Here is a 126,521-nt window from a genome sequence, read left to right as displayed (position 1 = left end):
AATGAAAAACAACCTACAAACTGAGAGGAAATATTTGCAAATGATGCCATGGACAAGGGCTTAATTTCCAAAATATACAAACAACTCACACAGCTTAATTTTAAAAAAATCAGAAAATGGGCAAAGGACCTAAACAGACATTTCTCTAAAATAGAGTTGCCTATGATCCAGCAGTCCCACTCCACATATATCTGTAAAAGACAAAAACTAATTCAGAAAGATACATGCACCCCAGCGTTCATAACAGCACTATTTACAATAGTCAAAACATGGAAGCAACCTAAGTGTCCATCAACAGACGAATGAATGAAGATGTGGCATGTATATATATTTTTTTATATATACATAAAATTTTATATATGTATATATATATATTTTTTAATGATACAAATGAACTTACAAAACAGACTCGACAGAAAACAAATTTAGCATTACCAAAGAGGAAAGTGGGGGGAAGGATAAACTAGGAGTTTGGGATTAACATATATTATCTTGTAACAACCTGTAATGAGAAAGAATCTGAAAAAGAAATACAACTGAATCATTTTGCTGTACATCCAAAGCTAACAAAACATTGTAAGTCAAGTATACTGCAATAAAAATAGGGGATAGGAGATAGGGTAGCAAAGTAGGACTTCAGCTCACCTCACAAAAACACAAAAATCACAACCTATAGCTAAACAACCATCAACAAAAAAGCCTGGAAGCTACAAAAAAAAAAAAATTCTACCTCCAAAGACAAAAAGCCACAATGAGATGGGGGGTGGGGGGCACACTCACAATATCATCAATTCCCAAATTGGATTTGGTGGACAACACACAAACTAGGAAATAGATCATAGAGCTTCTCCCATAGGAGTAAGGGTTCTGACCCCACGTCAGGCTTCCATGATTTGGCCTCAGGAAGAAGAGCCCCCAGAGCATTTGGCTTTGAAGGCCAACAGGGTTTGAGTGCAGGAGCTCTACAGGACTAGGGGAAAGAGAGGCTCTGTTCTTAGTACACACAAAATCTCATGTGCATTGGGAACTAGGGCAAAGCAGTGGCTCCACGGGAGTCTGGGACAGACCTACCTTGGGTCTTGGAGGGTCTCTTGGGGAGGCAAGGGTTGGCTGGGGCTCACAATGGGTACAGTGATACTAGTGACAGGCCCCAGGAAATAGTCATTGATGTGACTCTCCCAGCGGTTGCCATTTTAACATTGAAACTAGGCCTCACTCAACAGCATGCAGCTGCAGTGCTGGGATGCCTCAGGCCAAACAACCAACAGTCCCACCCATCAGCAGACAGGCTGCTTAAAGTCACCCTGAGCTCACAGCCCCCTTTAATTGCAATTTTACACAGCCCTGCCCACTAGTGGGCAGGCACCAGTCCCTCCAACCAGGAAGCCTGCACAAGCCTGTGGACCAACCTCACCATCAGGGAGCAGACACCAGAAGCAAGAGGAATTACAGTCCTGCAGCCTATGGAACAAGACCACAAACACAGAAAGTTAAAAAAAAAAAATGAGATGTTCCAAATGAAGAAACAAGATAAAACCCCAGAAGAAAAACTAAGTGAAGTAGAGATAGGTATACCTGGAAAATTCAGAATAATGATAATAAAGATGATCCAAGGTCTCAGGAAAAGAATGGAGGCACAGCCAGAGAAGATAAAGAGCTAAAAGATTTGAGGAATAACCAGAGATGTACAGTACACAACTGAAATGAAAAATATGCAAGAAGCAGTCAATAGCAGAAAAAATGAGGCAGAAGAATGAATAGTTTATCTAGAAGACAGATTTAGTGGAAATCATTGCTGCAGAACAGAATAAAGAAAAAAGAATGAAAAGAAATGAGCATAGTTTAAGAGTACAACATTAAACACAACAACATTTGCATTATAGGGGTCCTAGAAAGAGAAGAGAGAAAAGGTCTGAGAAAAATTTTTCAAGAGATAATAACTGAAAACTTCCCTAACATGGGAGAAGAAACAGTCACCCAAGTCCAGGAAGTGCAGAGTCCCAGGCAGGATTAACCCAAGGAGGAAAACGAAGAGACACATAGTAATCGAACTGACAAAAATTAAAGACAGAGAAAATATTAAAAGCAACAAATAACATACAATGGAATAAGGTTATCAGCTGATTTTTCAGCAGAAACTCTGTAGGCCAGAAGGGAGTGGCATGATAAATTTAAAGTGATGAAAGGGGAAAAGCTACAATAAAGAATACATCTGGAGTTCCTGTCATGGCTCAATGGTAAGGAACCCAACTAATATCCATGAGGATGCAGGTTCGATCCCAGGCCTCGCTCAGTGGGTTAAGGATCTGGCATTGCCATGAGCTGTGGTGTAGGTTGGAGACACAGTTTGGATCTGGTGTTACTGTGGCCATGGCATAGGTCAGCAGCTGCAGTGCCAATACAACCCCTAGCCTGGGAACTTCCATATGCTGTGGGTGTGGCCATAAAAAGAAAAAAAAAAATCAAGGCTCTTGTTCAGATTTTTCTTTTTTCTTTTTTTTTTTGTCTTTTTGCCATTTCTTGGGCCGCTCCCACGGCATATGGAGGTTCCCAGGCTAGGGGTCTAATCAGAGCTTCAGCCACCGGCCCACGCCAGAGCCACAGCAATGCAGGATCCGAGCCGCGTCTGCAGCCTACACCACAGCTCATGGCAACGCCAGATCATCAACCCACTGAGCAAGGGCAGGGACCGAACATGCAATCTCATGGTTCCTAGTTGGATTCGTTAACCACTGCACCTCGATGGGAACTCCTTTTCTTCTTTTTTAATGCTTGCACTCACAGCATATGGAAGATCCTGGGCCAGGGATTGAATCAGAGCTGCAGCTGCAGCTGCAGCAATGCCAGACCCTTTAACCCACTGTGCAAAGCCAGGGATGAAACCCATGCCCCCACAGCAACCTGAGCTGCTGCAGTCAAATTCTTAAACCACTGCACCAGTGAGAACTCCTCCCAGTCAGATTTGATGGCTATATCAGAAGTTTTACATACAAGCAAAAGCTAAGAGAACTCAGTACCACCACACCAGCTTTACAACTAATACTGAAGGAACTTCTCCAGGCAAAAAAGAAAAGGTCACAAATAGAAAATCACAAATGGGAAAGCTCACCAGTAAAGGCAAACATACAGTAAATATAGGAAATTATCCACACACAAATATATCAAGACCAGCAATCTTAAGGAGAGTACAAACACAGGACATTGGAAATGTATTTGAAATTAAGAGGCCAGAAGACAATCTTGTATATCTATAGATTGCTATATCAAAACCTCATGGGAGGAGTTCCTGTCGTGGTGCAGTAGAAACGAAACCGACTAGGAACCATGAGGTTGCGGGTTCGATCCCTGGCCTTGCTTAGTGGGTTAAGGATCCAGCATTGCCATGAGCTGTGGTGTGGGTCACAGACGCAGCTTGGATCTGTTGTTGCTGTGGCTGTGGCATGGGGCGGCAGCAACAGCTGTGATTAGACCCCCTAGCCTGGGAACCTCCATGTTAGGTGCGGCCCTAAAAAAAAAAAAGACAAAAGACCAAAACAACAACAACAACAACCAAAAAAACCCCGAAAAACCTCATGGGAACCACAAACCAAAAGGCTACAGTAGATACACACACAAAAGGAAAAGCAATCCAAATACTAGGAAGTTGCCATTTGGCACAGTAGGTTAAGGATCTGGTTTTGCTACAGTTGTGATGCAGGTCATAGCTGTGGCACGGGTTTAATCTTGGCCCAGAAACTTCCACATGCTGTGGGTACAGCCAACATATATATATATATATATGTTTTTACATACGTATATGTATATACATACACAGACACACACAAACACAACACTAAAGATAGTCATCAAATCACAGGAGAACAAAAGAGGAAGGGAAGAAAAACGACCTACAAAACCAAATCCAAAACAATTAACAAAATGGCAGTAAGAATATATATATGGATTGTTAATTACTTTAAATATAAATGGATTAAATGCTCCAAGCAAAAAACATAGACTGGATGAATGAATGCAAAAACAAGACCCATATATATGCTGTCCACAAGAGACCCACTTTAGAAAGTTTATACAGAACCATAAAAGACTCAGAATTGCCACAAAAATCCTAAGGAAAAATAATAAAGCAGGAGGCATAATCCTCTCAGACTTCAGTAAACACTACAAGAGCTACAGTAATCAAAACAAGATGTTATTGGCACAGAACAGACATACAGATCATTGGAACAGTATAGAGAGCCCAGAAATAAACCCACACACTTATGTTAATCTTTGACAAAGGAGGCAAGAATATACAATGGGGGAAAAAAAAAACTCTCAGCAAGTGGTGCTGGGAAAGTTGGACAGCTGCATGTAAATTAATGAAGTTAGAACACACCCTCACGGCATACACAAAAATAAACACAATATGCTTAAAGACTTAAATATAAGACATGACACCATAAAACTCCTAATAGAGAACTTAGGCAAAACATTCTGATATAACTCATATCAATGTTTTCTTAGGTCAGTTTCTCAAGGCAATAGAAACAAAAGCAAAACTAAACAAATGGGACTTAATCAAACATACAAGCTTTTGCACAGCAAAGGAAACCATAAACAAAATGAAAAGACAACCTATGGAATGGGAAAAATATTTGCAAGTGATGTAACTGACAGGGGTTAATTTTCCAAATATACAAACAGCTCATACAACTAAACAACAACAACAAAACCAAATAACTCAATTGAAAAAAAATGGGCAAAAGACCTAAGTAGACACTTTTCCAAAGACACACTGGTGGCCAACACACATATGAAAAGATGCTCAATGTTGCTAATCATTAGAGAAATACAAATCAAGACTACAATGAAGTACTACCACACATCAGTCAGAATGGCCATCATTAGTAAGTCTACAAATAACAAATGCTTGAGAGGGTGTGGAGAAAAGGGAATTCTACACTGTTGGTGGGAATGTATATTGGTACAACCACTAGCGAGAACTGTATGGCATTTCCTCAAAAAATGTGGAATCTAAAATATGACACAAAAGAACTTATCTACAAAACAAACAGATTCACAGACATCGAGAACAGATGTGTGGTTGCCAAGGGGGAGGGAGACTGGGGAGGGATGGAGGGGGAGTTTGGGATTAGCAGATGCAAACTAGTATGTATAAAATGGATAATAACAATATCCTACTGTATAGCACAGGGAAATGTATTCAATATCCTGTGATAGACCATAATGGAAAATGTAAAAAAGAATGTGTGTGTGTGTAACATCACTTTGATGTTCAGCAGAAATAAACAACGAACACAATATTTTATCTACTACAAAAAAAAAAAAAAAAAAGACAACGTCCGGCATAGGATATATAACTTGCCCAAGGTCACTCAGCTAGTAAGGTCCAGAGAGACAGGGCTGCCACTGGCTCTGTTTGACACAAAACCTTGTCTTAACCTGTGCCCTGTGGCCTTTTTCACCAAAGAGAAGAACCTAACTTCTTCTGTGTTCAAATAAAGGTGTTGTGTGGGTGAGTTGAGGGAGGTGGTTTTGTAGGTGGTGGAGACACGGATGCCCAGGAATCTTAACCTTAGTTTGGAAGATGATATACTGACTTTATTTTTTGAGAACTGTGTTACAAATAATGCCTTAAGATTTCTGGTGATTTATTGTATAATTATCATGGATTCAGCTTGAATAACTGAATGGTTTCTTGAGCTGGCAAGAAAACCTGCAGGAATGAGTCTCCTGTGAACTGCGTCATGTGTGATGTAGCAAAAAGGAACAGAGATGCTTCCCCAAGAATGGAAGGATAGCAGTAATGAAATCTTACGGGTTCTCTCATTTCCTCCCAAATTAGCATAAAGTATTGGCAATTTTCCTACTTCTTCTGGGGCTCTGATTTCCAAACTGTACAAGTAACATACCAACCAAACACATATAGGTTTTTCTGAGAGTAACTACTGCCCCAATGGAGCTGGCTTCATGTTTAATGGGGAATCTCAGGAACTCTCTTGCCCCCTTATAACCACAGGCCCCCTTCTAACTCCTTTGGGTGATTACATTGGTAACTGGATTGAGGAACTAAAGACAGGGCAACTGTCTTAACTACCAGGAGGAGGAGGAAGTTACCAGTTATAGGGGAAATTGACGTCAGGTTTGCTCATTAGTTACCAGGGAAACCTGCAGAGGGGGCACATCCCTAGCCCCTCAGGTTAAGACTGTCTCAGGCAGGTGTTTCAGTTTAATAAATTAGCAGGGTCAGAGTTCCCGTCGTGGCGCAGTGGTTAACGAATCCAACTAGGTGTAGGTTGCAGACGCGGCTCGGATCTAGTGTTGCTGTGGCTCTGGCGTAGGCTGGCAGCTACAACTCCGATTAGACCCCTAGCCTGGGAACCTCCATATGCCACGGGAGCAGTCCAAGAAATGGCAAAAAGACAAATAAGACAAAAATAATAAATAAATAAATAAATAAATAAACAAACAAACAAATAAATAAATAAGCAAGCAAGCAAGCAAGCAGGGTAGAGCAGTTCTGGCCCAAGAATTGGAATAAGAAATAGCCGGGGGGAGGGTTGGGGAAAAGCATGTGGGCAGTTACTGTTTAGGATCTATGATTGAGAGGGAATCAGGTGAGTAGGGTTAGGTGCGACTGGGTAGGGTGTAGGTGAGACAGGGACTGGTTGAACAGGGGTTGTACAGACAGCAAGAGAGAAGCTGTTTTGTAGTTCCCATTGTGGCGCAGTGGTTAATGAATCCAACTAGGAACCATGAGGTTGCAGGTTCGATCCCAGGCCTTGCTAAGTGGGTTAAGGATCCGCCGTTGCTGTGAGCTGTGGTGTAGGTCGCAGACGTGGCTCAGATCTGGCATTGCTGTGGCTCTGGCATAAACCAGTGACTACAGCTCTGATTAGACGCCTAGCCTGGGAACCTCCATATGCCACGGGAGCGGTCCAAGAAATGGCAAAAAAAAAAAAAAAAAAGAGAGAGAGAGAGAGAAGCTGTTTTTAGTGACTGATCATACACTCTATCCCTACATACCCTGTTCAACCCTCACAAACTTGGTCCACACCTCTTTGGCAATATCCCTGGGGTTACATATATGGAGGTGCACTGCAACTAGATACCACAAATACAGCAGATAAAGCAGATTAAGAGTAAGATATCCAGTATGCTGAAGATAGTAGCTCTCCAGGATGTAGATAGAGTTGGGAGCCAAGTGCTTATCTACTCAACAGAGAGGAAGTCAAGGGCAGCAGTGTCATATCCGGTCATAAGAGAAGGCCATCTCAAGATTCCACAAACTCAGAGTCACCCCCATGGGGAGGTAAAGACCCCAGCTTTAAAGGGAACATTCTGATTGCCTGGCCAGGTGTCAGGAATCACAGTACAGGTTTGCCACCCCTTTTATATTGGGTGTCATTAGGGGTGGACCCATTAGGTCTTTACGGTAATGTTTACTGATGAGAGTCCTTCTGATGTATTGGCATGTGGGACAGGAAGATGGTGAGAATCTGTCCCCACATTGCCAATTGTTCCCACACAGCTGAATAAGCCAGGTCAGTTTTCCACGGACGTTCAGAGAAGCACAAGAGCATCTCTCTGTAGACCTAGCAATTAGAATCACTTCACAGTGAGGCCATTTTTGCTGCTCAGTCCTTGAGTAGAGTCCCTCAACTTATGCTAGGGATTAATTGTAAGTCATCTTAAAGGTACAAGACAGGGAAGATCAGGACCATTAAGCAAAATACATGTAGTAACTGCATTTTGAAATAATACCACAACAGCCTGTGGTTATTGCCCTGGTATGTAATACATTTCAGATAATCCAAATTTTCAGTAATAAAAGAATGTATCTGAAATCACATCCATCTGGCCATCCTGCCTATTTTGGATGCCTAAACCATAGTTACTCTAGTTTTTATTTATTTATTTATTTTTTCTTCTTATAGCCACACCTGAGCATACGGAAGTTCCTAGGCTAGGGGTCTAATTGGAGCTGCAGCAGCAGGCATATGCCATAGCCATGACATCACTGGATCCTGGCTACATCTGCAACCTCTGCTGAGGCTTGTGACAACACCAAATTCTTAACTCACTGAGCGAGGTCAGAGGTGGAACCTGCATCCTCATGGACACCGTGTTTGGTTCTTAACCTGCTAAGACACAGGAGGAACTCCCTATTTTTGATTTTTTTCTTTGCAATGGCTTTGAGATATACTTATGAAAAAAGAAGAAAAAAAAAGGCAGGGAGGGAGGAAAAGTCAGAAACTTAAATACAACTGTATTTTAAAAATATAATTTGGGGGAAAGGGATCAAGATGGCAAAGGAGTAAGATGTGGTGATCACCTTCTCCCACAAACACATTAAAAATACCCATCTACATGTAGAACAATTTGCTACTGAACCCTAGCAGAAGACCTTAAACCTCCAAAAAGGGTAAGAAACCCCCCCCCACACACATAACTGGGTAGAACAAAAGGGAAAAAAAAAGAGAGAAAATGAGAAAGGAATCAGGATGGGACTAGTACCCTGAGAAGGAGCTGTGAAAGAGAAAAGGAACCCACACCCTGGGAAGCCACCTAACTGATGGGGAGATCAGCAAGAAGGAGGGACCTCAAAGTCTCAGAGAAAAGCACAGCAGCTGGACTGAGGAGGGCAAAGCAGAGAGAGGGGGGCATAGATCATCAGTACAATATCCCAGGACAACACAGCCTGAGATGTGTGAAAAGGGGCTGGGCACTGAAACTCAGGCTCCAGAGGTCAGTTCCAGGAATAGGACTAGGGTTGACTGTGTGGAGACAGCCTAAGGGGCTAGAGAGCAGTGCACCAAGGGCTGGGGAGCAGAGCACCACATCCAAGGGAAACTGGAAGGAGGTCTGGGCCCACAGGAGAAGCAAGGTGCCATTGTTGGGAAGGGCAAGAAGAGGGGGGAGCACAATAGGGATATCTCTGCACATGCAGACTCTTTGAGGGTGGGGCTATGGGCAGCAAGGAGCCTCTTGTGTGGGGTGTGGGAGATGGGCCCCTTTTGCATGCGCTACATGTGGCAGGACCTTCTGCGTGTGCTAAGCATGATGGGGCACCTCTTGTGGGGTCTATAGGCAGCAGGGGCAAACAGTCATCTCAGACTCCAGAGCTGGGCATGGTCCACCACCACTAGGGGTCCATGAACAGGCCCCAGTCACCTCAGAGTTTGGCACAGAGGAGTGCACTGCAACCAAGCACTACCCATTGTTGCTCTCAATCCCCTGGGAATGCACATGCCCTACCACTGCCTCTGTAAATGCTCTGAGTGCTGCCTACACCTGCCTGAGGGTCACTGCCACTTCCCATGACCCTGAAACTAGGAGCAGCCTGTGCCACCTTCCCATAGGTCCTTACCACTGTCAAGGGACCAGCAACCAGGCACTGGCTACTAGCCCTGTGCATTGCTTCCATCTCCCTGGAAGCACATGCGCCACCCTATCAAGAGAATAACAGCCTGCACACACTGAGGAAAGAGACAGCAAGCTTCCAAAAAAGCATCCCTCATGCCAAAAATAAATAGTAAGCCTTCACAAAATACCCAGGGGCCTTCTCACATATAAATAGCCCTCTAAGATTAAAGTAGTTGTTTTTCCTAAACTCACAGAATAAGTAAAATATAAACCAAAAAAAAAAAAAAGAAGTTCAGGAACCATTCCCAGTTAAAAGAACAGGAGAATTCACCTGAAGGAGCAAATAATGAAACAGACCTCTGAAGTCTAACATACACCAAGTTCAAAAAGGATACAGTGAAAATACTGAAGGAGTTAAGAGAGAATATGAAGGAATTAAGAGGGGATATAAACAGTAATTCAGATTACATTAGAAAATATAAGGAGGGGCCAAGAAAAATTAGAAAATTCCTTTGTAGAGATGCAAGCTGAGTTAAGGGCACTGAAGAGCAGAATGAATAATGCAGAGGAACGAATTAGTGACTTGGAAGATAGAATAATGGAAATCACCCAATCAGGACAGCAGACAGAGAACTAAGTGAAAACACAGGAAAGCAATATAAGAGACTTATGGGATAATATAAAGTGGACCAATCTACGCATAATAGGGATTTCAGAAGGAGTAGAAAAAGAAAAAGGGTTTGAGGAGTTCCCATTGTGGTGCAGCGGAAATGAATCCAACTAGGAACCATGAGGTTGCAGGTTTGATCCTTGGCCTCGCTCAGTGGGTTAAGGATCCAGTGTTGCTGAGAGCTGTGGTGTAGGCCACAGACATGACTCGGATCTGGAGTTACTGTGGCTGTGCTGTAGGCCAGCAGCTGTAGCTCTGATTTGACCCCTAGCCTGGGAACCTCCATACGCCACAGGTGTAGACCTAAAAAGACAAAAGACAAAAAAATGGGGGGGGGGATTGAAAACATATTTGAAGAAAATATGCCTGAAATTTTTCCAAATCGAAAGGAAGGAGATATCAAGATACAGGAAGCACAGAAGGCTCCAAACAAACTGAACCCAAACAAGCTCATGCCAAGACGTATTATAATTAGAATGGCAAAGTTAAAGAGAGGATTCTAAAGACAGCAAGAAAGGAGTTCCCATCGTGGCTCAGTGGAAATAAATCTGACTAATATTTATAAGGATGCAAGTTCTATCACTGTCCTTGCTCAGTGGTTTAAGGATCTGGCATTGCCATGAGCTGTGGTGTAGGTCACAGATACAGCTTGGACCTGCCATTGCTGTGGCTGTGGTGTAGGCCAGCAGCTGTAGCTCCAATTCAACCCCTAGCCTGGGAACCTCCAGGTGTGGCCCTGAAATAAAATAAAATAAAAATAAATAAAGGCAGAAAGAGAAAAACAAAAAGTTAATCATAAGGGAACCCCCATAAAGCTATCAGCTGATTTCTCTACAGAAACACTACAGATCAGGAGAGAATGGCAAGATATATTCAAAGTTCAAAAAGGGAAAAAAATTGCAGCCTAGAATACTCTACCCAGTAAGAATATCATTTACAATAGAAGGAGAAATAAATAATTTCTCCAACAAACAAAAACTGAAAGAGTACAGCAATACTAATCCCATTCTAAAAGAAATAGTGAAAGAGCTCCTCTAAATAGGAATGAAGTAAGAAGAAAATAGGATGGAGGAAATCACAATTGGAAAGTGATCACTTAAGCAAGTATACAGGTCTAAAAATAAAAAAAAAAAAACCCACCTATTTAAAAGCAATGATAGGAAGTTCTCTTTGTGGCTCAGTGGCTAGCATCCATAAGGATGTGGGTTTGATCACTGGCCTTGCTCAGTGGGTTAAGGATCTAGCATTACCACAAGCCATGGTGTAGGTTGCAGACACAGCTTGGATCCAATGTTGCTTTGGCTGTGGTATACAAAAAAAAAAGTGACAAACCCAGGGAACAGCTAGAGGTTGAATACGAAGATGTTAAAAAAGGATATCTAAAAAGGACATCAAGGAGTTCCCGTTGTGGCACAGTGGAAATGAATCTGACTAGGAACCATAAGGTTTCGGGTTTGATCCCTGGCCTTGCTCAGTGGGTTAAGGATCTGGCATTACTGTGAACTGTGACGTAGGTTGCAAATGCAGCTCAGATCTGGTGTTGCTGTGGCTGTAGTGTAGGCTGGCAGCTATAGCTCTGATTAGACCCCTAGCCTGGGAACCTCCATATGCCATGAGTGCGGCCCTGAAAAAAAAAAAAAAAGAATGTGTTTGAGCCTATGTGACTATCAGGCTAAAACAAGTAGATATAGGAAGGGGTTAACATAGCTTAAAAACAGGGCAACCGCAAATCAAAACCAAACAGTACATAAAGAAGAGGACACAAGCATAAAATAAAAGATCATCCAACCAGAAATAAGGAACAAAGGAGAAACAGAATCAACTGGAAAACAAGGTTTAAAATGGCAATAAATACATATTTATCAGTAATTATGTTAAATGTCAATGGGCTGAATTCTCCAATCAAAAGACATAGAGTGGCAGACTGAATTTAAAAAACAAGCACCTACAATATGCTGCCTACAGGAGACTCACCTTAGGGTAAAGGACACATATGATAAAAGGATCCATTCAGAAGAGGATATTACACTCTTCAATATATATGCCCCTAATAAATGAGCAACCAGATAAATAAAACAAATACTAACAGACATAAAAGAAGAAATTGATAGGAGTACAATGATAGTAGGAGACTTCAACACCCCACTCACATCAATGGATTGATCCTCTAGACAAAAATTCAGTAAGGCTGAAGTTCCCATGGTGGCTCAGTGGTAAAGAACACAACTAGTATCCAGGAGAATGCAGATTCAATCCTGGGCCTTGCTCAGTGGATTAAGGATCCAGTTCCATGAGCTGTGGTGTAGGTCAAGGACATGGCTTGGATCCCACATTGCTGTGGCTGTGGTGGTGACTGGCAGCCACAGCTCCTGTTCAACCCCTAGGCTGGGAACTTCCATATGCCACAGGTGTGGCCCTAAACAAAAGACAGAAGAAAAAGAAAAAAAATAAAAAAGGCAACAGAGATCCCAAATGACACAATAGGAGAGTTACACTTAATTGAAAATCAGAATGTACATTCTTTTCAAGTGCATGTGGAACATTCTCAAGGATTAACCACATACTGGGGCACAAAAATAACCTCAACAAATTTAAGAGTATAGAAATTATTTCAAGTGTCTTCTCTGACCACAATGGCATGAAACTAGAAATCAACCTCAGGAAAAGAAATGAGAAAAAACTGACTACATGGATACTAAACAACATGCCACTAAAAAACCAATGTGTCAACAAGGAAATCAAAAGGGAAATTAAAAAATACCTTGAGACAAATGATAATGAAAACACAGCCATTCAGAATCTATAGAATGCCACAAAAGCAGTTCTTAGAAGAAGGCTCATAGTGATACAGCTCTTCCTCAAAACAGAATAAAAATCTCAAATCAACAACTTAACCTACTACCTAAAATAATTAGAAAAAAAAGAACAAACAAAACTTTAAAGTCAGTAGAAGCAAAGAAATCATAAAGATCAAAGAGCAAATCAAGAAAATAGAGATTCAAAAAACTATAGATAAAAAAAATTAATAAAACCGAGAGAGTAAACAAAATTGACAATCCTCTGTCCAGACTCACCAAGAAGAGAAGAGAAAGAACTCAAACAAAATAAGAAATGAAAAAGAAGAAATCTCAACAGATACTGCAAAAATACAAAAAACTGTAAGAGAATACTATGAACAACTACACACCAACAAATTTGACAACTTAGAAGAAATGGACAACTTTCTAGAGACATATAGTCTGCCAAAACTGAATCAAGAAGAAATAGTTCAATTGAACAGACCAATCACTAGAAATGAAATTGAATATGTAATAAAAACACTCCCTACAACAGAAGTCCCAGAACAGATGGCTTCACAGGTGAATTCTACCAAACATACGAAAAAGAACTTATGCCCATTCTTAAACTTTTCCAAAAGGTTGAAGGATAATCCCAAAGACATTCTATGAGGCCACCACCACCCTACTATGAAAACCAGACAAAGATACTACCATAAAAGAAAACTATAAAAATATCTTTGATGAATATAGATGCAAAAATTCTCAACAAAATTTTAGCCAAGCGAATCCAACAGCATATAAAAAAATCATACACTACGACCAAGTGAGATTCATCCCAAGGTCACAAGGATGGTTCAACATATGCAAATCAATCAATGTCATACACCATATTAACAAAAGAAAATTCATCCCAATAGATGCAGAAAAGGCAGCTGACAAATCCAACATCCATTCATGATAAAAATTCTTGGGTATAGAGGGAACATACATTAATACAATAAAAGCCATTTATGACAAACCCAAAGTCAAAATAATACTCAACAGAGAAAAGTTGAAAGCCTTTCTGCTAAAATCTGGAAAAGGACAAGGATCCCCCCTCTCCCTACTTTTTATTCAACACAATATTGGAAGTCTTAGCCACAGTAATCAGAAAAACAAAAGAAGATAAATGGATTAAGATGTGGTACATATACACAATGGAATACTACTTAGCCATAAAAAGAACAAAATAATGCCATTTGCAGCAACATGGATGGAACTAGACACTCTCATACTAAGTGAAGTAAGTCAGAGAAAGATAAATACCATATGATGTCACTTATATCTGGAAACTAATATAGGGCACAAATGAACCTGTCTATAGAAAAGAAACAAACTCATGGACACTAGACTTGTGGTTGCCAAGTGGGAGGGAGAGGGAGTGGGATGGACTGGGAGTTCAGGGTTAGTAGATGCAGACTATTGCATTTGGAGTGGATAAGCAAGGAGATCCTGCAGCTTAGCCCAGGGAACTATATCTCATTACTTGTGATGGAACATGATGGAGGATAATGTGAGAAAAAGAATGCATATATATGTATAACTTGGTCAGTTTTCTCCACAGCAGAAATTGACAGAACATTGTAAGTCAAGTATAATAAAAATAAAATATACATAAAATTTTGGCTTTAGTTTGTGAAAGTCATTTTGGGGACTAAATGGTACTGGCTACACAAGACACACAATCACCTTCAGAATGCTCCACAATGGCTGTATCAGAAGGAAACAGATGTTTGCCCTTCATAAGTATAGTATGACACAATGGATACGTCCCTTTCCAAATAATTATGTATAGCTTAAGGATATTTAAATCACAATTTTAAAAAATATTTCTCTTCAGGGGAGTTCCTGTCATCATATAAGTGAAACAAATCTGACTGGGAACCATGAGGTTGTGGGTTTGATCCCTGGCCTCTCTCAGTGTGTTAAGGATCCAGCATTGCCATGAACTGTGGTGTAGGTCACAGATGCGGCTCAGATCTGACATTGCTGAGGCTGTGGCATAGGCTGGCAGCTACAGCTCTGATTCAATCCCTAACCTGGGAACCTCCATATGCCATGTGTATGGCCTTAAAAAGACAAAAAATTTTTTTCTCTTCAATTATTTATTTATTTTGTCTTTTTGCCTTTTCTAGGGCCACTCTCATGGCATATGGAGATTCCCAGGCTAGGGGTCTAATTGGAGCTGTAGCCACTGGCCTATGCCAGAGCCACAGCAACAAGGGATCCGAGCCACATCTGTGACCCACACCACAGCTCACAGCAATGTTGGATCCTTAACCCGCTGTGTAAGGCCAGGGATCGAACCCGCAACCTCATGGTTCCTAGTCGGATTCATTAACCACTGCGCCATGACAGGAACTCCTCTCTTCAATTATTAAAGCAGATGTAAAATGCATGTTTAATAGGCCACAAACAGGTTTTTTTGGGTTAGCCTAAAGTTCAAATTAAATTATGTATAGATCAGAATTACTTCTTGTGAACACTCATATCATTTCCCCCTTTGGATTGCGAATCTTTCAATAGAAAGCTCTGATGATCAAAATATGTGTCCCTTGATGCCAGGGTGGTTGCTGCCTACCCTTGGCCCATCATGTCCCTCTGTGCTAGGTCTACTTAATTTGTGTGTGTGTACACACATACATTAGTTTGGGAAAACTAATCAAGCTTAGAGGCATATTAGCGGAATAACATTTTAGAGGCTATACATTTTATCAGTTATAATAAACTGTTACACACCGTATATGTGCTTTTAGCAATAGATTTAAAGCAAGCAGTGTTACACAGTAGTTGTTCTCCAACAACTTCACTAGAGATTTCTCTATCCTGAACACTGGGGGCAACAGTGCAGTTAGAAGTAAAACACTAACTTTCAGTGTTGACAGGGAGATAAAAATTTTTTTAAAGTTAAATTAAATTAGTAGAATAGGTCTTACAGGCCTGGTCCAGATTTGGGGGTCAGCTGCCTACCACTGTTTTCATCTTTTTCTCATCCCATTTTGGATGTCAGTCTTTTCTATAGACCAGTCCAATGTAGAGGCCCTTCTTAAGTGTAAGATATGAATTCAAGCATTCATTTCCTTCAGTTCTTCTGTGTTCTTAAGACTATCTGGGAGTTGCCTGGTGCCTTAGCACTTAAGGATCCAAGCATTGCCACTGTTGTGGCATGGGTTTGATTCTGGCCCAGTAACTTCTGCATGCTGCAGGTGCAGCCAAAAACCTAACAAAATAAAACAAAAAAAGAATATCTGATAGGTGTCCTTTTTTTTTATTTTTTATTTTTTTGGACTTTTCAGGGCCACACCCTTGGCATATGTTGGTTCCCAGGCTAGGGGTCCAATCAGACCTGTTGCTGCCGGCCTATGTCACAGCCACAGGGATGCGGGATCCGAGCCGTGTCTGCAACCTACACCATAGCTCACAGCAATGCCGGATCCTTAACTCACTGAGCGAGGCCAGGGATCAAACTCACCACCTCATGGTCCCTAGTCGGATTTGTTTCCACTGCACCATGACAGGAACTCCTGATAGGTGTCCTTTTGACAAAACTTCTATTAATCTGTTTCATCATTTGCACTTGGTGAAATTCCCCACTGTAGTTTGTAAGGTAAGACCTGCTATCACATCCATCCAAAGTATATATTTTGGGATTGGGGCAATGAATACTTCAATTCTGTGGGCGTGGGGGGTAACTGCTTGATTTGTAACATCAAAGATATTCTTTTTTGAAGTTCCCGTAGTGGCTAAGTGGTTAATGAACCCAACTGGTAAGCATGAGGTTTCGGATTCAATCCCTGGCCTCACTCAGTGAGTTAAGGACCCAGAGTTGCTGTGAGCTGTGGTGTAGGTTGCAGATGTGGCTCAGATCCAGCGTTGCTATGGCAGTGACACAGGCTGTCAGCTACAGCTCTGATTTGACTCCTAGCCTGGGAACCTCCATATGCCGCAGGTGTGTCACTAAAAAGACAAAAAAAAAAAAAAAAAAGAAAGAAAGAAAGAAAAGATATCCTTTTTGCTTTTCTTTGGCCATGACTATGCATGTGGAAGTTCCTGAGCCAGGGACTGAACTAACCCCACAGCAGTTGACCTGAGCCATTGCAGTGACAATGCCAGATTCTTAACCTCCTGTGCCACAAAAGAACTCCTATCCTTTTTTCCCTTACCATTCCATCCCCGTACCTGTCAATGACCGAGAGTGAGCCACAGAGCCAGTTGACATTTCTCTCCCTGGTGTCCACCAGAGCTAAAACAAGTTTTCTAATTTTTAGGAACCAATAAATAGTTAATTCTATGTAAGGCCTCCAATTCCCTGAAACCCGCACTACTGTGGCCCATGACTTTCCCCTGAAACCTGCATTTCTGTGGCCTGGGACCTTCTGGGACATTGGCCATACCCCTAATGTAGGGGCCCTGGGGGCTGACACATTCCTTCCACCTCCAACGGTAGGGCCTCTTCCTATGGAGCATTGGAAGGAGTGTCTTGAGTCTCTTATTTTGGTTAACTATTGTTCAGGCTTTAGCTTCTGCCATAGCCCCGGTGATGCGGCATTGGGCTGCTTATATATCTTGGTTATAGGGGTCTCCATTACTACTAGGTTCTGCCATATCTGCTTTCTAGTTACTCAGGTGAGTCTCCAGAAGGAACAAGGAGGAACCTTATTTCCTTCTCCTGCGTCTTGTGGATGGATGGCTCCGAATCCCCAGCACTGTCTTTTCCATTTCTCCCAACTTTGCAGTGGCTTGCATCACCTGAGCAACTGCATGCCTGACTAAGGGACTCAGGATGGAAACTAGAGTCCCATATCATTGCCCAGGAGCAGACTAGAGGATTATGTTCTCCATGCCTATTGTAAATAATTCATTGCCTGAGCCCTGATAGTGCTGAGTTTATACAGCGTGTTCCATGCCTAGTTCTCTTACATCCCGTAGTTTTCTACAGTTTGCCAACAGAGAGGAGGAGTACGTACTTCATTGGGTCAGGTGATGTGGCAGATGGCCATTACCCCAGAGAGCAGGGGAATCCCTTTCGTTTATACTCTGCCCGAGGGCCGTCTTTGACATCTCCTGACCAGTTATGATAATGCCTTCCCCACTGACATCTCAGATACAGAGCAACCGAGCCACAACTGCTTCCCTCCCCTTTTGTCCAAATTTGTCACCAAGTTCAACTAGTCAGCCCAGTGTAGTATCTCTGTGGCCAGAGTACCCTACTCTGGAGGAGGGGCAGATTGTCATCTACACCCTGTGGTCTAGGCTAACCTGATTTGTATTTGGTGGTCACCACAGGGCCAGCCACTGGCCTCACTGAGACAGGCACTTCTGTGACTTCATCCCAACCGTCTTCAGTAGGGTCCTATACTTTGGGGTCCCAGTCTGTATGGGCCACGACCATCTGGACTCTTATTCGGGGAAGCAGCCTCCCTTTTATCTGTGCCACTCAGTGGGCTGATATCTCTAACTTCCCATCTTCTTCCCTCAATCTGGCCACTAATGTGTCTGTAGTTTTGATTTGGGCCAGCCTACCATTTCTCGCCCTCCTCTAGATGCATGATAGCAGCCTTGGCTGCTAGTTCAGCAGCGGAGGCCTTTCGTAACACAGCAAACGATGGCAGCTAGAGCCACTGCCTTACTGCCTGCTTTTCTCCACCATAATGGAGGCCAATAGCTCCAATAGGGGTGTTGTGAGTTCTCAGTACTCCCTTGGTGGCCCCTATTCATCAAGGACAGCCAGCATAGGGTCCCACATGCTAGCGACAGCCACTCTGGGATTTCCCCTGCAACTTTTCCTTCCCTGTCTTTATTTCCTAACATCTCAGAGCTCACAAGTATCCTGGGTCTCCTGGCTGGTTCAACAATTGTTGGGCTGCACCCTGCAGGCCTGCAAGTTTTGCAGTGGCCAAAGCTTGTGATGGAAGAAAGAGCCTGGAGGCACAGACAGAGACAACAATGGTTTATGAGAGGGGAGCTTACATGTCTCCGAAGCAAGGCCCTGGAGCAACATCCCAACGTGGATTGTGGGCAGTGGGTGGTGGATGGTGGGCAGCAGTCCTTATTTCCAGGGGAGAGGGATGTTACGGTTATAGGGGGAATTGACTTCAGGTTGGCTCACTGATTACCAGGGAAACGAGGGGAGGAGCCAGTCCTTCATAGCCCCCTAGTTTATCCCTTAGACAAACTAGCTGGGTGGAGCCAGGCAGCAGGATCCTTACAATTCTAGTTGGGGCGGAGGAAGGGGGAAGGGAGCAGGTGGGCAGTTACTGATTAGGCTCTACAAGTCAGTCAGTTGAGTAGGGTGTGAGGCAGAGACTGGGAGCAGGGGATGTGCTGAGAGCAAGAGAGCAGCTGTCTTGAGTGGCCTCATCATACAGCAGATTCCCCCTGACACACATTTTGCCTGGGCATTCAAAATTTTTATTATGAAGAATTCCACACATGCAGAAAAGAAGAAAGAATAGTAAAATCAATCTCCACGTCCCCATCCTGAATAATCACTTCATCCATCCCTTTTTTTCATTTCCCTCTATTCTGAATTATTTGAAAACAAATCTCCAAATCATATCAGTTCACCCCAGTTTTTTGGCGTGCATCTTTTTAAAATGTTGATGTTTTCTTACATAACTATAATATCATATTCAATGGAAACATTTTAAAAAGCCACATTTAAACAAACAGTTCCCTGATTTCATCTAATACCCCATTCATACTCAAATTTCCTTTTTCCAAATGGTTTCTTCCAATCAGGTTACAAACACGGTTCCAGTAAAGACACCTTGCCTATTGCCTATTTTAAAAACAAAAATGGGGCCATGGAACTCTGCAGTTTGCTTTCTCCCCTTGGCATCGTATCAGAGAAGCTTCTCTGTGAGTGCGGAAAGAACTGGGTCATTATTACTAACACCTGCAGGGCCTTCTCGCCTAGATATGTAAGCAGATAGGGTAGGGGGTCCCCAGAGAAAAAGAACAGGCATGGTTTTCTGGACATAAGAGAAGCCATTTTGGCTGAAGCCATTGTGTGATCTAAGCCTGGCTGCAATGTCTTCCCTTGAACAGGTTTCAGTAATTAATGATCTTAAGAGGACACAGGAATGAAGAAGCAGAGAAAACGGAGTCAAACAATAGTCCAGTGATAAAGCAAAGTCCCAATTCTTCCACAAGGGATATACATAATAATTTATCTTTGAGCTCTGCAGGAACAAAAGCTGCCATCCAGGTGGATTAGAGAATGATGCTGCTGACCCTCCTGACTTCAGTCAACTAAAGCTTGTACTTGGTCAACCTTTGCTCCAATTCTATCCTGAATTCTCTGCTCAAGCCCTTTCATGAAAATGCATGTACCCCTAGCTTAAAAACTTTCCCAGTTTTGCTGTTTGGAGAGACACTATTTTGGGAAAGATCCTCAGTGCCTTGACTTTCTGCAAGTAATAATAAATCCTTCCTTCTCCTGATCTTTGGCTTGGTTGTGTCTAGTGGCTCAATACCCGCCAACAAGTGAACACAGTTTTGGAGTAACAGACGGGACATACAGTTATAAATTGTTTCTGGAGATTTGTTTACAGCTGTCTTGTTTTTTCTTTTTATTTCTTTTGTTTTGTTGTTGTTGTTGTTGGGGTTTTCTTTGTCTTTTTAGGGCTGCACCCATGGCATATGAAAATCCCCAGGCTAGGTGGGGGTCAAATCGGAGCTTCAGCTGCCAGCCACAGCCATGGCAACATGGGATCAAAGCCGCATCTACGACCTATGCCACAGCCACAGCAACAGCAGATCCGAGCCACGGTCTTCAACTTACGCCACAGCTCAGGGCAATGCCAGATCCTGAACCCACTGAGCGAGGCCAGGGATCGAACCCACATTCTCGTGGATACTAGTCGGGTTCATTACTGCTGAGCCAAGATGGGAACTCCCCAGTTGTCTTCTTTTTTTCCTGTCACAAGTGGTACTTGTCCTTTGTCCATATGAACTATTAAAGGGGGGAAAAAGCCAAATGCAAATCACTCACAGCCATGGAAAAGCAGCTCAGAATGAGAGACAAGTCCTCCCGGACTTTGGCAATGGGACCTAAGTCGAGGCTGATGAGGGCGGAGATCAAGCTCCCCTCCCCTCCTCCCCAACAGCTGGCAGAAGCTGCTCTCACGTGGACTGAGTCAGAAAGGAAACAATTGGGGGGAAGGCAGGAGGGAGGGAACTCTAGACCCTCCAGGAGACCTGGCTGTGTTTACAAGGAGGAAGCACAAATCTTTCAAGCACGGAGAGTCCCAGGGGAACTGTTGCTTCCAGCGTCCATTTCCTCCTGCAAACAGGATGTTAAACTATTGTCCCTTCTTGGCTCAGGGTTTGGATTTGATTGTCTGTCCATTCCTTCACAGTGGACTTTGTGGATCCGACTTTTCTTGTTCCAGGATATAAGGAAGGTCTGGGATTTTTTTTTAAATCTCCCAACACCTGGGAAAAGGAAGTCTGACATATTTAATATTCTCACATTTGCTTTCGAGTCCCGCCTTCCAGCATTTTGTGGCTAGCACGTTTGTGGTTACTTTGCCCTTTGGGGCATTAGGTAATTTCAGGCATGTGGACCTGAACCCCTGCTCTGCTGTGGCCGCAGGGGACAGAGCAAAGCTCAAGCTGGCTTTCTTAAGGCTTGAGGTTTCCTTTCCCCTGACAAGGACTCTGCAGAGACTGGGTTCTGAATCTAGATTCATTCTTGGTTCTTTCTCTGGCTTTGAATAGTTTTTGGAGTGGGGGGGTGCTGCTGATTGATTGATTGTCTTTTTAGGGCCTCAGGTGGGGCATATGGAAGTTTCCAGGCTAAGGGTTGAATTGGAGATGCAGCTGCCAACCTACACCACAGCCACAGCCACAGCCACAAGGGATCTGGGCTGCATCTGTGACCTACACCACAGCTCGAGGCAAAGCTGGATCATTAACCCACTGAGAGAGGCCAGGGATTCGATCCTTATAGATACTAATTGGGTTAAGAACCAATAGTGGCCAGCTGAGCCACAGTGGGAAATCCCTGTTTGTTTTAAAGTACAGTTTCTTTCAACTAGATAACAGAAACATAAAATCTATACTTATTTTGTAAAGAACATCTTAAAATGTACAATAGACTCAGAGCACTATGGATCATTTTGCAAAACCCTATCCTTGCTCTTGCTGGCCCAGCAGAACCCCAGCTTTGTTTATAACATGTCTGGATGCTCTTAGTTGAGTAAAAGCCCTGTGTTTTCTTGCTGTTATTTTGTTTTTTTTAACATGAAAGCCGTTCCTAAAGAAAGTGGGTCTGGCAGAGGGGAAATGGCTCTGAAAAGCTTGTTCAAAGATCTTGGTTCCAAAGAATGTGAAACATCTGTGGAGCACAGGGGTACTGGCAGCCAGCAAATGCCACCCTGCTCTGTGTCCTTTAGCTGAGGCAGCTAAACCAAGCTCAAGGTTAAAGGATGTGAACCAGCACTGCATCATCGGGGAGCAGCACACACTGCCGAGGGTGTAGCATGAATCCGCTGACACAGGACAACTCAGGACACGCTGGGCTCTCAGACAGGAGGCTGAGCTCATGATTTAATGTGGGCTAATAGAGGTTGAGCAAGAGAGAACAAAGCCCAAGGGAGAAAAGTGAGGTAAACTTAGGAAGAGAGCTAGCACTTGGCTGGAAATAACTCCTTCCACGTCCTCTTCAAAAATACCATAAGAGTGGGAGTTCCCACTGTGGTGCAGTGGTAACCAACACGACTAGTATCCGTGAGGATGTGGGTTCCATCCCTGGTCTCAAAGGATCCACGCCTGCCATGAGCTGTGGTGTAGGTCACAGACACAGCTTGAATCTGGTGCAGCTGTGGTTGTGGCACAGGTCAGCTGCTGCAGTTCCGATTTGACCCCTAGGCTGGGAACTTCCATATGCCACAGATATGGCCATTGAAAAAAAAAGTATATAAAAACACCGTAAGAGAAAGTAAAAGATCTGGGTTCACTGTAAATTTTCTGTCTTATTCAATTAATTTCAAGCTTTTAGATTATGACTCTTCCAGGTTCACCCTTCAGGGCTCCTCCTCCCTGTCAGGCAGCAGGCATTAAAGTCATTGCAAGATGCAATCTGCTCCTGTGGAGGCAAAGGCCCAGTCAAGCAACCTAGCCACTGCGTGACTGGAGAATTAGACTATCATCTCATCTGTTAATAAGCACTAGTTTGGTATCCTGGTATCACATTCATTGGAAAAACACATAATATGTAATGCATAAGAGGTTTAGCCTAACCGGCCTGATACATTTTCTCCTATGTATTAATAATCCCCCTCTGAACCAAGCTGGTATTATTCTCTGCCATAGAAATGTTCCAGCTCAACCTTCAGTGGTTCTGTTTTGGCATGTTAAGGTCAATGTTCTTATTACACTGTTCTCTATCATAGCTGCTGGCCACATGTGACCATTAATTTAATTGCAATAAAATTTAAAATTCAGGAGTTCCTGTTGGTTGTGGCTCAGCAGGTTATGAACCTGACTAGTATCTATGAGGATGCAAGTTCGATTCCGGCCTCACTCGGTGGGCTAAGGATTCCACGTTGCCGTGAGCTGTGGTGGAGGTTGCAGATGTGGCTCAGGTCCAGCATTGCTGTGGCTGTGGTGTAGGCCAGCAGCCGCAGTTCTGATTTGACCCCTAGCCTGGGAACTTCTATATGCCACAGGTGTGGCCCTAATAAGCAAATAAACAAACAAACAATAAATAAATAAATTCAAATCTTCAGTAGCACTAACCACATTTCAAGCACTCGGTAGCAACAAGTGGCATTGGGCATTCAAAGACAGACTATTTCCTTTATCACAGAAAATTCTACTGGACAGCAATCGTGTAGACCATAATGGAGTTGTCAAAATTTTGGATAGTTGTGCTGTGTTACACACACACATGCTCACACAGTTTCCCCACAACCCTTTTTTCTCTTGCTATGGATGTGTGTGTGTGTGTGTGTCGGGGAGACACACCTCACAGTGGTGGTCCCAGTGGCTGCCACTCTGGTGGACAGGTGGTCCCTCTGACACTGTCTCAGTCAACATTTATTGCCTACTGTGTCCCCCATACTGAGGACACGTAGGCTACAACTGTGAACTAGACAGAGCAAACTGATGGCTTTCTAATACTTGACCCTATGCCAAGTGTAGCCCCAAGGGATACAAAGACAAAGGAGATGGAATCCCTGCTGTTGACGAACCCAGAGAGGAGACAGCCCCACACAACAGCTCCTGGTAGTCCTGTGAGAGCTGCTCTAAGGAGGAAAGAAAGTGGCTGGGGAATAACAAGGATGGACTGATGAACCCAACTCAGGGGCAGAGGCATTGGGAAGCAAGATGGGAGAAACCTGAAAGACTTTGTAGAGCCCATTCCAGTTGGAGGGACTGCCTCAAAGTTTCAGAATGGGTGTGAGTGAGGCCCATACGATTGCAGCATTGGATTTGGTGGAGGGCCAGACCTTGAACGCCTTTCATTCCAGGGGAAGAAATCCGGATGCTTCCAGAAGGCAAAGAGGATTTTAAGTGGAGGCGTAACAAATGCCGGCTTGTTTTTAAAAAGCAAGCTTAACCTGCCCGTTGGTGAAGGATGGAAACCTGAAATTGAGAGGCCAGTGAATTATGTGGCTATTGCAGAGCTCACTCAGAGATGTCAGAACTGGATTTTCAACAGTGGTGGGAACAGAGACGAGGAGGGAGAATCTGAGAAGTATCAGGAAGAAAGTTAAAGGGCGCTGGAAAAATATGACTGGCTGGGGAATTAAAGAGAGAAGAATCATGATGACCAATGACTGGTACCATCAATAGAGAGGGCAAACTTGGCCATGAGTAGGTGATTCTGGGTGGAGGTGGGGTCAGGGAGGGAATGGAAAGTGAATATAATAGTCCTTCAGCAAGTAATGAGAACCATGCAAATGCTTGAAAGTTCTCGGTCCTTAGTTTATTGGGCCTTTCTCTAGGTATCTGTTCCTTTTGAACATCCTCCTTAAAAATCCAACATCGAATTTCAATATCTACCTCCTTTGATATCTTTCAAGTCAGAGCTCTTCTATCTCCACTACCCCTTCTTTATTGCACAACATCCATTCCAAGCTTGCAAGAGCAACCATCTCCCAGCCTTCATATTGGCCATATTTGCTTCATATTCGCTTCTAATCCATTCTCCACAAAGAGAGTGGTCTTTCTAAAACGGAAATGTGGTCCCATGCACTTCCACAGTAAAGCCATTCAGTGACTCCTCTACTGCTGGCAGGATATGGCATTAACTCCTATACTGCCTGGCCCACGTGACCTTTAGTGATCGGATCCTACCGGTCTCCTGTGTCATCACTCACACGCCTCCCCTCACTCAGTAGAGCTCTGTCCAGACAAAGTGGAAGCACCAGGCTCTCCACGGCCTCCAAACTTCTCCAGCACTGAATACCAGGTCCCCACATGGAAAGTCTTCACCTGGCTACATCCTATTTCCTCTTCCAGGAAACTTTCTAGAATCTTCTAAAGCCATGTTAGGGTGCATGCCTCTACATTTGCTCTCTGGCAAACCCTGTGCAGGGTCCTTCATAGCTCTGCATTTTAATTGCCTGTTTGTTCCCTCAGCAGAATTCTGAGTGCTCTACCTTAATTATCTCACACCAACTTTATAAGGAGAATACTATCATCACCCCCACCTTATGAACAAGGGAACTGAGACACAAAAAGTTTCAATAACTTGCCTGGGGACACAAAGCTAGCTTCTGTATGGAGAACCAATTCAGTGAGGCCCCAGGTCCACGTCTGTGTAAAGGAAGAACAGTGCTGCCTGCCATTCCAGTTCTACAAGGATCAAGCCATTAGCCACTGTAGTTGCCTGAGGGGAATTAAGGTTGCAGGAAAACAGGAAGCATTCTGTGCTTTGGATACTGGCCCCTACATAGTTAAGAAACATCTATGGAAAAATGTCAAAGACCCCAGATTCTTGCATCTTCCCATAAGAAGAAAAGCACTAACATCATTAATTTGAGATGTCTGTTCTTTGAGATTAGCAAGAACAGACTATGTGAGGGTCTTTTTGTTTTTTGTTTTTTTCCCAAGCAAAAAAAAGGATCATATACATCCTGGCTCCTCCCTTACCTCTTTGGACAGATTCTCAGAGCTATCTGAGAGGTTGTTTCCTATGATATAGTCCTCAGTAAGACACCAAAGAAACTCAATGCACAGCTCTTAGGTTGTGCATGTTTTGGATGATTGGGTTTTTTAAATTGATATCTGTAATCACTAGATCACTAGGCAGACCATTTCTTATTGTAACTCTAGTGCAGAACCTGGCTAGTACAGTTGATGATAAGTAATTTTTGTTGATCTCCATGAGGGCCCATATAATTTACTCATTCAACAAATATTAGTCTCCCGCTTCTGAGAGTGCCTGTAAGAATTAACTTGAGATGATCAAATGAAAACGTGCTTTAATTCATCAATCTGCACTTCTTGAGTACTTACTATATGTCCAGGCATTGTGTGTAGAGCTGGGGAGAAGGAATGAAGACAGAACCTCTGCTCCCTAGAAGTTCATAGATTAAAAAAAAAAGAAAGAAAGAAGAAAAGGGGGGGATGAGAGAGAATCATCACTTCTCCATTACTCTCTTTTCCTGAAAGTTTGTGAATTATCTACCTTCTCCTAAAAAAAAAATTCTAGCCCAAATCTACTTTCTCAAGTGACGTTCCTGAGAACCTTTTGCTGGAAGCTTCCTGGAGGTAATGTGGGGAGCTACCATGGAAGCTGACAGGGTTCTAAGTGTTCAGTGCTTAGGCTGTGAATCTGAAGACAAAAGCTTGGAGCTTGACCAGAAACTGCTCTTTGGGCCACAGCCATAGCAAAGAGCCAGTGCTGCCATCTGCTGGCTACAGTGAAGATGGACACCCACCTAGCCCACTGGTAGGCGGTGGTAATGCCAGCCGGATAGGGAGGGATGGGAGCCTGTCACAACCTGTTCGGAAGTGAGAAACCTGATGAAAAGGTCACATAACTGCTAGGTGGCGTAGTCACAGCCAGAAACCAAGTTGAGGATTCCTGTAAAGCCTGCTGCCCGCTCCCCTGGATTCAGACACGTGGAATGTTAAATCTCTAAATTGCAGTTTGGTCTTTTCCTACTTCTTCCTCTGTGCTCAGTTTCTCTGATCAGTCTTTGGGAAATCACCTCACTGCACTTTCAGGAACAGCCTGACTTCCCGTCTACCTCCTCCAGTCTTTGCTTTGGCTTGGTCAGAAGTCAATAAAATAATGTGAACATTTTGAAGTTTTGGAGGATGAAGGATTGTGGGCACACCCCAGCCCCCAGCTTCTCACTGGAGGACTTCATCTGGAGGGGGCTGGTGACGTAAATGGAAGATTCTGCCCAGGAGGGAGTGTGAGCTGGGGGTTGAGAGGACAGCACTTCGCTTCCTGAACAGCACAGCCTCTGTTGCGAGGATGCGTGACCTCCATCTTCTATAAGCTCCATGTCAAACACCTCTCTGCTAGAGGCCAAGTGTTGCTCACACTCGTCTAAGTCTTCAGAGATGTCTGGGTTTGTGTCTGCTACTCTCTCCAAGGGGCTGTTTGCTGTGTATACGCCTCTCTTATACTTGCAGTGAAATATGGCCTAAATGAGGTTTACTTGTGTGTCTATCTTCTCTACTGGACCTATGAACTTACCAAGATTGTCTGTGTTTCTGAATCTCTGGTACTTAATCAATGCCTGATACATAGGGATTAGTCCAAAAAAATATTAGTTGGATGAGTAAATAAGTGAATGAATAAGATGAATGATACACAAAATAATAAAGGCAATTAGAAAGCAAGGAATTTTTATGCAGCACATGGGACAAGCATGCAACTTGCAGAATACCAGCTTTCCTTTTGGGGGGGGGGGCTGTACCCATGGAGGTTCCCGGGTTAGGAGTCGAATTGGAGTTACAGCTGCCAGCCTATGCCACAACCAGAGCAACACAGGATTGAACCCACAACCTCATGGTTACTAGTGGGATTCATTTCAGTTGCGCCACAACAGGCTTGGGATGCAAGATTTGAAGGGGACAATATTTATGTAAAGTTTAATACTGATGTGTTTGTTTAAAATCAGTCATTTGTCTTAATGCCTTTTTTTTTTTTTAACGTGTATGGCACGTTATGATTTTCAACATCTTTCACCTTTACTATCTTACGTGATACTCATACCCACATAGGGAGGTCAGGTGATGAGCCCCGGGAATATGCTTGTGGCAGAGCTCGTGTTAGAACCTACTGCTCTGCTCTCCTAGCCTGCTGTTCTTCCCACCATGCCAGGGCCCAGGCATCTGTGGCTACATTGAGATTATTCACCATGCCTGGTGGAACTCAGTTATATTACCAGGAAGAAAAACACAGCTTTGCCTTTTGCAGAAGGACAATGGAATTCTGGCCTGTGAAAGGAATGCCCACGTGGGGCACTGCCTATGGAAATCACAACGAGAATTTGGGGGAGGTTCCCAGGCTAGGGGTTAAATCTGAGCTGTAGCTGCCAGCCTAAGCCACAGCCACAGCAACATGGGATCCAAGCCTCGTCTGCAACCCACACCACAGCTCACAACAATGCCGGATCCTTTTCTTTTTTTGGTCTTCAAGGCTGTAACCGGGGCACATGGAGGTTCCCAGGCTAGGGGTCTAATCGGAGCTATAGCTGCTGGCCTATGCCACAGCCAGGCAATGCAGGATCCAAGCTGCATCTTCAACCTATACAGCTCACAGTAATGCCGGATCCTTAACCCACTGAGCGAGGCCAGGGATCGAACCTTCATCCTCATGGATACTAGTTGGGTTCATTAACCAGTGAGCCACGATGGGAACTCCTGAGGTGTGCTTTAAAGTGGACATCAGAAGAATGTCCATCAGAAGAACCTCCTTCCAGAAATGAAAGGTGACAAGAGTCAGCAGGTGGAAATCCTGGAGCACCTGCTTGAGGAGGCCACCTGGGTCCATGAAGTGAGCGAATGTGAGGGAGCTGCAGAGATGCAAGGATGGGCTGAATCTGCACGTGGTCCTTGTGTGCCCTCAGAGGCACAAACTGCTATCAGATCTGTTCTGTCTGCTAAGAAAGAGAAGTGACCACAGGTGGCTGTGGGGCAGCTTTTCCAACATCTGGGAAATGAAGTTGAATGCTATTACTTTGCTAAATATAGACATATATAAACTCTAACCATGTCAAAGGTACCCACATAAATGCTAGTATTTCCATTTCAAATAATTTATTTGCACAGTATTTGATACATGTGGTTAGCAGGGACTGGGAGGCTGCCCTTAGGCATGACAAAGAGGAGCCTTTTCAAATCTTGCCCTTTACAAACCTTGATGAGAATTTACTATTTGTAATCCTGGGCTACATATAAAAGATGGAATGACTAGACATTTAAAAATCACCATTTTCAATTTAATAGATTAAGTAGAAGTGTATCTGTCACAACATGTATCACTTTGATTTAAAAAATTTTCCATCTGATATAATTTTGCTGGGGCTAAAAATAGACAGGCTAAGCTAAAACAACTTGAGAAGCCAAGGGAATCCTTGAAAAGCTGGGAGAAAGGAAAGCATGACACTGCCAACCTTTTCTGACCCCCGCAAACAGAGGAGAAACCAGCAGGTCTTATTCCATGTCTGCAACAGAAGGGAGTGTGTAGGAAGCTGGAGGGTGATGGCAGAAGAGAAAGGCTAATAACGGATAATCACAAAAGAGTGAGCATTACTAAAATATTCGTTGTCTTTCAGGAAATGTTAGAAAGGATTGTCCAGGATATTAACTCTCATCAGGAATTTGTTTCTTTGAACATCCTGCATGTTTACCTTGCCTGATACAACCTTTTCCCATGATGGGAGATTCAGGATTGTTTGAAGCCATTGGTCTTCTGTAAACTCAGAGCTTGAGTACCACCATTCCTATGAGGCGACAAAGAGGACAAAGATTCATCAGTGCTTCTCAGCTTGTGTGGTCCAGTGTCATCCAATACCAGAAAGGTCAAATATCCTTGAGCTTTTAGAATGAGGCCAACCCACAAACAATGAGTTTTGCTGTCCCAACTAGGACACTGGCACATAACTCTTTTTTTTTTTTTGCCTTTTAGGGCCACACTGGTGGTGTATGGAGGTTCCCAGGCCATGGGTCCAATCAGAGCTACAGTTGCCAGCCTATACCATAGCCGAACCAATGCCAGATCCAAACTGAGCCTGTGACCTATAGCACAGCTCACTGCAACACTGGATCCTTAACCCACTGAGCAAAGCCAGGGATTGAACCTACATCCTCATGGATCCTAGTTGGGTTCGTTAACTGTTGAGCCATGACGGGAACTCCTGGCACATAATTATTAATAATCATGTAGATGTGTACATTCATTCACTTATTCAACAAATACTGAGAAAAAGGTACTATGCTAGGGGCTAAGTAGTTTTTGCTTCCTGAGAGGTCACGTTCTTGGGGGAGGCAGGACATGCATATGAATGTAACACAAAGTGCAAAGTGGTGAGGGTCACAAGAATGCAGAGATCTTGCCAAAGGAGTTTTGGAGGAGGGGGAGATCCCATGAGAACCCAAAGGGGAAGAGGAAGTGCAAATACCTAAGCTATGGACATGTCACCCCTTTCAGTAAGAGTCCAGAACTGCCTCTGATGGCAGTGGGCTTCTGGGGCTCCTTTGCATCCCCTGAGAGCACCCGCTTCCCCAGCTTGCTAGCAGACAGTACATACTTTGCTCATATTCAGCCAGCATTTCTCCAGCACATTTCCTTGTGTCTCACAGAGCTGTAAGGCTGTGTTCAGGAAGAGGTCGCAGTTCTGCCCATCTCCCATTAGTATACAGACATAGGCCATCAGGTGGTAGAGCCTTGGGTAGAAGACAGGCCCAGTGGTATTTTGAGCGATCAAACTCTCCAGGTTCTAAGAAAAGGAAATATATCAGAATCAGAAAGGGGTCCTTGACTGCCATGATTTTTCCTTCTCAGATAATTTGGTATCATTTCAAGGATAGAAGCAATCAAGTGAAAAAGCATATGTAAATTGGTACAACCACCATGGAAAACAGTATGGACATTCCTCAGAAAGCTAAATGTAGAACTACCATATGATCCAGCAATCTCACTCCTGGGCATATATCTGAAGAAAGTTTTTGTTCAAAAACATACATAAAGGGAGTTCCCGTTTTGACTCAGTGGTAACAACTAGTATCCATGAGGACACAGGTTCAATCTCTGGCCTTGCTCAGTGGGTTAAGGATCTGGTGTTGTGAGCTGTTGTGTAGGTTGCAGATATGGCTCAGATCTCACATTGCTGTTGGCAGAGGCCGGCAGCTGCAGCTCTAATTCAACCTCTAGCCTGAGGTCTTCCATATGCCATGGATGTGGCCCTAAAAAGACAAAAAAAAAAAAAAAGAAAGAAAAAAAGATACATGCACCCCCCTATGTTCACTGCAGCACTATTCACAAAAGCCAAGACATGGAAACAACTTAAATGTCCATCAACAGATGAATGGATTAAGAAAATGTGGTACATATACACAATGGAATATTAGCCATAAAAAAGAACAAAATAATGCCATTTGCAGCAACATAGATGCAACTAGAAATTCCCATACCAAGTGAAGTAGTCAGAAAGAGAAAGACAAAAACCAGAGTTCCCATTGTGGTTCAGCAGTAACAAACCAGACTAGTATCAATGAGGAAAGTGGGTTTGATCCCTGGCCTTGCTAAGTGGGTTAAGGATCCATGTTGCTGTGAGCTGTGGTGTAGGTCGTAGACATGGCTCGGATCCCACATTGCTGTGGCTGTGGTGTAGGCTAGCAGCTGCAGTTCTAATTCAACCCCTAGCTTAGGAATGTCCATATGCTGTGGGTAGGGCCCCTAAAAAGACAAAAAAAAAAAAAAAAGAAAGAAAGAAAGGAAAGAAAGAAAAGAAAAACAAACCACGTGCCATCACTTATATGTGGAATCTAAAATATGGCACAAATGAACCTATTTGCAGAACTGAAACAGACCCACGGACATGGAGAGCAGACTTGCAGTTGCCAAGAGGGAAGTGGGTGGGAGTGGGATGGGCAGAGAGTTTGGGGTTAGTAGATGCAAACTATTATATTTAAAACGGATAAGCAATGGGGTCCTGCTGTATAGCTCAGGGAACTATATCCAATCACTAGTGATAGGACACAATAGAAGATAATATGAGAAAAAGAGTGGATACAGATATATGTATAACACTTTGCTGTACAGCAGATACTGACAGAACATTGTAAATCAACTATAATTTTAAAAATTTAAAAGAAGAAAAAGCATATTACAGAGACATGCTGGTAAGTAGTGGAGATTAGATGATAAATGTCAGATAGAGCAGCCCCAGTGGCCTACCCAGACCAAGAATGTGATATGGATGGGCTCACTAACCTTTCTTGGCAACCACTTTAAAAATGAAATGAAGTCCCTATGAAACTAAGTTCTCCTGCCATGTTTATGATTAACCTATTGAAAACTTCATTCTCTTGCTTGTCCTGCCCCCAGTTCCTCTCAGGACTGAAGAGTATCAAAGGGCGGGGGGGACTGAAACCAAGCAGGAATGTGCAGACCCCTCCCATGTACAAAAGTCCTTCTGTATCCCCCATTTCTTTTTTTGTCTTTTTAGGGCCACATCTGTAGCATATGGAGGTTCCCAGGCTAGGGGTCGAATCAGAGATACAGCTGCCAGCCTACAACACAGACACAGCAATGCAGGATCTGAGCTGCATCTGCGACCAACACCACAGCTCACCACCACAGCTCACGGCAATGCCAGATCCCTAACCCATCTCATGGTTCCGCGTCGGTTTCATTTCCGCTGCGGCAGAACGGAAACTCCTCCCCCACTTCTTGTTTGCAGAAAAAGGCTTTGGTCTCCAAGGCCTTCCCTCAGTTCCAAAGAGCAGACTCGGTTACTAATTAGGGAAGTGAGAGAATGAAGAATAACAGTCAAGAAAAAATAGTTCAGCGATAAAACAGTCCTACTTCCTCCTCAAGGGATATACATAATCTGATACATACTTTGAGTGGTTCTGCAGGAATTAAGACCCCACCCCCACCTAGGTGGAGGATGGTGACTACATGCTGACCACAAGATGTAGACCCTAGAAGGTTGATGATTAGGATTTCTGAAACATCACCCTGTTACCTCACCACCAATCAATCAGAAGAAAGTCAAACTCCCTGCCACCCTCACCCCAAATGTTGCTTTAAAAAACCCTTCCCTGAAAGCCATGGGGGAGTTTGGATCTTTTGAACATAAGCTGCCTATTCTCCTTCCTGGGCCCTACAATAAATGCTGTACTTTTCTTCACCACTACCCAGTGTCAGTAAACTGGCTTTGCTGTGTAAGCTGACCCAAGTTCGGTTCAGAAACCAAAAAACCCAAGCATTTTCTTCTTTTTTTTTTTTAAAAAAAAATTAGTATAGTTGATTTACAATGTTCTGCCAATTTCTGCTGTACAGTAAAGTGAACCAGTTATACATATATATACATTCCTTTTCTCACATTATTCTCCATCCTGACCCATCACAAGTGATTGGATATAGTTCCCTGGTCTATACAGCAGGATCCCATTGCCCATCCACTCCAAATGCAACATTTTGCATCTACTAATCCCTGACTCACAATCCATCCCACTCCCTCCCCCTCCTTCCAGCACACACAAGTGTGTCCTCCATGTCTGTGATCTGTTTCTGTTTTGTAGATAGATCATTTGTGCCATATTTTAGATTCCATGTATAAGTGATATCATATGGTGTCTGTCTTTGTCTTTCTGACTTACTTCACTCATATGACAGTCTCTAGTTCCATCCATGTTGCTGAAAATGTCATTATTTTGTTCTTTTCTAAGGCTGAGTACTATTTCATTGTATATATGTACCACATCTTCTTAATCCATTCATCTGTTGACAGGCGTTTAGGTTCTTTCCATGTCTTGGCTATTGTGAATAGTGCTGTGATGAACATACAGGATGCACGTTATCTTTTTCAATGAAAGTTTTGTCTGGATATATGCCCAGGAGTAGGACTGCTGGTCATATAGTTCTATATTTAGTTTTCTGAGGTATTTCCATACTGTTTTCCATAGTGATTGTACCAATTATATTCCCACCAGCAGTGAAGGAGGGTTCCCTTTTTTCCACATCCTCTCCAGCATTTGTTGTTTGTTGACTTGTTAATGATGGCCATTCTAACTGGTATGAGGCAGTACCTCATAGTAGTTTTGGTTTGCATTTCTCTAATAATTAATGATGTTGAGCATTTTTTCATGTGCCTGCTGCCCGTCTTTACGTCTTCTTTAGAGAAATGTCTATTTCAGTCTTCTGTCCATTTTTCCATTGGGTTTTTTGTGGGGTTTTTTTTGTTGTTGTTGAGTTGTATAAGTTGTTTGCCTACTTTGGAGATTAAACATTTGTCAGTTGAGTCATTTGCAAAAACTTTCTCCCATTCTGTGGGTTGTCCTTTTGTTTTTTTGATGTTTCCTTTGCTGTGCAGAAGCTTTTGAGTTTAATTAGGTCCCATTGGTTTATTTGTGTCCTTATCATCTTTACTCTAGGAGGTGAGTCAAACAAGGTGTTCCTGTGATTTATGTCAAAGGGTGTTCTGCCTGTTTTCCTCTAGGAGTTTTATAGTATCTGGCCTTACATTTAGGTCTTTAATTCATTTTGAGTTGATTTTTGCTAATGGTGTTAGAAAATGTTCTAATTTCTTTCTCTTACATGCAGTTGTTCAGTCCCCCCCCACACACCATTTATTTAGTTATTTAATTTTCTTTTTAGGGTTGCACCTGCAGCATATGGAGGTTCCCAGGCTTGGGGGTCAAATCAGAGCTATAGCTGCTGGCCTATAACATAGCCACAGCAATGTGGGATCTGAGCTGTGCCTGTGACCTACACCACACAATTCATGACAGCACTGGATCCTTAATCCACTGAGCAAGGTCAGGGATTGAACCCACATCTTCGTGGATCCTAGTCAGGTTTGTTACCACTGAGCCACAAAGGGAACTCCCTCCCCTCACCATTTATTGAAGAGACTATCTTTCCTCCACTGTATGTTCTTGCCTCCTTTGTTACAGATTAGTTGACCATAGGTGCTTGGGTTTATTTCTAGGCTTTCCACCCTGTTCCATTGCTCTATATTTCTATTTTTGTGCCAGTACTGTACTGTTCTGATGCCTGCAGCTTTGAAGTAGAATCTGAAGTCAGGGAGCCTGATTCCTCCAGATCTGTTTTTTCTTTCCGATATTGCTTTGGCTTTTGTGTTTCCATACAATTTTAAAAATATTTTGTTCTAGTTCTGTAAAGAATGCTATCGGTAATTTGATAGGGATTGCATTGAATCTGTAGATTGCCTTAGATAGTATTGTTATTTTGACTATATTGATTCTTCCAATCTAAGAGCATGGTATATCTTTCCATCTGTTTATGTCATCTTTGATTTCTTTCATCAGCATCCTATATTTTTCATAGTACAGGTCTTTTGTCTCTTAGGTAGGTTTATTCCTAAGTATTTTATTCTTTTTGATGTGACAATAAATGGGATTGTTTCCCTAATTTCTCTCTGAACTTTTGTTGTTAGTATATAGAAATGCAGTCAATTTCTGTGTATTAATTTTGTATCCTGACATTTTACCAAATTCATTGATGAGCTCTAATAGTTTTCTGATAGTGTCTTTAGGATTTTCTAGGTATAGTATCATGTCATTTGAAAACAGTGATAGTTTTACTTCTTCTTTTCCTTTTGGAATCTATTTATTTATTTAGTTTGCTTTTTTAGGGCCTCACCCATGGCATACCAGGCTAGGGGTGAAATCAGAGCTACAGCTGCCAGCCTACACCACAGCCACAGCAACATCGGATCCTTAACGCACTAAGAGAGGCTAGGGTTTGAACCTGCAACCTCATGGTTCCTAGTCAGATTCATTTCTGCTCACCACAATGGGAATTCCTGGAATCCTATTATTTCTTTTTCTTCTCTGACTGCCATGGCTAGGACTTCCAAAACTATGTTGAATAACACTGGTGAAGGAGGACATCCTTGTCTTGTTCCTGATCTTAGTGGAAATGCTTTCAGTTTTTCACTAAGAATGATGTTAGCTGTGGGTTTGTCATAAATGGCTTTTCTTATATTGAGGTAGGTCTTCTCTGTGCCCACTCTCTGGAGAGTTTTTATCAGGAATGGGTGTTGAGTTTTGTCAAAAGCTTTTTCTATATCAATTGAGATGATAATGTGGGTTTTATTTTTTTATTTTTTTTTAATAATTTTTTTTTGCCTTTGTTTGTTTGTTTTTTTCCCTAGGGCCGCTCCTGCAGCATATGGAGTTCTCAGGCTAGGGGTCTAATCGGAGCCATAGCCACCAGCCTACGCCAGAGCCACAGCAACGCGGGATCCGAGCCGTGTCTGCAACCTACACCACAGCTCACAGCAATGCCGGATCGTTAACCCACTGAGCAAGGCCAGGGATCGAACCTGCAACCTCATGGTTCCTAGTCAGATGCGTTAACCACTGTGCCACGACGGGAACTCCTGGTTTTTATTTTTTAGTTTGTTGATGTGGTGTATCACATTAATAGATTTGTGGATACTGAAGAATCCTTGTAAACTGGGATAAATCATAGTGTATGATATTTTTAATATGTATTTGTATGTGACGTTAATATTTTGTTGAGGATTTTTGCATCTATGTCTATCAATTGCATTGGTCTGTAATTTTCTTTTTTTGTGGGATCTTTGACTGGTTTTGGTATCAGGGTAATTGTGGCTTCATAGAATGAGCTTGAGAGTGTTCCTTCCTCTGCAATTTTCTGGAAAAGTTTCAGAAGAAGGGATGTTAACTCTTCTCTGAATGTTTGGTAGAACTCAGCTGAGAAGCCATCAGGTCCTGGACTTTTGTTTTTTGGAAGTTTTTTAATCACATTTTCAATTTCAGCACTTGTGATTGGTCTATTCATATTTTTTATTTCTTCCTGGTTCAGTGTTGGTAGCTTGTATCTTTGTACAAGAATCTATTTCTTCTAGGTTGTCCATTTTATTGGCCTACAGTTGCTCATAGTAGCCTCTTATGATCTTTAATATTTCTGCAGCATCAGAATTGTAATTTCTTTTTCCTTTCTTATTTTATTTTATATATTTATTTATTTTTAGGGCCATACCCACAACATATGGAGATTCCCAGGCTAGGGGTCAAATTGAAGCTGCAGCCACCAGCTTACACCACAGCCACAGCAACACCAGATCCGAGCCGCATCTGCGACCTACACCACAGCTCATGGCAATGACAGATCCTTAACCCACTGAGCAAGGCCAGGGATCCAGACTTCATCATCATGGATACTAGTCAGATTTGTTTCCACTGGGCCATGATGGGAACTCCTCATTTCTTATTTTATTGATGTGAACTGTCTCCTTTTTTTTCTTGATGAGTCTGGCTAAAGGTCTATCACTTTTGTTGATCTTTTCAAAGAACGAACTTTTGGAAGTTCCCGTTGTGGCGCAGTGGTTAACGAATCCGACTAGGAACCATGAGGTGCGGGTTCGGTCCCTGCCCTTGCTCAGTGGGTTAATGATCCGGCGTTGCCATGAGCTGTGGTGTAGGTTGCAGACGCGGCTCGGATCCCGCGTTGCTGTGGCTCTGGCGTGGGCCGGTGGCTACGGCTCCGATTCGACCCCTAGCCTGGGAACCTCCACATGCCGCATGGGCGGCCCAAGAAATAGCAAAAAGACCAAAAAAAAAAAAAAAAAAGAACCAACTTTTGGTTTCATTGATCTTCTCAATTGTTTTCTTTGTCCCTATGTTATTAATTTCTGCTCTAATCTTTTTTTTCTTTTTCTTTTTTTAGGGCCACACTCATGGCATATGGAGGTTCCCAGGCTAGGGGTTGAATTGGAGCTGAGGCTGCTGGCCTACACCACAGCCACAGCAACACGGGATCCGAGCCACGTCTGCAACCTACACCACAGCTCATGGCAACGCCAGATACTTAACCCCCTGAATTAGGCCAGGGATCAAACCCGCAACCTCATGGTTCCTAGTCAGATTCATTTCCACTGCACCACAATGGGAACTCCCTGCATTCAGTTTTTAAGAGAACAAGGTGAACAGGTGTTAAGATGACCCCAGAGGTTCAGCCCTTCATTCTCTTAGGGGCTTGTCCCATGCTGGGCTGTAAACTCTGGGAGGCAGGTACCAGGTTTAATTTGCTCACTCTTGTACCCCAGCACCTAGTACCAGGTGCCTACTATATATCAGATGAATATTGAAAATTTCTACACACAACGGTTTATCTACCAAGATGTTTACCACAGCAAGAGCAGTAAAGTACTACAGAGAAGTCCTATCTCAGAATAATTTGGTAACATCATCTAATAGCAAATCTATAAGATAAAACACTAGGATTCCTTTTAGTGGTGTAGAAAACAATTTAATGACAGGGAGATACTCATAAATATATCTCATTTAGCAGCAAGTTTTTAAAATGGAAATGCATGCACACACATGGAAGAAAACTTGAAAAGTAAGGTCTCAGTATGTATAAAGTGGTTATCTCTGAGTAGTAAGGTTATGGGCAATTTACACTCTAACTTTGCGGAGGGAGTTGCCTTCAAAAACTTATGCTATAAACACCTCATTTCTGTGATCAGAGAAAATATTTATCACAGGAGGTAGAGAAAGCCTATAAAATGGATTTTTTATATTTCCTGGAAATGAGAGAATAGGCCTTACCTTGAGGAGCTCGACTCCACTGTCCTGAGCCGTCTCTGATTGTTCTTCAATTTGCTTTTGAAGGTAGAGAACCTGCCCTTCCATGTACCTACTCATGCCTATGTAGTAAAGAGCTGTCGGGGTTCTTCTTGACATCAGGTTTTTGGCTTTATTGCAAAATATGTGAAAGGTGTCCCACTCCTGAAGTCTGGCATACCTGCACCACCAAAGGAGAAAAACAGAGGTCAGTATCCCCCTTGGAAGGGGCCGCTTTCCTGAAATGGGTCTCTCTGAGAGGAGTCACTCCCAGTGCCCCGGGGCCTTGGGAAGCCTGCTACGTTCAGGGAAAATTATGTGATCCATTCCGGGACAGAATAGATTTCCTTGATGATTTGAAATGAATAGAATTGAGGGGAACACTTGGGCAGTATTAGTCTCCACTTAACAATGTGGACTCTAAGAAATGAAGCAGGATCAGGCCCTTGGAGCTATAAACTGGGGGGCTTAAAGAAACTGCTCAATTTTGTCAGTATGACCCCAGTGCTCCTTAGAACTGCAAGCTCTCTGGTCCCACCCAGATCTACTACATCAGACAGACTCCAGGGATGGGGCCAGGAATCTTACTTAGTTAACAAACTCTCCAGGTGACTCCTATGCCCACAGAGTGTGAGCAGTATTGGCCTAGGCTACAGCTGTTGGAAGTTCAACTTTTCAGGTGAGATAAAGAATAAGAAATTAGGGTGATTTTTGCACTTTGGATTCCTTGAACTCTAACTCGCATGGGCAGGGCAAGTTCATTTGACTTAGAAATTTAATTTCTTTAGACTTTAACTGGCAAGGGTAAATGATTTTTGGATTTTAACTTCTCCCAACGAATTTTATAATAAGAGGAGATTCCTATTCAAGTTTGCTCTAGTTTGTGACACTTTATACAGGAAGGTCTTCATATTGTCATTTAATCTTAGCACAAAATCTCTCAATATTGGACAACATGGCTGCATATATAATTTAAGAAGGGAAGTAGAATAGGGAATGATTTTCAGTCAACATGGCTGCATATATAATTTAAGATGGGAAGTAGAATAGGGAATGAATGTGGAAGTAATTTAGTTGATGTTCTGCAGCCTTACTGTTTGATCGACTTCCTTGGAGCTAAGGCCACAGCTGTGGGCTTACTGAGTTAAAAATGATACGGGTTAAAGAGATTAAGCCTCAGGCTTAATGGGGAACACAAAGACTGCTTCTTCCATCCTCCAGCAGTTTTCTTCCATGTAAGGTAGAACCACTGGAGCAGAGCTCCTTTCTTTCCTGGCCTCAGTCACTCCTCCAATGGACTTGGTTGGTGGTGACTTTGGGAGAGGACTTAGGCAGGTGTAGCTCTCTGTCAACTTGAGAGCCAGTGAGACCCACAGGGAGCATGGTGCTGTCTCCCTCAGTGGTGTGGGGAGTGGCGTGGAGTTTTCTAGAACTGTCTGCTGCTGGGGGGTAAGTCTTAGTCCTGAAGTTCAACATTAGGAAGCTCTCTTGCCACCTGCAGATATAAGTCATATACTCCGACATCGGCTCTATCCTAATAGCAATGATTATGATTAGATCTTGGGGGTGGGGAGGGGGCAGGCAGTGCTATTTATTAGTCTCCTTCAAACCCCAACACTTCACAGAAACAAGTACTCTTGTCTTATTCATATCTGTATCACCACAACATGCTAAGTATGCAGTAAATGCTTATTGCATCGAACACAACTGAGGTGGCATTACTTTCTGTTGAGGGGGATGAACCCGAAGTGTGTCTTTCAGCACAAATTTTCTCTGTCACCTTCAGTCTGTCTCAGGTATAAACTTTTTGTGCTTTTTTTTTTTTTAGGGCAGTACCTGAGGCATACAGAAGTTCCCAGCCTAGGGGTCGAATCAGAGCTGCAGCTGCCCCCCTACGCCACAGCCACAGCAATGCCAGATCTGAGCCGTGTCTGTGACCTACACCAGAGCTCACAACACCACCAGATCCATAACCCACTGAGTGAAGTTCCCATTGTGGCACAGCGGAAATGAATCTGACTAGGAACCATGAGGTTGTGGGTTTGATCCCTGGCCTCTCTCAGTGGGCTAAGGATCTGGTGTTGCCATGAGCTGTCGTGTAGGTCACAGACTCAGTCCAGATCCCACATTGCTGCAGCTGTGGTGTAGGCCAGTGGCCTCAGCTCCGATTGGACCCCTAGCCTGGGAATGACCATATGACACAGGTGTGGCCCTACAAAGCAAAACAAAACAAAACAAAACAAAAAAACTGAACTATAACCCACTAAGTGAGGCCAGTGATCGAACCTGCATCCTCATGGTTACTAGTCGGGTTCATTACCTCTATGCCACAACAGGAACTCCCTCAGGTATAAACTTAAAGTACTTTTCTTTTTTGTAAATCTCATAGAACTCTTTCAGGATTCAACATTTTCAAATTTGGGAATTCAGTGATGTGCAGTATATTGTTACCAGATGGCTGTACACGAGTAAAGTCCCAGGAGCATTCCACTTTGGAACTTGAGGATTTTGTTGTCTTCATTTTGGTATATGAAATCCAAACATTCATCAAATGACCTATAAACAAAGCCTAAAACAGAGAGAAAGAGTATGGAGTTCTCATGTGGTGCAGTGGGTTAAGGATCCCTCATTGTCATGGAAGCAGCTTGGGTGGCTGCTGTGGAGTGGGTTTGATCCCTGGCCCAGGAACTTCCACATGCCCCAGGCACAGCCAAACAAACAAATACCAGAGAGAAAGAGGAGAGGCTAGTGGATAGGGGGCTGGGGGTGGAGTGGGTGGTGGTTGTCATCTTTTGGCCTACTAGCCCCCAGAAGTATTTCCCACTGAGTACTTTATGAATCCAAGGGTCTCACAGATCACAACAACCAGGTGACTGCACTGCCCTGTGTTTTCTGAGTCCCTGCTTTTGTGGAAGGTTATGCATATATGATACAAGTTCATAGTCTCAACTAGGCAGGAGTGGGCTCAACCCTTCCTGCTTGAGCCCAGGGAACCAGCCTCAGTGCAGCCTGGGAATTAACCTACCCACTCAGACTTCCCTTGTTGGCAGCAATATCTGCATCCCCTTTAAAAATATGAGTGGGAAATAAAACAAACAAAGGTAAATGGTTGGAGGAAAAATAAAATACAATAAAATAAAAATATGCATGGGAAAAAGAATGCCCAGGTTGGCCTCTCTGATTTAATATGTACGCTGAGGCCTGAATACCTGGTGTAACCTGAGGTTAAGGAAAGAGCTTGTTTTCCAAATCACCAATAGCTACCAGTGCCCAGAACCCTCACTTGTAGCAGCAATATCCTTCATTTTATTTTATTTAATCATTTATTTATTTTATGGCCACATCTGCAGCATATGGAAGTTCCTGGGCCAGGAACTGAATCCAAGCCACAGCTGCAACCCACGCCGCAGCTACAGCCAGATCCGTTAACCCACTGTGCTGGGTCTGGGACAGAACCCACACCTCTGCAGCAACTCAAGCTGGTGCAGTCAGATTCTTAACCCAAAGCACCAAGGCAGGAACTCCCCAGTACTTCACTTTAAAGCATGAAGTCTCTAAGTCTATCCTGCTAGAAATGAAATACTCTAGTAAAAGGCACATAGTAAAACACTGTCAGCACTATCACTTGTGTGTAAAATGATCTGACATTTTAACTGGCAGCTTAAATTCTAAATTCTCTCCTTCTGGTCCCTTAAAATCCGTATACCTTCTAGATGGCTCTTCATCTCCTAACTCTAGGCTCTCCCCTTCCCTGACCTGTCTGACTTTCTAGCCAGAAACCCAATGGCCTCAAAATCTTAGCACTAACAGCTGCCAAACCCTACCAACGCAATTTCATACCCCTAGCTTCTTTTTCTTTTTTTGGGGGGCCACACTCATGGCATGTGGAAGTTCCCAGGCCGGGGATCAAACCCACACCACAGCAGCGTCCCAAGCCACAGCAGTGAAAATGCTAGATCCTTAATCCACTGAGCCACTAGGGAACTCCTATCCCCAGTTTCTTATATATTCCAAGGCCATGCTCACCAGAATAAAGCATGATGTCCAGGCAGATAAAATAGAAAAATGCCTTGCTGAAGATGTGCTCTTCTGCTATGGAGAGATCCCACAGCCACCCCAGCACCTGGATCAATTGCTTGTGTCTATGGCAAAGAGAAGGTGGTAGGATTTAAAAGTGGTGGAGAGGAGAAAAGCCATTTATGATAAACCCACAGCAAATATAATACTCAATGGGGAAAAAATGAAAGCCTTCTCACTCAAATCTGGAACAAGACAGGGATGCCCACTCTCACCACTGCTCTTCAACATAGTTTTGGAAGTCCTAGCCACAGCAATTAGACAAACAAAAGAAATAAAAGGCATCCATATAGGAAGGGAAGAGATCAAACTGTCACTGTATGCAGATGACATGATACTATACATAGAAAACCCTAAGGACTCAACCCCAAAACTACTTGAACTGATTCATAAATTCAGCAAAGTAGCAGGATATAAGATTAACATTCAGAAGTCAGTGGCATTTCTGTATACCAGCAATGAAATATTAGAAAAGGAATACAAAAATATAATACCTTTTAAAATTGCACCTCACAAAATCAAATACCTCGGAATACACCTGACCAAGGAGGTAAAGGACCTATATGCCGAGAACTATAAAAATTTAATCAAAGAAATCAAAGAAGATGTAAAGAAATGGAAAGATAGTCCATGTTCCTGGATTGGAAAAATCAATATTGTAAAAATGGCCATACTACCCAAAGCAATCTACAGATTCAATGCAATCCCTATCAAATTACCCAGGACATTTTTCACAGAACTAGAACAAACAATCCAAACATTTATATGGAACCACAAAAGGCCCAGAATCGCCAAAGCAATCCTGAGAAACAAAAACCAAGCAGGAGGCATAACTCTCCCAGACTTCAAGAAATACTACAAAGCCACAGTCATCAAAACAGTGTGGTCCTGGTATCAAAACAGACAGACAGACCAAAGGAACAGAATAGAGAACCCGGAAATAAACCCTGACACCTATGGTCAATTAATCTTTGACAAGGGAGGCAAGAACATCAAATGGGAAAAAGAAAGTCTATTCAGCAAGCATTGCTGGGAAACCTGGACAGCTGCATGCAAAGCAATGACACTAGAACACACCCTCACACCATGCACAAAAATAAACTCAAAATGGCTGAAAGACTTAAATATACGACAGGACACCATCAAACTCCTGGAAGAAAACATAGGCAAAACACTCTCTGACATCAACATCATGAATATTTTCTCAGGTCAGTCTCCCAGAGCAATAGAAATTAGAGCAAAAATAAACCCATGGGACCTCATCAAACTGAAAAGCTTTTGCACAGCAAAGGAAACCAAAAAGAAAACAAAAAGACAACTTACAGAATGGGAGAAAATAGTTTCAAATGATGCAACCGACAAGGGCTTAATCTCTAGAATATATAAACAACTTATACAACCCAGCAGCAAAAAAGCCAATCAATCAATGGAAAAATGGGCAAAAGACCTGAATAAACATTTCTCCAAAGAAGATATACAGATGGCCAGCAAACACATGAAAAAATGCTCAACATCGCTGGTTATAAGAGAAATGCAAATCAAAACTACCATGAGATATCACCTCACACCAGTCAGAATGGCCATCATTAATAAATCCACAAATAACAACTGCTGGAGGGGCTGTGGAGAAAAGGGAACCGTCCTACACTGTTGGTGGGAATGTAAACTGGTACAGCCACTATGGAGAACAGTTTGGAGATACCTTAGAAATCTATACATAGAACTTCCATATGACCCCGCAATCCCACTCTTGGGCATCTATCCGGACAAAACTCTACTTAAAAGAGACACATGCACCCGCATGTTCATTGCAGCACTATTCACAATAGCCAGGACATGGAAACAACCCAAATGTCCATCGACAGATGATTGGATTCGGAAGAGGTGGTATATATACACAATGGAATACTACTCAGCCATAAAAAAGAATGACATAATGCCATTTGCAGCAACATGGATGGAGCTAGAGAACCTCATACTGAGTGAAATGAGCCAGAAAGACAAAGACAAATACCATATGATCTCACTTATAACTGGAATCTAATATCCAGTACAAATGAACATCTCCTTAGAAAAGAAAATCATGGACTTGGAGAAGGGACTTGTGGCTGCCTGATGGGAGGGGGAGGGAGTGGGAGGGATCGGGAGCTTGGGTTTATCAGACACAACTTAGAATAGATTTACAAGGAGATCCTGCTGAATAGCATTGAGAACTTTGTCTAGATACTCATGTTGCAACAGAAGAAAGGCTGGGGGAAAAATGTAATTGTAATGTATACATGTAAGGATAACCTGACCCCCTTGCTGTACAGTGGGAAAAAAATAATAATAAATAATTTTAAAAAAATAAAATAAAAGTGGTGGAGAGGAGAGATGGAAGTTCAGTCCTGGACTCAGTCTGCCCAGTAATTCAGGACCAGATACAATCCTGCTTTTTTTTTTTTTTCTTTTTTTCTTTTTATGACTACACCTGTGGCATATGGAAGTTCCTGGGCTAGGGGTCAAATTGGAGCTACAGCTGCTGGCCTGAGCCACAGCCACAGTGATGCCGAATCCTTAGTCCTCTGAGCAAGGCCAGAGATTGAACCTGCATCCTCATGGACACCCACAATAGGAATTCCCATATACAATCCTTAAACAGACTTCAAACCCATTCTGAAATCTCAAGTCAGCTCTTTGTTCAAACTGTTCTTTCATGGACCTATCAGGGTGGCTGGAATGAGGTCAAGTTGGCTGGGACCTCTGGTCCTGGTTGCCAGAATCTAAGCATTTGCTTCCCTTATGCGACTATTCCCTTTCTGCCACCTGGCAGTGATGGAAGCCTGATTCCCACAGTGGGGGTGGGGGGTGATGGTCTGATGCTCCTTCAGTCACTGGCCAGAGCAACCAGGTTAGGGAAGATGCCAGTGAAGGAATCCTATGAAAGAGCAGTGGTATCCAAAGGATGATGATTGTGAGTTACATCTGCTCCCAGTAAACCCTCCTCTCTTCCCTATCCTATGGCCAAGGTAAAGGAAACCTGGATGTTCCATTAATATGGCTTTCTTTCCCTAATTTTGGAAAATGTCTTGAGATAAATACCTGCTTTTCAAGAAGAGGGATTTACAGAGCCAGCAGAGGACCAGACAGTGTTTGTTGGGATTCCGAAGCAATGACCACATCTTGTGGGCTCGCGAGCCTGGGAAGAAAATAATTCCAGAATATTCCCAGGCATTACTTGTATCTGCATGTCCTTTCTTGACCAGCCAGCCCTTACCTAAGTCAATGGCCAAGTCCAAGTGACCCATTAGCAGCTTGATATAGCCAAGCTTATCTGCCACGTAGGTCGTGATCTCAATACTCTCGAGTTTCAGGGGGAGGTTGAAAATCTTCTCCATGGCCATGACCTCGTATTTGAACCACGCGCCCTGGTAGCCGGCCAGATGGTGGTACAGTGAATAGTCCAGGTAGGCCTTAACGATCTGAAATGGCAGCAGTGGAGGGGAGAAGGAGAGGCAGGGCAAGACTGGGATGGAACCCAAAGCAGAAAGCCCAGTGTATCACATAATGCCTGCCAGTAAACATGGATTTATTAAGCTTGGGAGTGGAGCTGGACATTTGGCTACATGATGGGATAGACACAGAAACTAAGTTTCTATGATCTCTTTTTTTTTGGCTGCACCCACAGCATGCAGAGGTTCCTGGGTTAGGGACCGAACCTACATCGCAGCAGCAACCAGAGCCACTGCAGTGACCATGCAGATCCTTAACCTGCTGAGTCACAAGAGAGCTCCCCTCTGCCACCTATTTAATGCATGATCCAAGACAAGGTCAAGGGCTTGCTTGTCCACACAAAGTCCTTAAACAAAATATAAGAATTTTAATTTTTGTGAAAAATAAAAGTAATAACTCATATATGTGGATATATGACTGTTTATCAAAAAGCCTAGAAGGATTCACTCCAAACTTTAAAAAGCAGTTACCTATTTGTTGGGGTTGGAGGAGAGATTTGAGGGAGAAGAGGGAGTTTTTATTTAATGCATTTCTGTGATGTTTAATTTGTTATAACAAGCATCTTAACTTTTGTTATTTAACAATAAAGGAAGTTTGGTTTAATTTGCTTTGAAAAAAATGTAAGGACTATCCTGCTGTATAGCACAGGAAACTATATCTAGTCACTTGTGATGGAACTTGATGGAGGATAATGTGAGAAGAAGAATGTGTGTGTGTGTGTGTGTGTGTGTGTGTGTGTGTGTGTGTGTATGACTGGGTCACTTTGCTGTAGAGCAGAAATTGACAGAACATTGTAAATCAACTATAATAGAAAAAATAAAAAATCTTCAAAAAATTAAAAAAATGTAAGGACTAGTTCTAAACTTAATTGGAAGATTTAAGAGAAGTTGACTAATCTTCAAACAACCCTTTAGAATGATAAAGGTGCTTCAAGATATACATACTTGGAGAAGGGTGAAGAGAAAATATTTACTACTAGAGACAGAGTTTATTATCAAAAAGAAAAAAACAAAAAATACCACCGCCACCCACACTGAAAACCTGCCCTCCACTGCAAACCCAGAATACATAAAACTGCTTTGAAAAGTACAAATAGAAGAAATAGAGAATCCCTAATGGTAGAATGATGGGGGAGGCATTTTGGAGAAGGGGACTTTTTTTCTTGAAATTCCTCAAATCACACAAAATAACCAGTCCAAAAATTCTGTGTCATAGGCAGTTTTGTGGGTGCTTGTTAAACCACAAAATCATTCTTAGGGAATTCCTTCATTCTTTGTTTAGAACGTTTTTCAAATAGTCTCCAGAAGGGGAGAAATAGTGGTGGAAGAGGGGATTGTCAGGCAAATGAAAAAGCAAAGCTGTATAAAGCCTAGTTCTTCCTAGATTTGGGCCAAGAGAACTGAGTCCATCTGCTTCCCTTTACAGAGAAAATATAAAGCTCGGAGGTTATGTGATTTGCTCGTGGTCACACCACAGATAGATGGAGTCCTGGAAATTCCTCTCTTGGCAATCATTCTGGTTCTTTCTCTTATCCTACATGGAGCACCTCATCTGCTTTTGAACACCCCTTCTTCTGCCTTCTGTCACAGCCATTGTGTTAACAAGCATCTTTTGATTCACTTTCCAATACTGTTTTTCCAATTCTGTTTTTCCAATTCTATTTTAGCCTTCCCTGCCCTTGACTCCACCAGCTTTTTAGGAGATAGCCCCAAGAGTGAAGAAGTAAAGCATTTCATTCAATAAATATTCGTTGAGAACCTACTACGTGCCAAACACCATCCTAGGAACTCAGGGTGTGACAAGATCAAAGCTAGTTTCATAACGTCAAGGGATTATATGTGTCAGGAAAAATAGTGAAACACCTTGAAATGAGCCCAAACCAAAAAACTCAGTGGGTGTCCATCTAGCTCACTCATCAGGGTTATCTCTGCCTTTCACTATTTTTGGGCTACTTTACAATTCTGTAGGCAATAAAAAGTTGATAATAATGTAAATGATTCTTTTTCATAGAAATGTAAATGTTTGGTGGGATACAAGTAATTCAATGATTCTTGCCCTTGTGACTAGAGTACTTTTGCATGCATTAATAATTTTTTTTGTCTTTTTAGGGCCACACCCAAGGCTTATGGATGATCCCAGGCTAGGGGTTGAATCAAAGCTGTAGCTACCACAGCCACAGCCACAGCAATGCCAGATCCAAGCCATGTCTGTGACCCACACCACAGCTCACAGCAATGCCAGATCCTTAACCCACTGAGCGAGGCCAGGGATTGAACCAGCATCCTCAGGGATACTAGTCAGGTTCCTTAACCACTGAGCCACAACGGGAACTCCCATTCATAAATTATTACTATTATTATTATTATTTGTCTTTTCTAGGGCTGTACGCACTGCACATGGAGGTTCCCAGGCTAGGAGCCCAATCAGAGCTATAGCCACTGGCCTATGCCAGAGCCATAGCAACGCCAGATCCGAGCCATGTCTGCGACCTACACCACAGCTCACAGCAATGCTGACTCCTTAACCCAATGAGTGAGGCCAGGGATAGAACTCGCAACCTCATGGTTCCTAGTCGGGTTTGTTAACCACTGAGCCATGATGGGAACTCCCATTCATAAATTAAACTCTCCTGAGAAACAGCTGTTAACTCCTTATTGGTTCTCTCACTATTATAATGAGCTCAATAAAATCTTTGATACATGTTCTTTTTGTATGTGTATGACTCATGTTTTTATGTTTTTAAAAAGAATTATCCTTTTACATTTTCCTTTTTCACTCTCTTCCTCTCACAAGTAAAATGTGGAGTTTTCCAGGGAAAAATTACATGATACTACAAGGGATGAAGATGGAAGCAGTTTGAGAATCCAGCTCACTTCTGTGAAGTCAGACATGAAGATATCTGCAAAAATGTAGAGTTCTCTGGTGGCTCAGTGGGCTAGGGATCTGGTGCTGTCACTGCTGTGGCTCAGGTGGCTGCTGTGGTTAGGGTTTGATCCCTGGCCCAGGAACTTCTGCATGCCAGATCCTTAACCCGCTGAGTGAGGCCAAGGATCCAACTCACATCCTCATGGAGACTATGTCGGGTTCTTAACCCACAGAGCCACAAGGGGAACTCCAAGGTCTTTAATTATTAATAATATGAAGGGATCCTGGAAACAAAATGTTTGAGGACTACTAGCCTCAGCAGAATAATTCAGCCTGGAGGGCTTTCATTATATCTTCATGATTTTGAATTTTGGTTGGCCTTCCCTAGGCTTTTCTCTCCAAATGAGATTCAGAAATGTAAAAAGAAGCCACAAAATACTCTACCTGGAAATCATCCTGAGTTTCCATTGCAGTATTTACTTGCATCATAGCTGCCAGGTGGCTATAATACTTGTAGTGAAAAAAATAATTTAAGCTACAGATCTGCCACAGCAAGGAGAAGCAGGTAGTTTGCTGGTAAAGTTGTGCTAGCCTCTTCTTCCTATTAGATAAAGTACATACACGGGACATAAGACGGTTTCATCACCAGCATGACTTAGGGAAGCGCAGGTGCAGCGTCCTCATAAGGGGGGGTCAAAACGGACTTCAGTTCGAGGCTTGTTTCCTTTACATGGAAATTAACATGCACATTAATTTTTACGAAGAACATTTTTCTTCACTGTACAATGGGGACCATAATACCTACTTTGTGATGATTAAGAATATTTATGTTAATCACCCGCCCCCTCTCAGGTCACTGCCATTTAAATGAAATTATTTAAAAAGCACATTTATAGGATTTACCACATTTGAGTCTGATGACAACCCTGTAAGAAAAGAAGGAATAATCAGTTCCATTTTCCATAAGCTAAAGGTAAGACTCAGACAGGTTATGGAGTTCCCGTCGTGGCTCAGCGGTTAACGAATCCGACTAGGAACCATGAGGTTGAGGGTTCGGTCCCTGCCCTTGCTCAGTGGGTTAACGATCCGGCGTTGCCATGAGCTGTGGTGTAGGTTGTAGACGCGGCTCGGATCCCGCGTTGCTGTGGCTCTGGCATAGGCCAGTGTCTACAGCTCCGATTCGACCCCTAGCCTGGGAACCTCTATATGCTGCGGGAGCGGCCCAAAGAAATAGCAGAAAGACAAAAAAAAAAAAAAAAAAGACTCAGGTTAAATAATTAAGTCAAAGTCACACAGCTAGAATGTGATGGGGCCAGAATTTCAGCCCTGTCCACCTCCAGCCTGACCAGTCCAATGTATTTGTTGTCAGGCACTAGATCTCAGCGCAACCAAAGAAATTAGCTTTTTTTTCTTTTCTTTTTTTTTTTTTTTTTCTGCTTTCTAGGGCCACACCCGCGGCATATAGAAGTTCCCAGGCTAGGGATCAAATCAGTTGCTAGCCCACACCACAGCTACAGCAGCATGGGATCCACCGCATCTTTGACCTACACCACAGCTCACAGCATTGCTGGATCTCTGACCCACTGAGTAAGGCCAGGATTGAACCCACGTCCTCATGGGTACTAGTTGAATTCGTTTCCTCTGGGCCACAAGGGGAACTCTTGAAAAGAACATTTTAAACAATTTCATACTGCTGTGGTCTGAATGCATCCTCCCAAAATTCACAGGTTGAATTCTACCTCCTCAAAGTGATGGTCAAAGTAGATGGGGCTCCTGGGCTGTGAACTGAAGTCTGGCTCTTAACACCAGCCTCTACGTGGATTAAATCATGACCCACTGCAGCTACGGATCCACAGCATCCAGAGTGGAGCTCAGGATGAAAATCAGGAGTGAGGCCCTCTGTGCTCCGGGAAAACTGGAAGAACAGGTCTTCAGATAATTAGATATTTTTAGGAGAAGATTTTATGTGCCCAATTCTTGCATCTCCTCATATCTAGAAAAATACTAAAATCCTTCATGGTGATGTCTGCTCCTTGTGACTAGAAGTAATTCTGAGGATATCAGCAGGAGCAGGAAACTTTTGTAAAATGTGTGTACAGCTGCATGTACCTGCCCCCTCACCTTTATCATATCCTGATATTCCCCCTTTTCCTCTTTGGGTGGTACTTCAGATAGCTCTGAAATAGCCCCCCGGTCTATAGCTGAGGATAAAACAAAGAATGTCACGGTCATCTGTGAATGCAGTCACCTCCAAATGGTGAGAACTGGTGAGTCCTGCAAGCTGTGAAAACTCAGGATACTGGCCCTGATAGCAGAGGTGCATATCAAAGGAATGATTTCAGTGAGCCCAGGCCTCTTTTGTTCCTGCTACCTGACCTTTGTTGCAAAAACTCCTATACCACCTAGCTCCCACCTCACCTCCTCAGAGTGGTTTCTCAGAGCTATGAGATGCTGTCTCCTGGGCTTAAGTCCTAATATTGCCCCAGATAAAACTTAACTCTCAGCTTTCAGGTTGTGCTTTTTTTTTTAAGTTGACAAGGCCATGATTAGGTTATGAGGGTGGAAGCTTCATTAATGGGATTAGTGCTCTTATAGAAGAGATTCCACAGAGCTCCCCGGCACCCTTTCACCAGGAGGAGAGGTCTGTGACACTGAAGAGGGCCCTGGCCTAGCCACACTGGCACTTGGACCTGACTTCCAGCGTCCAGAAGTGTGAGCAATAAACTTCTGCTGTTTATAAGCCTCCCAGTCAGTGGTATTTTGTTATAGCACCCCAAACAGACTAAAACACATTCTGATAATGGAATGGAATGTGGCAGAAGATGGTGAATTTCCTGCGCTGGAAGTATTCAAGGGGGATGGCTGGCCACCTACCAGGAATAACTGGGGTCTTAGTCTCAGCCTCCACAATGTAACCCCTGGTCCTCACTGTTTGTGATTTAAAAAAATGGGATCCTAAACTAGCTACAGTATTACTAATTTAACAACACCAAGAAAACAAAATATAATTAGAAATATCTATCAAAAAAACAGATTTTAGGAGTTCCCGTCGTGGCGCAGTGGTTAACGAATCCGACTAGGAACCATGAGGTTGCAGGTTCGGTCCCTGCCCTTCCTCAGTGGGTTAACGATCCGGCGTTGCCGTGAGCTGTGGTGTAGGTTGCAGACGCGGCTCGGATCCCGCGTTGCTGTGGCTCTGGCGTAGGCCGGTGGCTGCAGCTCCGATTAGACCCCTAGCCTGGGAACCTCCATATGCCGTGGGAGCGGCCCAAGAAATAGCAACAACAACAACAACAACAACAATAACAACAACAAAAAAGCCAAAAAAACAAAAAAACAAAAAAAAACAGATTTTAAATAAATATGAGAAGGAAAAAAGAGATACCCTAGAGTTTCCTAAAGAGGAATTCTGGGTACTTTCAGTTTAGACACTGATGACATTCATTCTGTTGTGGAAATTATTTTTTAAAGACTCTATGGAAATGTGGAGAAGGTAAAATCCCTTAGAACATAGGAGTTCATGAAGCTGTAGAAACTCTGGCATTTAATATTGTTTCTTGTTGTCCCCATTCTTGAGATAAGAACCTTTTGACTGGAGAGTCTTTTAAGCAACTAGTTCTGAGTTTCTTCCTGATCATCATTTTTTTGTCTTTTCTTGTTCAGGGACTTATTCCTTTTACAAAATGTGGTTTTACCTTAGGCTTGTCAGATTTAGGGAATGAAAATATGGGATGCCCAGTTAAATTTGAATTTCAAAACAATTCTTTGAGAAGGCACATGTCCTAAATATTTTGTGTGAAATAATGTATACTAAAAAAAAAAAAAATCATTCATATTGCTCTGAACTTGAAATTTAACTGGAGAGCCTATTTTCTTCTGGCAACTCTCTGTGTGACCCACATTCCAATTCTCTTATCTCTCAGATCTCTGCAGAACTTCTTCTAGCCCCTCCCCTCCTGGTGTGACCTGAGGCTGCAGGAGAAACTCCTATATTCAGGAACCTGTTGCCACCCTGCAAAGGGGCTCAGCTCTACTTCATTTCCATCTCAGCCACCCCCACAGTCAAGGGAATGCTTTTGGGAAACTGAGGAAGGCAGCTTTTGGGTAGGGGTTGCAAAAGAATTGCAGCAACTTGCTCACAGAAACTGATGTTTGTATCTTGGGCAGAACCTGAAGGAATATTGCTACGGGCCTCTCCCAAGATGGATGAGATATCCACTGTTCAGCTCTCCAGATCCCCAACTAGCTGGCATCTCTTTCAGTATCAATTGCTAAATAGGTAGAATATATTTTTTCCCTTACCCCCACTTCATTATTGTGTATAGTTCTTTTATAGGTAACATTTGCGTACATTGAAATGCACAACTCTGAATGGTATAAGCTTGATGGATGGATACCCCACGTAACCCACCTAATCTACAGAGATACAAAAATGGGTGGGCCGCTTTGTCTTTGGGCAAATGTTTCAAGGACCTGCCCCTTTTCTTGGGGTTGTGGACACCACCCAAGGTTCTAGCACTGAATTGGAAAAGGGTTTGTGACTGAGGCTCTACGAACAGGTGGTGCAAGTTCCTATTGGAACATTATGGCCAGAAGTATTAGTGGGTGAAATGAGTATGGAGGGGCACTGAGCTCACCTGGCACAGGGCTCCCTTAAGTTTTTGTCACCTGAACTCCCTTTGGCAAAAGGTGCCTCTTAAGTGGTTCTCAGGCAACCCAGCCCTGGCCTGGGAGTCCCACCCCACTCACTCCCTCTCCCATCAGTGAGCCACCAGGACTCCACATGCTCCCTAGAGGCCCAGGCTCTGGGGGCTGACTGTTGGCCTATGTGTAGGTTTCTCTCTGGGGAAGAAGATGAGACACTCAGCTCTCCCCAGCTCCCTCCTTACCCTGGAGGTGAGCTCTCCTGGGCCTGCTGATTCTGATTCACATAATAAAAGTTTCTGTTTTTCTCAACATGGGTCTGGAGAAACAAGGAGATTAAGTTGCAAGGAAAGACTCGATTGAGGAGCTTCAAGGCCTTCCTCAGCATTTTCTTGGCAATCACCATCTGGCCCATGTTGAAACAGACCTACAAAGGGAAGAAAGGGTAAGAGAGGAAAAGAAGAAAAGCAATGGTTCTGGGCTTGGTTGACATGGTCCAAAAATACATAGTTTAGGAATCACATCAAAAATAGGTCATTTTAGGCTTAGGAAATAAAATCCTACTTGGCACAATTGTAAATGTTTATTGGATAGGAAGGATGGAAGGATTGTTGAATGACTAGGAGTTAGCATTGTCGTTTGTCATCTGCCTCTGAGAAAATGTTTACCATTCCTGTCCACGTTTGGAGGTTGTTAGAAAAATAGTTCATAAAGATGTCAACTGAGAGGATAAGAAGATCTTGCTGCTGGCAAGTGGTGGTGAGGAGGTTTGAGTCCCAGGGCTTGGGGTTCTGGAGTCCTGGAAAGGATCTGTGGCAGAGGATGGGAGGAGGATGTGGAAAGTAGAGGGATGATGTCTACTTCTGTGTAAAGCCCCAACAGTAAATAGCAGAGTAATCATGTTGTTAATTCTCTCTTACCTGACCTTTGAGGGTATAAAATGCAGCCGACTCAAAAGTCTTACTCCAAGATTTCTCCTTCCTGAGGGTTTTCAGCAACCTCTCTCCCTCATTCAAATATATGTAAGCCTGCAACCAGCACAAGGAATAGAAGGTCAGTTGGGTCAGCAGGGATCCAAACCACAGAGGGGCCATCACTCCAGATTCTGCCGAAGGAAGAGAAGCAGGATCACTTCTGCTCCCGCCTCCACCTCTGCCTTCAGGTCCTGATCAGAAAGGGCCCTCGACTCTAAGACAGACAGGATGGGGAAAGTTCCCACTGAAGATAGAGGCCACCTTCATGTCTATCTTGGTTCAATAAATCTCTCATTCTAGAGGATGAATCTAGACACCTCCTTCCTTCCTCATGCTGTCACGTAAGTGTTCTTACCTGAAGTTTTCCCCAGGGTAGTTTTCCCCTTTGAGTAATTCCATCCCCACCCTCCCGATTTTTCCAACAGTGTACTCATGGCCCCGATAACACCCCCACATCTATGAGAGGCCAGCCTCATGGAGTTGCCTTCATGGCACAGTGGAATCAAATCTGATTAGCATCCATGAGGATGTGGGTTTGATCCATGGCCTCTCTCAGTGGATCGGGGATCTGGCGTTGTCATGAGCTGTGGTGCAGGTCGCAGACGCGTCTCAGATCTCGAATTGCTGTGGCTGTGGTGTAGGCTGGCAGCTACAGCTTCAATTTGACCCCTACCCTGGGAACCTCCATATACTGCAGGTGTGGCCCTGAAAAGACAAAAAAAAAAAGAAGAAGAAGCCAGCCTCTACTTTTGGAATTATGAATGATTCCCATTCCTTTTGCCAAGGCCATCTTTAGGAGGTAGAAGAAGAAGATAAGGCCCTGAACAAACTTCCTCAGTTCATCTTGAATGTCCTATGACATTGTTGGGAGGGTCTTGGCATTTGTGAACACGGAGGCAAGCTCAGACTTGAAGAATAAAGAAAAAAGGCATAGCGGAAACAAAACTGACTAAGAACCATGAGGATGCGGGTTCCATCCTTGGCCTTGCTCAGTGGGTTAAGAGTCTGGCATTGCTGTGAGCTGTGATGAAGGTTGCAGAAGTGGCTCGGATCTGGTGTTGCTGTGGCTTTGGCGTAGGCCAGCAGCTGTAGCTCTGATTTGACCCCTAGTCTGGGAACTTCCATATGCAGTGGGTGTGGCCCTAAAAAGACAAAAGACAAATACAGAATAAGTAAATAAATAAATAAGGTGGGGCAATGCCCCCAAGTCTCATGCAATCAAAGGGGTATATGTGGGAGGCAGAATGAGGGAGACAGGAGGTGGACACCAGCCCCAGATTTTCTTTGCTGGGAAAGGGGGTGCAAATGGCACATTTAGGGACCTTGCTCTGGAGCTCTGTTTCCAATCATTGTTTTCCTGACCATTCACTTCTCCCCGCAGAGCAAGATGGGGGTAAGCACAGATTCAGTAAGTTGGCCTGCAAGGCTACCTCAACCTTCTCTTCCTAGGACTCACTGGCCATATCACCATCACCTTCTTCTTCACATATATTTATAAAATATGCACAGGAGGCTTTTATTCTTTTTTTTTTTCTCTTTTTAGGGCCACACCCATAGTATATGGAGGTTCCCAGGCTAGGGGTTGAATCAGAGCTACAAGCTGCCAGCTTATGCCACGGCCACAGCCACAGCAATGCCAGATCCAAGCCGTGTCTGCAACCTACACCACAGGTCACAGCAATGCTGGATCCTTAACACACTGAGCAGGGCCAGGGATTGAACCCACATTCTCATGGTTCCTAGTCAGATTTGTTAACCACAGAGCCACAACAGAAACTCCCAAGGCTTTTATTGTGGGTTTTTTTTGTTTGTTTTTTGCTTTTTAGTGCTGCACTCATGGCATACGGAGGTTACCAGTCTAGGAGTCAAATCAGAGTTACAGCTACCAGCCTATACCACAGCCACAGCAATGTGGAATCTGAGCCACATCTGCAACCTAAATCACAGCTCACAGCAACGCCAGATCCTTAACCCAGTGAGTGAGGCCAGGGATCGAACATGCATCCTCATGGATCCTAGTCAGGTTCATTAACCACTGAGCCACAATGGGAATTCCTCAAGGATTTTATTCTTAACAAAAAACTTGAGAGAATCAGGGCTTTCTGACATTTTTAATGGTTTAATTTTAAAATTTTATATAAATCGAAGGTGTGGGGGCTATCTAGGCTGCTGTGATAAACAGCAGCTGTAAAATATGGAACCGACTACCAGGGCAAGCAGGAAAGATGGCTGTTGTGGCCACTTGGCTGTGGGAAGGAAGATCTTCCTGAGGCTGGCTGGAGTCAGATGATGCAGGGCCCAGAAAGGCATGTCCTCAAGTGAATACATGGACGCTTAGCCCAGCCAGCTGCTCTATGAAAAGTGATCTAAGGTCAAGTAAGCTTGAGAGAAACAATATGGCCCAGTCCTAGCCCAGGCCTCTGGGAGATTTACATGTATCTTAGCATATTAAGGTCCTGACATGTCTGTAGCACAGAAGCCTATTTAGCTTTATTCAGCTGTGTTTCCCAAATTAACAATGAATTCTTTTTAAAATTTTCATTTTATTTCTTTTTTGGATGCTCCACAGAGTATGGAGTTCCCCGGCTGGGATCAGATCTGAGCCATAGTTCTGGCTGGGCCAGGGACCAAACCTGTGTTCCAGTGCTCTAGAGATGCTATTGATCTTGTTGCACTGGGAACTCCAATGAATTTTGAATTTCATTTTACTTCACTATATGTATGTATCCTTCATTGATTTTTCTTTCTTTTTTTCTTTCTTTCTTTCTTTCTTTCTTTCTTTCTTTCTTTCTTTCTTTCTTTCTTTCTTTCTTTTTTTTGTCTTTTTAGGGCCACACCCACTGATATATGGAGGTTCCCAGGCTAGGGTCTAATTGGAGCTGTAGCTGTTGGCCTACGCCACAGCCACACCAAGCCAGATCCAAGCCATGTCTGTGACCCATACCACAGCTCACGGCAATGCCAGATCCTTAACTCACTGAGGGAAGTCAGGGACTGAACTTACATCCTTACAGATATTAGTCAGATTCCTTTCTGCTGAGCTATGATGGGAACTCCAAATCCCTCATTTATAAGAGCATATTGCCCTGGAAACTTATTTACAGTTATTACAATTATCTAGTGCTATGATGGCCTAAAGGTATGTACGATTGCTTAACACAAAGGACATGAAGACCGAAGTGAGTGAACCCCTTCTTTCAGGGATCCCAAGCTTACAACCAGATCTGCATTTACTGAAAGACTTGCAGGTATTTGTGCTAACAGATATTTGGGGAGGACAGAGGGCAAATGCCACTAGGCCATTACTGAGGAGGAGTCCACTGAAACAGAAGAGTTGCGAGCAGGGGTCTCATACAGGTAGACAATTCAAGGTTTCTAAAAGTGGCAATATTTTAAATGATGTATAATGGTATTTGCAGTTTGTTCTGACTTTATTTTCTCAATCTCAGGTCATTTCCCTTTTGAACAGTTTGATTTTCTAAGGAAAGGACGGCTGGCAGGAATTAAGAACATGAAGTAATTAAAAAAACAAAGTAAGAGGAACTCTGGTCTGGAGAAGCTGGTCTGTGGTCCACGAAGCCTCTGCCCTCGGCCCCCTGTGAGCAAGTGCAACTAGACTAAGCACAAAGGGAAGAAAAGAGGTGGGATTAAGATGGTGGAATAGAAGGACTGGAGCTCAACTTTTCTCCTAAAAACAACAAAATTCACAACTAAAGACTGAGCACTCTTCATCCAAATGGACCGGAAACCTTAAAAGAGATACCCTACTCCAGAACAAAAAGAGGAGGACACATCAAGAGGTAGGACGGGCGATTTCGTGATATAAACAACCCCATACCTCCTGGGTGGGAAGCTCCACAGAATGGAAACTAACTGGTTCACAGAGACTCACCTATAGGAGTGAGAGTTCTGAGCCACACATCAAACTCTCACGTGTGGGGATCTGGCACAGGGAGAAAGAGCCCCGGAGCATCTGGCATTGAAGGCCAGTGGGGCTTGTGTGCAGGAGCCCCACGGGACTGGGGGAAATGGAGACCCCTTTCTTAAAAGGCACACACAGACTTTCACGTGCACTGAGCCCCAGGGCAAAGCAAAGTCTCCAAGGGAATCTGGGTCAAACCTGACCACAGTTCTTGGAGGGCATCTTGGGAAAACAGGGGTAAACGTGGCTTGTTGTGAGGGAAGGACATTGAAAGCAAAGCTCTTGGGAATATTCGGCAGCAGTGCCTTTCTCTGGAGGTGGCCATTTTGGGAAAATCTGGCCCCACCCATCAGTCAGTGCTGAGAAGCCCCAGGGCAAACAACAATCCAGGTGGGATCACAGCACCGCCCCTCAGTAAACAGGCTACCTAAAGACCCCGCAGGCACAGAGCTGCCTCTAATCCCATCCAGAGACTAAGCCCCACCCACCAGAGGGATTAGAATCAGCTCCACCTACCAGTGGGCAGGCATCAGCCCCTCCCATCAGGAAGCCTACACCAAGCCCCCATACTGACTTCAGTCACAGGGGGGCAGACATCAGAAGTAAGAGAGGCTACAACTCTATTATCTGTAAGAAGGTCACCACACCAAAAACCTATAAAAATGAAAAGACAGAGAACTATAACTCAGATGAGGGAGAAAGGAAAAACCCCAGAAAAACAGCTAAGTGAGGAGGAGATTCTTAGCCTCCAGGAAAAAGATTTCAGACTGTTGATGCTGAAGATGATGCAAGACATTGGAAATAAACTGGAGGCAAAGACGGATAACTTCCAGGAAACACTGACCAAAGATATACAAGATATAAAACTTAAACAAGAAGAGATGCAAAATACAATAACTGAAATAAAAAATTCACTAGAAGCAGCTAACAGCAGAATACAGGAGGCAGAAGAACGAATAAGTGGAGGACAGATTAGTGGAAATTATGGATGCAGAACAGAAAAGAGAAAAAAGATTGAAAACAAATGAAGAGAGTCTCAGAGAACTCTGGGACAACGTTAAACGCACCAACATCCATATTAAAGGGTGCCAGAAGGAGAAGAGAGAAGGAGACAGAAAAAATATTCCAAGAGATAATAGCCAAAAATTTCCCTAACATGGGAAAGGAACCACTCACTCAAATCCAGGAGGCACAACAAGTACCTTATAAAATAAACCCAAGGAGGAACACCCCGAGACACATACTAATCAAACTGACCAAAATTAAAGACAAAGAGAAAATCTTGAAAGCAGCTAGGGAAAAGAAACAAATAACATACAAGGGAACCCCGATAAGGCTATGGGCAGATTTTTCAACAGAAACTCTGCAGGCCAGAAGGGAGTGGCATGATATACTCAACGTGATGAAAGGGAAAAATCTCCAACCAAGATTACTCTACCCAGCAAGGCTCTCATTCAAATTTGAAGGAGAAATCAAAACCTTCACAGGTAAGCAAAAGCTGAGAGAATTCAGCAACACTAAACCAGCCTTACAACAAATACTAAAGGAACTTCTCTAGGCAGAAAAGAACAAGAGAAGAAGGAAAGAAAAAAGAGCAGCAAAAACAAATCCAAAGTAATTAATAAGATGGCAATAAGAACATACATATCAATAATTACCTTAAATGTGAATGGACTAAACGCCCCAACCAAAAGACATAGACTTGCTGAATGGATACAAAAACAAGACCCATATATATGCTGTCTTCAAGAGACCCACTTCACTTCTAGGGACACATACAAATTGAAAGTGAGAGGATGGAAGAAAATATTTCATGCAAACGGGGATCAAAAGAAAGCTGGAGTAGCTATACTCATATTAGACAAAATAGACTTTAAAATGAAGAATATTTTAAGGGACAAAGAAGGACATTACATAATGATCAAAGGATCAATCCAAGAAGATTATGTAACAATTTTAAATATCTATGCACCCAACACAGGTTCACCACAATATATAAGGCAACTGATAACAACCTTAAAAGGAGAAATCGACAATAACACAATCATAGTGAGGGACTTTAACATCCTACTTACAGCAATGGACAGATCAACCAGACAGAAAATCAATTAGGAAACAGGCCCTGAATGAAGCATTAAACCAGATGGACTTAATAGATATTTATAGGACATTTCATCCAAAAGCAACAGAGTACACATTCTTCTCAAGTGCACACGGAACATTCTCTAAGATTGATCATATCCTGGGCTACAAATCCAACCTCAGTAACTTTAAGAAAATTGAAATCATATCAAGCATCTTTTCCAACCACAACACTATATGACTGGAAATCAACAACAAGAAAAAAACTGCAAAAAACACAAACACACGGAGACTAAACAACAAGCTACTAAACAACCAATAGATCACTGAAGAAATCAAAGAGGAAATTAAAAAATACCTGGCAGCAAATGACAATGAAGATACAACACTCCAAAACTTATGGGATGCAGCAAAAGCTGTTCTAAGAGGAAAGTTGATAGCAATACAAGCCCACCTCAGGAAACAAGAAAAAGCTCAAATAAACAATCTAACTTTACATCTAAAGCAGCTCCAGAGAGAACAGACAAGACCTAAAGTTAGTAGAAGGAAAGAAATCATAAAGATCAAAGCAGAAATCAATGAAATAGAAACAAAGAAAACCATAGAAAAGATCAATGAAACGAAAAGCTGGTTCTTTGAAAAGATCAACAAAATTGATAAACCCTTAGCCAGGCTTATCAAGCAAAAAAGAGAGAGGACTCAAATCAATAAAATTAGAAATGAAAAAGGATAAGTAACAACGGACATCACAGAAATACAAAGGATCATAGAGACTACTATATGCAACTATATGCCAATAAAATGGAAAACCTAGAAGAAATGGACAAATTCTTAGAAAAGTACAATCTTCCTAGACTAAACCAAGATGAAATAGAAAAGATGAATGGACCCATCGCAAGAACTGAAATTGAAACTGTGATTAAAAAACTTCCAACAAACAAAAGTCCAGGACCAGATGGCTTCACAGGCGAATTCTATCAAACATTTAGAGAAGAGCTAACATCTCTCCTTCTGAAACTATTTCAAAAAATTGCAGAGGAAGGGATATTCCCAAACTCATTCTATGAGGCCACCATCACCCTGGTACCAAAACCAGACAAAGATTCCACAAAAAAAGAAAACTACAAGCCAGTTTCACTGATGAACATTGATGCAAAAATCCTCAACAAAATGCTAGCAAACCGCATCCAACAATACATTAAAAGGATTGTATATCATGATCAAGTGGGATTTATCCCAGGGACTCAAGGGTTCTTCAATATCCGCAAATCCATCGGTGTGATACACCACATTAACAAACTGAAGAATAAAAACCATATGATCCTCTCAATAGACTCGGGAAAAGCCTTTGACAAAATCCAACACCCATTTCTCATAAAAACCCTTCAGAAAGTGGGCATAACGGGAACCTACCTCAACATGATAAAGGCCATATACGACAAACCCACAGCAAACATCATTCTCAATGGTGAAAAGCTGAAAGAATTCCCGCTGAGATCAGGAAGAAGACAAGGATGTCCGCTCTCGCCACTACTCTGCAACATAGTTCTGGAAGTCCTAGCCACAGCAATCAGAGAAGTAAAAGAAATAAAAGGAATCCAAATTGGAAAGGAAGAAGTTAAACTATCCCTATTTGCAGATGACATGATACTATACCTAGAGAATCCTAAAGACTCTACCAGAAAACTGTTAGAGCTCATCCACGAATTTGGCAAAGCTGCAGGATACAAAATCAATACACAGAAATCGACGGCATTTCTATATACTAACAATGAAAGAGCAGAAAAGGAAATTAGGGAAGCAATCCCATTTACCACCGCATCCAAAAGAATAAAATACCTAGGAGTAAACCTACCTAAAGAAACAAAAGACCTGCACACTGAAAACTACAATCCACTGATGAAAGAAATCAAAGCTGACACAAACAGATGGAAAGATATACCATGCTTGTGGATTGGAAGAGTTAATATTATCAAAATGACTATACTACCTAAGGCAATATTCAGATTCAGTGCCAAGGACACTTTTTCACAGAACTCTAACAAAATATTTTAAAGTTTGTTTGGAAGCACAAAAGACCCAAAATAGCCAAAGACATCCTGAAAAAGAAAAATGGAGCTGGAGGAATCAGGCTCCCAGACTTCAGACTATACTACAAAGCAACAGTCATCAAAACCGCATGGTACTGGCACAAAGACAGACATATAGATCAGTGGAACAGGATAGAAAGCCCAGAATTAAACTCACGCACCTACAGCCAACTAATCTATGACAAAGGAGGCAAGAATATACAATGGAGAAAGGACAGCTTGTTCAATAAGTGGTGCTGGGAAAACTGGACAGCCACATGGAAAAGAATGAAATTAGAACACTCCCTAACACCATACACAAAAATAAACTCCAAATGGATTAAAGACCCAGATATAAGACCAGACACTATAAAACTCCTAGAGGAAAACATAGGCCGAACACTCTCTGACATAAACGACAGCAATGTCTTCTCAGATCCACCTCTTAGAGTACTGACAGTAAAAACAAAAATAAACAAATGGGACTTAATTAAACTTAAAAGTTTCTGCACAGCAAAGGAAACCATAAACAAAATGAAAAGAAAATCCACAGAATGGGAGAAAATCTTTGCAGATGAAGTGACTGACAAGGGATTGATCTCCAAAATTTATAAACACCTTCTGCAGCTCCATACCAAAAAAAACAAACAAGCCTATCAAAAAATGGGCAGAAGATCTAAACACCTGATTCTCCAAAGAAGACATATGGATGGCCAAGAAACACATGAAAAGATGTTCAACATCACTCATTATTAGAGAGATGCAAATAGAAACCACTCTGAGGTACCACCTTACGCCAGCCAGAATGGCCATCATCAAAAAGTCTACAAACAATAAGTGCTGGAGAGGGTGTGGAGAAAAAGGAACCCTAGTACACTGTTATTGGGGTTGTAAATTGGTGCAACCACTGTGGAAAGCAGTATGGAGATGCCTCAGAAAACTAAAAATAGAACTACCATTTGATCCAGCAATCCCACTCCTGGGCATCTATCCAGAGAAAACCATGACTCGCAAAGACACATGTACTCCAATGTTCATTGCAGCACTATTTACAATAGCCAAGACATGGAAACAACCTAAATGTCCATCGACAGAGGAGTGGATCCAGAAGATGTGGTAAATATACACAATGGAATATTACTCAGCCATTAAAAAGAATGAAATACCAGCATTTTTAGCAAATGGATGGACCTAGAAACTATCATGCTAAGTGAAGTCAGTCAGACAATGAGACACCAACATCCAATGCTTTCACTGACATGCGGAATCCGAAAAAAGGACACAATAAACTTCTTTGCAGAACAGATGCTGACTCACAGACATTGAAAAGTTTATGGTCTCCAGAGGAGACAGTTTGGGGGGTGGGGGGATATGCCTGGGCTGTGGGATGGAAATCCTGTGAAATTAGATTGTTATGATCATTATACAACTATAGATGTGATAAATTCACTTGAGTAATAAAAAATTAAAAATAAATAAATAAATAAATCCTAAAAAAACAAAACAAAAACAAAAGAAAACACCAGAGCTTCCCTTCTGGTTCTGCGGTCTGTAAGTTGTCTCAAGGGTGGAGGGGATCTGCAGAAACAGCTTACCATATAATTATCACCCAAGATGAGATAGGCAGATGAAATTTCCAGGAAGTAATATAAGGCTTTATTGTTTTCCCCCAGAGCCAGAAAGTGGTGAGCCAGAGGCATGATCACAAGCTCCAGGATCTCCTCACACTGGCAAGATTCCAGCGGGATGATGTCCTCCTCAGGTGTCCTCATTTTTGTTATAATGACGTCAAGGAATCTCAAGATCTTTTCTCTTATTTCTTCCGAACTGTCCAAATGCAGAAATAATAACTTGTAGATACAGTATAGATTTTGGTATGAAAATATCTTTAAAAACAAATAAAACAGCATAATAAGAAAACCTAATGTAGATTTCTTCCATTTGGTGGTAGTTTTAGCATCTGTAAAACAACTCAGGTAGTGTGCATCAGATACCATTTTCTAGGTACTTCAGGGAGGAGCTACAGCAGAGATTTGGGGGGAGGGGTCTGTCCTGGGAAGTCCCCATAGGGTCCTGCTCAGTTACCATAACTACTGATCAAATACACCACATGGAGCTCCCATTGTGGCTCAGTGGTTAACAAACCCAACTAGCAACCATGAGGACACGGATTTGATCCCTGACCTTGCTCAGTGTGTTAAGGATCTGGCATTGCTGTGAACTGTGGTGCAGGTCGCAGATGCCGCTCGTATCTGGCACTGCTGTGGCTGTGGTATAGGCCAGTAGCTGCAGCTCCAATTTGACCTCTAACCTGGGAACCTCCATATGCCGTGGGTGCAGCCCTAAAAAGGCAAAAAAAAAAAACCAACCAACCAACCAACACACCACACACTCCCTGACATATCCCACTTGTACCTAAAAGACCCAAAACACTGACCAGACAAATGGTTCTAACAGTGCTCTGAATTTAATGCAAATTGTTCATGCTCTCCCTCCTCAATGATTATAGATGCCTGTACCTGAGATTTTCCGAAAACATTTCAGATCTCTTAGAAATCTCCATTCTGGAAAAGGTGATCTCTTCTTCAGCTGGAAAATAAACAAACACATGAGTTGCATGGGTCACCGAAATGCTCATGTGGCAGAGATGTCTGGTGTCCATTGAAGAGTCCTGCTCCCCTTTCACAGTCACGTTTTTGTTGCCCAGCCAGGATTTACCTCTGAATTTAAAGGGTTATGTATCTTCACCACCTTCTCCATCCACAGGAAAATAAAGTAATTGTGGGGATCTAAGGGACAGCAAGTCCACAAGATGGAAGGAACCTGGGCCTCCGACTCTCTGTGTATAAGGCCATTTGTCAAAGTGCTCACTGGATCATCACCCGAGCAGGAAGAAATTATCATCCTATTGTGTTAAGCCATTGAAATGTTGGGGTTTATTTTTTAAATTTTTTAATTTTTGGCTGTGGCATGAAACAGCTTGATGTGAGATTCCAGTTCCCAGAACAGGGATTTAACCTGGCTGCAGCAGGGAAGGTGCCAAATCCTAACCACAGGACCCCGAGGTTTGTTTCAGATGATAACATTATCCTGACTAATTTACCAAGCAGTAACTCAAACTATGGATTACTGATGTTGAAGAAAGTGACTCGAGCTTCTAATGGAGAAATATAGACATTTAAATGTAATACCTCAAAAGGCGAACTTAAGGGCAGAGAATCTTGAATTTAAAACCTTCAGTCTATCTGGACTTCAATAGGTTAGAACATTCCATAATGATTTTAAAACAGAAAGCAAATGAGGATTATCGAATCTAGCCGCTTCTCCATTCAGGGAATAGCAAGACTCCTAGAGGGGAAGGGACTTGTCTCAGATCTGTTAGTGCTGGTGTTAAGACTAGAACCTAGGTCTCCTGACTCCAAGGTGAATACTTACTCCACAGATGGTGTAATTTACCACATGCAATTTGAGCATCCGTTATCACCTTCTTCTGAAAGCCTTCTGTGACCCTGCCTCATAGAATTAGTTCCCCAACTTGGGTGTGTGCCCACGGACCCCACGCAGATCTTCATCAGTCCTTTATCACACTGTATAAGGATTGATTTGCTCACCTCTCCTAGTCTGCTGTCTGGCTTATCTCTAGTGACCAGAAGCTGAATAAACTAATTCATGCCTTTATCCTCCTGCTCCTCTAAAACTGTGTCTTGTCCCAGTGACAACCAAGTTGCCAAATCCAAAGGTTACATCTTTGTCTTCATCTCATTACACCTCTTGGCAGCATTTGCTACAACTGACCACTCCTTCTTTTCACCCACTCTCTTGGTTCCCTCCCTCATTGGCTGCCCACTTTATTGGCTCCTACTCATCAACATCAAAGTTCCAAATGCTGGTAAGCCTCAGTTTGATCATGGACTCCCTGCTCCATCCAAATGTCTCCCTAGATAATTTCATCTGTCCATGACTTTAAATTCTATCCATGCGTCAGTGACTTGGTTTTACAAGACCTGACATCTACCCTTAATTACTGACTCGAAACATCCAAGTGTCCTTGGCAACTGCCACTTGGATGCCTACTTTAAACATTAACATGATGCAAACCGAACTCTTGAATTTCTCTTCCAGGAACTTATTCCACCAACCTTTTCCCTTAGTAAGCATCACTGCTTACTATTCATTTTCTCAAGGCAAAAACCTAGGCAATGTCCTTGAGTCTTTTCTTTCCCTCACCCCTATCCCCATGCAGTACATCAGCAAGTCTCATTTACTCTACCACAGAAACTGTATGAATCCATCTTCTGGCCACCTTTACTATATCACCATCCTGTCCATCACCAAATTTCATCAAGACAAGTGTGAAAAACTGATCTCCCTTCTGTTCCTATCCTCTTCAATCTGTTTTCTATTGAGAAGACAGAGTAATATTTTTTTTCTTTTTTTGGTCTTTTTAGGGCTACACTCATAGCATATGGAAGTTGAATTGGAACTACAGCTGCCAGCCTAGGCCACAGTCACAGCAACACGAGATCCTAGCCGAGTCTGCAGCCTACACTGCAGCTCACGGCAACTACGGGGCCTTAACCCACTGAGCGGGGGCAGGGATTGAACCTGAGTCCTCACGGATACCAGTCCGGTTCGTTACTGCTGGCCCACAACTCTGACAGAGTAAGTTTTTAAAAACACAATTCAGGGAGTTCCCTTTGTGGCTCAGCTTGTAGCAAATGCTGCCAAGAGCTGTTAACAAACCTGACTGGGATTCATGTCAATGTGGGTTTGATCCCTGGACTTGCACAGCTCAGCATTGCTGTGAGCTGTGATGTAGGTCACAGTTGCGGCTAGGATCCCGAGTTGCTGTGGCAGTGGCACAGGCCAGCAGCTGTAGCTCCGATTCAACCCTAGCCTGGGAACTTCCATATGCCACGAGTGTGGCCCTAAAAAGCCAAAACAACAACAAAAAAAACCCCAAAACCCCACACATACACACACAGTTCAGATCTCCATGGCAGAAATTGCTGGTTTCCTATCACAATTTCCATTACCCCTTTACTTTTTAGTAAATGAACTCAATTTTACTCAGGGCAGCTCCATTTTCCAGGCTCCCTTGCAATAGGATATAACCATGTGGCTAAGTTTTGGTCACTGAGATATAAGAGGGAGTATTGGGCAGGAATTCTAGAAAATTCCTGAAAAGGGAAGGGGCATCCCTTTCATTTTTTGGTTTTTCTTCTCCCCCTTCTAGTGGTAAATGTGAATATGACTGTTGCAATTCCGGCAGCCATTTGGGCCCGAGAGTCTCTGATGATCACAGAGTCTCATATCAGTCCCAGTGATGAGACAAGCAATTTACAGAGAGAGAAATAAATGCAGCAAATTTAATAATAAATTTAAGCTGGGTCTTTGTTATATGCAGCCAATACTAATTCTAATTAACACTTCTTCTCCAATGTGTTTTAATCCATTTGGAATAAAATTCAGACTATTTCTCAAGGCCTACAAGTCTCCCTGATGCTTTTATTAAATAATTTGTTTATTGTCTATCGGCCTCCATTAAAGTTAAAATATATGAGAATAGATACATCTACCATTTTCAACACTATATCCCCAGTTCCTAGATCACTGCCTGACACATAGTAGATACTCAATAAATATTTGCTAAATAAATGCATATTTGTTGAAAAAATCCAATATATAAGAAGAAAATGTTATTCCTCCTTTACCAAAAGATATGTTTTGTTTCATATTTCAAATTGCAATAGTGCTAGAATGAGATGCAGAAAAAAAGCAAAATTGCCTAAATAAAGCAAATAGGTATACAAAATATGATTTTTGTCATATTACTTAAAAATAACATGAATCACATTATTTTGAGTTCTTGACTTTCTTCATTTATGAAGGAAATACATACTAAAAGTCCCCTACTTCAAAGAGGACCTGTAAAAAAATCAAAAGAAGAAAAAACATACAGAATACCTGTACATTCTCAGAAGAAAGAAGAAAAGCAAAGATACTACTTGTTCACTTCGTGGTTTCAAAGACCCAGAAATAAGACTTCATGTTTAAGGTGAAAAACTGACCTCTTTTATTTACCTCCTGATCTCCACACTCAGGACATTTCAGTCTGTTAAAAAGATAACAAAATAATTTTTTTTTTTGTCTTTTCTAGGGCCACACCTGCAGCATATGGAGGTTCCCAGGCTAAGGGAGCTATAGCTGCTGGCCTACGCCAGAGCCACAGCAACACGGGATCTGAGCCATGTCTGTGACCTACACCATAGCTCACGGCAACGCCGGATCCTTAACCCACTGAGCGAGGCCAGGGATCAAACCTGCAACCTCATGGTTCCTAGTCAGATTTGTTAACCCCTGAGCCATAATGGGAACTCCTAATTTTTAAAAGCATAAACTCACAATGTACAGGATAGAAGGGGTCCATTCCTGTCATAGGGCCATTATGCTGGCCATGCCCTCTGCCTACAGTGGCTCTTCCTAAGCCATCCACACAACAGGATACCTCACTTCCTTTGCCTTTCTATGAAGGCTACCTCTTACTGAGGGCGACCCTAATGGCTCTGTACTCCTAATCCCCCTGCCCTTTTCTGGTTTTCCCCTTGGGATCACTTATATATACTACAGAATTTACTTCTTTGTTGTTTTTTTCTCCATTGTCTGCTTCTCCCCAGTAGAATGCTCTTTTGTTCCCTGATGTATCTCAGATGCCTAGAGCAATGTCTGGCACAGATCAGAAACCCAACAAATATATGCTGAATGAATAAATGAAATGCCGGATGAGATTTCATCATATGCTGAGAAGATAAAAGAAGAATTAAGAAGAATTAGGTGGAGCGAGTGGAAGCAAAGGGCCCAGGAGGGAGGGAGCCCATGGGCTGTAGGTCCTTGGAATGGATCAAGACTCAGAAAATAAGTTTTTAGGAAGAATGTGAGGATTGAAAGAGAATTGAAAAGGCAATCAATTTCCTCACTCTTTGATTCATACTTAATGCTGTGTCCCTGAATCTCTTACAATTATGTTCTTTTCCAGTATTACCTGAAACCATACCCTACCCTTTGGGAGATTCAAGGGTAATGGACAGAGTATCCAATGGAGATTGAAGCAGGATATTATAAAGAAGACACTACAAAAAGAAAAGTTTCCTAGAAACTCTAGGAAAAATAAACTCTTCTCAAAAAAATTTTTTTTTCTTTTTAGGGTTGCACCTGAGGCACATGGAGGTTCCCAGGCAAGGGATCAAATCGGAACTATAGCTCCCAGCCTACACCACAGCCACAGCAATGCCAGATCTGAGCTGTGTCTGTGACCTACACCACAGCTCATGGCAATGCCGGATCCTTAACCCACTGAAATGAGGCCAGGGTTCAAACCTGCAACCTCATGGTTCCTAGGCAGATTCGTTTCCACTGCACCATGATGGGAACTCCTAAAAATTCTTATTTATTTATTTATTTTTTGCTTTCTTTAGGGTTGCACCTGCAGCATATGGAAGTTCCCTGGCTAGAGGTCTAATTGGAGCTGTAGCTGCCAGCCTATGCCACAGCCACAGCCACAGCAACAGCAGATCCAAGCTGAACTACACCAGAGCTCATGGCAAACAACAGATCCTTAACCCACTGAGCAACGCCAGGGATTAAACCCGTGTCCTCATGGATATTAGTAGAGTTCATTACCAATGAGCCACAACAGGAACTTCCTCCCCCCCCCCCCTTTTTTTTTTGGCTGCACCTACAGCATGCAAAAGTGCCTGGATCAAACCCACACCGTAGCAGTGAGTAGAGTCATAGCAATGACAACATCAGATCCTTAACCTACTGAAACCAGGTTATAGGGTACTCCAAAATAAATTCTTGTTAAGAAATATACTCACTGGGTATTATTTGATTCTGTAACAGACAGCATTTATATAGTCTTAATAACATAAATGACTGATTTATCTAATGATAGTACTTTAATAATATTGGTGGTGGAAAGGGGCTGGAAGAGTGGAATAATAGAGTTTAATTCTCACCTACCACAGCAAGACTAAAACAGATGTCAGAATTTGATTTTTAAAAAGGTGGCCCTAACACACCACTTAGTATATGGAGGCAATGCTTAAAAAGAACAGCTAAGTTAAAAATGTTCGCCCTTGAGAAGAACTACTGAAGGTATGCAGGGCAGTGGGTCATAGGACTATTGTTTTTATGGTAAAACCTTCAGGAACCCTAAAGAATATCTTTAAAGATGTCTAGGAATTCCCACTGTGGCTCAGCAGGAATGAACTAGTATCCATGAGGATCCAGGTTCAATCCTTGGCCTTGCTCAGTGGGTTAAAGATCTGGTGTTGCTGTGAGCTGTGGTCTAGGTTGCAGATGCGGCTTGAATCTGGCATTGTTGTAACTATGGTGTAGGCCAGCAGCTGCAATTCGACCCCTAGCCTGGGAACTTCCATATCCCAAGGGTGTGGCCCTAAAAAAAAAAAAAAAAATGTCTAGTAGATAGCCTTTTTTTTTTGCTATTTCTTGGTCCGCTCCCACGCCATATGGAGGTTCCCAGGCTAGGGGTTGAATCAGAGCTGCAGCCGCCGGCCTACGCCAGAGCCACAGCAATGCGGGATCCGAGCCACGTCTGCAACCTACACCACAGCTCATGGCAACGCCGGATCCTTAACCCACTGAGCAAGGGCAGGGACCGAACCCGCAACCTCATGGTCCCTAGTCAGATTCGTTAACCACTGCGCCACGACGGGAACTCCTAGTAGATAGCCTTTTTAAACAGGTGAAAAATTCTGCTAAGGGAACTGGTAGAGCCTTGGCCTCAGGTGGAGATGCTGATGGAATGATACCAGCAGACATTACTCATAGACATCTGGTCACATACGTTCCAGTGCCAAACTATCAAGGTACACTGGAGACCCCAAAATACCCGGAGTTGTCTTTGATGGCCCTGGCCAGCCTGCTTAAGACCAACTAACTGCTCAGACTGAACTGTCTGTTAGCTGCCAGCTGATTTTACCTCTGACCAAATAAGTTAATTAAAACACACACATATATGGTTATTTTATATATAATTTATTAATACATATTTTATATGTTTTATATATGATATATAAAATAACACTCACTGATCCCACACAGTCTGGAATATTCTTTCCCATTATCTCTGTTAGTCACCTCTTTGCTATGCATGCTTTCATTGGTGCTCTCTGGCTATAGTCCTGTGTTGGGATCTTTCATGGAAGCTCCCTGGCTCAGACACCCATCCTCCAGCTCTCCACCACCTGCCCTCTTAGTGCCTATTCTACTCCAGCAGTCCACTCCCAGGGGTCTTTTCACACTCCCAGGAACATTCTTGGGAACAACTTAAAATGTCTCCAGGCTGGCTTTTTCTCCCAGGTGAGTTATATCTGATTTATGGGAAACCCTCACACATCCTTTCCCAAACTCTGGGAGGGCAGGTTGATCCTTGTGCAGCCACAGGCCACTTTGGCCTCCTTAGGTGTGAGGTCTTCAATTCCAAAGAAGACACCTTCCTAGGGCTGATGTGATGAAGGAGGGAACCCACTTGAGGAGGGTACACACTACCTCCTCAATTATTATTATTAACATTTGGCTATGCCTGCAGCATGTAGAAATTCCCAGGCCAGAGGATGAACCTGTGCCACAGCAGTGACTTGAGGCACAGCAATGGCAATGCTGGATCCTTAAGCCACTGAGCCACCAGGGAACTCCCCCATTTTTATGTTTTAAATGTAGATGAAGGATCCAAGATTATCAGCTATATCCTTTACAGAGTTCATATATCTATCTATTTATCTCCCTTTGGATTTTAACATCCATTGTATCTTGGTGCTTCGCACAAATTTCAATTTCAACATCATGTTTCACACATACTATGAATAGTATAATAATAATAGCATGTTTCCAATATTGGAAACATATAATGCCTGAAGAAAAATGTTTTTAAAATGTTTTTATTAAAACACTAGGCTCAGCTATAGCTATGTTCCCTTGACATCCTCCCTGCCCCAGTGAAATGAGACTACTGTTGAAGTTTCATTATCTTTGTGTCCACACCCTTGGGGACTTGAAACCTTCATATATAGATTCTCTCTATATATATACAGACTCTAAGGCTCTGAACTGAAAGTTTGATTTCTCTTTTTTAAAAAGGGAAATTGGCAAGTTTTAGTGCAGTGTCAACAATAAGCACAAACCACAGTACAAAGCTGCTTTTTCCCTGATCAAGAATTGAAAGGGAATCACCTTCCTCACACTCTGATTAATGTCTAATACTGTATCTCTGAACCTCTTCCAACTTCCTTGGCCAGTATTACCTAAAAGTTCAGTCCTGTACTTTGGGAAGCTCAAGTGTCAATGAGCAGAGCATAAGCTCAGGAATTAGACTGACGTGGGACTGAGTAAAGACTATTACTTGTTTTGTGGCACAGGGCAAGTTATTTAATCTTCCAGAACCTCAATTTTCTTACCTATAAAATGAAAAAAACCTTCCACCTTGGAGGGTTGTAAGAGGATGAAATAAGAATGCAGGTAAAATAGAGAATTAATGAGAATATCTATTTTGTACCTACTATGTGATAGGCACTTTACATACATTCTTTCCCAATTTGTATGTCCTTATAATATAGGAGTCCTGTACTTGTAGCCTCTGCTCTCCTGACCAGATTTAGCCATAATCAACGAGGCCTGTGACTAGGGCAGGCAGCTCTTTGAGTGCTCCCTGACCACCCCCAACTGAGGGCTAGAGCTGGCGTTGCTGCCCCGACATTCATCATGCCTGCAGTCACCGGGTCTCTGGGCCCTAAACCCCTTGAATCTGCTATTACATTTTCTCTGATCATGTGGCCAGTTTGTGCTGTTTGTAACTTTTTTACTCGCGTCTCAGATGGTCTTAAATCCCTGCCCTGAACCCAAGCCCTCTTTTCTGGGGCCCTGACCTGCTTAGCCCTGGATAATTCTCTCCCACTTATACTCTTTTTTCTGCTGGAACTTTGTTTCAAACTAGACGACAGAGCAACAATATTCTTTTTGTTTGTTTTGGCCACAGTATACTGTGGCTTGATATGGGATCTCAGTTCCCAGACCGGGGACTGAACTTGGGCTACAGCAGTGAAAATGCTGAATCATAACCACTAGACCACCAGGGAACTCCCGCAACAACAGTCTTATCTGCCAAGAAACACCACTCCCTTAGGGGCTTTGCTCTTCCACTGACTTCATCATGTCAGACCCTGCTCCCTAGTCCCTACCCTCCTTGGACTCCATCTCGTGGTGTGAATGAAGCTGGGTCTGTTTCACCTCTTTGGACATTCTTAAAATTTATTTTCTTTCTTTTTTTTTCTTTTCTCAGGGCTGCACCTGCAGCATATGTAAATTCCTGGGCTAGGGGTCGAATTGGAGCTGCAGCTGCCAGCCTACATCACAGCCACAGCAATGCCAGATCCAAGCTGTGTCTGTGACCTAAACCACAGCTCATGGCAGCGCCAGATCCTTAACCCACTGAGTGAGGCCACAGATCCAACCTGCATCCTCACAGATACTATGTCAGTTCTTAACCTGCTGAGCCACAATGGGAACTCCCCTTTGGCCATTTTAATGTGAACTCTGGTCACACCCCATTTTGCCAGAGTCTTTATCCCCAAATCCCCCCTGACAGTCTCACAGTGAGATTGGTTTTGCCAATGCAGCTGCAGGTAAACTCCCGGATTCTTCCTGTCTCACTGCCCTATGCTGCTGAAATCTCAGTATTTGTGGTGCCTGAGCCCTCAGGGAACTTGAAACCCTTGTGGTCCAGACCCACGCCTGCTAGGTCTTAGCCCCCATGTTCCCCAAGGAATAGTTAGGACTAATTAGGAACAAAGAAAGTTTACTTCGAAATCCATGGGATTTAGCCATCTTCCTAATGGTATCCAAGTCCAAAGTGTTGAGCCGGATGTCCACTGTGAAGTGGTGGAAGGGGATGAAGTCTCCACTTCGGCAGTGGTCACACCTGTGGGCGTTTTCCTCCAGAAAGCGGGCACATTTCAGGTGCATGGCTTTCTTCTGGTCCTTCAGCCACAGCTCATAAGCTGTTTTCTGCATCATTGGCTTGCAGAATCGAATGATGTGGTACTCAATCACCTGGCTTTCCAGCTCACGGTGATCCTCCTCCTCGCCTCGGGCTAGAGGGGACAGAGAGGGATTTTCAGCAAGGTTCGGGGCGACAAGTCAGGCCCTGCTACAAAACACAGATGAGTTCTGGTATTGAGATGTGCCTTTAACTAAAGGTAATATGGGTCCCTTCCAGGTTCTACTCACCCATTCCTTCAGTGGGCTTTAGAGAGAGGGAGCGATAATTGACCTCGAAAGAGGCCGTATTCTGTTTCAGGGCCAACCTGAGCTCTTTTCCATTCCGGAAACAACCAAAGACCTTGGATTCCACTAAGGTTGCCAGGGCATTGATCATCATCTTCATGTTCCAACAAGGGAGAATCTCAAACAACAGCTCTGTCGTGAAGGTCAGGCCAGTGATGGCAGCACATCTCACCAACATCTGGTGGGACAGGCTCATGCTATCCAGCTGGACCAGAGAGATTTCTGCAGGCGGAAAGGCATATGACAGTGAACTAGTCACCTGTCTTTATCAGATACATTCTAGAGATGGATAACTGTCCTGCTCCACAGTTCTTGTTCACAGAATCTAAGCTAACTAAGCTAAACTAACTAAGCTAAAAGAAGTATTTGCTTAGTACCTACTTGTGCTGAGAGTACAAAAGGTGGAGATACTATGATATAAAAATACCAAGTACCACTGGCCAGACAACAAGACTGATTTCAAGGTGTTCTGATTTTGTGCTAAAGTGTGACAAGAGTGTATGAGAAGAGAAGAGGTCACAGGGGGACCACAGTAGTCAGAGGAGCAAGGCCTGCCATTGTTGTTCTATGCTGACTTCTCCACCTGGTCATTCTCTTTCTTCTTCACTGGCTACCCCTTCTCCTGGCACTCCCAACATTAAGGGTCCTCTCTATCTGCCACAGGGATTCATTTAGTCTTAAGATAACCCATTACCATCTCTATGTTCATGACCAAGTGTCAGAGAATTCCTAGCTCCAATTCCATCTCCTCATTTATGCTTGAGTGTCATAGCTCACAGGGTTTCCTGGAAATCTTGACCAGGATGTCCTTTAATTACATCACCCTCATCAGGGACAAAATACGAACTTCTCAACTTGTCCACAGAATACTGTAGAAACCAAGCTAGTCCACTCTGCTACTTTAACAGATACAGTGAATGAAACACAAATGCTGCTCCTTTAAAGACTGAGAACTTGAGGTCTCTATGTCATCCTGTTAAACATTTGAATTTGAACTTTATTTATTTACTTATTTATTTATTTTTTGGCTGTGCCTGTGGCATGTGGATGTTCCCAGGCTGGTTCAGTGACAATACCAGATCTTCAACCATTAGGCTACCAGGGAACTCTGAAGTTGAACATTATATTTTATTTTATTTATTTATTTTTGGTCTTTTTGTCTTTTCTAGGGCCACACCCAAGGCATATGGAGGTTCCCAGGCTAGGGGTCTAATCAGAGCTGTAGCCGCCAGCCTACGCCACAGCCACAGCAACCAGAGATCTGAGCCATGTCTGCAACCTACACCACAGCTCATGGCAATGCCGGATCCTTAACCCACCAAGCAAGGCCAGGGATCGCACACACAACCTCATGGTTCCTAGTCAGGTTCGTTAACTCCTGAGCCATGACAGGAACTCCAGAAGTTGAACATTTTATAGATGGCATGGATTGAAACTGAAAACATACTGCAACACTGCTTGAAATTAATTTTTCTTGAAATTAATAGCAGTACACCTCTGATATAAAGTCTCTTGTCTTTCATTTCTTAAAACATAGATAGCAGAAAAAAGTATAGTGTTAAATTTTCTCTCTCATTATTTGATTTTTAATTAAAAATGTACTATACCTCATTCTTTTATGCAGTTGAATAAAATTTTGTTCAAGTCAGACTCCAGAATACACACAGGGAGAAGGTGGTTACCATTTGGGAACAGAAAAGCCAGACCTACAATGGAGCCTTCCCACAGCCTGGGCAACACAAAACAGACAAACCAGGCTATCTTCCTTGCGCCTTTATTGGAGGCATCCTAGAGAAAGCAAAAAGGGAATGTAGGTCCTGGAAAATGAACACTAGTTCAAATTTTCTTTACCTTTTAATGATGCTGGTGGTGACAAGTTTTTCAATCTGACACCACTAGCGAGGTTACAGACTTCTCCATTTCCTTCCTCAAAACCTAAAGTAAATATTTTTAAGTCTTCTGTTGGCTTGGCAAAATTCTCTACAGGGAGATAAAAGCAAAGAAAAGTTGAGAGTCACTGTCCTATTATTATCTTGATTTTCCAATAAACTTCCAGATGTGTCTCACCTGAAAAACTAGGCAGAGATGTGTGTTGGCCCCTCAAATATTCTGAAATGCTGTATTTTAAGTAAAACTGATATATGAAAATAGAAATTTACTCAAAAAGTGTTTTTCCTCCTCCCTCCTACTGGATATCTTCAATAATGCATGCAGTTTTATAAAAACTTGACTCAAAGGTCATCAGAATGTATCTTCTAATATATGGTACCTTATACTTGGATGCACATTGAAATACCCACACTCAGATGCAAACACATTCGGTGGGAGACTAAACTTAAGATTTTGTTATTGTCAGAAAGAGATACTAAAAATGGTGAAATGTGAATAGTAAGCTTGCCTAATACTTTTTCTCCTGGTAATCCCAAATGCATTACTTATTTGTGCCTCCAGTCCTACATTAACAATTGAGTTGCAAGACTCTGTGATAGGTGATGTGGAAATATGAGAATGAATATAACTAAACTCCTGCCTTCCTAGAAAGATACATACCCAAAGAGCTAGACTCCCAGACAGTAAACAAATGCCACATGAGTAGGTACAGGCAGTAAGTGTTGGAGAGTTCATATCAACACAGTACAGAATTTTCATCCACCATAAACTGTGAAGGCTATAAATGTGGCCAGTGCATGCTTTCATCCCTCAGGGATCTTAAAATTTATTGAAACAGATATTTAGGTAATTAATCATAATACAGGAAAAGTAACTTAAGATCTAAAGAGCAAAGAGGAATAGAGAACAAAGAACAATGAATTATCTTGGTGGATTCAGAAAGGCTTCACTGAGGAGGATTGAAACTCAAAGAATGAAGGGAGGGGAGTTCCCGTCGTGGCACAGCAAGAACAAATCTGACTAGGAACCACGAGCTTGCAGGTTCTATCCCTGGCCTTGCTCAGTGGGTTAAGGATACATGTTGCCATATGCTGTGGTGTAGGTCGCAGACGTGACTTGGATCTGCCATTGCTGCAGCTTTGGCATAGGCTGGCAACAACAGCTCCGAAGGGACCCCTAGCCAGGAAACCTCCATATGCCACATGTGCGGCCCTAAGAAGACAAAAGACCAAAAAAAAAAAAAAAAAAAAGACAAAAATAAAGAATGAAGAGAGGGATTTCCCTTCGTGACACAGAGGAAACAAATCCGACTAGGAACCATGAAGTTATGGGTTTGACCCCTGGTCTCCCTCAGTGAATTAAGGATCAGGTGTTGCTGTGAGCTGTGCTGTAGGTCGCAGATGCGGCTCAGATCTGGTATTGCTGTGGCTATGGCTTAGGGCGGCAGCTGTAGCTCCGATTAGACCCCTAGCCTGGGAACCTCCATATGCCATGGGTTGACCCTAAAAAAAAAGAATGAAGGGATAATCCAACTGGAAAACTGAGGGACGATCAATGCAAAAGCACAGAAGCCACAAAGCATTTTGCAATTTAGAGAACTGTAAAGAGACCAGTGTGGCTAAGCCACAGTGTGTGGACTGCTGGAGCACTATTGCGGGAGATTAGTGATTACCAATGGTTAAAAAAGCTAATAGAGGTGGGAGAGAAGTGGGGGTGGCTATAACAGGGCAACATGAGGGGTTCTCGAGGTGATGGAAATGTTCTGTATTTTGACTATATCAATATTAGTATCCTGGAGTTCCCTTCGTGGCTCAGTGGTTAACAAATCTGACTGGGAACCATAACGTTGCTGGTTCGATCCCTGGCCTTGCTCAGTGGGTTGAGGATCCGGTGTTGCCGAGAGCTGTGGTGTAGGTCAAAGACACGGCTTGGATCCTGCGTTGCTGTGGCTCTGGTGTAGGCCAGCAGCTACAGCTCCAATTCGACCCCTAGCCTGGGAACCTCCATAAGCTACGGGAGCAGCCCAAGAAATGGCAAAAAGACAAAAAAAAATATATATATATATATATGTGTATGTATATATATATATATGTGTGTGTGTGTGTGTGTATATATATATATATATATTAGTATCCTGGTTGTGATATTATATGTCGTTTTGCTGATTCATTACTGGGGAAAACTAGGTAAAGGGTACACGGACTCTATGGTACTTATTGCAACTGCATGTCAATTTATAATCACCTCAAAAAGTTTAATTAAAAAAACAATGAGGCAGCAAAGTATTATTATATTCGATCACCTCATTTAAACCGTAAGAGGCTCCTAGAACCCCTACTGCAGTGTCAGACAAGAGAAGGTGCTCAGTAGATGTTTGTTGAGTAAATAAATAAGAAAGGGTTGAGCTCCTTTACCTCCATTTTAGAGCAGTTACCTGGCAATAAAGGTTGTAACTAGTCCCAAATACTAGCTATTAAATGGCGTCTGTGGAACTGGAATTCTGGACTCCTAAAGGTCAAACTTTTCTTTTGATTACATCTTTATGTTCTCTCTTTTCATGAAAGAGATACTATCTTTTAAACCTCCATGGTTTCCTTTGTGTCAAAACATAGTTTTTTTTTTCCTTCCTTCCTCTCTCTCTTCCTTCCTCCCTCCATCCTTCCTCCCTCCCTTCCGTCCTTTCTCCCTTCCTCCCTCTCTTTCTTTTTCTTGCATATGAGTTTTACTTTTCATCACTACCATCTCTTTAAACAACTAGTATACCACAGACATTTTCATATCATTCACATTAACCTTGATCCTCTACCTCCCAGCTTGCATCCTTATCCCATTTTCCAATCTCTACACTTCTCCCTTCACTAAAACTATTTGCGTAAACATGCCAACCGGCCTGTTTGTACTACGGTCTCAAAGTTCATCCTTTTGTAGTTCTCTGTAGCAACGGTAACCTTATTGATAATTCACTTTGAGCTAATCATTTTACCTCTGGAAACAAGTTATCCTTTTCCCCAGATAACAACATCTAAATCTATCAGTTTGGATCTTGGGCTTTAAGACTCTCCAGTGTTCTTTCATTTTTATTACAGGTCTACATTCTTTCTCTCAATCCAGTGAGTCCCAGGCAATGTTAAGTTTTCTTAAAATCTGCACTATCCAGTCCAGTGTTCCCCACTCCTCTCCCTCCCCACCCCCCCGCAACCCTCTGACCCTTACTGGAAGCAGCCACCCTCTTCACAGGGCAGAGGGAGAAAGAACCATCATTATGAGACTTACTGAACAGGTTATTCCAGGTCACATTTGTCTTTTCCTCAGACTCCATTGTTTGGAAAACGAGTACCCTGTGATGGTCCAGGTTTTTAAGCAATTCTTCACAGTAAAGTGGAATCCCACAGCTTCCCTCTGCCAGGTAACTGTAGTGGAAATAGGGCAACCTAATTATGTCAAAGAACCATCTTTAAGGAAGGAAAAACATTTGAATCTTCTCGATCACTTGAAAATAATCACTTCTCTTTCTCCATTTGTTTGTTTTCCATTTTGAGGGATTGTTGTTTTTTTTTTTCTTTTTCTTTCATTTTTAAAATTACATGAACATGTAAATCTTTCCAAAGTCAAAACTAATATAATAAGGTACATCTTCAGTATTGCTTCACTTTTTCACCTGATAAGTAACTGTGCATAACTAGTTTATCTTTTTAATGTTTCTTTTAAAAACTATAGAAACGTACACATGTATTTCACCTCCTTCCTTAGATAAAAGACAGCACATATATAAACCATACACTAAGCTGCTCCTTGTTTTTTCACTCAGCAATGCATCCTGGTCATCCATCCACATCAGTAGATCTTTCTATTTCTCTGCATAGCTATGCAGGGCTCCATCATGTGGATGCATCCTACTTTATTCTAACTATCCCCTTAGAGACAGACATTTGGATTAATTTCAGTCCTTCGCTAGTACAAATAATGCCTCAATAAAAACTGCCCATATGTCACTTTATATATATATATATTTTTTTTTTTTTGGTCTTTTTTGCCTTTTCTAGGGCCGCTTCCTGCGGCATATGGAGGTTCCCAGGATAGAGGTTCAGTTGGAGCTGTAGCCACTGGCCAACGCCAGAGCAACAGCAATGCGGGATCCGAGCCGCGTCTGTAACCTACACCACAGCTCACAGCAACGCCAGATCCTTAACCCACTGAGCAAGGCCAGGTTTCAAAGCCGCAACCTTATGGTTCCTGGTCGGATTCGTTAACCAACTGTGCCACGACGGGAACTCCTGTCACTTCATATTTTTGACTATATCTTTAAGATAGATTCCTAGAATTGGGAAGGCTAGATTAAAAGATGTTTCTGTGTGTTTGTGTATGCATAAATGTGTATATATATACATACATATATATATATATAAAACAAATATATACATTTATTATATATATGATATACACATAAAATACAGAGAGAAGAGAGAGAGGCAGACATAGAGACAAAGGGAGAGAGCATGCCAAATTTTTACCTGGAGTTATTTTATTTTTTATTTTTTTTAAAAGTCTCTGTTTTAGCCTTTTTTTTTTTTTTTTGGCAGCACCTGGAAGTTCCTGGCATGTGGCATGTGGAAGTTCCTAGGCCAGGGATTGAACCTGTGCTATAGCTAAAACCTGTACCACAGTTGCAGCAACGCCAGATCTTTAACCCACTGCACCACAAGGGAACTTCCATGGAGTTAATTTTATTTTTTTATTTTAAAAAAAATTTTTATTACTCAATGAACTTACTACATTTATAGTTGTAAATTTTTATTACTCAATGAACTTACTACATTTATAGTTGTACATTGATCGTCACAATCCAGTTTTATAGTATTTCCATCCTACACCCGCAGCGCATCCCCCCACCCCCCAACTTCTCTCCACCATGGAGTTATTTTATTTATTTATTTATTTATTTATTTTTTAGGTCCGCACCCATGGCATGTGGAGGTTCCCAGGCTAGGGGTCCAATCGGAGCTACAGCTGCAGGCCTATGCCACAGCCACAGCAACACCAGATCTGAGCCGCTTCTTCGACCTACACCATAGCTCAAGGCAATGCCGGATCTTTAACCCACTGATCAATGCCAGGGATCAAACCCACAACCTCGTGGTCCCTAATCAGATTCATTCCTGCTGCACCACGACAGGAACTACTTAAATGAGACTTTGTCCAAGTCACCTCCCTTCCAGAAGAATGGCAACCTTATTAGAAAGAACAGATACAGATACCAAGGTGGGTTGTAAACATCCAGCTAAGGAAGAGTCATTGTCTGTGTTAAGGGAACTGCTGTCAAGACCCAAGGAGAGGAGTCACTGGTAAGCTCAGAAAGCAATGACCTCAACATCTACCATGACAGAGAACGCCAGTACCAGACCACATTACTGCCAGCTGACCAAGAGTTTGCGCAGCTATGGGTTGTGGTCTCTAATGTTTACCAGTTTGCCTCTCATGTCACTTGCCCACAATGGTGCCCTTTGTCACCATGGGTTAGTGTCTGTAACCATACCCAGCATGATGAAAGAGAAATAAAATTGAGGTCACTAAGCAAAGTTAGAGCTGGTGTAACAGGGGCCATAATAAGGAAAAGGTGAACAGCGTGCATCCTGCCAACTGTGCTCATCCTACCAACTGGGCCCTTTGAAATGTGGGACCAACAATACGGAAATGGGCACTTTCAGATACATCTTAAGGAATCTGATGAAAGTCTGGACCTGGGGAATGAATGCAGATGTCAAGGCCTCTGGATAGAAATAGGTTACTCACATATCCAGTTCTTTGGGGATCCCTGTGACACTGAGGTCTAGGCAGACCTTGTTGCGGATGTCCTTAGGCTGCATGGCTCCAAGGGTGATGTAGGTGGTGTTCCTGTTCTTCATTATGGCGCTGGCAGCTGCACAGGGCATGAAGGGAGACAGGGACATGATGATGAAGATGGGAACAGACCGGATAAGTTTCTCCATAAAGGTCCAGGAGGCGGAATCAATAAACTGGCCTTCATCGATGATGAAAATAATCCTTTCCTCTTTCACTGTCTGGACAAGGTAGAGAAACAGAAAGAGAAATGCTGTAGGACTCTGGGTTTTTATACATGTGTATGGGTATGCAGGTGTATCCACTACATTTGGTGGAGCTAAGTTAAATCTTTTCTTTTCAATAACTGTGTTAATTTAGATTCTGCTAACCTGAATCTGTGGAAACTGGGACAGAACTGGCTGGAATAGACATGGTCAAATCTTTCTGGAAAGATAATGCAATTGGAACTCCTACTATGGCACAGTGGGTTAAGAATCTGACTGAAGCGGCTCAGGTGGCTGTGGAGGTGCAGGTTCTATCCCTGGCCTGGTATAGTGGGTTAAAGATCTGGCATTGCCACAGCTGTGGCTCAAATTCAATCCCTGGCCTGGGAAATTCCATATGTCACAGGTGCGGTCATTAAAAAAGAAGAAAGAAAGAAAAAAAAAAAACAGTTTATTAAAAAAAGTGCAAATGTATAAATGAGGTTGTAGCCAAGTTAAAACACTAATTACATAAAAACAACTGAGGTTTACTACAAATCATTCTAATCTAGTCACAAAATGAAGGTCTTCTGGAAATAGCTACTTGACACTTAGTCAACCAACATATATTGAACGCATACTTACCAAGCACCCACTGGGCTAGGTGCTGGATACAGAGCACTGAGAGAAACTGACCTGGCCTTGCCCTGCTGGCCAGTTATACTGTTCTAGCTTGAACCGTGGCATATGTTACACTTAAACAGATCATGTGTTCCCTTTCTTGTGTGGACTTTCTCTAACTATTCTGAATAATTTATTTATTCATTAAGCATTTATTGTGCATCTGTTAGGGTCATGTGCTGTACTAAGTGCTGGGGATATAGTATTAGACAAAATATAGAGCTTTATTTTTGGGTAAGCCCCTGCATAGTGGGCCTGATATTTCCATCGTGTGAGATGTCTAAATGGAGAAAACCTTCCCCACTAGTACGGCTCCAGGTTGTTCTTGGCTTCTTTTGGTTCCCTTCGAGAAGAGATTAGGTTAACCCATTCTTTCCCTCTAAATGTTTTTATAACCAAAGCAACAAAGGCTACTTTCAAATTTCAGATTCCAAAAGATGATCATTATAAAATATTATAGCCTGTCTTATCACATACACATAATAAGTCTCCTTTTATTTTTTTATTTTTTTAAATTTTATTTTCTGGCTGTGCCTATGGCATGTGGAAGTTCCTGGGCCAGGGACTGAACTTATGCCACAGCAGTGACCCAAGTCACTGAAGCATCAATGCTGGATCCTTAACCCACTCCACCACAAGGGAACTTCAATGTCTCCTCGTATAGCCCTATTCTGTCATCAGATCACTTGCTCTTCACTGACCCTGAGAACATTTTAATGAATAGGTTTAGCATCCTATTGTTTTGCTTTGTATTTGACTAATATCTTTAAAACCATGGGGCAGGAGTTCCCTGGTGGTTCAGCAGGTTGGGATCCAGCATTGTCACTGCTGTGGTTTGGGTTCCTGCTGTTGAGCAGGTTTGATCCCTGCCCCAGAATTTCTGCATGCTGCAGGTATGGTCAGAAAAACCAAAAACCAAAAAAAAAAAAAAAAAAGCAGTTTCTGTTGTGGCTCACATAACATATGAGCCAACATAGTGTCCACATGCGTAGATGCAGGTTCAATCCGTGGCTTCAGTCAGCGGGTTAAGGATCTGGCATTGCTGAAAGCTGTGTTGTAGGTTGCACATATGGCTTGGAACTGGCATTGCTGTGGCTGTGGTATAGGTCTGCAGCTGCTGCTCAGATTTGACCCCTAGTCCAAGAACTTCCATATGACATAAGTGTAGCCATAAACAACAACAACAACAAAAACTATGGGGCAGATGTAAATGTGAGTTTTAGTTGTAGGATGGCCTTATCAGTGAATTATTTGTGAACTGAGAAGAATAAAGCAAGTACAAAAAAACCCACATGAATTCAATGGTACATCATTGGCCCCAACTCCTTCACATTTAAAATGAAGAGACTGAATCGAGTCCTCTCTGATGTGAATAAAAGCCATCACGTACGCTGAATCTACTATGTTTCCAGCACTGTGTGATGCACTTTCATAAATTAACTCATTTAACCTTCATAACATTGACAGGAGGTGGTATATTGAACCTATTTACTGAGAAAATTTAGGCACAGAGAGGTTAAGTCATTTGCTGAAGGTCATACAGATAGTTAAATGATCTAAGGAGTTCCCTGGTGGTCTAATGGTTAGGACTCAGCACTTTCACCACTGCAGCCTGGGTTCAATTCCTGGTCTGGGAATTGAGATCCCACATCAAGCCACAGCATGCTATGGCCAATAAGTAAATAAATAAAAAATTGATAGTAAATGACCCCAAAGATTGTGGTCACAGCACTGAGTCTAAGCACAACTTTGGTCATGGCTTCCAACTATATTGTGGATTGGAACCAACTGTGAGGTTTCAAAACAAAAACAAACACCTAAACAGATTTCTAGGCCCAAAGCACGCCCTCTCTTTTTTTTTCTGGCCACACCTTGCATGTGGAAGTTTCCAGGTCAGGGACCAAATAAATCAGTGGATCCTTAACCTGCTGCGGCACAAGAGAACTAACTCCCTTATAAATTTGGGGTAGAACAATAAATACATATATTTTAAGAAGCTTCCTGGATACTTGTGTTGGAAATAGTTCAAAGCCTGACATTTAGAAACTGCTGATATAGCCTTGCTTATTTGCCTGCAGTAGAGAAGAGTACAATGTCACAAACTTGAATTGTTTATTATGTGCCAGACACTCTGCAGGTCAATAGTGATGCAAAAATGAGTAAGAGTCATGTTGCAACAGAAGAAAGGCTGGGGGAAAAATGTAATTGTAATGTATACATGTAAGGATAACCTGACCCCCTTGCTGTACAGTGGGAAAATAAAAAAAAAATGAGTAAGAGGCTCCCTCTCCTTAAGAAGCTCACAATCTTCTGAGGGAGAGAGACACACATATACATAACAAACTGCAATACAGTATGATAAATATAAGAAATATGCTCAAAGTGTTACAGAAGCGCAATGGAAGAGGAGTTAGTCATGCATTGTGATTTTGGAGGAGCTCTCACCAAAGAGGTGACACTGAAGGATGAGCAGCATTTTTCTAGGTTAAAAAAAAAAAAGGGAGTTCCCCTCGTGGCGCAGTGGTTAACAAATCCGACTAGGAACCATGAGGTTGCAGGTTCGGTCCCTGCCCTTGCTAAGTGGGTTAACGATCCGGTGTTGCCGTGAGCTGTGGTGTAGGTTGCAGACGCAGCTCAGATCCCGAGTTGCTGTGGCTCTGGCGTAGGCTGGTGGCTATGGCTCCGATTAGACCCCTAGCCTGGGAACCTCCATATGCCGTGGGAGTGGCCCAAGAAATAGCAAAAAAAGAAAAAAAAAAAAAAGCCTTTGAGTTCTCTTGTGGCACAGTGGGTTAAGGATCCAGCGTTGCTGTTGCAATGGCTTTGGTCTTTGCTGTGGTGTGGGTTTGATCCCTGGCCCAGGAACTTCCACATGCCATGGTGTGGCCAAAAAAGGTCATTTGGCTTTTATCTCATTAGCATTAATTATCTGGATAGTATAAAGCATGACTTGGAGCAACTTTCATATATTCTGGCAGTAATGTGGAAGATGAATTAGAGATGAAAGGTATGAGGCACAGAGATTAGTTGAAAAGCTATGGAAATATTCCAGTAAGGGAAAGAGCCTAAACTACAGTGGGGAACAGAGGTAGACATAACAGCAGCTGAGTAAATGTAGCAGATGTAGCAATTGGTAAGGAAGGGAGCAAAGATGCATGAATGAATGATGGGTGAATGAATTTGCTATTAACTAAATCAAGGGTCAGAATGAGGAAGATAGGGCACTGGAATAGGAAAAAAAATGAATTTAGGTACTGAACTGAGTATGAGCCACGTATCCCAGTGGAATATACAGATGGTCCTTGGAAATATGGTTCTGGTGCTTATAAAAGAGTTGGAGAACGGAATATAAATTTGGTGATCACCAATATTTAAAAGACAGTCATGGGGTTACACAGAGACAAAGAGATAACATTGGTTGTTTCTGATGAAAGAGGCATTATTCTAACTTTTTTTTACACATCATCTAGTCATTTTAAACCTTAGAACCCTGGGAGTTCCTGTCATGGCACATTGGTTAACAAATCTGACTAGGAACCATGAGGTTGCGGATTTGATCCCTGGCCTTGCTCAGTGGGTTAAGGATCTGGCGTTGCCGTGAGCTGTGGTGTGGGTCGCAGATGTGGCTCGGGATCCAGCGTTGCTGTGGCTCTGGTGTAGGCCGGCGGCTACAGCTCCAATTAGACCCCTAGCCTGGGAACCTCCATATGCTGCGGGAGCAGCTCAAGAAAAAGGCAAAAAGACTAAATAAATAAATAAACAAACCTTAGAACTCTGTAAGCTAGGTTCCATTATGTCCTCATTTTATAGGATATAAAACAAAAGCTTTGGCAGGTTGAGTCACTTGATCAAGGTTACCAAGGGAGCAAGTGATAGGCCTAAGGGTTCAAACCTTGGTAGTCTGACTGCAGAGCCCACATATATAGCCAGTTTGGTAGAATGCATTTCATATAGAGGGAGAAAAAAAAGGGAATGGTTTTAAGGAGAGGGTCAACTCCTAGGAATAATGTTAAAGGACTCTTTCCAAGTACAGCTAAATTCTGGACAGACTCTTAGCTAGAGGTTTAGAAGGATGGAGGAAAATGAAACACTTTAGGTTAAAGCTTTCACATATTTTAGAGCTTCTTGCCCATTGGAGTCTGAATCCTTGGGGTCAACCGCTTTGTGGAAAGATGCCCAGTTTTTCCCTCCCCGTTACTTGACCCAAAGATGCTCTTACTTGCTCCAAGATCTTCATAAACAATGTTTCCAAGTGCTTTTGCTTTCTCGTGGTGCTCATCTTGGAAACCTCCCGTGAAATAGGAAACTGTATAAAGAATTATGAGAATACTAAGTACTGGAAAATAACAAAGGGAACTACTAGTTGTATGACTCTGGGCAAATCACTTTCCTGTTCTGTGCCTTAAAATCCTCATGTGTTAGATAATGCATAACATTCCTTTCAGCTCTAATACTCTGTGTCATTGAATCTATTAGATACAGGAAAGAACAGGTCACACTCTTGTCTTTGCATTGGCAGTCCCCATCGGAGTGACTCTGTGCCCTGGGCCAGCTAGTACAGGTCAGCTATGATGCGAAGGTGGGAACAAAAATGAAATCAGGGAGTTCCCGTTGTGGCGCAGTGGTTAGCGAATCCGACTAGGAACCATGAGGTTGCGGGTTCGATCCCTGCCCTTGCTCAGTGGGTTAACGATCCGGCGTTGCCGTGAGCTGTGGTGTAGGTTGCAGACGCGGCTCGGATCCCGCGTTGCTGTGGCTCTGGCGTAGGCCGGTGGCTACAGCTCCGTTTCGACCCCTGGCCTGGGAACCTCCATATGCCGAGGGAGCAGCCCAAGAAATAGCAACAACAACAACGACAAAAAAAAAAAAAAAAAAAAAATGAAATCAGCAGATGGCTATTTGGGTTTTCTTGAGTATGAATTTCTGGATATCTCCAATATATCCTAGGAAAGGGGGTGCTCATTCAAGGATGACTGGGAGCCATTTCCTTACCATGCGGATGCTCCAGATGAGAAAAGCAAAAGATAATAAAGGCCCCAAAGATGCAAAGCTATAAAGCATCAGGGAGGAGTGGCCGTGCCTGACCCATCACTATTTCTTGAAAAAGTCTAATGTGCTAGTTACCTGCACATGGAAAATGTCATTAAGAAGACAATGGAACTTTTCATCCAACAGTGACTTGACTTTATTTTGAAGGTTGGTCTGTCGTTCTTTATAATGTTTGCAAGTATCCAGACCTAGTACATTAGCCATGAGTATCTGGATGGTATAAAAATTTTGATGGAAGCTGATCTTAGTCAATGCAATAGCAATAGTCCTGTTTATAAGAAAGCCAGGAATCAGAGAGAGTTTTTAAATATATTTTTTGAAAACAGTAAAGGTTGAAGGAAAGCTCTGACTCTTCATATATTCAACTGTAATGACAGATTTCCCAAGTTATCTAGAAGCTGCTTTTTACTTGTGCTTTGGATACAGTCCCTTACTCTACTGTGTTCCTGAGTGCTGAAAATTTAACCTAGCTGTCCCCTTTTTTTCAGTCCTACCACCACTGCCTTGGTTCAGGCCCCCATGCTCTCACCTATACTACTATCACCACATACTATTACCCCTGCCCAGAGCCATGACTCTGAATACATAATTTTTACACAAGCCTGAGGTGTCCAGATAGTTGCAAATCTTCTCTTCTATTTTAACATTTTTCGGTGGTTCCCACTGCCTACAGGATTAAGTCTAGACTCCTTTATATGATATATAAGGCTTTCCAAGGCCTCATTGCCATTTCTTGCCACTCTCTGCCCAGCAATGTACCCTCTACCAACAAACCAGTGAGAGTTCCCTGCACACCCAGCTCTTTGTTCCCTCCATGCCTTTGCTTAGGTCAGCCTGGAGTGTTACCACTTCTCACAGTCCCTCCTCACTCCTTGTTTCCTGTTCATTTATAAATCTCAGCTCAGGAGTAGTCTCCTGGAAATCTTCTCTGACCTCCCCAGGTTGGGTTACATACTTCTCTTTCTCTTAGCTTTTACAATACTCTTTGGGATGCTTCTATCATTGTCCTTACCACAGTCCATTTCCACTGTTCTTGCTCTCTCTCCTGTTCTTTTGTGAGAGCTCCTTAGGGCAAGGATCAAATCTTATTATCTTCAAGACTTTGGAACTTGTTATAGATTGATTTATGCCCACCTCCTGCAAATTCACTTGCTGGTCTTAGCACTCAGTACCTTATTTGGGAATAGGGTCGCTGCAGATGTAGTAGGCAAGTTAAGATGAGGTCAGGAGTTCCTGTCGTGGATGCAGTGGTTAACGAATCCGACTAGGAACCATGAGGTTGCGGGTTCGGTCCCTGCCCTTGCTCAGTGGGTTAACGATCCGGCGTTGCCGTGAGCTGTGGTGTAGGTTACAGACGCGGCTCAGGTCCCACGTTGCTGTGGCTCTGGCGTAGGCCGGCAGCTACAGCTCCAATTTGACCCCTAGCCTGGGAACCTCCATATGCTGTGGGAGCGGCCCAAGAAATGGCAAAAAGACAAAAAAAAAAAAAAAGATGAGGTCATACTGGAATAAGGTGGGCCCCTAATCCACTATGACTGTATCTTTATAAGGAGGAGAAATGTGGGCCCAGGAACATACACGGAGAACATCATGTGAAGATGGAGGCAGAGATTGGGGTGATGCTTCTGCAAGCCAATGAGCACCCATGATTGCCAGCAAGCCACTAGAAGCTAGAAAAGAGGCACAGAACAGACCATCCCTCTTAGCTTTCAGAAGGAACCAACTTGGCGACACTTGGATCTTGGACTTCTACCCTTTTGTAAATGGAGACAGTATACTTCTGTTGGTTAAGCCACCTAGTTTGTGCTACTTTGTTACGGTAGCTCTAGCAAACTAATACAGCACTTACTTCCTGGAACACAGCAGGTACTCAGTAAGTGACGGAACATGAAAGGAGGGATAAATTAGGAGTTTGGGATTAACACATACACACTACTATCTACATAGTAGTAAACCAATAAGGACCTACTGTATAGCACAGGGAATGCTACTTAATATTCTCTAATAACCTATATGGGAAAAGAATCTGAAAAAGAATGGATACATGTACATATTTATAACTAAATCACTTTGCTGTACACCTGAAACTAAATCAACACTAAATCAAGTACTCTCCTATAAAACTTTTTTATTTTGTTTCAATTTAAAAAATTATAGTTAATTTACAATGTTCTGTCAATTTCTACTGTACATCAAAGTGAGCAGTTATACATATATGTATATACATTCTTTTTCTCATATTATCTTCTATTATGCAATAAAACTTTTTTAAAGTGATGAAATAAATGAATAAATGAACGTCTTCTGGTTATTTGAATTATCCCCTCAGCCACATTAAAGATAATTAAAAACTGGAATTCCTGTTGTGGCTCAGTGGTTAATGAATCCGACTAGGAACCATAAGGTTGTGGATTCAATCCCTGGCCTTGCTCAGTGGGTTAAGGATCCAGCATTGCCATGAGCTGTGGTGTAGGTTGCAGAAGTGGCTCGGATCTGGCGTTACTGTGGCTGTGGTGTAGGCTGGCGGCTACAGCTCTGATTAGATCCCTAGCCTGGGAACCTCCATATGCCACGGGTATGGCCCTAGAAAAAGACAAAAAAAAAGACTAAATAAATAAATCAGTAAATAAAGATAATTAAAAACTAGGCTTTCTCAGCCCTGACATTAAAAAAGAGTAGAAACACAGCTAAAAAGGATATTAAATTCATAAGAAATTTCCCCTTAAAGCCTTAACGTTAGATGGTGTACGGATGTGAGACATCACTACCATTGTCTTGGTCATCATTACTGTACTGAATACTATACTGTCCACCTCCATGAGATAGGCTGTCCCAATGACAGCCCTCATGATATTCCGTATATGAAGAGAGGTCAACAGCATAACATAAGTACACTAGTTCTGCCTTCAAAGGAAAATCTGGAGGCCTTTCATTCTCTAACCACACTGTCAGGGCTAAATGATCTGAACTAGTGATTCCCTGTTGGCAATATGGATAAACTTACATGTTCAGTCTGCAAACCCAATCTAGCCTTGTTCTCAACAACTATATTAGGTGTTCTCAAACTGTCTGTACATTAGGAAACTTTAAAATATCGATATCTAAGCCCCTCTTGGTATTAAATCAGGATCTCAAGGGGTCAGCCTAGTTCCTCATTTTCTCAGTTCAATATGTTTATCATTAATTATTTATTTAGCACAAGAGGCATAACACCTAATAACAACTGAGAGATTATGATACTACTCAGCCATAAAAAAGGAGTGAAATAATGTCATTTTCAGCAACATGGATGGAACTAGAAATCCTCATACTAAGTGAAATAATCAGAAAGAGAAAGACAGGAGTTCTCATCATGGCCCAGTGGAAATGAATCTGACTATTATCCATGAGGATGCAGATTCGATCCCTGGCCTTGCTCAGTGGGTTTAAGGATCCAGTGTCACCTTGAGCTATGTTGTAGGCCGCAGATGTGACTCGGATCTGACTTTGCTGTGGCTATGACCTAGGCCAGAGGCTACAGCTCTGATTCTACCCCTAGCCTGGGAACCTCCATATGCCTTAGAAGCAGTCCTAAAAAGACCAAAAAAAAAAAAAAAGAGAGAGAGAGAGAGAGAGAAAGACAAACATCATATGATATCACTTATATCTGGAATCTAATAAAATGTCACAAATGAACCTATCTACAGAAAAGAAACAAACTCAAGGACATGGAAAACAGAGTTGTGGTTGCCAAAAGGAAGGGGGAGGGAGTGAGATGGACTGGGAGTTTGGGGTTGGTAGATGCAAACTATTGCATTTGGAGTGGAAAAGCAATGAGGTCCTGCTGTATAGCACAGGGAACTGTATCCAATCACTTGTAATGGAACATGATGGAAGATAATGTGAGAAAAACAATGTATTTATATGATAAATGGGTTACTTTGCTGTACAGCAGATACTGACAGAACATTATAAATCAACTATAATACAATTTTTTTAAAAGAAAAAAGAGATTATGGATAGTTTATATAAGGCAATTTAAAAAAATGAGAGGAGCAATTAAAATAATGAAACTTTTCAGGATGTCAAGATTCCCTGGACTCACACACACAAAAAATGGTCATTGCAAGACACTCACCTGTGGTTCTCACCTTGGGCCAGGTACTCAATTTCCACAAGTATCTGGCTTTTTCCATATCCCGGTAATCCTTCATACATCAGGACTCGGCTGCAGTTAGACATCAAATATTCCTTCATAGTACACATGAAGTATTTGATCTCCTTATCACGTCCTGTTATTTTTATTTTTTAAAAAGGGAGCAAACCCAATCAACATAAAATAATCTAGAGATTTAAAAAAGCACAGAGTGATACCGCTTCTAAGAATAACTTTGGCATTCCCATGGCATTGTTCATGGAGTTTCTTGAGGTCCTGTGCACTTCAAAATTAAAAAAAAAAAACCTTTCTCTACAACTTTCCAGTTAACAATATGGTTTGACAGGTTTTTTTTTTTTTAATTCCCACAAACTGTGGGGGAAAGTATTTTTATAATGCTCATTATGATGTCCATTTAATTTTACTGCACAAAACTAAGATTTGCTTAGGGTACACAACCAGGAATTAAACCAGAGCTATTTGACCCTATTGCTTGTTTTCTTTTCCTTTTTCATTTTTTCTATGGCACACTAGAGGTAACTACAGACTATCACATTATAAAATGAATTTATTTTTATTTATTTATTATTATATACAATGATTTTTTTCCATTATAGCTGGTTTACAGTGTTCTGTCAATTTTCTACTGTACAGCATGGTGACCCAGTCACACATACATGTATAGATTCTTTTTTCTCACATTATCATGCTCCAACATAAGTGACTAGATACAACTCCCAGTGCTACACAGCAGGATCTCATTGCTTATCCACTCCAAAGGCAACAGTCTGCATCTATTAACCCCAAGTTCCCAATTCATCCTGAGGAACTTATTAAAGTTAGGGTTCCCATGCTGAACAATATGGATAAAATATTTTTATTTATGATTCTGTTAAGGACACTTGCTCTTTGTAAATGAGAAATTATACTTAACTCAGAGCTACTAGAAGCATTATCCGTGACAAGAAAATACAATTTGCTTAAAAAAACTCATATATCAATTAATTTGATCATAAGAACCTAAATCCTTAGTAAAAACAGTTTTTTTCTGATTATAAAACTAACACATGCTCACTGTAGAAAACATAGAAAACTAAAAAAGAAGAAAATAAAAGTCTTCTTGGATTACTACCCTATTCCCTTATTTTTCTAATGTGCTTTTTTAAATGTGTGTAACAGGGTGCCAGACTGAAATCTGAAACTCAGCCTATAATCTTTGAAACCTGGATGAAGAGGAAGGAAGTGGCAGAACTGTAATTTCTGTGGAGAGTTGGAAACTTGGAGACCAAGTTAGGGCTGACTGTTCCTTCTTTGCTGGATAGGTCACTGTGGCGGACCTTTTTCTTTTCTTTTCTTTTTTAAATCTATTGATAGAGTAAATACATACCTAGGTGCTATCTAAAGTCTACTGAAAACCAAGACCACCACCCTAAGTTCAGATGTTTCATACAAAGAAGATAAGTGTTTACTTGGTAATGTAAATTTCTGGGTAAGATTTAGTAAGAACTACTCTCTGGACTGTTTTGCTTCTTTAGTGCAAAACATTCCCTTTCTGAGAAAATGCATTTGAATTTCAGTTTTGTGATACATGATTTTCTTCTTTGCCCTAAAGCTTAAGAGGAACTCAGAAGATAAAGCACAGAAGGCTGCATAGCACAATCTTCTAATTTTTTGTGTTCTATTTATATAGAACACATGTAGGTAATATGGATTATCTTTTTAGCTAGATTCTAAAATGAGGTTAACTTAACTTGACTTAAAGTGCTTGTTTCTATTTAATCAGGAGTTTCCTGTGAGGCGCTGGTTAAGGATCCAGCGTTGCCAAAGTTGTGATGCAGGTCACAACTCTGGTACGGGTTTGATCCCTGGCCCAGGACCTTCCCCATGCTGCAGGTGCAACAACAAAAAAAAAACAAACAAACCAAAAACCCCCAAAACAAGGCCTAATAACTGAGGCTGTTGTATGTATTTTTGATCCTAAAAAAAAGCACATTTTGGTCATTAAAGTTTGTTTTTATTAAATTAAAAATTTTTATTATTCTGGTCGATTTACAAGGCTGTCAATTTATGCTGTACAGCAAAGTGACTCTTTTTCTCATATTCTCTTCCATCATATTCTATCACACGTGATTGGATATTGTTCCCTGAGCTATACAGCAGGACCCCATTGCTTATCCATTCTAAATGTAATAGTTTGCATCTACTAACCCCGAACTCCCTGTCCATCCCTCTCCCTCCCCTACCCAGTTGGCAACCACAAATCTGTTCTCCATGTCTGTGAGTCTGTTTCAGTTCAGTAGATAGGTTCATCTGTGCCATATTTTAGATTCCACATTTAAGTGACATCATATGGTATTTGTCTGACTCACTTCACTTATGAAGTATGAGAATCTCTAGTTGCATCCATGTTGCTACAAATGGCATTATTTTGTTCTTTTTTATTCCACTGTGTATATGTACCACATCTTTTTAATCCATTCATCCGTCAGTGGACATTTAGGTTGTTTCCATGTCTTGGCTATTGTGAATAGTGCTGCAGTGAACAGAGGGGTGCACATATCTTTTTCAATGAAAGTTCTGTTTGGATAAATGACCAGGAGTAGGAGCTTGCTGATAGTTCTGTATTTGGTTTTCTGAAGAACAACCATACTGTTTTCCACAGTGGTTGTACCAATTTACTTTCACATCAACAGTGTGGGAGAGTTCCCTTTTCTCCGCACCCTCTCCAGCATTTATTATTTGTAGTCTTATTAATAATAGCCATTCTGGTACCTCATTGTAGTTTTGGTTTGCATTTGTCTAATAATTAGTGATGTTGAGCATTTTTTTCATGTGCCTGTTGGCCATCTCTATGTCTTCTTTAGAGAAATGTCTATTTAGGTCTTCTGCCAATTTTTCAATTGGGTTGTATGAGTTGCTTATATATATTGGAGATTAAGCCATTGTTGGTTGCACCATTTGCAACTATTTTCTCCCATTCTGGAGGTTGTCTTTTCACTTTTTTATGGTTTTCTTTGCTATGCAAAAGCTTGTAAGTTTGATTAGGTACCATTGGTTTATTTTTGTTTTTATTTCTATTGCCTTGGGAGGCTGACCAAAGAAAATATTTGTATGGTTGATGTCAGAGAATGTTTTGGCTATGTTCTCTTCTAGGGGTTATATGGTATCTTATGTTTAAGTCTTTAAGTCATTTTATTTTTGTGCAAGGTATGAGCGTGTGTTCTAGTTTCACTGATTTACATGCAGGTTGTCCATTTTTCCCAGAACCACTTGTTGAAGAGACCATCTTTTTCCCATTTTATATTCTTGCCTCCTTTGTCAAAGATTAATTGACCATAGATATCTGGGTTTATTTCTGGGCTCTCTATTCTGTTCCATTGGTCTGTATGTCTATTTTTGTACCAGTACCACACTGTCTTGATTACTGTAGTTTTGTAATATTCTCTCAAGTCTGGGAGAGTTATGCCTCCTGCTTGTTTTGTTTCTTTGTTTGTTTTTTCCCTCAGGATTGCTCTGGCAATTCTGGGTCTTTCATGGTTCCATATAAATTTTTAGATTGTTTGTTCTACTTCTGTGGAAAATGTCATGGGTAATTTGATAGGGATTGCACAAATCTATAGATTGCTTTGGGTAGTATGGTGATTTTAATTATATTAATTCTTCCAATCCAGGAGCATGGGATATCTTTCCATTTCTTTGAATTCTAATTTCCTTGATTAAGGTTTTGTAGTTCTCATCATATAAGCCTTTCACCTCCTTGGTCAGGTTTATTCCTAGGTATTTAATTTTTGGTGGTGCGATTTTAAAAGGTGTTGCTTTTTATATTCCTTTTCTATTATTTCATTATTAGTGTACAGAAATGCAACCTATTTCTGAATGTTAATCTTGTATCCTGTTACTTTGCTGAATTCATCTATCAGTTCGAATAGTTTTTGTGTGGAGTCCTTAGGGTTATCTATATATAGTATCATGTCATCTACATAGAGTGACAATTTTACCTCTTCTCTTCCAATTTGGATATCTTTTATTTCCTTTGTTTGTCTGATTGCTGTGGCTAAGACTTCCAATATTATATTGAATAAAAGTGGTGAGAGTGGGCATCCTTATCTTGTCCCAGATTTTAGTAGGAAGGCTTTCAGCTTTTCTCCGTTGAGTAATTTTTTTTTTTTTTTTTTTTTTGTCTTTTTAGGGCTGCACCCACAGCATATGTACATTCCCAGGCTAAGGGTCAAATCGGAGCTGTAGCCGCTGATGTAGACCACAGCCATAGCAACGCCAGATCTGAGCCATGTCTGCAATCTATACCATAGCTCACAGCAACACCAGATCCTTAACACACTGGGTGAGGCCAGGGATCAAACCTGCATCCTCATGGATGCTAGTCAGATTTGTTTCCGTTGAGCTACAATGGGAACTACTCCACTGAGTATTATATTGGCTGTGGGTTTCATCTTAGCTTTGTTGTTGGTTAACAAATACAATTTCATTCACAGGAGCTCTTGTGAAAGAAGGGTATTTTCTCTTACTCCTAGCGCCTATAGTCTGGTTTTGGTTATAGCTTTAATGAAAGATATGTGGGCCTGTTAATTATCTCACATTGGTGAAATCTGAGCAAAAGGGCAACTAGACCAGACTGAGAAATATATGCATACTGTGCCAATGTGTTCTAATATGACTGTCATTATTGAGTCCTTGATCTTGTAGAAAAGCGTTTGCTATCAATCATTATCATAAAAAAACATACCCTATGATGGAAAGTGAGGCCTCAGTGAGGTATTTCTCCTACCTTCTAGCCTTCAGGAGTTTGGGGATCTGGACTTAACAAGAAGTGAGGTGCTTACAGACTCTGAAAACTACCTGAATGAACTGAGAATGGGGCATTGTTACTGGCTCAAGTGCTCTCTGCAGTTCAAAACTGTTGCCTTCTTTTAGGCTCTGCTGACATCAAGATTCTGTCTGATATTCCACCAAAGCATGGGACAGAGCCTCCTCTTAAGTGCTCTAATACAGTTGTGACCAGAATTTAATTTATAATGATACTTGTATGGACGTTCAGGTCTAATGGAAGGAAATTACAAGTGTTACTAGAAATGTCTGCCTTCAGAATTCCCTGGCCAATCTTTATGTGGGTCTCTTGTCTCAGAGAGTGCATTCCTGCCTTATTTTATGTCTCCTTCCCTCTCTAGTCTTGAGTTAGCTTTCTTATGTTAGGGTCCCTATCACACAGAATCACAAAAATATCACTGCCAGGTGGATTATAGATCTAAACATAAAAGGTAAAACACAATTTCTAGAAGAGAAGCTAGAAAAATATCTTCATGATATTCGAGGGAAGGTTCCTCAAACACTATACAAAAGGAATGATTGATAAATTTGATTTCATTAAAATAAACAATTTTGTTCATTAAATACATCACTAGTAGAGTAAAAAGGCAAGCAGAGAATGGGAAAAGTTACACACAGTAAAAACAGATGACAGTGGACTAATTTTCAGATTATTAAAATAATTCCAACAGATCTATAAAGAAACATAACCCAAGAGAAAAACAGACAAAAGATTAATACATTTTATAAAGGAAGTTTCTAAGTGACCAATAAACATTTAGAAAAGGCACTTAACAACATGGGGGAAATACAGATGGAAACTGCAATGAGATACCACTATAAACCCAATGGAATTATTAAAATTGTAAAGACTGATAAAACTAAGTTGTTGGAATGAAAAGCAACTGGAAGTTTCATAACACGGTTGGTTAGACTATAACCAAATACAAAATTTTGGAAAGTTATTTGGCATCATCTACATCTACAAAATTGTACCCTTTGCCCCGGTATCACTCATAGGTATATACACATTCAAATACACACCCACACACACACTCAACAGCAGAAATGCATCATATGTTCATCATAAAACTTGTACAAGAACCTTTACAGTAGTATTATTCATTAACAACCAAAACTGGAAACAACTCAAATGTGGTATGAAGGCAGAATGAATGCACTGCTATATCTTTCTAAAATGGAATATAACCACCCCAGTATTCACAAGGGATAGGTTCCAGGAGCACTGGGGAATACCAAAATCTGCAGATGATCAAGTCCCTCAGGTAACATGGTTCAGTATTTGCATATAACCTATACATATCCTCCTGTATACTTTAAATAATCTCAAAATTAATTATGATAGGAAATATAATAAAATAGTTGCCAGTGTGCAGCAAATTCAAGTTTTGCTTTTGGGAATTTTCTGAAATTTAAAAAAAAAATATTTTTTGATCTGTGGTTGTTTGAATCCATGGTTGCAGATCCCACAGATACAGAAGGCCGACTGTACTATATAGCATTGAAAATGAATGAATTAAGAAGCTACATGCACCTTTATGCTCACTGCAGCACTATTCACAATAGCCAATACATGGAAACAACCTAAATGTCCATCAACAGATGAATGCATTAAGAAGATGTGGTACGTGTACACAACGAAATACTACTCAACCATAAAAAGGAACAAAATAATGCCATTTGTGGCAACATGGATGCAACTAGAGATTCTCATACTAAGTGAGGTCAGAAAGAGGAAGATAAATACCATATGATATCACTTATATCTGGAATCTAATATATGGCACAAATGAACCTGTCTACAGAAAAGAAACAAACTCATGGACATGGAGAATAGAGTTGTGGTTGCCAAGGGGGTGGCAGAGGGAGTCGGATGGACTGGAGTTTGGGGTTAGTAGATGCAAATTATTGCATTTGGAGTGGATAAGCAATGAGGTCCTGCTGTATAATGCAGGGACCTAAATCCAATCAGTTGTGATGGAACATGATGGAAGACAATATGAGAAAAAGAATGTATATATATATATATATATATACATAGCTGGGCCACTTTGATGTATAGCAGAAATTGACAAAACATCATAAATCAACTATAATAAAATAAAGAAAATGAATGAATTATAGTTACATCCAACAACATGGATGAATTCTACAACATAATGTTGATTAAAAGAAGGCTTATGTAATTACACAGTATATGATTTCATCCACATAAATTTTTAAAACTGGCCAAGGTAACTGAGGGTGTTAGAAATCTTTGGGTAAAGGGAAAGGGATAAAGCAGGTAAGTGTTGCCAGAGTACTGCTATTTTTCTATTTCTTGGCCTGGATGATGATTATACATTCATTTTGTGATAACTCATTAAGCTGAAGATTTATTGGTGTACTTTTCTGTATGTTTTGTTTAATAAAGAGGTTTAAAAATCAAGGCCCACTACCTACCCAGCAAAGGGTAACCCTCATTTCTGTTGCAGATGAGGTATGCCATCCCAAACATGCTGAAGAGAAGAAAAGAAAAGAGGTTAGAGTCTAAACAGGGAAATACTGAGGGTCTGACGGACTAGTTCTTAATTCCCAGAAAGCCTCTTTTCAATTTCTAAGAAAAGTCTATCCTCTAACTCAAGGGGTACAGATGCCAAGAGGAAGGGAAAGGAGAAGTTCTTACCTGGTAACAGAGTCTCCAAATAACTTATATAGCTGCCTTTACCATAGTGCCTGGTATCTTGTTCAGTAAATGCTTGATGAGTCTGCCTTGGTAGAACTGACCCCTTTCTAGGGAAATCAGACACTCATTGTGGGACCCAGTAAAGTTTGATGTGCTATACTCTTTTACATCCTGGAAAGATTTCACCAATTCCTCAAACAATAATAGCTCACCTTCATGGAGAACATGCTATGTGCCGGGCACAGTTTCAAGTGCTTTATTATGTATCATTTCCTTTACTCCTGATAAAAAACCTTATTAAGAAGGTATTATTATTATTGTGTCCATTTTACAAATAAAAAAACCCTGAGGTACAGAGAGTTGAACTTGTACAAGATCCCATGGCTAGTGGCTAGGCCAGAGGCATATGCTTGCCCACTGCATATCATCATCTCCCGCAGGGGCCCTTTCAGACTAATGGCTCATTCTCTTCACTACACCATCATACTACTTTGTTATGCCTCTGTTACAGCGCATACCAAAGTCTCCCATGTAATAATATACAGCCAACTTTGTGTATGTTGGTCTTTCCTATTAGATTTCAGGATAGGAACCAGGCTCTGTTCATATTTTATGTGTATTTCTACAGCCTCTTATTTACAGAGATGGGACAGAGAACCCATAAAGAGGGCAGGGTTGGGATCAGACAGTCCTGGTAGTTTCAGAAAGTGTAGATAGTTTTTGTGGTATAGTGACTGCATTAAGTGCCTCACTGCTTTACCCCTACTTGTATCTATGCTCTTTGCTATGTGCTTTTGCAGTGCCCACCCACTCTGGGCTCAGCATTGTGAGTGTTTTGGCCAGTGGGATGTTAGCAAACACGACACAGATGCTTGAAAAATGCTTGTGCGTTGGGCTCGCTCTTTCTTGGTCTTCTGACATTGCCATGACAACATGCCTGGGCTAGCCTAATATGAAACTCGTAGAGCCAAATTGTCCCAGTTATGTCAGCCAAAATTCCCAGTTATCTCATGGGGCAGTCATCCTGTATCAGCCAACAACTTACTGAACCCCAGGCATGTGAACAAGCCTAGGCAAGATCAGTCAAATCCAGCTAAGATCAATTGAATCCCGCATATTCTTGAGATAAGTAAACATTTAGTGTTGTATACCACTGAGGTTTTGTGGGTAACTACTTTGCAGCATTATTGTGGCAGTTTGAAACTTGGCTCCATTGCTTACTAGATTTATGACCAGGGACAAGTCATTTAACATCTCTGAGTCTCAGGATTTAAATTTTTAAAATGGGATTAATGATAGTTTCTACTTTATATAGTTGATATTGAAGTAAAGTACCTAATATTTAATAAGGGCTCACAAAAAAATTATTCTTCATTAATTTATTTGAACAGCATTTTATTGATGATCTACACATGCCAAGAACAGTGCTGAGCCCTGGGAATACAAAGGTGAACCAATTACAGCCCTGATTCTCTTATCTGACCCTTTAAGACCTAGATTCTAACTTGCTAATGTAAAGAATAATGTCCTTTCACTTTCCGTCTACAAAGCACTACTATGTAGTGCTTTCTATGCTGTTCATTCATGTATTCATCATTACCGATGCCTACTGGGGATATAAGAATGAACAAGAAGTAATCACTATCCTCAAAAAGCTCCCAGTGTAGTAAGTGAAAGCACTCAAGTCAGTGGTTGTGAGGAGAGTAGTGAGTGTTCTAGTGTGCTACAGAGTTGCACAGAGCAGGAAAGAGCTAAATTGTCTCAGCTGGAAACGGGTAGCCTCCAGAGGCAGCTTCAGAGGGGAACAGATCCTTGAGCTGGACTTCAGAAATTGATGTGATTTTCCCCGTAGACTGGGGATGGAATGAGTAAAAGAGAGGATGATCCCCTTAGACTCCCCAGAGGAAGAGGCACAGAAGGAGAGGAGGTTGGAAAAGCGGGTGATTACCTTGCATGTCCTTGCAAGGAATTTGAACATTATCATGAAAATGGTTGGAAGATACTGAGAGATTTTAAGCCCCAAAGTGAGACAGAGTTGGGATTTGGGGGAATGTCTTTCACTAAACCCCTAGGGGAGGAGTAATATCTTCTATTCTTTTAGCCTTATCAATGCCTGAACATGCAATTGACATGATCAACAGTTAAGAATCCATCTGGGTCCAAATAGGTAAGCAAATGAGGGGGTTTTCTATTCTCTCTGTACAACCTTTGAAGAATTATCCTCATAGTCTCAGAACTGAAGGTAGAATAGGATCTTCCACCATGCTATACCATCAGCAGGATGGAGGAGTTGAAGGAATTTTAAATATGGGCCTTGATCTGGAGAAGGAACAGATTTCAATTCCATGAACTGGCTTTGAATCTGAAATGGTGACGTATTGTTTTGCTGTATAATTCTCCACTTCTTTACTAAAAAATACTGCAAGATCAGTGCCCCACACTCACACTTTCTCATTAAGGCCCAAACACTGATATACTGGTCCAGAATCTGCAACACCTTTCATAACTTTCTTTGGAAGCTCTTTAAAAAAGTAGGCTGGTAGGTTGCTGCCATTGTAGGTGACGGAGTCACAAGTCACAATTCCTGGGTAGTACATCATCATTCTGGCAGCTATGTTGACTTTCTGACCAATGACTATAATAGAAAAGAGAGAGAAGGACAAGGAGCAGGGAGAAAACAGCCATTGAACTGGGTGTAACCTCAGGCATACTGTCCCCAAATGGCATTTTTACCCTTTATGCCATTTGTCTCTCATGGATGACACAGCAATCTCACCTTCAACTACCCAGATTCAGCCAAGGGCTATTATAGAATATACAGGGAGTTACCTCAATTGGCCATCTAGGGGGCTAAGGGGACGATCTGCTCAGGGATAGAAGGGCTTTGAATAAAGAGAGGATTCTGCAAGTGAGATAATGGACAGGGCCTGAGGGCCCTCAGATTAAGTATAGTTGGTCTTCTGCTATAAGATGATAAGCACAAGCTTGGGCGTGGCACACTGACTTTCAAATGAGGCACAAAATTGGGTCTGCATGTTCCTGTGCATGATGAACCTTCATTTAGTTATTTTTTTTTAAGAGTGGGTAAATGGGGCTGGAAGGGGTACATCTGTATAGGATTGGTTCAGGGGGTGTTTTAAGAGATGTAGTACAGATGTAGCTTCGGTAGTGTGCAGAAGCTGAAACCAGGCTGTGCAGGTTTGGACCTCAGCTCTACTTCTAGCTACTATGTGCAAATTACTTGGACAAAATAGTTGAACTCTTCCATGCCTTACTTTTCTAATCTATAAAGTGAGGTTGACATAATTTATGAAGATTAATGAGTTAATACACATAAAGGACTCTAAACAGTGCTGGGCTGCTAGTAAGCCCTCAGTTAATACTACTACTAATTAGGTATTAATAAATGCTGTACTTTAAGATAAACTTGAATATTCCTGATTAAGATATTCCTTTAAAAAGAAACAGTATGTTGCAACAGAAGAAAGGCTGGGGGAAAAATGTAATTGTAATGTATACATGTAAGGATAACCTGACCCCCTTGCTGTACAGTGGGGGAAAAAAAAAAAAACAGTATACTGTAGGGGAAATATGACCATATAATAAAGCATGGTATCACGAATCTCTACATACCCATCACTCAATCCACAAAGCCATTAACCCATGGCCAGTCCTGCCTCATCCTCACTCCCATACACTCTTCCCTCTGTATTATTTTTTTCCATTTTAAAAAAATTAAACTATGGCTGATTTTCAATGTTGTGCCACTTCCTGCTATATAGCACACACTCCCTTTCTATACACACACTCCCTTTCTATATTATCTTCCATCATGGTCTATCCAAAGAGACTGGATATAGTTCCCTGTGCTATACAGTAGGATCTCACTGTTTATCCATTCTAAATGTAATAGTTTGCATCTACCAATCCCAATCCCAAACTCCTAGTCTCTCCTACTCTCTCCCCCATATTATTTTGAAGATCTGACATTGTATCATTTGAGACATAACTATTTCAGAATTTTAGATACATTCAGTATTTTCGATGTATTATTTCTGAACATTTAGAATCCTAATAGGATTGAAAAGGAAAGTAAGAGTAGTAAAACCTTGAGATAACACCTACTTACTATTTCCTTTTAAGATTAATACTATATAGCAGTAGCGGCAATAGACATAATTTTTAAGAAGCAGTCCTAACCTAACCCCAGGAATTAAGAGGAGTAGCTGTTTAATGTTAACTGGAAATTATCATGGGCTCATTGTTCCATAAGCTTATGGCCTCCCACTGCTCCCTTCTAATGACTGTATATTTCTTACAATCAACCATAGTCCCAGAAATGTATACTTTGCAATCACTGAACTGTCAAGGGGCAAGGCTCCATGTGGCTTGGCTCCATCTGGAAGATTATAAATTTTCCGAGGGCAGGGCCCACCTCTCACTGTCTTTGTCTTTCCTCCCACAAAGCCTACTGGCGAGGCACAGTGTTTGCTGAGAGGAAGATGGGGAAGAGCACACCTGTGTACTCATGCCTCACAGAGTGTCCAACGATTCCACAGAAGACAATCCCGCTGGCCACGCCGATGGAAACGGTGCTGGCTCCGGGGAGAAAGAGTTGTAGGGAAAGAGATAAAGACAATGAGCACAGGGAAGGCAGGGAGGGTAGGGACAGGGTGATGCATGGGGTGGGGAGCGGTGAGAAAGGATTTTTAAGAAATAACTCTCTTCCCTTTGTAGCTAGTTTAGGGCAACTGTACATGGCCTGAGACCTAGAACTAAGTTCTTAAAAGTGATAACTCAGTTCACTTTTCTGCTATTTTTAATATTTATCTTAGCTATTTTTCTGGAAAATAACCTGGTCACCTTGAATAGACTTTCAGTGTAGAGTGACTGTGGTTGTAAACAAGTTAACTATATTTTGTGATTGCTAGAAAGAACAAAGTCATTAATTTGAAAGGAAGCAGCTCAGATATAATGTGTGCCATCAAAAGCTAACTTTGCTAATACACAGGATGGCTGCATATAGAGATGATTAAAGGCTGAGAATGTGGAATATTTAGGGCACGGAGTGTTATCTATTAGAGGAGACCAGAGTAGGCTGCAAGTCAGGGTCATCTGGGTGCTTAAGCTAGGGATGCCCAGGCAGGGGGTGCCTGAGAACACTAGGCTCCTGGACAGCTGGGATTGAGGGTGGGTAAACCTCATCTTTAAAAAAAATTTTTTATTATAGTTGATTTACAATATTTTGTCAATTTCTGCTGTATAGCAAAATATACAGACACATATTCTTTTTCTCACATTATCCTCCATCATGTTCCATCACAAGTGACTAGATATAGTTCCCTGTGCTATACAATAGGTGGGTAAACCTTATCTTAACAGTTTTACTCACTGGATCTTCTTGAGGCCAGATCAATATATAAATTTCCAACCAAAAGACTCATTTTATCTCCCAGTTATTAAAAATCAAGTCCAGATTCCAACATGGTGTTGGGAGTGCGACCTCTAATAGGAAGTAAGCCAGAAGAATAGAGACAACCCAGTACAAACCTGATGTATTTTGACTTTTTAGGAGTGTCCTTTTTCCATCTGGCCTTGACCATCCCCCATCTTACTGCATCAGGTCTAGGTTGGCTCTCTCTGCCTGTACATTAAGTGAATGACGAATGCAGACAGAAGGGCACCCAGTCAAGGACAGCCTTCTCCTGCCTTCTTATTCCCTGACTCTTGTCCTGTGTCCCCCTACCTACAACAGGGTTAGGGACCAGATGGAATCAGGGTCAATACTCACTGGATTTTGTGAACCTGAGAGCAGAAGTCAAATATATCCACAGCACTTTCCAAGGCATGAGTGACCTCATCAGGTGCCTTTTCCCCAGGGAAACCAAAGACACAGAGAAAGGAGCAGCCCTATGGGGGAGAGAATAAACACAGCTGGTGGACAGTCAGCTTTAAACTGGAACAGCTAGAAGGCCCAGTGGGGGGTAGGCAGCAATTTTCACTCTCTGAAACAAATTTCATCACGACTTCTCTCATATATTATTTTCTTTTTAGTAAACTTCATATAACCCCTAGAGCATCATCAGCAGTAGAGCTGGAGCCTGAGAGGGGCTTGCTTTTGCTCCAGGGATGGTGGGTTATACAGAGCTACCTGTGTGTACCCTCCTGTCTACTCTCTCTTGTGGCCAAGGTCTTGGGCTGCAAAGTATTAAGTTTAAGTCCAAGAAACAGCACAGAGCAGTGGAAGAGGTAGCAGCTCTGGAACCAGGAAATCTGTGTTCTCAGGCCACACCCCAAGTGTAGAAACATGGACAAGCCAATTACATTCCATGAACTTCAGTTTATCAATCTGAGGATGGATATAACCTAGACTTGCTGAGATTGGTTTGACTGCTGAGAGAGTTAATGTGTTATATATACATCCACACACATATATACACATATACTTTATAAACTCTGAAGTTCTTTTCAGATATTGTTATTCATTTTTCTTAAGGATAAAGGCTTAAGCTGGGAGTGGTTTTTCTTGGCATAAAATTAACTCTTTCCAGCACAGATTAAACTCTGAAGCTTGGCACTGTTACCATCAGTCACTTAATAAATGACCTCAGTTAGAAGCTGCTTTCTGTAAGAAAAGGGCATAAGAGGAGTTCCCATCATGGCTCAGGAGAAATGAATCCGGCTAGTATCCATGAGAATGCATGTTCCATCCCTGGCCTCACTCAAGGGGTTGGGGATCCGGTGTTTCTGTGAGCTGTGGTGTAGGTCGCAGATGCAGCTCAGATGCCGTGTTGCTGTGGCTGTGGTGTAGGCCAGCACAGGTAGCTCTGATTAGACCCCTACCTTGGGAACCTCCGTATGCCGCGGGTGTGGCCCTAAAAAGAAAGGGAAAAAAAAAGAAAAGGGCATAATGAATAAAGATCAATGGGTTAAAAACTTGAGTCTATATATGTTATATCCTGATGAAATGCAAAAGAAAGTAAAATGCTTCAATTTCTTCAACCCTCTTGAAAAAGAATCTGACCAAGTATTAGATGCTAACTGGCACTGGGCTCTGCTATAACGAGAGAGGGGAGCCATCCCTGATTCCAGATCTAAGAGACTAGAAAGCAGCCCCTTTGGGGGCACCAGTGGGTTTGCTTTGCCTAGAAATTGTGCCCTGTGGTGGTTTGGCAAGGTCGTGTGCTGGTGGTGAGACTAGTAGTTCTCTGCTGAGCGCTGACTGTGACCAGGCATCCCAACAAGCACTTCACAAACATATCTTTTAAAATTTCCAGCAATCATCTGAGGCAACTACTATCCCCACTTAAATAATTTCCCTATTTTCATTCAAGAACAAACCAGTCTCAAAGAAGTGCAATGACTTGCTAAGCTCACATTGTTGGAATCAGGAATTGTCTCTCTAGGATTTGTCTGGAGTGTCTGCAAGACACTAAAGGCTATTCTCAGCTTCTAATCTCTTTTCTGATGATACCAATGAATGAATATGGAAGAAAGTACCAGAGCACACTGTGCTGGACAGCCCCACTCCATCAGTAGCACAGAGTTTATTTTTCGTACAAAAAAATTAGTTCTTTCCATCTGGCTGAGTAACAACATGTGTAAGTTACTCATCTTTACAGCCCAGCCCTAGCTTTCAGTCACTAGAAAATGCTCAATAAATGCTTATTGAATTAGTAAATGAATGAGTGTGGGGCAGTAATTAATTGCTCTGAGATGAGGGCTCAATTCTCACTAGCACCTCTGTGATTAGTTATCACATCATTTTTCTCCGAGTTGCTTAAGAGCAGATTGAAGACACCAAATGCTAGAGGTGATCCCACCCCACTCCCACCTCAAGTCCCATGAAACTGAAAGGGAACTGGAAGTAAAGTTATGGCAGGTGGTGATTATAGGAAATTATAGCTTCTGGGTTATGACAGTTACTAGAAACCTGACCTAAAACCTCTGAGGGATAAATTATAGCCTGGATTGGAGATATATGTATAGTGAAAGCTAGTCAAGCATAGTGGTTAAGAGCACACACCAAGAAGGCAGACTACTTGAGTTTGAAATCCAGACCACCACTTACTGAGCAAAATTTAGTCTTAGCACCTTCATCTCTACCTCAACATCCTCATCTGTAAAATGGGGGCAATAACAACAGTACTTACCTCTTAGAGAAGTCATGAAGAGAAATGAGTAATATTGTATGTAAGGTGTGGAAAACAATGCCTGGCACATAGTCAGTGCCATACCCACCATGTGAGCTGTTGTTATAACTATAAATAAAGACTGATAGTTCTAGGTTAAAGGTGTCTCTTCCCTCCCTCTTCCACATGTCTGTGGACATGAATGCTAAGCTTAAATTATTGGTAGGTTCCCACACCTCTAGTTCATATTTACCTTGTCAAACATGAAGACTTTGTTGATTTGGCCTCGGAAGACCCTCAGGACAGAATTGATGTGCACGCAGGCATCCTGAATGGCTGAACCTATGACTTCTGCTTTGTCTTGGTCCTTAAACATCAGGTTCACAAACACGATTGTCACTGGGCGAAGCTCAGACAAATAACCCCGAAGCTGTTTGTCATCAATCTGCAAAGTAGAAGGAAGTTCTCCTTTTACATGTGTCCTTGGCGGTGGATATTTCCTCCCGATATCACTCCACACCCTAAATTATCACTGGGAGGGAACTAACCTTTTGAGATTCTCTAGGGAAGCTGAAGTTGGGAGGTACAATACTGCAGAGCCAGCCCAAAGTCAAAAGATGGAAATGGAATGCACTATCAAATCTCTGCCACTAGAAACTTACACACCTGCTAATTTTTGGTGGCAACCACCACTCCCTTGCCCAACTGCTAGCTCCCTTATGCCAATATCACAATAAAAGAAAGGACTTCTGTTCCTTCTGGTTCTCTTGCAATTTAAGAATAATAATAGCATGTCATGTAATTCAACCTTATATTTTCTTTCTTTCCTTCTTTCTGGCTACACCTGTGGCAAGCAAAAGCTCCTGGGCCAGAGATTGAACCTGCGCCACAGCAGTGACCTGAGCCACTGTAGTGACAATGCTGGCTCCTTAACCACCGGAGTCACAAGGGAACTCCATAACCTTATATTTTCATATTCTATCCTACTTTATCCTCAAATGAAATAAAATCAGTGTCATTATCTCCATCTTACTAATTAGATAACTGAGAGATGATGAAACAAAACAATTTTCTCAAGGCACATGGAGAAACAGTAGCAAACAAGCATGCAATCTATGGACTTCTAGTCCAACATTCAATACTCCCCTGCCTCTCTAGGGTAGTATATTTCATTAGCGTTCATCTATCTCTAAGTCTTTCTATAACAGGCACAGGGAAAGGGAGAATGTTCCCAAGCTGTCCCTGTCTTTTATCATCAGCTCTAAATTTTGTTAAACTAAATGACAATAGGGGAGAAATGTGGTTTTTTTCTCACCCCGATAGCAACAAAAGTGTCACATTCTCCATTAACAATATGAAACACATTTTCTGGATGAAAGAGTAAATTCTGTATAGGAAATCTTGCAGCCATGCTTCCTAACTGGCTGAGATAGTCCTAGTTTCATACAATTTTAGTCCTTTCATAAAAGGTGGTTTAATCATTTCTAACTAACCAATGTGATAATTTAGATTTTTCAAATGAATTTCTTAAATGTTATTAAATATATGATTTAATTAAGTACACATAATTTAAATATTAAATACATAAAATTAACTATTAAATGTTAAATAAATTAATTAAATATTAAAAAGTTATTCTATCAGGCCATGTAACATTTGGTTTGGAAAATGCAACCATATTACCATATTATCTCTAAGGATCTCTGTTCTTTTTTTTGGCTGCACCTGTGGCATGTGGAAATTCCTGGGCCATAGCAGCAACCTGGGCCACTACAATGACAATGCTGGATCCTTAACCTGCTGCTCCACAAGGGAACTCCATCATCTCTGTTCTTTAAGTGCAGGGACAGGCCTTGATAAAGCTGTAAAGCATTTGTCTTCTGCCTCCTTTTACCCCCTTAGTTGTATCTCTTTACCTCGTGTGCATCTTTCCTACCCCCAAGTTTCACAATGACTCATGGAGACTCTCTCATATCCGATTCCTGTAGACCTTGCTCTCAGCTGGTTGCAGCTGAAGAAGCCTAAGTTGTTATATCTCAAAGGGAGGGAGGGGAAGAGGGGGTGGCTCTCTGGAGCTTAAAAAATCTTAAAAGAGTCAAACAATTTCAGGTACTAGAGGCGGTGTTTCTAAATTGGGCTGAAGGTGGAACAGTGCTTCTTTTTTTTTCTTTTTAGGGTGGATGCCATGGCATATGGAAGTTCCCAGGCTAGAGGTCTAATTGGAGCTGTAGCCCCCAGCCTATGGCATAGCCACAGCAACGCCAGATCCAATCTGCGTCTGTGAAATTCACCACAGCTCACGGCAACACCAGATCCTTAACCCCATGAGCAAGAGCAGGGATCAAACCTGTATCCTCATGGATGCTAGTCAGATTCACTTCCATTGAGCCACGACGGGAACTCTGGAGCAGAGCATTCTGATAGCTATTCAACCCACCCTGTGAAGGAAGCTGCCCACTAATCGGGCTTGTCCTAAAAAGATTTTCTCCTAGATACAGTTGTGTTTTGTTGGGATTAAGTATTGAAAGAGGCACACATTATGGGGAGCATAGCCTATACAAAAACTGTAGGATTCTGGAGTTCCCTGGTGGCCTAGCAGTTAAGGATCCAGTGTTGTCACTGCTGTGGTACAAGTTTGATCCCCCACCCAGGAACTTCTGCATACCTTGGTGTGGCCAAAAAAATGTAGGGTTCAGAGAGAAGAGGGTTCAAATCCTAGCTACATTTCTTACTTGACAACCTCAGGAAAGTTCCTGATATCCTTCTGGGTCTCCAGTTTTCTCATATAGATGGACTAGAGATATCTACCTAGGATTGTGAAGAATAAATGCATGAAAGAGTAGTGTCTGGCGTACAGTGAATTTTGAGAAATACATTAAGAGGGCCCAGATATAAGTGATTAAAAAGGAAAGTGGTTGGGGGTTAGAGGTGGTTCTGAGAGTTCTAATTATCTGTATTAACTTTCAAAGCTTAAGATCTAAGTCAAATGACTTAAGAGAAACTGTATCTTTCACTTGACATCTTTCTGTTGTGTGGCATGGAGAAAGGGTAACCCCTTTGGTCTGGAATGCTTGGGCAGTTCTGGTCTGACCAGTTGGTATAACACAACACAGTCCTACTTCATGCCTTTTGTCACAGTGTAATTATGATTAATGCCCCCTTTAACTCTTAAAACTATCCTGATTTGAACAACTGGATTTTTAGTCACCTTCACATGGAGAATGTCAGCACCACCTCTTTTTATTTCCAGTAAATATTTATAAGCTACTGGAGTTCCTGTTGTTGCTCAGTGGTTAGCAAACCTGACTAGCATCCATGAGGATACAGGTTCGATCCCTGGCCTTACTCAGTCAGTTAAGGATTTGGTGTTGCTGTGAGCTGTGGTGTAGGTCAGCGGCTACAGTACCAATTGGACCCCTAGCTTGAGAACCTCCATATGCCGCAGGTGTGGCCCTAAAAAAGACAAAAAGACCAAAAAAAAACCAAACTGATTTTCTTGATTTTAATAGCTAAGATCCCTGACACCCCCGAAGTGAATGAATGAATTTATGAAAATACCTGCTTCAATATGCTTTCCATTACATACTTTTGCAAGGACAGCTCCAGTTCAGGATCGGACTCCAGAATGCAAGCCAGCCTCAGGAGGTCTAAGAGGGCAGAGAAGGGGCAGGCTCAAAAAGGGAAGCTTGGCTCTACACTGTTAGGAGAGGCACCTCCAGTCCCCAGTCACTTGGGCAGTGAGTGGTCATCACTGTTCAGTTAGGAAACTCTGGGCTACCTAGTGGCCAAATAGGGCCAAGGGAAATCCAGTAAGAGGTCCTTGGAAGTTGCGGGTTTCCCAAAATTCAGTTGCAAGTAGCTGAAAATGCTTTTCTAACTGTCACCACACTTCAGAACTTAAGGAGACTTTCACCTCCATACCTGAGCTGAAAATATTGCCACAGGTGACGGAATGACACTAGAGGACAATGGAAACAGAATGTAGGAGACGACAGCATTGAAAGAGGAGCAGGAATAAGACTCAGGAGGCTAGCTTCCAATGCCAGGTTTGATACCAACTCACTGTGTAACCCTGGACAAGTTACTTCACTGCCCTGGTTGTCTCCTATTTCCTCATCTGGGAAAAAAAAGCACTGGAGTTTAATTATCACTGTGGTTCTCTTCACTATAATGGTTGATAGTTCCATACTCTAGGACAGACTTACAGGTGGTGGTAAAAATGAGCTTGAAGAAATCAACAAATAGGAAGAAATAATGGTAGGTTTTCATCAAGGAAGAGAATAATGATAATGTGAAAAAAAATTAGATGAAAAATAAAATTGGAGTCTGAAAGGGATATAAATTAAGAAGCAAATTTAAAGTGTTTGTTGAATATATTCAAAATCTAGTATATATAAAATGCCACACTTGACACTGTGTGGGAATTAAAAAGTTATTAGGAAACTTGGGCTTTTTCCTGGAGTCACTTACTTAAGGATACTCAAGTATAATATGAATACAAAGTTTAAATAGAAAAAAGTTAGGCCAAATGGGCTAAAAGATTATAAAGGCCAGAGAAAGTCAAAAGAAACAATAGTCCAGACAAACTTGGTTTAATCAGAAAAAGGTTTGAAGGGAGTTCCCGTCGTGGCACAGTGGTTAACGAATCCAACTAGGAACCATGAGGTTGCGGGTTCGGTCCCTGCCCTTGCTCAGTGGATTAACGATCCGGCGTTGCCGTGAGCTGTGGTGTAGGTCGCAGACGTGGCTCAGATCCTGCGTTGCTCTGGCTCTGGTGTAGGCTGGCAGCTACAGCTCCAACTGGACCCCTAGCCTGTGAACCTCCATATGCTGCGGGAGCAGCCCAAGAAATAGCAAAAAGACAAAAAAAAAGAAAAAGAAAAAAAAAGAAAAGGGTTTGAAGGAGAACTAGAAATTTTACTAAATCTTGAATGACTCATGGCTTTTTACTAGAATTGATGAGGGCCTGCCTAACAGAAGGAATTGAGTAGGTTAAAGTCAAAAATAGGAGTTCCCTTGTGGTGCATGGGGTTAAGAATCCGGCATTGTCACTGCAGCGGCCCAGGTTCCTGCTATAACATGGGTTCAATCCCTGACCTGGGAACTTCCACATGGCATGGGCATGGCCAAAACAAAACAAAACAAACAAACAAACAAACAAAAACCCCACAAAAAAACTGGGAGTTTCCTTCCATTGCGGCTCATTGGTAAACGAACCCAACTAGTATCCATGAGGATGCATGTTTGATCCCTGGCCCTGCTCAGTGGGTCAAAGATCCGGCTTTGCCGTCAGCTGTGGTGTGGGTCACAGATGTGGCTCATATCCCATGTTGCTATGGCTGTGGCATAGGTCAGCAGCTGTAGCTCTGATTCGACCCCTAGCCTGAGAACTTCCATATGCCACAAGTTTGGCCCTAAAAAGAAAAAACAGAAAAATAAATAAATTAGAAAACACCAAAAACCCAAGAATGAGCAGAGTATGTTAAAGAACTGGTGAAGACTCTAGCCTGGTTAGAATCTCCTGCGAGTATTAGAAACTAACAAGAAATGACACTGAACAGACTATGGAGACAGGCGAAGAGTACAGGAGTTGTAGCCAGTTGGTCAGAAATGCAAGTGGCCTAGTGATCTCAGAACTTGCAGCTGGTGTCTGAAGTGAGTCTTATGGAGGATTCAACCTATTTACGCTAACTCCAAGTTAGCTGCACCAGAACTGCACAGCGCATGGTATTGCAGTGCTCAAATTAAGGCTTAAAGAAATTCTTTGTTGAAGGCACCATTAAGATCTAGGAAATGGAATGGGGTAGAGCCCAAGGAGCATCACTACACTTTCTCCATCTTTGAAGTTTGGGGGTTCTTCCCTTTCCTGGTCAACTTTCCTACAGTTCCCCTCAGCTCCACTCCAACCCTGTTGCAATTTTATAAAACTATGGTCTACTATTTATGATGTTCGAAATATTTGAGACCTATACATAAAGGATGAGGAAGAAGAAGGATTCAAAGATATTTCTGATGTGTCTAGTTTGTATAAAGAAACAGTTTTTAGGGAAGGATAAGTAGCATAGAATTGCGACATTATAGAAATAAATTTCTAGGCCTGAGATGGAACTGCTCCCTGCCCAGGATGCCATGTAAGCACACTGAGATTTAAGCAACTTTTGTGTCCCTATAAATGCTCTGTTTAACCAGAAATGCGGTAACGCAGTCAGTCCCCAGATGCCAAGCCAACTCTGGGCCTTTTCACCCCAAACAAGATTTACTATGTGATCCCAGCCAATCAAATATTTTCTATTTGTCTCGTCTGTATTCTTTATTTATAAAGCTTCTTGCCTTCCACCCCATTTTGTAGTTTTCTAAAAGAAGACTGTCAACTTCATGTCAAACTTGATATAAAGTTTGTATTACCAAAATTGTCTTCTTTAACCATTTTTAAACAACATGTTAATGTTGGAATGCCTGGCTGACATCCAGGAAAGATGACAGTCTTTTAGTTTAGAAATCAGGACAAAAGTCTGGCCTGAATTCCAGCTGTTAGGGCTGGTTCAAGCAGTCTGCAATTCTTTGGAAGTAGTGCCTCCTTACATTTCATTCCCTGGGCTCCTGCTTTCCTCGCCCTAGTCCCAGCCCATGTGGGCATCATAGGGATGTCCAGCATAGATTAATGGTTCCCCAGAAGGTGAGCAGGGAAAACCAGACAGTCAAGGACAGATCCCTGGAATCACCAACATTTAAGGAATAAAAAGGGCACTGAAAATGGGTGGTTTGAGGGCTAAAAGCAAAGCTAGGAAAGAATATTCCTGAACCTAAGGAAAGAGAGGGTAGTATCCATAAAAAGTGAGTAATCTAAGGCCAACCACCTAGGATGAGGCCTGAAGAGAGGTCAGCTGCTTTGATAAGTTGATGATCATTAGTGGCCTTAACATAAACAATCCCAGGAGTCAGGAAGAGAAGCAGACAGAAGCTACAGCGGCTCAAGACTGACAGGTAGGGAGAAACATGCCCCCCCCCACCAAGGTAAATGCAATCAATGCTTATTGGGTGAATAAATAAATGAGAGGAGAGAGGAGAGGATAGATGGAAACTAGATTCTGAGAAGTTTGGTGGTGGAGGTTAGAAGGGAAAACAGGGTTCATAGAAGGGTTTTTTTTTTTTTTTTTTTTAATCATGAGGAACACTTGCAAATGTTTGGAAGATGAAGGAAAGGAGTCATTGCCGAGGGAGAGGTCAAGGATGTGAGGAAGGCTGTACTTAGAACAGCTGCTATGGGGAATGGAAAGGGGGTCCCTTTTGTGTGCTGCTTGGGACTAGGAGCTGTATTGAGGGGGCAACCACTTGTAATGGAAACTTTGGCATTAGAATAAGACCATACTGACTACTGGCAGAGGCAAAGGCTCTTGTCCATGGAAGGTACTCACTTTTATGGTCACCAGAAGGATAATAATCCATGAAAGACATACACTTTGTGAAAAATTCATCAAAGTTAAAAGTAGGGGGTGGTTTTAAGAAATTAACCTAAATGAAAAAAGAGAGAGAAAAGTTTTTGGTTATTTTGAAGGTTGTCTGGTCCTTTGAATGTAATTTCTCAACAGAAAGGGCAGGGAGTATACATTCAAATATTCACAGCATGATTAACAGAGACTGGCATACTTAAACAATGGAGATTTTTAATTTGGATGTGACTATATTAAATCTCTCCAATTAGTCGTTAAAACCTCAATTTTGATATATACACAGAAGGCCATTCCATGGGCTAACCTGTACACTCTTCCACTCTTAGAACTTTCTTCTCCTGTTTTTTCCCTTTATTAATTTTAATTCCAATAAAACCTGGTTAAACTGTATACCATTTCTTTCTTACAGATGTAAAATGATAAAGGGGGCTGATTCCCAAAAAGTATTAGGAACATCACCAGTAATAAGCATATCAAGATCATGAACCCCAAGATATAATACATGGAAAATGGTACAGCCTCATTTCTGTGATATTCTTACCTCCAAAAAAATGGATAACCTTAGCTCAGTAATGAAAAAATAGGCAAAACCAAACAGAGGGACATACACACAAAATAACTGATTAACACTCCCTTAGGAAAAACTAAAGAACAGTTTTACAGATTGTAGGACACTAAATAACAATAACAACAACAAAAATGCAATGTGAGGTCATGGATAGAACCCTGAAAACCCTCCACTGAGGACATTGGTGGGAAAACTGATAAAATGCAAAGGCCTTTAATTACTGATTATTATTTACCAACGGTAATTATCTATTTTTTGTTTGTTTGTTTGCTTGTTTTTGGTCTTTTGAGGGCCACACCAGTGGCATATGTAAGTTCCCAGGCTAGGGATCAAATTGGAGCTGTAACTGCCGGCCTACACCACAGCCACAGTAATGTAGGATCCAAGTCATTACTGCGACCTACACCACAGCTAATGGCAATGCGGGGTCCTTAACCTACTGAGCAAGGTGAGGGATGGAACAGCATCCTCATGGATACTAGTCAGGTTTGTTACCGCTGAGCCATAACGGGAACTCCCAATTTTCTGGTTTTGACTATTGCACTCTGGTTATGAAAAATATTACTGTTTGGGGAAGCTGAGTAAGGGATGTATGGAAACACTTTTATTTTTAATGTTTTTAATTTTTTGTCTTTTTAGGACCGCACCCACAGCATATGGAGGTTCCCAGGCTAGGGGTCTAACCCATGCAGCATCCAAGCCGGATCTGTGACCTACACCACAGCTCACGGCAATGTGGGATCCTTAAACTACTGAGCAAGGCCAGGGATTGAACCTACATCCTCATGGATACTAGTCAGATTCGTTTCCACTTAGCCATGATGGGAACACCTGGTAACACTCTTTTATTATTTTTGAACTTTCCCATGAGTCTAAAATTAATACAAAAATTAAAACAATTTTTATAGGTATAAGGAATGATTGAAGGAGATGGGGAACAGGGTATTGCCATCAGCCAGCTAGGTCATGCAGCCCGCATGCATATTACTGGAGGAGTGAGTGGGGGAGGGCTATGAAGGTTACAGACTGATGCACAGTGCATTGGGGTTGGGAGTGCCTTTTGTCCTTACCAGCAATTCCATGGGTGTGGCATCTTTTCTTTCCATCTACCAAGCAGTCCTGTTCCTGGTTCAGCTAGCAGTACACATCTCCTCTCTCTAATTGGCTATATCTGAAGGGCAGTTCTGCTTATGGTCAATCTTCAACTTAACCACAGCATTTTCTACTGGGCAGGGCCATGGGAAATGTCTCTCTTTCCTCACTAAGCTTTGCTGCCCCTTCTCATGTCCAATCTTGGGTGCTCTCTGGCCTTGAGTTAGGAGAATGTTGACTAAAGAACATGAGAGCCAATGGCAGCCCTCAAAACTACCTCTCTGCTTCTAGGCAACAGCCAGGACACCTTTCCTTTCACTAGGCAAGGGCACTAGTCCCCCAAAAGGCCTCCATACCCAAATTCCACATCCTTAGTTACCACGGAGAAGTCTTAAACTCACCTGTCTTGGATTCCCCAAGAGGAGGCGTCCCGTAACAACACCTCGTAAATCTAACCCAGACTGACCCCATCCGAGTCTCCAGCCCAGCCCAGAAGTTTCATTGAACCAGTACTGTCCGTGGCTTTGCTGACAGGAGACCCCCGGCACAGACTGGCAGCATCGCACATACCTTAACTGCCCTCTGATCCGGAATCCTCTCGATTTCAATCATGCTGCGGTCACAGAGCTGCCAGCAGTTAGGCGAGAGAATGACGTCATTCATCTGAGCCATGTTCTGTGCGCGGCGCACGTCATCCACCGCCTGACCAATCACTAAAAAGTAGTTGCGAGTTTCATCTCCAAAAACTAACATGGTGATGTGGCCGGCAGCCAGTCCTGAGGAGGCGCAAGCAGTGGGTTCGCATGAGAAGTTCTGGCTTATCCCCCAGCTATATAGATTCTTAAAACAATCAGAGTCCTGAGCATCTCTGAGCAACGATCTAGTTTCTAAAACTTTGCATAGAAATCAGGGAATGTCTCTTTGGGCCCAGGCCTTCCAAAACTCCTTTTCTCCTAAAGCTAGATTGTTAGCTACTTGTTTTCACCTTTCTGTGACATTTTGGTCCCTAGATGGCCCTGTCAGTCCCCAAGGTTGTTTTAGCTTTTCGTCAATTGATTTATACTTTACCTATATATTCAGGAGACAATTTGAATAATTTCCGTTTAGGAAAGATTTGCATTTTATCAGATATTGAAGCTTTAGCCAAAAAGAAATCCTTAGGGTGGAATGTCAAGCAACAGCCATAGAAGGAAAGGTGGGGACAAGAGCTAGTATTTTGACTGTCAAATGTCCTGTCCCAAGAATATGTCCTCTGGTTGTTTTCAAGTTGGGTGCTGAAGTTTTTGGTACCAAAGCAGCTGAAGACAGAATGTTGTCAAATATGGCATGTATACAAAATATATGTATAAATGAACCATCAGTGATACACGGTCTTTTTAAATGACTAATTAACATAATCAAGGGGTTTTTTTGGGTTTTTTTTTTCTATCTTTGCTCTCTGCAGAGCTGATTTGTCAAGGCTGATTTCCCCTGATGTATACATATGGTTTATTTTCCCTCTGAAGCACACTGATGCTTACGCTCATTAAAAGAAAAGGTACTGACACCACTTCTCTAATAGCCAGTAAACATGCAACTGAAGGGTCCCCATCATTTTCTAGAAGAGTAATACATCAACTCTCTAGATCTTACCTTGGAAAAAAGATATAGTATTACAACACTTTGATCTTTTCAACAGAAGATTTAACTTATTTGGAAAAGCTAAGTAACTTAAAGAAAACTGACTAAGAGTTAATTGGGTAACCTCTGATCTTCTCATCACCTCTGATACTTAAGAATTCTAAAGTTTACAAGCTAACACCATCAGCACCAACAGCTGTAACTCATCATTTATACCTTTCAGAAGCTCATTCCCCACCTGTGAAACAGAGCCTATGTGGCTTAGACCTCAGGACTGTGGTGAATCAGAAATGACACAGTGTGTGTAAAGTCTGCAACACAGTATAGAAATATGAGTGATTGTTATTGCATGTGTGGATTTAAGAAACCCTCCATGAAGTGGAGTTGTGTTGCAAGCCGACTTTTTAAGCTCTTCTTGCACATGATTCTTATGAAGTGGGAGAAGACAATGCTTAGGACATTGCTGAATCTGTATACTCACAAGCTGCTCCTTATTTGTGCTTAATGATGCCTATTGTTGACAGCAGCAAGACCTAACAATAACAACAGCAATGGTAATGATGAAGAGTATTTTATGGAGTGATTACCATGTGCCAGGTTCTATATTAAACACTTAAATTTACTTTTTGTAAGAGTTTATGATGTAGATGTTAGGATTTAACTTGAATTCTCCTACCTGATAAGTAAGGGAACCAGAATCTACATTTTGGTGGGCCTAATTCCAAAGCTCAAGACAGGATGGTGGGCCTGAGTCACTATGTTCCATTGTTTTCTTTTTAGGAGGGAGATGCCTCAAGGAGTCAGGACCCACATCGAACCGCTATAGTATCTCTCCTTTCTCAAAAGCTTACCTATCTTGACTCGGATATCCAGGCCTTCTTCAGACTCCTGGGTCTCAAACAATCCATGAATCTCCAGGCTACATTTAATTACCACGGTGATGATGTTTTTCAGTTGCCTCCGTTCCACCTTCCACAGGGCTAGCAGCGCATCACCTTGAAGAGATAGACACACCGTTGGCTTCTGACCTGACCAGCCTATTTTGTGTGTAATTTGTACAGAGACTCACTCTTCAAGCATTCGTTCACCCACTGTGCTGGCCACTGCTCTCTCTGAGATGCCTCCTTTGTCAGAGCACAGACACCTGGGCATGCCTTTCCTACCCCTGCCCTCTCAGGAAGCCCCCATACCTGCAAATTTTAAGATGTCTCCTCCAAAAATCAACACTTCTGAGAAAAAAAAAGAAAATAAGGTAAAATCAAACTCCGGTTTCTTTCTTTCTGTTTAAATTATCTAAGTTTCAGGTGTACAGCATAACCTTGATTTCTTAAAACTAATAAAAAGAGGAGTTTCTGCTGTGGTATAGTGGGTTGAGAACCTGACCGCAGGTGTTCGGGTAGCTGCAGAGGCAAGGGTACAATCCTGGGCCTAGACCAGTAGGTTAAAGGGTACACCTTACCCCAACTGTGGGGTAGATCACAGTTGAGGCTTAGATTCAGTCCCTGGCCTGGGACCATATGCCTTGGGTGCAGCCATTTAAAAAAAGAAAAAGAATTCACTCTTCAACAGTGGGATAGGAATTAGGTCAGGAGAAGAGCAATTAAGAGAATAGATTTATACTAAAGAGGTCATCTCGGACAAGTCATTTCAACCCATTTGAATTGTTTCCTCAACTGCGGAATGAGCACAGTGAACTAGACTATGTACATGCTGTGTTTCTGTAAATGGAAAAAGATAAGAGAGAAGAAAGGGAGATTTCTGATGAGGCCTAAGGGCAGATACCCTGCTCGCATGATAATGGAACACTCTTTACTGATCTAGGTATGTTATCAGCAGGGGCCTGAGTGAGTGTAGCTGAGTGGATGAATGGTAGGACACCATAAGAACTGAAAATCAGAAAAGAACACAACTGCGGTAGGGAGTTCCTGTCTTGGTGGAGTGGAAACAAATCCGACTAGGAACCATGAGGTTGCAGTTTCAATCCCTGGCCTCGCTCAGTGGGTTAAGGGTCCAGCATTTCTGTGAGCTGTGGTATAGGTCCCAGACGTGGGAAAACCTCCATATGCCGCAGGTATGGCTTTAAACGACAAAAAAAAAAAAACAAAACCAAAACGAAAACACAACTGTGGTCAACTCTGGTTTTATTACCAACTTGGATTTTGCTTATTTAGGCTTTATTACATGCATGAACATTTTTTCTCTTATTTTTGCCTCATCACATATTTGTTGAGCACTGCCATGCTGAGTGCACTGAAGAAAGGAATTAGGTACAGGTTCTGCTTTTTTTTTTTTTTTTTTTTCGTCTTTTGTCCTTTTAGGGCAGCACCCATGGCATATGGAGGTTCCCAGGCTAGGGGTCTAATCGGAGCTGTAGCTGCCAGCCACAGCCACAGCAACGCCAGATCCGAGCCGTGTCTGCAACCTACACCACAGCTCACAGCAACGCTAGATCCTTAACCCACTGAGCGAGGCCAGGGATTGGACCCGCAACCTCATGGTTCCTAGTCGGATTTGTTTCCACTGCGCCAAGACAGGAACTTCCAGTTTCTGCTTTTAATGAGGGTTAAATTTTGTCTAGGGGACGATATCACTAGGGAACTCAGAGCCTGATAATAGACTAGACCTAGACTTTACCTTGATAGAATAAATCCTTTTCTTCACGAATAGTTCAGATTAATCACGCACACAGAATGGTAGGCAGAGGTGGTAAAGGAGACCAAATTTTCAGTCGGCTATAAGTGCTTCAGAATCCATTATTAGGACATAAATTACTGGTAGTTATAAATCACTCATCTATTGATATTATAGTCTTTTAATGACTATCTTTGAGTTATACTGATGTTAGCTTTTAGAGTTATTGAATATAACTAAAAATATTACTGGAGTTCCCTAGTGGCCTAGCGGTTAAGGATTCAGTGTCACTGCTGTGGCTTGGGTTTGATCCATGGCCTGGGAACCTCCAAATGCTGAGGGTGCAACAAAAACAAAAACAAACAAAAAAACCTAAAAGTTTTAAAGTATTACCACTACAGTTCTTTTATTTTAAAAATTATTATTATTTTTGGCTGTACCCGTGGCAAATGGAAGTATCTGGGCCAGGGATCGAATCCATGCCCCATCTGCAACCTACACCATAGGCTGTGGCAACACCAAACTTTAACTGGGCTGGGGATTTAACCCGTGCCCACTGCAGAGACAACACTGGATCCTTAACCAGCTGCATCACAGTGGGAACTTCCCCTAAAACAGTTATTTTAAAAGTAGTCTCTAATTAAACAGTTATTTTAAAAGTAGTCTTGTAACTAATGCAAAACAAATTTCTCAAATAGTCTGTGCTGGTAAGGTTTGATTACATTTCTTCACTCATACTGTGTTATATTTCAGAGAAGACTGGTTTCTCATACATTTCTAAAGGGACAGTGAAGCATGCTAAGCAACAGTACTCTATGAGGTTATAACCAACAACTACAGAAAAACAATAAATTAAAATATGCTTAAGCCAGAAGTCTATGGGGACACTTACTCTCCACTATTGCACTTATGTAGTGGTTGAGGATCTCCACCAGCTGCTCAGCCCCTCGGTCCATGTACATGGCTGTGCTGAACTTCTCAGTCATTGCAGTAAAACCTGTAACAAATGTGCAGCTAGTTTGGGTGTTTGGAGGAACCAAACAGAGTCAGGAGAAGAGGACTAACTGGTGAACAGGGGGCCTCAGCTTTTAAGAACTGGCAGTTTCTTTCTTTTTTTTTCCCTCTTGGCAGAGTTTATTTTGAATGATCTTTGAAGCTGGTCAGGTGTCAGATATTGGGCCTCTTATATGTTTATTGCTTTAGGGGTCAAGGAAAGGCTCCAGATAACTCTTCCCTCCACATTTCTCAATGTGTACAGGGATGTCTGCAATTTTTGTTACTAGGTATAGAATTTCCATTTCATGGTAATGAAAATATGCAAAACTCAAAGACTTATGATGAGGTGGTAATTTTACTGTTAGCTGTAAACAACATCTGGAGAGACAGTTTCCTGAGGTCAGTTTTGCCTGGGTGTGTGTGGGGCTTGGAGAATTAGGTCAGTGAAGTTGGGACAGGGATACTGGAGCCTGAAATTCCAGGCCTGGGACATGAGCATCTTAAAGATTTGCCCATGACTAGACATGAGGGGTAAGGGAAAATGAGAGGGAACCAGGCCCACAGGTTACCCCCTCCCCGCTCCTGTTTTCTCAGTAGGATTCGAAGTCACAGCACAAAAAATCAAAAACGGCACCCCCACCCTGGCGTGTGATTCCAGTGTGAGCCTGTTGTTCACCCACATTAAACATCCCTTTTGTGCTTGCCTGAAATGTCAACAAACATCAAGACTCCATCAAAATAATCCACAGAGGGTCGCTCTGGAGAGAATTCTCCATAGACAATGAGGTCTGGTAAATGAGCTGCTATTTTGACGATGGCCCGGTCCCGTGATTCTTCTCTTCGAGGGTTCATGTTCAAGGCAAATGTTCAGGATTTTATGGTCACTGCACTCAGTCCCCAAACAGACCTTCTAGAAAGCAAAGCTGAGAATGGAGGCAATTCACTCACTTTCCTATTTCTTCTTCGCTGTTTGCTTTATCTAACCTCAGGTGCAAGTGCTCTGGCAGAGGGGCCAGTAACACCAGTCCTCAGTCCAGGCCCCTTTTCCTTTTGTCCTCATGTCCCCTCTTTTCCTCCCTCTCCCCTTTTGTCTCACATCTTTTCTTTCTCCTTTTTCAAAATTAAAAAAAGGAAGTGTAGACATGAGTTTATGTATGTGAACACTTATATAAAGGTGAATAGCAAAGTAGAATATTATATATAAGCAAGTGATTGTTTTATGACATAGTCTTATAGAAGTAGAGGGAAAGAATTAAAAGGAGTTATGTGGTGTGAAAGGCTTCAAACTATAAGTAGAAGGAAATGTTGAAACTTTAATTTGTTACCCAGTCAGTTCTGAGAAAATTAGGATTTCCTAAGGCCTTCCTTTAGCTGCTGGGGCTGATGAAATGCTCATGCCTGAATGTTGTGAAAATCACGTTCTACCACTCTGAACAGGAATAGTGCAGCCAATATTTTCAGAGCAATCCAAGTTCCTGGAGTAAGTAATACAGAAAATAAGTGAATTAAAAAAAAAAAAAAAAGGAACGTATACTCACCAACACAGAGGAACTGGTTAGTAAATTCAGCCAGATATTGGTCATTCTGGGGTATGTAAGAGTATTAGAAGGAAAAAGTAAGACAGTTAACATATATCTTAGACTCCAGGGAAGTATTTTTTTTTTTAAATCAGGGAAAATACTAGTATATAGTATATTTAACAAACATTAAAATGAATAGAGACCTCTAAAAATGGGTGCTTAATAGATAACCTTTAAAAAGAAAAACCTTGGTAAATGCAAATGTTAAGAAATGAACAGAAGGTAGAAGGAGAAGCATATAACTAAGTTTTAAAAAAGAAAGCATCGTTATGCGACGGCATTTGCCAGGAACAATCAATAGATAACAAATACATCAAGTAAATAATTTCAAATAGTGAATTCAATAAATGTTAATATGAAGAAGGGTGTGAGGAAATTGAATGCCCAGAATGAGCTGAGATTTAGGAAAAATGCTGAAGTGAAGAATACCTAGAGGGGCTTTAGACTTTATGAAAGCAAGGTAATTAATAAAAGAGGAATGATGACAAAGCTTAACTGTGATATACTACACAACTCTTTTTTGTTTTTGCCTTTTCTACTATGGAGAATTGAAAATATGACAGATGTTAACAAAGAATTGAAGTCTGAGATAAGAAAGCAGTGATGAAGCACCCAGTCATTAAATTCCAGTAGTCATCCCCAGATAACCTCTATCCACTGAAATACAGGGAAAGAACTAATAGGTGTAATGTCAGTACCAAAAGGTAATGGAGAATGAGAGGTGGGCTAGAAAGCTAAAGATGGGTATATCCTCTTCCAGATTTCAAAAGATGAGTCTAGATGTGGATTCCAGAAATAGTCTGTTGGAGTTCCCGTCGTGGCGCAGTGGTTAACGAATCCGACTAGGAACCATGAGGTTGTGGGTTCAGTCCCTGCCCTTGCTCAGAGGGTTAACGATCCGGGGTTGCCGTGAGCTATGGTGTAGGTTGCAGACGTGGCTCGGATCCTGCGTTGCTGTGGCTCTGGAGTAGGCCAGTGGCTACAGCTCGGATTCAACCCCTAGCCTGGGGACCTCCATATGCTGCGGGAGCAACCCAAAGAAATAGCAAAAAGACCAAAAAAAAAAAAAAAGAAATAGTCTGCTGAACATAATATATTAGTCAGTATAAGCTAGGTTTTGCTTCATTGATGAATAACTACAAAATCTCAGTGGCTTGAGATAACAAAAGCTCATTTCTTACTTATACTACAGGCCCACTGTAGGTTGCTTGAGGCCCCACTATTGTTGCTTGTACTTTGGGATCCAGGCTGGGACATTCTGGTTGCCAGGATAGCGGGGAAAGCGGATTCAATGAGCAGACTCATTCTTAACGTATTCTCCCAGAAAGTGATATATTTTATACTCAGATGACATTGGCCAAAGCGAGTTATAACACACATCTAATTTCACCTCAGTGGGAAAGTGCAATCCTACCATGTGTGCACTGGGAGTGAGAGCTGGAATATTTGTAAGTTATATTTGATAATATGTGAGCACTTTTATCAGTAAGAAGTTATTCAAAAAAGTCAAAATGGATTTAGAGCCAAGAACAAACCAGCCTTATTTCCTTTTTTGAAGATTTATTAAAATTTTAAATCAAGAGAATGTTGTAGACAAAGTATATCTTGACTTTAGCAAGCATTTGGCCAAATTTCTCAACTCTTTGTGAACACCATACAAAATTATAGGAATGATGAAAATATAGCTAGCTGGTTAACAATTAGACCTAAAGGATATTGATTTGTGTTCTAATGTCCAGTCAGAAGGAGCCTCCATGAGTGTCCTGGAAGACTCAGATGAAGACATAACTAGAGGAGAGCTAGTGTACTAAATGATAGAATCAAGATCTTAAAATATCTTCATCAACTGAAATAATAATGAAATTTCAAAAGAATAAATGCAAATAAGTGCTGTACTTAGAATTTTAACAAAATCAAATGTATAAGCATATGGTATTAAAGCCTAGATTTACTGCAAATTCAGCGCTATCTTTTAAAAACATTCTTTTGGGGGTCTTTTTGTGTTTTTAGGGCTGCACCCAATGCATATGGAGGTTCCCAGGTTAGGGGCTAT

The 126,521-nt window shown here is 41.9% G+C and overlaps 1 protein-coding gene across 1 annotated transcript; it reads right to left on the bottom strand.

The window, feature by feature from the left end:
• Nucleotides 1-29,485: 29,485 nt before the first annotated feature.
• ADCY10 (adenylate cyclase 10) lies at nucleotides 29,486-123,740 on the bottom strand. Its single transcript, XM_047782975.1, has 32 exons — nucleotides 123,593-123,740; nucleotides 122,785-122,889; nucleotides 120,452-120,490; nucleotides 120,113-120,256; nucleotides 118,212-118,417; nucleotides 115,946-116,042; nucleotides 112,089-112,177; nucleotides 108,784-108,975; nucleotides 106,190-106,308; nucleotides 104,917-104,993; nucleotides 102,844-103,033; nucleotides 100,176-100,231; nucleotides 92,871-93,024; nucleotides 88,829-89,021; nucleotides 87,924-88,010; nucleotides 82,791-83,059; nucleotides 80,274-80,410; nucleotides 76,962-77,090; nucleotides 75,054-75,332; nucleotides 74,627-74,917; nucleotides 65,267-65,336; nucleotides 64,343-64,574; nucleotides 54,621-54,728; nucleotides 53,946-54,127; nucleotides 49,501-49,657; nucleotides 45,956-46,160; nucleotides 45,781-45,877; nucleotides 42,649-42,764; nucleotides 41,074-41,191; nucleotides 38,608-38,803; nucleotides 30,585-30,773; nucleotides 29,486-29,777 (listed from the first exon to the last, which is right to left on the bottom strand). Exons 1-32 carry the CDS (start codon nucleotides 123,738-123,740, stop codon nucleotides 29,616-29,618), a joined length of 4,833 nt encoding a protein of 1,610 aa, XP_047638931.1. The 3' UTR covers nucleotides 29,486-29,615.
• Nucleotides 123,741-126,521: the final 2,781 nt, after the last annotated feature.

The sequence above is a fragment of the Phacochoerus africanus genome, chromosome 6 (assembly GCF_016906955.1).
Source record: "Phacochoerus africanus isolate WHEZ1 chromosome 6, ROS_Pafr_v1, whole genome shotgun sequence".
NCBI lineage: Eukaryota > Metazoa > Chordata > Mammalia > Artiodactyla > Suidae > Phacochoerus > Phacochoerus africanus.
Note: the sequence above shows the minus strand (reverse complement) of the source record. Positions and strands in the feature narration are given on the sequence as shown.

Coding starts and splice junctions, on each gene's coding strand:
- ADCY10 (XM_047782975.1), bottom strand. CDS start 123,740: ATGAACCCTCGAAGAGAAGAATCACGGGACCGGGCCATCGTCAAAATA. Junction 103,034..104,916: donor TGTGAGGCATGAGTACACAG/GTGTGCTCTTCC, acceptor TTTCTATTATAG/TCATTGGTCAGAAAGTCAAC. Junction 49,658..53,945: donor CAGGAGAGCTCACCTCCAGG/GTAAGGAGGGAG, acceptor TTTATCTAATAG/GAAGAAGAGGCTAGCACAAC.